Source organism: Squalius cephalus, assembly GCF_949319135.1.
Source record: "Squalius cephalus genome assembly, chromosome: 12".
NCBI lineage: Eukaryota > Metazoa > Chordata > Actinopteri > Cypriniformes > Leuciscidae > Squalius > Squalius cephalus.
The window spans coordinates 11,387,648-11,509,802 of record NC_137133.1 but is presented as its reverse complement, the minus strand read 5'-3'; the positions used below and the strand labels follow the sequence as shown (position 1 = coordinate 11,509,802).

Sequence of the window (122,155 nt, the reverse complement as noted above, 5' to 3'; positions counted from 1 at the left end):
GAAAATTTGTCCTTTCTCTGTCTGCTCCTCTCACCATGTAAGTTCTGTTCCTTCAATAAATCTGCGACCTCCAACAAAGTAAGCAGATTTGTCATCATCTCTCGCTTTTTTGATCAGATGCTGGTCACAACTACTGTCTACAGTCTTTGTCCTCCTTCGTCAGATCCTCCTTAAACTGCATGCCTTGGTTCAAGAGAAACTCACTGATTTTAGCCGCCTTCCATACGGCATCTCTGAATCTTCTGGCAGTGAACCGAATGATTGTTGCACGGGACATCGTCTCATTAGCACTTCTGGTTCCCAGTCATGAGAAATATTATAGAATCTGCTCAATTGCTCAATGTGGTAGGACTTCTTGGCACACAGGATAACCTCCTCTCGGCCGCAGGTTCCAGCGCCTACCGTACCGTTCCAAATCCATCACCCAACTCATGCACACTCTGGTTGTTCGTTCGCCCCTGTCCATCTGTTTCTTGATGTAAAGCATTTTGGTTTTCAGTGCTTTTATTTCTGCACAGGCAGTTTGCACCATCGTTTACAGGGCATCACTTGTATTAATAAGATATTAGCCAGCGTTGTAATGATATCATCGGAATTAGATATATTTCCAGCATGAACTTTGGAAAAGGTTGGCTTTTTTTGTGAGAGTTTTGCAGGGAATAGCGGAAATTCTTCATCTTTTACCAGATGCTCGCCTTCAATCAAGCCGCTTTCGTAGTCATGGCCATTATTAGAAAGCACAAGTGAATCCACTTTTCCAGAGTCACTAGCTTTTTTTGCTGTTGTGCAGATTAAGCCATGTTTCAGGTCAAAGATCTTAGGTTGGTACAAAAATCTTAGATTGGTACATAATACTTTACGATGCGTATATAAATTTGTGCTGAATTCTGACCCCTGCCCGATTATAACCCCCCTTAGTATTGGTGGGTTTAGGATTAGGTGTGAGGGTGGGGTTAGGTTTAGGCAATCAGGTGGATTCAATGAGGGGGATAATTTGGGAGAGTCTCGAAATTCAGCATAACACCGGTCCTGTGTCTCACTTCGAAGGCTGCGTCCTCAAGAGGTCGCATACGTCATAAAGGATGTCTTATTTCAGAACAGTAACTATTATAAAATTGACTGTTATTACTAGTGGGGCATATATTTTTGTAATTTCTTAATGACTTTGGAATGCAATGGTCAGTTTACTGAAATGAAGCAGCCTTCGTGTTCACAGCCAAAGTGTGCCGCACAAGTCCTGAAAAGTGAAGCCAAAATGTTTAGTTTGCCCCAGGTGGTTGGTCCCAGTATAGGTCATAAACCCTGGCCTCTCTATGTAATCTAATGGGATGTGAGACAAACTAAACAATCAAATTACACTTCAAATAACTTTTTTCAAAAGATGATTTTTGTAATTTTAGGTAGTTTTTATCACACGATGTAAGTTCAAGTGTTTGTTTTCAAATAACTTTGGCTTTAGTTAGTTGTTGCATATGCTATAAAAATGGGAGTGTGACGTCATGATGGACAGCTTCTCTGAGCGAAGAAGTCACTGAGGCACCAACAGACTTTTTTTCGGGATCTTCAGGATAAGATTGGAGTTTTAACTTTAATTTTTACATTTCCATAACTGTTTATTTCACAGCGACATAATGAGCTGTTTTGCAAGGTTCTGCAGTAAATTGTGTGGGCGGGGCCTTGATACTGCGGCTCCACTTTCCCACTCACTACTGCGCAGAGATAGCCTAGAAATCTAGACGCACCCTAGCGGCAGCAAAATGTATTTTGCAGCCAGGGTAATCTAGCAACTCTCCGTTGACTTTCGGAGCTGTAAAAACCTAAATTGGGTCAGGCCAATCACATCGTGTATAGAGTAGGCGGGGCGGGCTTAACATAATGACGACAGAGTTGCAACGGTTCCCTGCTACTTGAAAACAAAGAACTGCTGCTGCCGGCGAACAGTCTTTCGAATCGGCTTTGGCCGCGACTCTGGAGGACTTGGAGTTAAGTTTTTCTTTGAGAAAAGAGCAAAGAACGGCACTTAAGTCATTCTTAAAAAAGGAAGATGTGTTCGTAGTTTTGCCGGCCTATCAACTAACGTTAGCTCCGCTGTTGGGAAAACGCTCTGGTTGGTTGAAGCGCTGTCCTATTGCGTGCAGAGGGAATAGGTGGTTTGCAGTCACGTGATTGTGATGACGCGCGAAATTCAAATGGAGGGCAGGAAGTGAAGAGCGGAATGGACGAGATGGAGGATAGTCTGTACTGTACTACTTTAGACGCTATTACAAGAGAAAGATAAAGACAACAAATCTAAACATATGTTGGATGTGATCCTTGCGTTATGAAGAGGAGTGATTTTTCAACTGAATTGAAAGATTTGCCTGTCATCGAGGCTGTCATTCTATTTTGTCCTGTGGATTAATCCGTAACGTTAACCCTAACAACCATTCAACGCTGCGGCGCTTCTCGACGTTACTTTTACGGCTGTTTACTTTGCGTTATTAGGTTAACCACTCTCAAAGGTCCGCCGAAACACCACTAAACCACTGAAGGCTGCACCCTCAAAACACTTTGTAGGTAGCTTTGCTAACGTTACGCGTTTGTCTTCAGTTATAGGGGTAACTTACAAACTCAAAAGAAAAGAAGAAACAATTACTTTGACTTTACAAAGTTCGGAAACTGGTAACTGTGTGTGTGTGTGTGTGTGTGTGTGTGTGTGTGTGTGTGTGTGTGTGTGTGTGTGTGTGTGTGTGTGTGTGTGAGAGAGTTACGTTACACAAACATAGCCACATAAGTTGTATTAACTGACCTTTGATGAAGTGATCACTGCACACATGGGCATTTTCCAATTCCCGACCGCAGACGTAGGTTTGCAAGCCATTTTCTCTGGCGTTTTTCGGTCAATTTCTTGCATTTTTCCCCCTTATGAACAACAACTTTTGGTACACGATAAACACTCCTCATGGTTACTCGGTTTGATCAATTTGAGCAACCATAAACGATGCAAAACATAGGCATTTTGAGTTTGTTATAGTGCTTCCTAAATGTAGCAAATCACTTCCTGCCCTCCATCTGCATTTCGCGCCATGGCAACGCAGTAACGTGACGTCATATGCAAACAACCTATTTGAAAGACAGCCGTTATCCCGCCCCTCGGATTGAGCCGTGTCTATGGCGAGTTGCCGCCAGACCTAACATCTTGATGTAGGTCGGCTTGCCAGGCTAGCGCAGAGATAATCAGAGCAAGATGTCAGCGCCATAAAGTTAAGATTGGAGGCTTCACTTTTCTATAATGGAAGAGAGTTAAGGTGCGTCTTCCACCTTTTTTTTTTATTATTATCTTATATATATATATATATATATATATATATATATATATATATATATACATACACACACAGTCTATGCATGATCTCCGGAGGATGCAGCCTTCGAAATTAGACACAGCTCGGATCTCGCCGTTTTTTCTTGTTCGAGGAGCCGTTTCACTCAGAGACTCTCTCCATTTCATGCAGACTTTAAAATTACAGGCAGGTGTGTCTAGTCAGGGTTTTTGTGAACATGAGCACAAAACACATGCTTTTTCCGAATGTAATTGTATTAAAGGGTTAGTTCACCCAAAAATGAAAATTCTGTCAGTAATTACTCACCCTCATGTTGTTCCAACCATGTAAGTCTTTCGTTCATCTTCGGAACACAAATTAAGATATTTTTGATGAAATCTGACAGAATTCTGACTCTTCCATAGGCTTCCAGAGTGACCGAAACTCGCCGACCCAGAATAGTTATTAAAAACATCGTTAAAATAGTCCAAGTGACTCCAGTGGCTCAATCTTAAGTATATCAAGCGATGAGAATACTTTTTGTGCGCAAAAACAAACAAAAATACCGACTTTATTCCACTATTCAATTCCTTCTCTCTGGGCCTCGTAGTGTTTTTGCGTAGCGCGTCACCACGTAGGCTCACAATTGGCCGAAGCAGGTCATGTGTGTGATGCGTGATGACGTGCAACACAGACGCGCTACGCAAAAACACTACGAGGCCCAGAGAGAAGGAATTGAATAGTGGAATAAAGTCGGTATTTTTGTTTGTTTTTGCGCACAAAAAGTATTCTCGTCGCTTGATATACTTAAGATTGAGCCACTGGAGTCACTTGGACTATTTTAACGATGTTTTTAATAACTATTCTGGGTCGGCGAGTTTCGGTCACTCTGGAAGCCTATGGAAGAGTCAGAATTCTGTCAGATTTCATCAAAAATATCTTAATTTGTGTTCCGAAGATGAACGAAAGACTTACATGGTTGGAACAACATGAGGGTGAGTAATTACTGACAGAATTTTCATTTTTGGGTGAACTAACCCTTTAAGTGTTACAATTTGGTGTATTTTTCATAAGGGGGAGTAGGCTAACTTAAACGTTAACGTTAACTTACTTGCAAAGCTGTGACGGTAGAACTTTCGAGAACGTTTAAAATAGTTTAAAACAATCCCACACCCTGTTCAAGCCTCCTTTTTTAATTTAAATTTTTTTATAAAGTGTATACAAACAGTATTACTTTAATCCATCATGAATAGTCAGTATATCAATACCTTGAAAGCGATAACGATGACTCTCTCTTCTCTCGTCAAGGTAAAAGTTCTTCATAGCTGAAACGGCGCGAGACCAACTAATGTAGCTTGCAGCCCCCTCTGTTGGTGAAAATAATCACTACACGATTGCTTTGGTAACCATATCAAGGTTAACTAATAAAACACCAAATCAGGATTTACATGACATGAATTCCCTGGAGTGGAGCGTGTTTTAAGGTAAGTTGATCGACGCACAAATCCACGGCACATTTGAACCTCTAGTTTAATGCAGCTCGTGGAAGACAGAACACAAAAATATAAAAAAAAATTAAAACTAACAATTAAATCATAATTAATTCACTATATTATTGGTTGTGATAATCTAACCAAATAATTTTGAACATGTCGATCTGGAATCTCATTACATAGCCAGTCATTAGCTTAACTAAAACACAACACAGCACTCATTGCTTAACATTTCAAGTTCTCTATTCAAATGAACCGTTTTCCTTCATCTGTTGGAATGAGCCTCCTGCCACCTACTGGATTAAAATGGCACATTTACACTCTTAAAAGATTTACTTAACACTTTGCCCTTCCTATGTTCTCAGAATTGGTCTACTTAAAATATTTAATTAATATAATGAAAACACTAAGCCTAATGTGTTGATCAGATGCTTTTCAATCTGCAAATATAGAACTTCAAATTCAGAAAGAAAAAAAAAAGAAAAAGAAAACAAGCAAACATTTTATCACAAAAAACAGGTTTATTTAATATCTCTTTCTTTTTTTAAAATAATTAGATTTATTCTATTCATCAAACCCTTTCTTTTGAATTTTTTATACATATCAAATTTGGGCCATCTTAAAACACACAATGAGCTTGGGAGAGTTAAAACGAAAGAGAGAGAGAGAGAGAGAGAGAGAGAGAGAGAGAGAGAGAGAGAGAGAGAGAGAGAGAGAGAGGGAGGGGGGACAGGGAGAAAGAGAGACACGTGATTAAGCCAAAAAAAATATATATAATAAAATACATCCTCCTCACATGTAAAATCCACAACCACGATTGTTGGGACTTCAAATAAAAGAACAGAAGAAAAGGGCCTGAAGTCCCATGAGAACAACTAATGATCTAGCTCGAAGTGCTTTTTAGTTCTAGCCTGGCCTGGCGGCTGGTATTTCAGAAGAGAGATTATGACCTACCGGATCAGCGTTTACCTACATAGGCCCTAAAAAACCCAACATAAGCAGGATTTCATTTCAAACACTCCATGAACAGAAAGAAAAACCTTGTCTCGCTCAGCTCGGTCATGTAGACGACATCCAACCACCCTGAAATCGAAAACTAATAGAGCTGAGCAGTGGAAATCTGGGTGGAACATGAGAAAAATGTCCAGAATATTCTTTACGAAAAATATATATGTCACTTAACGGTTTTAAAAACACTGGATGAGCTCTGAACACTGTGTGCCACCAAAATTCCACAAGTCCGAGAAACTGAGCTTGACATACTCTTGGTAACAACTGAATTTCCACATGGGAATTCCCAAGAGTCTCCACAGCAGACAGCATGATGCTATGACCGGATAATTTCCTGGTTCACAAGTTAAAAAAATAAAGGTCCTCGGAGAGGTTTGTCCTCTTTATTGAGCACAGGTAACCACCGTAGCCGACTGCGGCCCATCTTGGACGTTAAGATTCCTGGTCAGCGAAAAGCACCTGTCCATAATGTACAGTAAAGGACCAGGCTGATCATCCTGTAAAAGAAAAAAATGCACACCACAGAGAGGATGTATAATGTTTTTTTTTCCTCCCCACTTCTGTTTTCCTTATATTCACGTCATGGGTTTATAGTTTGCATCCCCTGAGTCAGGGGAGTCAAATTATGTCTAGATGGAAAAGTCTCTCTTCATAAAAAAAATAATAAATAAAAAATTGTGGTGGCAGCGGGATCCTCATATAAGACATCTTTAATCGCAGGGTGAGCACAGACCCTAAAGTCCCAGGGCACTTCCTTGGAGAACAATATCGACATGGAGACACTGAACAACTTCTGAACTGAAAGGTTTTTTTTTTTTTTTTTTTTAAATATATCCTTTGACCATAGCTGATTATCATTTGACCATATTTTTTTACAACGAGGAGTGCACATTAAGTCTCTTCAAATTTTCTGTTTTTTCTTTTCTTCCTTTCAGTGTAGTAGTATGATACAGGAAAGAGGGAGAGGATTATTTACAGTGCTGTTGAAAGAGAGGAAATGAATGAGGGAGTGTGCGGTAAAGTACGCAGCATGAGAAGCAAAGAGGGGTCCCTGTGGAAGAGTAGAAAGGGATTGGTTGGGGCCAAACAGAAGGTTGGAGACGAGGTCCGTGTTAGGTGGGAATGACACCGTCGCTGTTCTGGATGCCCCGTCTGAGCTCCAGGTCCTCCAGCTTCCTCCATAGATCTTCCCGTTCCTTGTCCTTCTTCCTTTCCCTACAGGAAAGTGAGAAAGAGGTTAACTGAACTGCTTTGTAAAGTGCAGGAGTTTAAAACAATACTTTACACTGTCACTGTTTCTTGCCTTTGCCTGTCTGATTTGTAATTGGCGGCGAGTTCATCGAACAAAGCGCTGTTCATCTCCATGAATGCTTTGAGGACATTGTAGATCAAAGCTGATATTGCCCTGATGGTAGAGAAAAACAGACATGAACATCAAAACACTTTGTCTAAATTATCTACTCTGCTATTATTAATATACACCATTTCAAAGTTTAGGGTCAGTAAGATATATATATTTATAAAAAAAAAATTCAGGAAGCCCACATTAAAGTGATTAAAAGTGACACATTTTTTGTAATAATGGAAAAGTCTTAAAGGGTTAGTTCACCCAAAAATGAAAATTCTGTCAGTAATTACTCACCCTCATGTTGTTCCAACCCCGTAAGACCTTCGTTCATCTTCGGAACATAAATTAAGATATTTTTGATTAAATCTGAGAGCTGGATCACTCCTCCATAGGCTGCTAGGTAACCGAAACTTGCTGGCCCAGAAACGTTATTAAAGAGATCGTTAATATAGTCCAAGTGACTACAGTGGCTCAATCTTAAGTATATCAAGCGACGAGAATACTTTTTGTGCGCAAAAACAAACAAAAATAACGACTTTATTCCACTATTCATTTCCTTCTCTCTGGGCCTCTAGTTGGTTCACGTAGTGTTTTTGCGTAGCGCGTCTGTGTTACACGTCACCACGTAGGCTCACAATTGGTCGAAGCTGGTCATGTGTGTGATGCGTGTTGACGTGCAACACAGACGCGCTGCGCAAAAACACTACGAGGCCCAGAGAGAAGGAAATGAATAGTGGAATAAAGTCGTTATTTTTGTTTGTTTTTGCACACAAAAAGTATTCTCGTCGCTTGATATACTTAAGATTGAGCCACTGTAGTCACTTGGACTATATTAACGATCTCTTTAATAACTTTTCTGGGCCAGCAAGTTTCAGTCACATAGAAGCCTATGGAGAAGTGAGCCAGTTCTCAGATTTAATCAAAAATATCTTAATTTGTGTTCCGAAGATGAACGAAGGTCTTACGCGGTTGGAACAACATGAGGGTGAGTAATTACTGACAGAATTTTCATTTTTGGGTGAACTAACCCTTTAAGTATTTCAAATAAATGCAGGCCAGTCAAGTTCTTCCACACCAAACTCATCCAACCATGTCTTTATGGATCTTGATCTGTGCACTAGGGAAAAGTCATACTAGAATAGAAAAGAGTCTTCCCCAAACTGTTACCACAAATTTGGAAGCAGAGTGTTGTCCAAAATGTCCTGGTATGCTGAAGCAATAAGATTTCTCTTCACTGGAAGTAAGGGGCCAAGCCCAACCTATGAACAACCCCATATCATTATCCCTCCTCTACTAAACTTTACAGTAAGCACAATGCAGTCAGGCAGGTAACATTCTCCTGGTATCCGCCAAACAATGACTTGCCCATCAGACTGCCAAACAGAGAAGCCCAATTTGTCACTTCCCAGAACACATCTCCACTGCTCTAGAGTCAAGTGGCGGCATGCTTTACGCCACTTGCGCATAGCATTGTACTTGGTGATGTGAGGCTTGCATGAAGCTGCTCGGCCATGGGAACCCATTCCATGAAACTCCTGGCGCACAGTTTTTGTGCTGAAATTAATGCCAGTGGAATTTTGGAACTCTTCAGCTATAGAATCAGCAGAGCAAGCTATGTCCCAATACTTTCGTCCATTTAGTGTGTGTGTGTGTGTGTGTGTGTGTGTGTGTGTGTGTGTGTGTGTGTGTGTGTGTGTGTGTGTGAGTGAGTATGTATATATATAACATGAAACTCACGGGTTCCAATGCTCTTTGGAGATCCTGTAGAGACTGGCAAACATGATAGGCAGGATGACGCTAGAGTTCTCCTCAATCAAACTCATGATGTACTCATTGTTCCAATAGTACAAGGCTCGTTCTGCCACCTGAAACGATATACATTTAAAAAAGTTTTAAAAAATATGTATCAGTATTTTTAGATTGCAGACCCTGAAGCATTCACTTGCACTCAAATGTGCCATTTTCATGCCAAACCCCCAAGTTAACGTGGAAGTAGAGTTGATTTTAAAGTAGCAAATGTTCTCTTTTTATTTAATAGATATTTATGCCCAGAATTGTGTGATATTAATGAACAAACATGCTAATTTTACAGTGGACTGGTGACGTGAGCAAATGAATAAGGGTTTCTCTGTGAAATTGCTTTTGAATTAGCCTAGAAATCTAGACGCACCCTAGTGGCAGCAAAATGTATTTTGCAGCCAGGGTAGTCTAGCAACTCTCCATTGACTTTCGAGCTGCAAAAACCTAAATTGGGTCAGGCCAATCACATCGTGTATAGAGTAGGCGGGGCGGGCTTAACATAATGACGGTTGCTGCTACTTGAAAACAAAGAATGGCTGCTGCTGCTGGAGAACAGTCTTTCGAATCGGCTTTGGCCGCGACTCTGGAGGACTTGGAGTTAAGTTTTTCTTTGAAAAAAAAAGCAAAGAACAGCACTTAAGTCATTCTTAAAAAAAGGAAGATGTGTTCGTAGTTTTGCCGGCCAGATATGGCAAAAGTTAAATCTATCAACTAGCTCCGCTGTTGGGAAAACGCTCTGGTTGGTTGAAGCGCTGTCCTATTGCGTGCAGAGGGAATTTGAAAGACAGCCGTTTATCCCGCCCCTCGGATTGAGCCGTGTCTATGGTGAGTTGCCAGACCTAACATCTTGATGTAGGTCTGGCTTTCCAGGCTACTTTTGAATATCTTCATGTTAAAGTTTCTAGCTATTACAAGATATCACAAGGTTTGTGAGGAGGATTTAGCGTGGAGTGTGTTCACCTGAAAATGGGGGCTGGACACACATCTAGCAATCTGTTTGAAAAGAGGCTCCTGGATCTTAACAAACTGAGTGGGCTCGATCACATCTAGAATCTCCTCCAACTCTCCAAGAAACATAACCTACAAAAAAATATGTTATAGAAATGTTTAGGAAAAGCATGTGAAGGATTTCTCTTGAATAATGCAAGAAACCAATAGTGGAAGAAATCATATCTTTACTTTCTATGACTTTTTAAATTATGGTTTGGTAGAAGATTCAACAACTATTTCTTTTTGAGAGCAAGTCACAAAAAATGGACACTGGATTAATGACTTGCAGGTATGATTCCATAAAATGAAGACATTACCTCTTTTTGACTACAGGTTTTTGGCCAAAATTTCAACAAGCCTCTGATCACCTGGAAAAAAAAACACACAAAAAACAGGCAAACTAGTGAAAATCCTTTAAGAACAAGCCCAAACAAGATGGGACTTGATGAAGAATGAGGAAGATAATGGTGACAAGGAACACTTACAGGTTCTGTTAACGTGGGATCTTTCTCTAGGAACTGTACAATACAATAGGCCAGCTACAAAAAAAGGTGACTTTAGATTAATATAAATGCATTTCAAATGTTAAGATTCATAAACTGTTCCATAAACAATCATGACAAGGATTCTGTTTCTTCTGTCCTTGAAATGCATGCAAGCAAGCACAGATGTGTGTAGATAAACAGTTGAGTGTGTACCTGGGCATGGAAGAGAGACAAGCTCCTCACTGTGTGCAGAGGCAGCAGAACTTTCACCAAGAACTGTTTGTGCTCAGCTTTGAGAGGAAGCGCAAAACCATTGATGATGCTGTAAACCAGAGACGTATGAGGCTTCACCGCTGATCTGACATTGATAACCATGACAAAAACTGATAATATGCAGGAGACTGAGACATCTAAATGACACCTAAAGGCCCCGATATACTTCAAAGCGAAATCAAAGAATGAACTGGTGTGACGTCATTTCGAACAAAATCAGGTCAAAATGAAGTTCGAAACAGCTTGCCAAAGCGAACATTGCGGAAAAGTTCGCTCCGTCTGGTAAACACCTTTCGAACTACCATTGGCGATTACGTACTAGGTAGGTGTGTGCTTAGGCTCCGCCTTCTTTGACATGGATCAATTTGAATCTTGAGAATCATGAATCATCTCTGGTTCATTTATCCTGTTCAGTCAGTTGAGACCAGACGTCCACAAGTGAAAACACATTGGAAAGCCACTTTATAGTTGTAATTCTGATGAAATAAGACTAGCACTGGTTTTCATGTTTAAACCTGCAAAGCTGCTTGCTTTTAAGCAATCTATTGTATGAAGTGCTATATAAATAAACCTGCCAGAGCTCGTGCAAACATATCCATGTTGCTATGATCAGATTCTTGTGCTTCATTTAAAAAAAAAATGCTTGCTGTTTTCTCAGTTTGTTGTGTGTTAATTTTGTTATTGAGCTGAAAGCGTACAGCACGTTTACATATTCATCTAAACCCCGGTCAAGGCAGCATGGGAGGTGTCGGGATGTTCACTAACAGTATATCACTGCTCACGTATTTTAAACTCCCCCCCCCCCCCCAGCAAAGAACGAAAAAGAACTTCGCTGTGAGTATATCGGGGCCTTAAGACAGGGTGGAGTAAGATAAAACAGGAATGTGACCTCTGTGGGTCGCACCTTTATGTCTTCCCAAACTTTCAGTTTCTTAGTTTAAATTTCTCCATATATCTTCCAACCAATTAATAGGCTCTAAAATATGACATACCTTCCTAAAATCTCCAGCAGTTCAGCTACACCATTGAAGCGCTCTGTCTCGTATACAAAACTGCCAGAGCAGGACAGGAGGAAAAAGAGCTATGTCAGCATACCATTATATTTCATCTTGAATATACACAACTAAATAGCGTGACAGTTACTTACCAAAGAAAAATGTTGTTGATCTGTTTTCGGATGAAGGCCCTGAGGCCGAGGAACTTGCCATAAATTCTGTGCAGAACGGTCTTCAGGCAGTCCCTCTCCCGTGGATCCTCGCTATCAAACAGCTCCAAGAGCTAGAAATTAGGAAGACTTTTATTGACTACATGATCTTCATCATAAGCAATGTGTATCGCTCTTTGAAAAAAGACTGTCCATGCATTACCTTTATAACTACACTGCTACTAAAACAAACAAAAATGAAACAAAAACCAAACCAAATATGGATCTGAGATTAAATGAATTATGTGAGAAGAGTACTAGTTCTGTAACAGCACTTTGGGGAAGTAGTTATCAGTGACATCAGTAAAATGTACAGTTTAGTGGCAATTATTCTAAACTATTTGACAGCAAATTGCCACAACTGACCTAGGAGAAACTTGAACTATTCCAGAGAGCTATATCAGTGCTGTTTTACTAGCAATAATGGCTTCATTTGATTTATACTAGGATGAGAAGTCATAACCGGCAATCACTCACCTGTAATACAAATTTCTGGTCAATGTATTTTTTGGCAACGCTGGGCTGAAATTCCTGACTTTCCAAGAAGCGAATGAAGAACTCATAAACAAGCTTAAGCAGAAAAGGAAGAGAGAGATCAGAAAACTTGTCCTTGAAAATGAGACCCTACAAATATCTCAAGACCTTTATAACGCCAATGTTGTTCGAAATTTATTTTTTTTTTTACATGTTTGACCGTTGAAATATAAAAAGAAATCCAATGCATGTAGAAACAGACAAAGTGTAAATTAAGTATTTTCTTTTGCATATGATGGCAGCCGGGACTCTGTACCTGTAAGTGTGGCCATGAGGCCTCCAGCGTGGGCTCATCTTCCTCTGGGTCAAACTCGTTACTGTCACTAGGCGGAAGAGTCCGAAATATATTGTAGGACACCTGTGGCAAATAAAAAGGAGGAAACCCTCGAGTTATATCTGAAATATTAGATATTAGATAGGGGGAGGGGGGGGGGGGGGGGGGGGGAGGGGGAGGGGGAGGGGGGGGACTAAAACAAAAACTAAACTAAACAAAATTGCTTTTTTATTTTTTATTAAACTGTTTTTAACAAATGTGTCTCTGTGTTTAAATAAATTAAATTATAATTAATTTTTTCTTAAGGATAACAAAATCTATCTTAGCTAATGCTGTAAACTATATGGGTAGCCCTTACTTACATATTAGCCCTTACTTACACATTACTGTAATATTAAAGGTTAAAATTAACAACAGATCCCAAATTATTAAATTCAGTTGCTATTATCAACACTAAAATAAAATAAAAAACATGTTATTTGCACATAAGGCAGGTTTTGCATTAACTTCTAAATCTAATGATAAAGTTAATTTTCTACTTCAGTTCATTTTTGAATTATAACCATCTACAAAGTGGCTGTCAAAACTTGCTTTCATGACAAATTTATTTAAACATACATTAAATAAATCAAGACATTAAGTACATAATGAACAGGCTAATATAGTGCATATACGAAATGCTCTTCCCTACAGATCATTTCTCTAGCGAACTAACCTGCTGTCGACACTAAATGCATGAGGTAAATGTAATGCTACGTGAGATATTATTCTCAAGCAGTTTTATTGATATCTTTCAGCAGTTGAAACTGGTTGAGAAATGTAAACAGAGCGATGACTCTTCTTCTTCTGCGCTTTTTACTGGTAGAAAACAGCATTGCATTACAGCAAGCGCCCCTTCTGGACTGGAGTGTGGATTGCGCGTAATTGCATGCACCGAACCGTGACGTCCGTACCGCACAGTTCGGGAAGTATACATGTACTGTTACACCACTATGATATAAGCATATAAATTAGACGATAACAGAATATACATTTTCCAATCACACAACATGCTTCTAATCTTTTAATCTCACCATTTTGACAACCTCGGGGTAGGTCTGCTCAGTCAAGTAGCCCCGGCTGAGGGTGACGTAGTCCACCAGCTCATTAAGGGTGGACCGCTTATACTCTTTCATTTTGAGGTCAGAAAGTGTGTCCATGAAGTCAAACAGAGTACAGCACTGCTGCAGCTTCTTGAGGAACAGTTCTGGTTGCTCCTGCGCAGAAACATCTAGACAGAGAGAAAGAGAAATTGAATGCAAAACAGTAGTACTAGAATTCCACAAATGGTTTATATCAACATCCTTGACTTTCCAACTGTAATCTGTCTCGTGTTTCGGGACTGTTGATGGGAGGCCTAAAATACTTCACATATTAGCTTGGAGATCCATCTGGCATTTGACCCCTAAATATTCCAAGTGATAGGGGCTTGAGTTTGAAAAGCCATTCAAGACACAGTAATATATGTGCCACAACCAACCATTACAGTGGCAATGTTCATGTAGGTACATAGGTTTATTGACAGTATTTGAACACTTTATACAAACAGAAAGATAGCGCACACACACTTTAAGCATAAACACTGCACAAAGTAGATTTTTTAGGCTTTAAAATGATAAAACTATAGATATACTGTTCACAAATGAAGTTAATGTATTTGGATATTTTGTGGTTGTCAAGCTTTAGTCTAACATGTTCACGATTAATGTGATGAACTACACTTGGGGAGCAATGAGTTTATACATCCACACCAAATCAACTAGGCAATGAAATATACTAGAGATGCACCCATCTAAACTTGGTTTCAAAAACATTATAAAATATATATATTTTTTTAAAGTCTAACCGACTCCAAATACGGACATTAAATCTGGGGACAACATGACACAGACTTGACAGAACAATCCCATCTTGACAAATAAGACCTTTCTTTCACAAAGTGACAGGTTTGACTGCATTCCGTGTTGCTTTTATTTATTTTTTATTTTAGTACAACCATCTTTATCAGCTCTATCAGAACAATTAAAATAGTTCAAAGCCCTGTGACACCAACTACTATCTTCATATGACCACATTAACAGAACTTACCTTTCAGCAGAGGCAGCTGCACCAGCTCTATGGGCTTGTCCTGAGATCTGAACTGGGACGAGCTCTGTGCTCGCTTCTGCCTGGCTTTTCTGACAGACTTCCTGGAGAAGCCGTCCACCTTGTCCACAGACGGGGCTGTGGTGGCTGCTGAAGACATAACCCTGTAGAGACAAAAAGGAAACAAACAGAGAAAAAGTCAGTTATAATGTGCAGAATGAATGAAAATCTTGAAAAAGAGATTAAGACATTAATGAATAAAAAGACATTAAGACCCATGTTTTAATGCAACCAAGTGAAAAGACTCTACGACCTCAGGTCTTAGTGACAGAAGCCTAACATGCCTGCTATACCGTGAATAATGCCTACACATGCCTATTCAAAATACCGTGAATAATTCCTTATTAAGAAATGCATTTTTAGAATGCATTTTAAGAATACTTTTCCATCAACCGGTTAAAATTTACAACTGCCTGTATGCTGCATCAAAGAGGCATGTATACAACAACGTGCATGAGAAGCATGGCGGATTGCTCTGATGGAACACCAGAAACGTAGCATTTGCCCTGTAACCCCTTAAACAAACCAGGCTGCACTACTTTATGCCTGGCCACGTTCATTCACACAGCAGCAGAATACAGTTGTCCTTAATACAGCATTTGAGTCCTTAATACAGTTCCGTTCACAGACAGTTCAGTTATTTATGGGAGTGACACTGACAACCACATTATATAACCGAACACACACCAGTAAATTTTCACTGAAAAAACTCTGAGGTGTGGTAACCGTAGCATAAGCAGAATAATTGACTCTGGGGTGTGCATCATTTTTCTGATAGTTCAATGGCCCGGCGTCAATTATTCCTTGCTTAATAATAATGTAAACATTTACTAATACATTATTCAAATCAAAGGTTTTATCTGTTAACATTGGACCTGAACCTATACTGAACAGTTGTATTTTTATTAACTAACATTAACAAAGAATAATAACTACTGTAACAAATCTAGATATTGCTTATTGTTAGTTAATGTTAGTTATTGGATTAACTAACATTAACTTATGGGACCTCATTATAAAGTGCTTCCATTTGTTCTCTTTAGTTCTTTTGCACTTTAATCTGTTTGATAATGTGTTTACATAATACATTTTTGTGTATTGTTTTATCGTATTTGAATGTTCTGTTGGAAGGACAACACTTTTTGGTAACTTAATTCAATACTGTGATAATATAATATACCATGATAAAAGCTTCAGCAATTATCATTATATAAAAAATTGTCTAATACCAATAATATTAATCAAACAAAAAATGTGAGAATCATTCACTGCTCTTGAGTGAATAACTTTGTAGCCTTAAGGATCAATATTTAATTCAAACAGAGAAGAATATGCAGCGTTTTATCTGATTTATCCCATTTCTATTGTTTTCCCTAATTTGAATGCAACTCTTAAATAGTCTGTACCTGAAAAAAATAGCTTATTTTATTTATCTTTCTTATACTGTGTTTGTACTACTGTTTGTAATTTGCATCTTTGTTCAAATTTTTATATTATAGAGAAATTAAGTAACAAAAATAACTATCTTGATACATGTTTGTGAAATAAAATTACTCATGAAATATGATTTTGGTGTAATTGTTCAACCCTAAATGACAGAATTGGGTTCGTGATTGATAATATAATTAACCTACATCATGATGATGCTCATGGATTCAATGTCAAACAAGTGTGATTTATTTTGTGACCAGCAAACTTTTTTTTTTTTCATCATTGGAGTTTGATGAGGCAGTTGAGGTCAGTAATAACTTCAATTTAGCCTGATCTGAAATTAATGAAGTAATAAAACAACAAATTTTATGTTCAGTGTTCTATCTTCTATTTTCTAATTACTTTTTCTTGCTTTAGGTTTTTGCTGTAGTATTAGTATAGAGATATTTTAATCAGATAACCGTATTTAAGTCACAACACTAATCTAAGGGACAAATGCAAGTGAGATGCCTACAGAGGTGCATTTTAAGGACGCACTCCAGACGCAAAGTCTGTTCCAAATTAAAATCCTCACTCGGTCATGATCAGGACAGACGTGTACTCGAGCCCTTTACCTGAACCTGTTTCAGCCTTTCAAATTCAAAGTTAGTAAACGGCGGCGAGCCATCACAGGTTAAATTGTACTTAAATTGAATGGAGGGGCTGGTGTCCCTGATGCTTCTCAGCCTTACGTAAAGGCTCAAAACACACCAAAAGGACTGCTGTGCACTGGGATTACCGTGGGCTGGACAGGACAGGAAGTAATCAGGCTTTAGTACTCCTCCCATGGAAAGCAGGAAGTAGAGGAGTGGCAGGGCAGGAGGAGGTGGGGACTTCACACTGTACACGTTTAGCAAACTAGGCCATTATCTTCACTAAAAAAAGGGGAGGAGTGGCGTGTTGGAAAAAATGATGGGTGACAAAACAAAACCCAAAACAAAAATGAAACTGAAGAAAAAAAAGAAAGAAAAAAAAACGACATGACTGAAGATAATGACTTGAAGTTCAATGAATATAGAACCGTTCACACCTCACACCAAGAACGATAACTATAAAAGATAACTATAACAATAATAAGAGACAACTATATTAGCGTCCACACCAACGTTCGACATTGTTCTGTTCATTATCTGCATGAGCAGCACTCGTCCACCCCTTTAAATGCTTGAGCTTTAAAGCAGGCTGATTGGCTGTCAAAGTGTGTATTGTTCATCAGCTGGAATATAGTTTCTCTGTGCTGTTATCATTATAGTTAGGTGTAGTGTGGACTCTGCCATTACATTTAAAACTATTTTTAAAACTTCATCTTTATCGTCCTTGGTGTGAACCAGCCTTAAGTCAAGAACCGTTGAGAAACACTACAATTCAATTCATTCAAACAGATAACTCAAGAATTCAAGTTTATGTTTTAAGTCCTTAAAAAGACCATAATGTAGATGAATGAAAATCATTCATTCAGACTAAGAACCAGTTCTTGGTTCCTAACCCCACCTGTCTTTTCAGCTAAAATGTTAACATCCTGACACGCTGCTATGGTAGGAGCTGGATGAGAATAACAGACAGCTGATTAATTTCACAGCAGGCACAAATACTTTGTTCTCCAGAGAGAATCTACAGGGGGTCTATGGATATGACCTTCTGTTCTGCCCCATGTCCTACATTTGGGTCATGTGAATTTCAGGTCCATCTTATTAAAAAGAAACCTAACTGAAGACCAGAGAAAACAAATTGGCTATTAGTATTAAACACTCATAATTTAACATTCCATACTGACCTGAACCTTCGTGGGTTCAAAGTTAATGGTCTAGGGCCTTTCGCTTTCTTCTGGATTCCTGAATTGGGTGTTGGCTAACAGAGTCCTCACAGTTACGGTTACTGTGCAAATCAAAGTGCTCTCATTATGACAACTCACATCATCAAGAGTCATCCAACAATGATCAACAAACATCTACCAATTAAAAGCATTGTATCTGCTTTCAGACTCATCTGAAAGTCAGAGCAAATAACACATAAGATATTTTTTTAAGTCTACTTTTCTGGTAGGTTGAAAGTTCGCACCACCACAACTGCTCTGCCTTGTCCTGATATATTATCTCCAATGTCTTACCCTACTTGTGTTGAATCTCCATACTTACCTTCCTTGAACTAGTTTCATTATTAGTGAAAATGCCTTTTATTTTGACAACAAAACAAAGGGAAAAGTTTTGATGTTTTGCATAGCCATTTGCTATGATGAGCATAGCTGCTGGGTGTACATCTGATTTTTTTACAGACCCTGTAATAAAGACAAATGCCCTTGGCATTCAAAAAAAAATATGACTAATTGTGTAATCCACAAAGCAAAAGGGAAAAGCCTCCAAAATGAAAAGCAATGACAAATTTAAGCAAGCTCTCATGCTAAATAAATACTCTTTGCTTATAAATTTCACAACTAACAGAGTGTGTAACTGTCAGTTATCACGCTGATAAATGTGAGGCTGTCATAACACTAGTCATAAACTAAAAGGACTTTGGAAGCAAAGCCATTCCATGTAGGGAAGTCATTCTGCCATCCCTGAAGTTGCTTGCATATTGAAAAACAAGAACAAGTCATATAATACAATAAGGACTATCCGAAGGCTGTCACGTAAACATTGTCGGTTATGTCTTACTTGAACTTAATCAGATGAGAAAGAAAATGCATGTGTAACAGTATATTGGATCCGTGCATTCGGTCTTAAAGTGACAGCAGCCTGATATTCCTGCTGCCATCTGTTTTTAATGTTGACATAAAGACAAAAACTTTGAACCACCAGAAAAGAATCCTTAGCATTGAGCCTTATAGACAAGTAAATTAGCCTATGTTTAACAGTTATCCCTACTGTATTAGTAGCATAAAAGGTCACCAATCTAAAATTACAATAAACAATGAAGCCATAACATTTCTGACAAACTCTTCAGCAAGAAGCAACTAAACGCTACACAACCTTATACTGACATGGTTTCAGTGATCTGTTATTCATATGATGAACTGCATGTAGCCCATGGATGCCTTACCAAAACAGAGATGAACTTAAGACCACGAGACCCTTACGTAAAAGTGAAGTTTGGAGAACAGCCGACTGCTTTTCCATTCTGCAGATTTGTTTACATTATGGTGGCTGTAATATGGCCCTAAACGGCCTGCCAGTATGAGCCTGGGATTTAAAGCTGAGAGAAACAAAGCACCGCACATTTAACAACGGTCCAGGATTTATTCCCCATTCACCTAACAGCATTATAAATCAACACTCAAGATACCAAGTTGTTTATTAGATGTTCAAGGTTTCATACACAAGGACTTTGCATATATCGGTAAGAGAACGACTGTGATAACATTTAAGACAATTCATTTAACTTAAAATGTTAGCTCACCTTCTTTAGAGTTCATAAACTGAACTATTGAACTTCTCATGTCATGACGAGTAAGGAAATGCCAACTGGAGAGTCAGGACTTTGACTTGGCTGTTCTAAAGCATAAAATGTCTTCGACTGAAACTGCTTGGTTATACATTTACTTAAGAACGTAGGATCATTGTTGTACAGCATGACCCACATTCGGTTAAGCTTCGGCTCACAAACGGACACCTTGATGCTCTTACAATCTCCTGTAAAACACCCAGGCAAAATACAGAATTTGTTGTTTTGCTGAGACAAGTGTAAAGCTGTCCCACTCCCAAGACAGCAAATCAGCCCCAAAATAATACACTCCCTTGCATCATGAACAGGATGCGGCCAAAGATTTCTGGATGTTCTCCAATTAAAAACAGTGTTTACTATGTGGTTGATTCGCTAAACAAACTGATGGTACTGATAGACATGTAAAAAATAAATAAAAAAAGGATATAGAAAAAAAACAACAGCAACAACTTAGTTTGTTGCATAAGTGTAAATCTCTGAAAAACAACAGACTGAAAGTCAATTCATTTCCACTGTAGAGTAACTTTTGCAGTTAGACCGTTATGTGACCACCAGAACGAATGATATAGCCTAATCTAATCAAAACCATGAGATTAGCGAAGAAAACCAATATTGAGTGAGAATTACCAAAAAACCTAATTTACTGATATTTACTTTATTTGCATCAATTAGCCCTAAAAACCAATTATATTCTGCTTTCAAACGTATAAGTGATAGTCATACATTCATCATTCACTCATTTTACCATGGTGAATACAAGGCTGCTTCATGAGTGATTTGTAGGTTCCATGCAACTGAGGGCAAAATGTGACAATCGTATACAAATGTCAGAAATAGTGGAACGGCTGCCGGTTAGTTCACCCAAAAATGAAATTTCTGTCATTAATTACTTCCCCTTATGTCGTTCCAAACCCATAAGACCTTCTTTCATCTTCGGAACACAAATAAAGATATTTTTGATGAAATCAGAGAGGTTTCATTCTGACCCTCCATAGACTGCAACTTCACTGCAACTTCCAAGGCTCATAAAGGTAGTAAAGACATCAAAAAAATAGTCCATGTGACTCCAATGGCTCAACCTTAATGTTATAAAGCGGCGAGAATACTTTGTGTGCAAAACCCCCCAAAAATAACGACTTTATTCAACAATCTCTTCCACGTCATTCTCCTACATTGTTGACGCATTGTAAATGTGTAATAGAGTAATTAATGACAGAAATTTCATTTATTGGGTGAACTAACTTTAAACTGTGATAATGGTATAGTTCTCATTGGACTGACCAAATTTAGACATGCAAACGCACAATTTTTGCTACAATGTTTGACACTTTTTTTACCTTTAATAATCAAGCAATTCAATTATACAAGACACTATATTGTTTCAAAATCTTAAGAGACATGCCACATCTGACTGTATAGTAACCCTTTCCATCTTTAGTAATAGCTGCAACATTTTGTTTTTTTCCCCCGAAGAAATTCTTTCACTAGTATATTTCAAACTTTAAGACTCAAATTTAGAGCATACTGAGAGACAACAGCTAGAGTCTGTGTTTGTTTTATAAGGAAAGGCCCTGTAACATACAATTGACTCATCTCATTGATTGGAACGCCTGACTCAAATTACAACCATATAGATAGTGTCCCTTTAGATTTAGACACTATTTTTGACAAAGCAAACACTTGACCAATTTTATGAAGTTAAATTTCCTTCTATATGTTTTGGTATTCCAATACTCAACTATCTAAATCAAGAGGCTACAGACAGTTCTGACAAGTCACTCATGTTGCTCAAGTTTTAACTCTTTTTATTCGTATACACAAAGTGCATTTTCTGCATCTCAGCAAAAGTGATGGGTTTGATCTTGCACTGCACTTTCTGATTAAACGCATGCCCTTGAGAGATTAAAAAAAGTGTCCTGTCTCAAAATATAAGCACTATCAGACAGAAAACAAGAAGGTCAGGAGAGTTTGAATCAGTGTGGCTGAAAAGTCTCAATTGTCAGTCCGTGAAACGCATGACCGCAGCTGTGGAACAAAAACAGGTGTGGAATATATTGCATTCCCAAGAGCCTGAAAGACAAGGCCATTAAACAAGACTGTTGACTTGTTAAAGCCAGCAAAAGCACAAGAAAACCTGAAGGAGACAACCCCAACACCAGATATTTGGAATTATGTTAACATAGGCTACACTCTGGACATGTACCATATCAAATGGACACTTATACAAAAAAAGATTCAAAACAAGATTGTGGCAGATTTAGAAAGAGGCGATGTTCTCATCCCACCAAAGGCTGATCAGACTCTCACAAGTGCCTGAGAATATACCTCAACATTTGTGAAGAAAACACAATAATCATCACTGCACAGTGAACAACCGGTGCTCATTTCACAACAGTGACAGTGTCCCATACCAGAATGAAGAAGGCGTTGCTGAATACCTCAAGTGAGCAGATATGTAAAAAAAAACTGAATGACAAGATGATAATCAAAGCACGATCGTGCCTCTAATCTAAAAATCTGAGGTCGTTTCGTGTTTATAGGCAGATACGTTAAACTCGAATCGACCTAGGAGGTTTAGATTTTTTTTAGAGAGCATAGTCCTCAAGTTTAAAAAATATATCTTGTCCACTTCTTTAAATGATCTGACACTTGTTAAATATCACTCTAAAATCACTCTTCATTTAATAATGATGTGTGCAATTGGGCTTCTTACCTCTCTTGATGGTTCTCGGGTCCAGGTGGCTCGTTTTAAGCAGCTAACCTTGTACTTGCAGGCGACCCAGCTAGCCAGCTAACTCAATCGCTTCACTTGCGGACTATTTAAACCGGTCTAAGCTTTCGAATACAATCCGCGTGTGAATGGTGAGGATTTTTCCGACTGAAGACACACCAAAATCCCCGTTTATGAGATAATTATCAAGCCGCCTGAAGGTATGTCAGCATTGCACTGCTAGCAGGAGCTCCCCGCACAGCTAATCCCTGTAGCTGCCGTCCCAGCCTGCACCAAAAGCCACATTCATACACATTCGCTGACCGACTACATACCCAGATGTTGGTCACTAAGGTCAGATTGTCCTTCTCCTTACTGCTAACCTCACTCAAATAGCGACTAATTGTTAACCTGTTATCGTAAGTAAATGTTAGCAGACTGTGCTAGTGCTCTGTGCCAATTTTTTTTTCCTGGCTCAAAACAGACCGCTAAACCTAGCTTGATGGAACGCTGGTTTGTGCTATTTAGCCAATGATTGGCCAGTTTCTGCACAAATAACGTGTGGATTGGTTCCTGGAGTTGTCAATCAAAAACAGTGTTAGCTACGCCTAGAAAGTCAAAAGTCATTGATGTCGAGGAGCTATGGAGGTAGGTTGCGGCGTAAATGTCTGAGATGGAGATTGGATAAAGGCAAGGACCTGAAATGCCCGTATGGCAAGAAATGTCACCCGAGCTGCGGTCCGCTCGGTCTCTACATGCTCAGTTTATCTCAAATTAGGTAAATTACAACAAATTAACTACGCTTATAGAAAGCCGTAACTAGACAAACTATTCCACTAAGGTTTTCTATTCTTAGAAAAGGATTTGAGGGATTGTTTACCCTGTTCCATTACTGAGTCCTCACTTTGAACACGATGTTACATAACACGAATGACACTGACCAGTGATGATGTTTCTCCTCGTTCATTTATTCATCTCCATCTATTCGTTCTCGTTTCTTCTCTCAACTGAGCAAATGTAATGCTTCACAGTTGCCACGTTGTTTTATAGGCTACAGCTTACAATTACTTTTCATTTTCTTTATTTAGTTAAATGTTATCAAGTGAAGAATTATGAAAAAGTTTAAGTCTCTTTAGTTGGCAGGTGATTTTTAATGAAGTATAATACGGCTTAATTTGGTCGTGACTCGTGAATCATTTGAGTGAAAAAATCACTCATAACACAAAAGATTCTCACGAGTCGCTGCCTACTGGTGTCACGAATCAGCAAACGAATCTTTTGGTGAACGAAGATTCCAGTAGGCTATAACCTACTAATTCAAAATCCCACCACTAATTGCCTTTGAATGTCCGTTCTTATGAAGATTAGTTATTAAATTGTTTTAGCGGTTAACTACACCATTACATGATAATTACATTAATATTTATTTTTTTAGAACTGGAGAAAAGTTCAACAAAAGAGCCCAATCCACTGTTCCCCACGATGCACTTTGTACTTACAACCATAGGATGGCGATAAAGTACCTTAACTTTGTGGCTGCCATTCTCTATGAAGGTTCAGTATGATGAACTCAATGAACGCGGTTTGATAAAATATGAAAACTGTTCAAAAATCTTCCCTGGTAGATGACAATTAGTTTACTTTGTCCTATTTTATAAGTATAAATATTCCATGTAGTCTCATTATGAGGTCATCATTTTTTTTTTTTGAATTGGAAAAACGTTATTTAAAATAGTTTTAAAGCAAGCACATCATGTCACACTACTGCTTGAAATTTCATGCCAACTACCTTCCCAATAAATGGGATTTTATTTAATTTTTTATTCTGCAGTGAATGTGTAAAAACAACCTGAGTTAATAGTGAATGAGGAAAAATACAACCCGAGTTAGTACACAGAGCCTAAATATGTGTATTGTAGGAAGACGCTTGACTATAGTGTGGAAATATGTCCTCTATAACTTACACACTGGGTTAAAATGAATACATCATGCAGAAAGTAGACCTTTGTCCAGAGAACTGACAAACTGAGAAACAAACTCAAGCACACACACTTACACTGATAAGGTGAAAACACTGTTGTAAGTGCATTGAGTTGGTCCTAATCAAAAAGCCATTTTTCACAAACACCATGCTGTAATTAATCACACAAAATGTTCAGTTATCACTTTGTAGTGGAATTATTGAATAAAAAAAAATAATTTCAGATGACAAGAACACAAATACAGTGGTAATTTATACTAGTTTCTATTCACTGTCAGTACAGAAAATGGTAAGAGCATTGCAGACGAGGAGCCATAAATTACAGATACAGTACATTTGTGAGTTTAGACGACCATGAACGGGCTCAAAGTTCAGTACAGGTAGAATGTACAAGCTTCATTCATAATGCATATACTCGTTTCATCTAGCCTTCTGTGATACCCACTTCAGCTCAGTGCACTGTATAATGACCGTTTAAAATGGCTGATCATTCAGTTATGGCACTTTTACCATGTAACTGATCACAAATGAATATATGCTCAACTGTTTCCTTTATACTGGTGCACAGGTAAATTGTTTACTAATTTGTCACCATCCAAATACTTTACCAGAAACCTGGTAATAAATTCCACAATGTACATTTAAAAAAAAAAAAAAGTGAAAGGAAAAGCTTTCAATTACATAACCAACAATGTCTTTTTACAAATAAACATTAAGTATGTGTAATGATATTTATGTCATTTGCACCATCAAAACTGTTCACAGAAAGACAGCTGTGGTGTCTTGTGCCTAGTTAGAGGATAAAGTTGCCCTGAAAACAAGGACGCAAGGCACTGGGGTTTCTGAGCAGTGAGCAATGGATGTATATCAGAGATCTGTCCTACATGGCTTTCAACATTTTCTTGTGAAACTAAACACACTAATAAAATAAGTGCAAGTACAGAGTACTAGTTCAATGACAAACAACATATCAACTACCTAGGTTAATACTGACAACTTGGTATCTGAAAATACATGTTACCATGACCGTAATCATATTTAAACGGTTAAAACTGCAGAAGTGAAGAAAGCAGGGAAGTTCAGCCGATCCATTAAACAAAGCCACACAGAGTGAATTTATGGAGAAACAAGGATTTCAAAGTATCTTCTCCAAACTGCTGACAGTATGGAACAAACCGGATGTCTTAAAGCAGTCGAACAGAGAGACATGCAGAACATCTGCTGCACAATCTGACAACACGTGACAGCTCTGAATTTGAATGACTCAATTTAGCCTAACGTTACTAAAAGGGATAATTCAATCAAAAATTATAAATTATATATAATTTTAATGCCATAATGAAAGTGAATTGGGTTCAATTTTTGTTGTCTGTTTGGTTTTTTTCTTGCACATTCTGTTTGTCTTTGTTTTTTGTATTTTTTTGTCCATATAATGACTGTCAATGGTGTCCAAAAACTGGACTATGTTCCACAGAAAACAAAGTTTTACAGGTTTGTGACGATGAATAAATCATTACATGAATTTTCATTTTTGGGTGAACTAATGAAAGAAAACTGAAAAACACCAATGGAAAATGTTACAAAAGTCTACTTACAAGTTGCAATTATTTGTTTAAATTCAAAATTTGCTTGAGTTTTCTGAGCTATTCACTCACTGCATAAATAATATTACTCGCTGTAGTAATACTCGAAAACATATCATATATCGTGTATAAATACTATACTGACAATGACAGAATGTTAAGAGAGATATGTGGCTTTCATATTCAGAGCAGTATTTTCCTAGCTTGGGTTTCAGAGCAACACATCCACAGGAAGTTCATGTATACAGCATTCATACTGACAGGAAGTTCCCTCCCCTCATTCTCTCAATGCATTACCTCGTATTGTGAGGCCTGAGTTCAACCCGCTTTTTAGATAACAGAACTTTCTACACCTCTCAGAATTTTGAGTGTCTTTCCTTAACCGTTGAATGAACCATTGGGGTCACAGCATTGAATGGATCCACAGAAGAAACAAGCCCTGATATAAATGAAAAATTACAAATTGATATGAGAGTGAGCCCTTGAGGGAAAACCATGACAAGGATACAAATGTCTGTCAAGGGTAGTCACTCGGGTTAGTTCGTTTCCAAAAGGATGAAAACAGGACCGCAGACTGAGACAAATTCTGTATATAGTGAGAAACATTCCTGCATATTAGGTTCAGGATGGGTGGGTGTCAGTCTGCTGAGGAGAAACCACTGAAGACAAATGCAGGAAATATTTGAGACCTTTCTGAGAATGGCTTATAAACATCACTGTTAAACACTCAGGAGCTTTGAACAGGTCACATGCACTCACTTTCACGAAAAACTGCGGATTGATCTCCCACAGATGGCAACAAATGTGCCTAAAAACCCTGCTTAAAATGATTAGATTAGTAAAATCTTCAAACAAAACAAGTGAAATAAATTAGCATGGAAATGGAGCAGGTGAAATTATAAACATCATGAACATCATTCGTGTTTGCATCCAAAAGGCTTTTTTTTACAACAGCTGTGGGCCCTGACTAGTCCAGGTCAGGTATAGATTTTAGCTAGGATAAAAAACAGATAATAACAAGGATGACGTGGGGATTTTCTTCAGGATAAGCCAAGGAAGCTAAAGAGAAGTGGGACCAGGAACACGCAGCAGTAGGCCACTGTGCCATAAACAATAAACCGATATGCAAGTTCCACTTGCGCATGTTGTCTAGCCTTCCGCACGTCATCCGAAGGCACGCCGAAGATCTTGCACGCCAATGGGATCGCCACGACCTTCATGGCAGCCCTGACGGCCAGAAGCACCGCCACTCCCACCAGGAGGCGCAAGATTGAGCGGCCCAATAGGGCCCTGTCGATCAGGGGAAGGGTGAGCGGTAGAGCTTCTTCAGGAGGATCTGGCTGCAGACCCAGTTGGTGGTTCAGACGGGACGCCAACGCGGCTCCGACAGCTGTGGCCAACGCCTGGGCCGTGTCGCCACGGGACGTGCTCCACGAGTCCAGCGAGAAGGCCACCAAGCTGAAGCCCACGTGCACTAGCAGGACGACCAGAGGGGCGTAGCTGTGGGACAGGTAGAACGTGTCAATGTCATCCAGTAGGGGGTGAAGGACCGCCAGGATGAGCACACTGTAGAGGAAGCCTGTGATCACCTCCTGTAAAGATGAAGACACAATCTTATTAGACAGAAAAATAATGAATGGTCCTTGGGTTATGATACAAATCAAGTCAAACGTTATTCTGATTTTGTTGACACGGTGCAATTTTTACATAAACTGGCATTTCACATTGTTTATTACTACTGGCCACAGTGGCCAGGCAAACATATGAAGGTCAGTGAAAACAGGAGTGGTATTGCTTGATACAAGTTAACTACATATAAACAGTCATTAAGGGAACAGGAATTGTGAGCAGAATTAACTAAAACATTCATAGCTTACAAGAACATTAATCCCGAAATGAAAAATTGCAGTGAATTCTACAGTAAGCAGACCTGAGAACGAGCTGAAAGAATACAGCATATTGTAGATCTGATTAAGAGGTACCATTTATTTAGGTTTTACACTAACTTCAGCTGCTTTATTTTTGTGGGTTGCACTTTGTGTGAGATTTCACAAGAGAGTAGACATCCAAAGTCTTCCCTTGTGTCTTCCAGCTCAACGTTTCTTACACTGCAGCCTTGTGAAAATTGGGAACTGATATTTATGAAAATTGGCAACTGAATCTTGTAACATTATTCCTTCAGAATTCCTGCTTTTTGACATTTTAAGTCAATTTTGACCTTGTGTTTTCTTTGCAAAGAAAGGACAGTCATTATTTAACATTATTTAATTTAACATGTTTTTATTTATTTGGCCTCGTGATGTTATATATTTACAGCATATATTTTTCTGGTCACTCTTTTCAATATAATAAAAAATGAATGCTGACAATCTTCAAAAGGAAAGGGGAAAAGTATCATAAAAGTGGTCTATACAACTGCTGTGTGAGATTAATTTCTTTTAAAGAAGAAATGAATACTTTCACTCAGCAAGTATGCATGAAATTGATTAAAAGTGACAGTAAAGTAAAATTCTTACCAATCACAAACTTTTGAACAGTAGTACCAGCATCTTTAAAATCAGATCTGTTCAGTGAATCAGTTGTTCCACACTCAATGATCCATTCACAGTATGATGATTTATCATTTTTGCTACACAAAGCATACAGCACTTTTATGATGGAATACTTTTATGATATTTTTTGCCTCGTATTTGCTTGACAGCCCGTTTCATTATAAAGAAATGATAGAGAGTTCTGCACATTTTCTCATCTTCCACAGAAGAAAGTATGTCAAACGGGTTTTGAAAGGCATGAGGTAGTTCAGTAAATGATCTATTTCCCCCAAGTCGCCTGATCTGATGTGGTGCATGTTCAAGGTTAACAGAAGATTAGAGACTAACTTTGGACACTTCGCGATAACACTACGATCTGATCGTCTTTATGTGATACAATCATGCTGATATGTACTTAAAAATGGGTAAAAGGTCAATGCAACCTGCAGAATGAACTCTTCTCTTTAGAGATTGCAGACACTTAAGCTACATTCACACTGTCAGTCCAAATCCAATTTTGTGCATATCCGGCAAAAAATTAAATAAAAATCAGATGAAATCTGTTTTGAGCTCGTTCATAGGTGGTTTGGAAACCTATTCAAATAACATTTCTGGAAATCCGTTTCATTCTGACTGCCTCTGATCGGATTTCGGATGGTTTATGTGACTTTCTCACGCCACGAAAAATTAAAACATCAGACGTTGTTATAGGAAACATGCTGAAAACCGCTGCAGAAACAAGGTTGTGTTGTTGCAAAGTGCAGGATTAGCAGAAAATGACAATATATAACAGAGGCATGTTTTGAAACCAGCGGAGACGACAGCACGGAATAAAGCAGCCCATACGAGCCTCCTACGGTTCTGCCGCTGCCTCAGAAGACGCAGTAGTCCAGCGTGGCGGCTACACATTGTCATGTTGTAAATAAGACAACATCTCTATTGCAAACCCCTCCATGTTGTTTTGGCGTATACCTACCAAAGCAACGCCATTGCCATAGAAACCAATGAAGATATTCCGGAAAACTCAAGAGCGGCATGGACACACAAATCAGATCTGTACAGTTGTTACACACAATGTGGACAGTCACTGTTAGATCAGATTCCAATGGGATACACAAATAATCGGATTTGGACTGACAGTGTGAACACAGCCTTAGATCATCTGACAGACGTGTAGCTTTTTCGACCTGTCCATGTATACATGTATAATGTGCACACATGCTTCTCCATATACTGCAGGCCAAAAGACTCAAATTCTTTCCAGCACAGTCTCTCATTTTGTACTCCTGCTCTAGTCCTTCCCTCTATCGCTCTTTTGAAGTTAGAGGGCTGAATGGGTGCTGGAAAGATCTAAGCTCTCCTTGAGACTTTCTTTCGTAATCCTTTCTACCAAAGCTCTCTGATCACAGGCTTTTCAGTCCTAAGCTGTCAAACAGCCCATCAGGGGCTCAACAATAAGAATTTTTCAATCCTGGCTTGGTTGGCCCGCTAGTTGAGGGCACGCATCGGTTCTCCCGCGTCAAGAAAGTGCATTTGAGCTTCCGCAAGAACCAATGTACAGTTGAGCTTCTGTTTACCATATTTAATGAGCTCTATGTGTGTTGATCAATGTTTTTTGTAAAAGGCTGTTAAATCTGTTTATCATATAAATTGATCAGGTCTCTTCAGAAGACCGCTCGATTCATCCGGGTTGCTTTTACAATGTCTTTATTAACTTTTTAAAATGTCAAAGTTCTGGCATGAACTTTCAGTGAAGGTTTCATTAAAAATGTTTTCATTTGTGTTTTTCGAAGATGAATAAAAGTCTTATAAAAAGCAAGATTCTGAAAAAAGTGAGATATGATGCAGCCAAAGATGTCAATCTGCATGTGTACAACCAACAACAACAAAAAAGTTGATATATGCAACGAATTGCTATTAAATTAATTAAATTAGCGATTAATTAACATACTTTTTCTGAAAACCGTCAAGTGCAAAACATGACTGATTTGTTGATAATATAACTTGTAACTATCGTTTCAAAGTTATTCTCGTCATTTTGAAATATTCTGATTAGATGTTAGTTAGTTAGTTGGACAACTTTTGACTTGGCATACATAAATACAGTACAATTTGCAACAATTTTCAATGTTCACACATCATTAAAAATAAATTGTGTGTGATCAATCGACATAAGATATAGTGGGTTATCGAAAAACACCCTTAATGCTGAGCCCCGGTCTACATACTTAATTGGATTGAACTGTTCACACAATATTCACACAGTACACAATCTAAACTTCCTAAATCATTGAGTGTGCAGATTTCCACAAGATGACTCAGCCACCTTCGTCGTGAGCACGGCATTAAAATAACAAGGTTCCCATCACCTAGGCAACCAGCATCTGCTTTCTAAATCTGTCTCCTCTCACCAACAGCTTTAAACAGATAAAGACGACATCCTTTATTAAAATAACAGGTGTGCGAAGTTGGTCATAATTGTTACTGCATGTGAAACCTGCAGAACTGATGACTAATACACAGTATGTTGATTTTGATGACTAAAGCAAAGCTTGTGTTTTGAGCTGTCTACACATCAAAATGTAAATGGATCCCCACTGGCTCACACAAGCCCAAGGGAAGCAATTATCCGATCAGAGATCTTTTGCAAGAAAAGCATGGAAAACAGATGAGCAATCGAAGATCAGAGGATACGGAGTCAGCCGTGATGACTCACTGATTTGCTTAGTTTCAAGGGCTCTACTGACAGGAGAGGCTTGCAAAGACTGAAGCAGCATTTATTAGGCTGCTTCTTAAACTGTTACCAAAACCTTAGTCACGAAGCTGCTGGAAAGTTCCTCAACCTCAAAAGCTGTGGAGTGCAAATTATACTGCACAGCTGAACGTGCCTGAACTACATAAAACATATTAAGACGCTCTAAAATAACAATCATGCACACTTACTAGTGCAACTATCTAACATGGTCAAAGATTTTAAAGAGATAGTTGATCCAGAAATGAAAACTCTGCCATCATTTACTTGCCCTCATGTTGTTCCAAAACCTATGACTGCCCCTTTTAGGTAGACAGAATGATTAAATGTGATGAAAACATTACTCACCAGGACAGAGTGCATGCCCATATAAATCCTGCTGATGCACACGAGGACACTCCAGAACAGAGCTAAGCTCAATCCAATCATGAACGGGTACTGTTGAACATACAGAGAAGAAAGACTTATGAGGAAACTGCAGTTCAAAAGGCAGTAAGATAATTTCATCACTGTTAAATAACATGATCTAAATTCTTATCAGGGTATAAAAGCTATATTTTAGCAATAAAATACACATATACAAATACAAATGATCCAATATAAATTTCCAACACAGTGCATAATGTACACTACTGTTCAAAAGGTTGGGATCAGTAAGACTTTATAAAAAGGACATTACAGGGAAAAAAAAATGACATTCAAAAGAGAAAGGGTTATTTTAAATTGTTATATTTCACAATTGTACTGTTTTTAAGCAAATAAATGCAGCCCAAGAAATTCTTACTGACCCCTAACTTTCGAACACGTATTCCCCTCCTACTGTCCCACACATGCAATAACATTCTGTATATATGTACACGGCCAGATTTACCTCATGTTGTGACATAGGCAAAAGACATTTTTGACAACAGCTCACTTAATACAATTTTATACTAAAATGTGTTATTTTTCGTGTTAACTCAGGTCTATTTTGACCGAGAACAATGCACTGTGGTTTTAATTCAGTGTGAGCGGCTCAGCAAAAATAGACTCAGTGCTTTAAAAACAACAACTTCTACTTGTTCTAACTCCTGCTAGGTGCTGCCACGCCACCTCGGGGTGCAGTTTGAATGCTCTAATCTGTTTACATGGGTGCCAAAAAAAATATGCTCTGCTTACATGTGCAGTGTGAAACAGGCCTTAGTAAAGGACAAAAAGCTTATAATTTAACAGCACCTATGATGATCAATGATAAATAAAGCAACAGTATCAGGACAGAGTAGGGCAAAGTTCCTCAAGAGTCCATCAAGGATTGAGACTAGGGACAATGTAAATTTAAGATCATATGTTTGATGAATTCCTACTCTAATACTAGAGGAAGACCATGCACAGTTGGAAGAGAAGTGAATTGAAGTAGCTGCTGATCTGCAGAAATGCTGGATTTCTCATTATTCAGACCACAGATCTATTCATTTTTGGCATTAGGCTAAACTTTCTTTCTGAGCTCATGCATTTTTTCGCTCCAGTAGTCTGGGCAATATACCAGTACCTCCCACAAACCCATCAACATTGACTAGCCTGTGCATATGTTAAAAATGTGAACTAACTTGACCTCACTGGCTCTCATTTGCAACTTCCAAAATAAAGTTTAAAGGGGTCCTATTATGGCCTTTTACCCAGTCTGGCCCAAACGTGTTGTTAGTTCCTGTTTTGATTAAGCTCCTCCTTCCAAAATACAAAATGTACTGTGATTGGTTAGCTGGCCCAGTTTGTTGTGATTGCCACAGTGTTTGGAAAATGTCACACCCCTTTCCATAACCGTGAGTTTCATTTGCTCAGGTGTAAATATTAAGGATGGCGTCAATTTCAAACCAATTCAAGCCTGTGATTAAGAATGTTAACAGACAAGAGGATCGTGCAGAACGAATTACATGCATGGACTTTGCAAGCATGGATTTCACAGGACGTTTCAGAATGGTAGTTTTTTTTTTTTTTCTTATACATTGTAGATACAATGTTATACACCATTTAATCATGCACTTGTCAAAAAAAACAGTTAATACAAAGAGTAATCGATCACAAAACCAAGGTTAATTTTCCTATGGGGCGGCAAACAGTCTTACAAAAGTGAGAGCTTACAAAAGCTACAGTAAACACTATATCAACACTAATGTTGGCAAGCAGAGCCAAACAGCTTTGCCCTTTGTTTACATCATAATATAAAACTTATAATTTGAACTGTTAATAGAAAACGCAAATACAACTTTAGGAACAATGTTTAAAATAAATTTTACCCACTAAGTTCAGCAGCCTTAGGAAGGTCAAACAAATGAGTTTTGGAAACGGGGTGGAAAAAAAATAGTCTCTCTTTGACAGTGACAACACTCTCTTCTCTAATGCAGCTCAACCAGGCCTCGCACCTTTTTTTGCATATTCTGTGGGCGGGGATTATTTAAACGAGTAACATTGTGACTTCATAAAGCCCGGAAAAAAAAACGTGTTGTAGTCCAAACGAACCGTTTGTTGTAGTTCTTGAAAAGGGGATTCTGTTAAATAAAATATCTCCCTTTGGAGTGGACTTTGAGCTTTGTATCCTTGCAGATCTTTTTTATGCTCAAACAACAACAATACACACTAATTAAAGTTGAATAAGTAAAAAAAAAAACATAATAGGACCCCTTTAATACAAATCTTCAGTTTCCCTTAAATGGTAAATCTCTTTTACCATTTAAGTACAGTGGTTGTTAAAGCACAAACATGAATACAAAACTGCTAGTTTGGCATTGGCAAAATACTTGAATCAGTCATCTGCAAAAAATCAACAGGCAGGCACAACGGTGAAAGAAGAGGAAACATGTTTGAGGCTATTGTTTCTAGTTTCCTGCTAAATTTAAGAGGATATGAAAGCAAGAAAATCTATAGAGACTGTTCTGTTTTGTGCTCAAAATGATGGTTAAGACTTCAGCCTTCAGTAGGTACAAGGCACATTATCAGTCAGTTTCTGCTAACTTCAGAGGAAGTGCTGGGGAAAAAGGATGATCTGGCATATATAGGCTAATAGATGTATCAAAAGAGTTATCATAAGGGTCAGGGGTGACTATATGCTAATTATTGTTGAATGTAATGATTTATTTGACACCAACAAGCATATGATTCAATCAACCCAGCAGAGAAATCCATATTTATGAATAATAGAGTGCACTGCATTTACTAGTTAAGTAACAAAGCCTGCATATTTAGCAAAAAGATGGAGGATTAATGTCCTGTCTGGAAATGCATTCACTGGGAACCTCAATTTGCCAGATGAGTCAGTTCTACAATAATATGGAAAAGTAAAACTATTTTCCACTGAATGCAATAGACTGACCACTTTTGTGATCTGTGAAAAATAAAATCAATAACGTTTGAATTTTCAAGACACAGACAGCAATCATTCTAGCATGTCATCATTCAACGGCATGAACTTCCCAAAGCATTGGTCAAATGAACTGAATACAGAAAGAAAAAACATAACTTCCCCTTAAGAGAAACAGCTTATTTCAGTGTTTTTGATTCTGCGAGATGTGGCAAGTTTTAAAGAACAAAGCATTAAAAATAAAGGCCCATTCACACCAAGAACGATAAATATAACTGTGTCCACAATAAAGCATGATATCATTCTGTTTATTCCAAAAGCGTGCAGCAGTTTTGTCGTCTGACAATTTAAATGTCACTCTTTAAAGCAGGATGGATTCTGATTGATTGTCATTATTTTTATAGTTCTGCAGCTGGAACAAAATCTTTCTGAAAATTATTCAAGCTATATTGTTTCTCTGTGACGTTATCGTTACATTTGTGGTGTGGACTCTGCTATTCTTTTATATTTAGAACGATTTTTAGAACTATGTTTATCGTTATCATCCTTGGTGTAAACTGGCCTTATGCCTTAAATTCTATGCTTGAATAAATATGACTCATTCAAACTAATGATAACTTAAACATTTTTAATAGCTCATTTAATCTAAGGATGATGAGAGGCTTGGATCAAATGTATATAGAGACTGTAAAACCTTCTAAGGGTTAAGTTTGATTGCGATAAATGAGAATTTTTGCCTCAGGCAAAGTTCTGCTGTTTCAATAAATGGCAATACATATAATGACATATATTTGGGATGAGACCATTACATAACTCTCTTGATGCTACATCAGCAGCTGAGGTATGATGTGAGAAGAACACATCCTTATTATCAGCCTCTTTTACTGAGACACTGACTGCTTGCTAAAGGCAGGTTGTTTTGATAATGAGGACAGATGTTCAGAAAGAATATAGCACACCTAACACAGTACAGCAAGTCTTTTTAACATGTACCCCATAGACCTAGCTTGTATTTGTTTTCATTGACTAGCATATATTTTATTTATCAAATGTGCCATAGGGCCCATGATGAAGGTTTTGTACAGGGCACAATAATTGCTAACTGTGGCTCTCCTAGTAATTTTTCCAATAGTTACAAGTATCTATTTTTGTTGTACTAGTGCTTCAGCTTATTAATTGTACTCATTTGGCAATGGTAGGCTTGACAGACACCACTGCACTAGTATCCAAATCCTATACTAAAAATATTCCTTATGTCAATAAGTACAATTACTTTTAACTTGTCATATGTAATGACAAGTCAGAATGACTACTTCATAGGACTATGCATTTATATAGGGCTATGCATTAGATACGTTAGGTCAGAGGTCACCCTTCTGCAAGGTGAGAACTCTCTCTTAAAGATGCGAACAGCCGTTGCCGGAAGCCAGTGATTATAGCTTAAAAAAAAACATTGCGTCGCTTCAGAAGGCCTTTATTAACCCCCTGGAGTCTTATGGATTACTTTTACGGGAACTATAAGGTTATCCGGACCACACCTATTTGGGTAGGGTTATAGGGTTAGGGTTAGGGTTAGGTTAACCGTACGGTATAGTACATTTACGTGTGGTCACGTGTGGTCCAGATAACCGTATAGTACCCTTTTACGATGAATGGATGCGCTTTCTGGAGCTTCAAAAACGTAGGCACTACTCAATGCCATTACAAAGCTGGGAAGCGCCAAGATATTATCAGATTGTGTCTGGCTGAAAGAATTAAGTAATATAGCCTACAACTAGGATGGCTTGAGGGCGAGTAAATTATGGGATAATTTTCATTTTTAAGAGAACTATTCTTTTTTTACAAACGATAACTAATGGTAGTGATACACAAAATTTGTGATTTGTGGCCAGTGGCAGTAACAATGGAACAGTACTAGTATGTAATGAATGAAGTTGAAAAGATACTAATCACTATAGGAATAAGTGGTAATGCACATTACGTAAAATAAAAATAAATGGTAGTTAGTTTAGGAAAATTGTTCAAACAGATTGCCGTAAACAGAAATAGTCAACTATCTACTTGCTTCAGGTGGGTAAGATTATCGATTGGTTTTGTGTGTGGAAGTATAGGCTTCTGTACCTCCCACCGGCTGCATGTGAGCATGAACAGAGAGAAGGGCAGCGCGGTGCCGGACATGGCATGTGTGGAGGGCATGCTGTACTCCGTGTTGTAGAACACCTCAACTTTGACCACAGGAGGAGACGGAGGACGGGTCCACCGGACCAGATCTTTCGTGGACTGGCCAAAGAACAGCACCCAGGCCCACACCACGATGAGCTGCCGGCTCACATAGGGATCGACGTTCCACATCAAGAAGGGGAAGAACACGATGAAAAACATCTCATTGCCCAGCTCGGTACCAATGGTGAAGAGATAGAAGAGAAACTTGTTCTCGATGATGAACTCCTGGCCAACATCCCCAGTCAAAGAGTTCCTGCGTAAAGGCTTCACCCTGCCTTTGGAGTCCCTCTCTGCCTCTAGCCCTGAGGGTGCGTTGAGAAAAGCAGCGGGACATTCTTCCGGTTCAACATCTCCAGCGGCATTTAAACTTTTTCTCAGCCTTTGGCCCGAGAGTCCGTGTGCTGAATCCCCACTAGCCGCGCGGTCTTCCTGACATTGCCCCACGCAAACACCGTTGACCGCAAGCTTCGCGTCACTCTCGCTAGGCTCGGTTGTTTTTTTAGGAAACGTCCCGCGGACGCCGCAAAACTGCTGGAATCTGGCGACATGGCAGGGATCCTGTAGGTATCGACAAAGGCAAACGAATCTGTTTAGCGCCTCGCTTGCCATGGTGAAACCGAAAGGGCTCTTTTACCCTGAATCAATATCACGCGCGCGCTGCTCGCGAGATGCTGTAAACACAAGCGCGTGCAAAGCTGCGCTAAACAATGGCAGATTATATTGTACGGCGCATAGCTTTACAATCCTCGAGTCTTCAAACCACAAGAGACATAGGTAAAATAGAGTGGCTGTTTGACTGGGGGCTAGGAAGTGCCCGTCCGTTTTTAAGCAGGGAGGGCGACAGATGAGGCATGTAACGTAACGTTACGTAGTTGAAGGCGGGGACGCGCGCTGGTAATGACGCACAGTAGGTCCCGGTTATTTTCACTTACGGTCTGCAGAAAATATTTAATTACTAATAAGTTATAATAACTATCATGAAACAGGAGGATCTGAAAATGGGCGGCGCTCGCCACATAACGTTTGTCAGGAACGATGAGTCCGAATAATAAATCTTCCTCAGTTATTCACTGTGCATATTCAATGGATATTACGTTTTTGGTGTCATTTTCAAATGTAAATTATCGTATCGCTTCTGAAGCAGCTCGTTTAATGGTGTTTTCACGTGGTACCTGTTACTTTTCTCCTCGCTGGTCAGGCTTAACCAATCACACTCGTTTGGAAGAACTAGCCTACTAAATCATTTTGTAGGGATTGCTGGGGATTTCTATTTGTACGAATGGCGGAAAAATACTCATTCGTTTTTTTAGCAGATGTCTCAAAGACAAAAACGTAATTTATAAGATGTAATTGTGGCCTTTGAGTTTTCGGCTAGCGCCCTCCGAAGGAGTAAATATTTTTTTGTAAATATCAATATTGTCAAAAATATAGTTTAAAATTCACAAGTAACTTTTCAAAAAAGCAAGAAACTGATGCATAAACAGAACAGGAATATAGCTTAAAACAAGACAATTATTTCAACCTATAGGTCTAAATGAGTAAAGAGGTTAATTTGGATCATTAATACCTCATAATTAAGTTTTTATTGATCAATTATCTTAAGAATAGAAAAAGGGAAAGGAAAATGTGGACAAAACCGATTACATTACTGTAAGTTACCACTTCCTGCAGAAAGTTTTTAGGTTGATATGCAGAATTAGTCAGACTCCTCATTTAGTAATAAGGTTTCTTGTGTACACATGTCGAGGATATGTGTATTGAGTAGTTTTGCTGACACTGGTACAACTGTATCTCATGGATGGTTTAAATAGACAAAGAGCAGCACTACACAACACTGGATTCAGACCTTTAACACTGCCTTCTCATGCGGATTACAACATATGACTATGTGGAGCATACCGGGCACAGAGGGAGCTTTGTGGTCAGGGTTTCCCCTAAATTAATCGGATTTCATTTACCCTGTGGGACTATCATAGACTTAACGTCTTGTGGCCACTGTAAGAGTGATGTCAAAGATGCTTTAAAAAAAATGAAAAAGAACCTCGGGTACAGTGACGTTTTAAACATTTCTCCACTAGAGGGAGACTTTACACAGCTAGGCTATTGATTTACTGGCAGTGTTGAGATATAGGCTATATATATATAACATTTTAAATGATTTGGCCGAAGTGTGTGACATGAAGAACATCAAGGCCTTCTAAAAATATAAACGCTCACCTGTGCTTTCTCAATATGAACATTGCATCTAAGCAAGAAAGCAGGAGATTTGTAAGCTGAATCATACCAGAAATGCAATAAGAGGATGGTTAGATTTTTATTTTCTTTATTTATGTATACACATATATGTAAATCTATATATAAAAAAACAAAAACAAAAAAACATAAGAAATAATGAAATGCTTTACACTTCAAGTATTCAAATTATAAAATAAAACACTGGATTACATAATGCAATGTTTGACAACTTCTCAATTTAACATAGATGCTAGGATGAAAAATGTGCTGTTTTGTGCAATTTAACTGACACATAATTAATGACTTAGTGCAATATTTCACCACTTGAATCTTCTCCGGTCTTTGCGTCTCACTGGAAGAGGAAAAACAAATACATACACGTATACATCGAGTAATGTAATACACAAGTAATCAAGTAATATATACACAAGTTATATATAATATACACAAGTTAAATGTATCCCAGTAAATTTGACTGTTTATTAAAACTACACTTACATGCATTTTTGTCTTCCTCCATCACACTCAGAAGCCAGTCCTGTGTCTGTTCTGGCTCCCCTATTTCAGACAAAATACATCATATCAGCACCAACTTCTGACCTAAAATTTGTTTGTTTTATATGTCTAAAAGAGGGCCTTAGCCAGTTCTGACCTGGTTTGCCAAAGTTTTGATAGGTTCTGGTCCTGAGGGATGGGGGTCTCCCTTTACGACCAGATAAGGCTCGAGTTCCAGAACCTGATGTTACCATCTCAACCTTTCTGTGGCGCCTAGATTTTGTTCCCTTACCATGTGCCAAAGCCATGTCAAGAGAGAAACAACCCATTTTCTGTCTACAACATGAGTTTCCAAAGAGTTGACTGTACAGCCAAATAATTGAAACAAACAAACATACAAATGATTAATATATATTTGTATTCTAAAAGTGATCTGAAAGGGGCCGTGAAAATGCATTTTCAGATTTTTATATAGTTTCTGGAGGTTAGCGTGTCAAAAAAAAAAAAAAAAAAAAAAAGGCCAAAAACAATATTTTCCCATCCACATTTTCACTCTGTCACACTTAACCTTGACAGCAGTATCGCTCTTGTGATCGATGGACAGACAAGAGTTGTTAAGATGATTGATTTACATAATCATGCTAGGGGCATGTAGAGGAAAATTGTGACATTACAAATGGGGCAGTTTCAATTCCTGGTGTTTCAGAAGCGTGGAAAACAAAAATTCATGACCCCTTTAAACTGAACAATGACCTTAATGATGTCAATGTTTTGTGAGTACTGTCCTCAACTAAAGCAACAAGCAAAACAGTATTTGTAGCAACAAGAAAATCTCAAACCTTTGACACGTGACCATATGATTTGGACTTGATGGCGGCAAGCAGATCAGCTCTACTGGAGGACTGCAGAAACAATGCCACAATGTTTAATTTCCATAAATTCAGACACCTTTTTTGTATCCATATGAAAGGTGTATTTATGTAAAGTTCTAAGCAGGGTTTAACTCACCTCTGATTTCTGAGTGGTTTCCTTTTTAGAGTCTTTATCCTTTGCAGCCTAAGTACAAATGAAATAATACACACTAGTAAGACAGTTAGGCCTATATAAACTGAACTAAAAAAAGCTCTTTTTCAAAAACAATAATAAAAAAAAAAAAAACACTTCAAGGACATTCAGAAATGAAAACTAGTCAATGCATAGTATTACAAGTCCACCAACTCACAGTGGTTTTGTGCTGCCACTGCTGGTACTCAAAAGTACATTTCCGAAGCAAATCTGTCAGGTTAAGCAGTGTCACTCCAGATGATGTGGGCACTGATGATTTCTTCAGTCTCTCATAATGACCGTGCACATTTGCAATTTCCTGCATATCAAAAAAATACTTTTATATGTATTAAATTTCAAATAATCAATTACTAATTATTTCAATCCTCCATTAATTTCAAACTATTTATATGACAAGAGAGATTACACAAGTCAGAACTGTTTTAAATAGAAAATAAATAGTACAATAAAAACATTTCACTATACTAAATACTCACTCCTAGCATTTCAAAGGAAGCAAGTTCAGCCACTCTGTCCTTGCGGGCCCGAAACTCTTCGTTCACATCATGCTGAACACGTTCGCTCGCTTCAAATGTCAGCTGCGAGTCAGTCACATTCAGAGAGTTTTTAGACACTATTGGAAGATACACCCCAAAACACAATAACAGAGGTAGAACATGCTGACCCTCTTGGGCATGGCAGTGAAATAAAAGGCCTTAGCTGACAAAAGCCTTTTTAAGATGTAAACAACATCCAAATGCTGGCAACTTTTTGCCTCAGTGATAAGCTTCTGCACATCGTTCCAGTCCTTCAAAGCAATCCTGATCTGAGTGAAACAGACAATCAACTGTATGTTTCTCATATTCCCAAAAAAAAATTTACAGGTAATGCTGAATCATCAAGCTTGATTAAAAAGAGTGAGAGAATAGAGACATGGATCACCTTTTCCTTTGGCCAAACAAGTTGTGTATTGTAAAGGGCATAGATCATATACAGGCCTCCAACCCGAATTTGAAAGCTGTACGGGGGCAGAATGTATCTGTAGGCTATGGTGAAAGAGAGCCGCGTGAAGGATCTGTTCTCATGGTTGGAATGAGTTCCACTGATGAAAAAAACAAAAAAACAGGAGAGTGACCAAAAAACATTACTTGATTCACGTTTACTTGATTACAGTAAAAACAAAGTCTAATGTATTCACTCTCATGTTTAAAAACTAGCCTATTATATCTCTTTTTCCTTCAAAATTAAAAGATAGTGCAGAATGTCCTGGCTGAATTTTTTTTTTTTTTTTTTTTTTTGCATACAATGAAAGTGAATGGAAATGGACTTCGCAAAAATGGAAAAAGACCCATTCAAATAGTCTGACAATATTCCAGGTTTTCCAATTCTGAAAGGTAATGAACACCCATAAAAAAAAGTGTGCTTGCACACATTAAAATATGGGTCATCAGTTCTCACATCAATTATGATCAGTCATAAGACACAAAAGAACCAATGACAACTGACTTCAAATCGGTACGATTGGCTGAACTTCTTTAATGCTGACAGAATCTGCTTGATCCAGTTTTTTAATTTAGCTGACTTTAAAGGATAGTTCAGTCAAAAATTTTAATTCTGACATTTACTCACCAACCGTTCATTCAAAACCTGCACGACTTTCTTCTGGGGAACATAAAATAAGATTTTTTGAGAAATGCCTCAGTATTTTTCCATTAAAATTAAATCAGTGGTAGGCTAACCACAAATTTGGTTACCAACACTATTCAAAATATCTTCTTTTGTGTTCCACAGAAGAAGAATTAAAGTCATACAGATTTGAAAACGATATTATGGCGTGTAAATATAACAATTTTCATTTTTGGGTGAAGACTGTTCCTCACACACAATCGGGTTCTCTATGAAATGTTAAATTCTCCTTTAGTTTTTTCTTCCAAAGATAGCAAGTAACTTAGTGGTGTTTGGAACAAAATGAGTATGAGTGAATGACAATTTTCATTGTTGGGTAAACCATTTAAGTGTGGCAAACACCTTAAAACATCATAGTGCCTGTACAGGTGACCTTTGGGGATTCAATAGCAGTGAATAAATTAACAACCATACCAATACACGCCTGATTCGAAGATTTTGATAAGCAATAAGTCAATTTAATTATCTTTAAAACCACTTAACAATTAACGTTTAGTACAATAAATGTCGTAGTGCAGCGCTGTAAATGTGTGACTTACAAAAAAACACTAGAGAAGTCCATCTCCCTCCATATGGCAGAAAACTCCTCAAACCGAACCGTCTCGGTCTGCTGGAAGCGGCCCAGAAGCTCCTCGCAGTCGCTTTTGAAAGGAGCCCAGTAGTACTCGCACTGCTTTTCTACTCAACCACACACTCACGTGAGAACCTAGCACTGATTTCAAACAACCATGTATGAAATCATATTTAAAGTAACTTACTCTGCGCCATCACCTCGCGTCCTCGAACTTTCCTGTCCACAGAATGGGGATTATGTGAGTGCACCTGTGCGCGCGGTGATTTAACAACCGAGCAGGTGATATTGTGTGGGTGCGATCTGTTAGGCCTATAGCTTACGAATATGGTTCAAACCTGGAAAATATAATCAAAATATATTCATATGAATACACGTTGCTTGCAACATTATACAATAGCAATATTGTATTATAATGTATCCTATTGTTGCACGTTATAAGATCATGTGACACAGGCACGCTCTAATCAGCCATTTTCTCACTTAAAAACAACGCGTAGAAAAGAGTAGCCTACACTGACAACACGTTCTGCAAGAGAGAGCAGGTTATTTTTCATGTAGAACAAAGTTTAAGCTTTCAAATTCTCTTAATGTTATTACAAAATTCAAACAATATTTTATTACTGAAATTTATGTTTCATGTAATCGCTCAATCGGTGTTTCAACCGCGGAAAGACGTGAATAAATCAGCTGGAGAACAAAATGTCACCTAAAGCCATTCAATGACCAGCATGTTAGTTTGAAACTCTAGAGGAGCCTTTTGCTAAATATATGCACTATATTACATCATATTTATCATATTTTTAATATTACATCATTAAAAAATATTATAAAATTATTATACCTTTCAAAGTGTAAATCTCTTTCCTCCAGGTATAATAATTTTATAATATTTTTTAATGATGTAAGATTGTTGATGAACATCTCACCTTGTGAGAAGACAAATTGGACAGGAACAGGAACATGTCTAGTGAAAACACTGTTGCTGGTTTTGCGTGGTACCTGCCCGTGTCAAAATACTCTGGAGGGCAGTATGCTCTTGTACTCAAATATTGACCGGTTTGGCAATGACACATACGAAAACTATCAATTGATTTCTTGATCAAATCAATTTCATTTCTGATCTTTAAACTATCACTCTAAAATGCCTGGTGTGATGACAAAGAATCATTGACCAAATGGAAAAGAGTCCCTCTAATTGAAGAATCGCCAATCAACACTAGAATAAAGGAATGTGATATTTAAGACCTCAATTAAAAAATGAAAGTGAATACCACCTCTTATTCTCCTCTCTCCCTGCATATCCCTCTTTTCTCCTATCATCTACATTACCAGTCCTAATAGGCATCTCATCAAGTGGATGAGGATGGTTCTGTGTTGTTTTGGTGGTAATTTTGCAACACATACAGTGTATAGGTTAACATGTCGGAAGATGCCCCCCTTTAAGAACAATGTGAATTTACTTTTAAACTGTAACATATTTAGATATAAATTTAGCATGTGAAACATCAGCCAATGTGTTATTATAGGAAATAAATAGAAACATTCACTAATTTAGTTGCTATAAAACAAAATGTAAAGAGGGTTAAGATGAAACCCTCATCTTAAATTAAATTTAAAAATAATAACACAAGTAACAACATGCCACATGGGGCCTTCTGCGCCAAATCTGGGGGGTCATCTTACCCCAAGGGTCTAATTTTATCTTTTTACTTCAAAAATAAAAACTAGGCTATTACTCCACAAATCCAAAAAACATTGATGTGTCCACAAATCCCTCATTAACAAATAGACACAAAAAGCTTTGATATTCAACATAATGCAATGTCATAGATCACTATTTTCCAGACACAAAATTAAATGCATTCATCTCAAAACTGTTTCGGCTGACTAAATCTCACAAATTATTATTATTCAAATTATATTCAGATGAAATTACAAAATTAAAAAATAACGCACATACATTACGTATATATAACACTGTATAATACTATATAACAAGTATATATAACACAATATATAACATAACACTCCAATCTTTGCTCTTCATCTTTCCTTCTATTGTTGGTATCAACATTCAGTGCACCTGTGCACTCTGAGCTGCAACACAGCTTAGCGTTTTGCAACACAAGTGCACCACAGTGCAGAATGTGTTTTAGTGAGTGAGAATGTGTTTAAGAGTTCTGCAAAAAGAATGCATGAGATTGCAAATGGTGTCTAACCGCCTGAACTTGTTTAAGGTTTTGCAGAAAGAGTGATTTATTCGAGTCAGTTTAGGCCTTTGAGAATTTGGTTCAGAGAATGGAGTTTAGTGTTTGTGAAAAACTGTATTATAAAAATGGCCTTGTATGCAATTGTAAAAAAAAAAAATCTTAAGGTTTCCAGTGCTTCTTACAATGGCTTTCAGCATATATTTACAATTATATTATTTAAAAAATACAACTTTTTTTTCTTTTCTTAAACACACACAAAAAAATCATATTGTAAAACAAAGCAGTTTTAACTTTTTAACTTAAAAATATTAATTCAGAAAATGAAAGAATGTTCATCATAGAAGTGTATTCAAGTCACATATGAATTACATTTTAATGTACTTCTGAATAACTTAATAGATCCAGATTTAATATATATATATATTATAAAGTGGTATGTCAATTGAAACATGCACCACAAAATTCTGGTCCACAATTGTCTTTTACTGATTTATGCAAGAAACAATACATTTAGTGTTAAGAGAATAAAGGAGAAGACTGGAGACTGCAGAGATAACTGAACAGAAGATTACAATAACATAAAAAGAAAATGTCTTTCCTATTGAAAAACGAGATAAAAGGTCATAAAATACTTGCAGGACATTGTCAACAGGCTGAATTAATCTGAAAGCATAAATGAAAACAAATATTGTCTTACTTAAAACTAAGCATTTGTGTTCTAATGCCATCATAAATACTTGTAAAACTGGGACAAATGATACATCAGCTTTGCATGATCTAAAACTGCTCATGAAGCAGAAAAATGGTTACAAGCTTCTTGCAAGCATTAAGAATCTACCACATAGGGAACTAAACAGAAATAAAAATGAACACTAAAAATATAAAAATCTATTGCATAATTAAACTATAAATCTGTTTTAACCTCTTCATGAGAAAACCCATCATGAGAACATCATACCATGATTGTAAATTCCCTTTTTTTTTGCACATTCTCCATTACTTTGTCTCTTTTACAATTCATATGTGCTGTTCAAGAGAAAACTCAAAGGTATGCAAGTAAATATCAATGCAATGAAAAGCAACACTCACAAACATACAACAGCGTTTAACCATTGAGCCTATGAGTGCACACACAGAGCTCTTACGTAACCGTTACACAACAAAACAGAGAAAAAATAAATTGTTCAATCTTTCATTAAAAGTACATATTTGTAAAAATGGTTTTGTATATTGCATGGACTGCTGGTATTCTGTCTTAAGAAAATAGATTATTGTGCGACTGTAGCTACAATACACACACTTTGGGGGGGATAAAACACAACGGGAGGTTTTGTTTTAGGTGAAAGTAGGGAATCCAGAGGGAGTGTGTGAGATTGCACGCATCGGTGTCAGGGCAAGTTTTGAATTTCACATTAAGGCTCTTAACTCTTGTGATGCCACTGTAAAGTTACATTACGCTTCTCTGTCTCCAGGCCCTCTACACACTGGGATGGATGGACTCCCTCTGGGCTCCTCTTCGCATCACTGACAGGATCAATATAAGGTGCAGGTCATTCATTACATTTTTAAAACACTGGGGTTTATAGAGAATAAATGGGGTTTGGAATAAAAGGAGACATATGGAGGCAGATTTCAGGGGTCAAGGGGCGAGAGAGGGGTGCAATGTCCAGAATGGCTAAACACAGCAGAGTTCAGTTGACTTGGTCCAAAGCACGCAGGAGCTCCTCTCCCTGGAGCAGATGATGGCGGTCCTGCACAGGAGCGTTGACTTCGCAGTCATAACGTGTTAGCTGAGGCAGCCCGCCGCTGCTCTCCAGAGAACTGCACAACAGACGACTGGCCACATCTACAGTCAGAGGGGAAAGAATACAACAACACGCTAAGATTCAAAGAAAAATTCTCAAGTGTTACCTTCAAATAAAAAGTGCCATACTAAATATACGTCATTTTTTTCAACAGATATCTTGATATTTAAATCATGATCATGAATATGGTTTTCATCATCTTGGTTACACAATAGTGCTTTCGATATATTTTGAAATAAGAAATTATTATTATTATTTTTTTACCTACACGCATGTAAATAATTAAAGTGCATATTAATTAATAACAGCACTATGCTGCCTATATTATGATCTAAATGGTTTTAATCTATAGTGCAGCCTTAGAAAAAGGTCGAATGAGGCGGTTCATGGATTCCCGTCTGTGGAATTCGCCACTTCCAGTATTTTGCTGGTTACTCGACACTGGTAAATTTTAATTGACTATTTTTTTTAATTGACTACTCAAATTTAGTGGAGGAATCGTGACAGCCCTACTTATAACTGTGTATACACGGCAAAATAGTATTGCTTTTATTAGTAGAGCGCATTTAAAGTGTTTATTATAAATAATTTATCCATGCATTATTACTTTTTTTTTTCAAATGTATGTGCACTCGTAATCTATAAATCTCGTGGAGGGCTGGGCTAAATATTCACCACTGACTGCAGACTGGCAACTTCCTACGATCCAATCATTTCCCGAAGGACGAAATCAAGTCTCGCCTTACATTTTTTTTCTCATTCCAGAAGTCATTTTACTCTGATATATGTCACAATAGGGAAGAAAAGACTAATCGCAACTTCCGTTTCATGCCGACTTTAAAATTCCATAAAATAGATGGTACAATGATGATGGTCTCGTCACTCACCAGAGGGCAGTATAAGAATGGTTTTGTCCCCCCCGAGCACACTCGATCCTTTAACTTCTAAAACCTTTGCCCTTTTTCCAGGCTCGATAGCACTGTCCACACTCTGAAGCAAAGCACCCTGCGGGAAATAGTAGAGTGGCCATTAGCATGGCTGTTACATAGAAAACAGATCTCAAAAAGATCACTTATTTGTCAGCCATGTTTCCTTTTAAGTTAAAAATATATGCAAAAAAAAAAAAAACCTAAACCTGGAATATATAGTGCATAAAACAAATGTAATACAATATTAATATTAAAAATAATATTTAAAAAATAAAGTACTTTTATATGCATCTTTACATACAATCTGTGTATAAAATCTAATAACATACTGACCAGTCCAACAGCCTCAGAAAGAGATGTCACTTCCAGTTTTCTCTTACGTTGGACATTCTGGATGGCTAACATCTTTGGAGACAGCTCTCTGAGAAATTGGAGCAACAGACAGAAGATCAGATAATCTACAATTATTGTCATCAAAAAGTAAGTCCAAATCAAAGCTCTTATGCTCATGAAAGAACTGTTTTGGCTCGACTCCAATCTACTTAAAGTTTAATACGGATCAGCTATCTGATCCCTGTGCAAATCGATTGTTAATGATGCCAGCAGGTAGTTGTGCCAACGAGAGCTTTACCTGTTATTGAGCTGATTGCTGCTCTGTGGGGTGGGGGATCGAGCCGGGGAAGCGTCCCGACTGCCGCTGAAGGGCGAGACGGGAGCGCTGCACACCTCCTGCAGCTGATGCAGAGGTGAAGGGGCCCGTGATGATGGCTCCTGCGTCACTGCGCTGCTGGAGGAAGAGGCTGGAGATGCTGGGGAGGGTAAGGGCTGGAACAGGGAGCTCATGGCTGAAACAGAGAGAGAGCTGGAGGGGAGCGGATCCAATGGAGAGGGGGTGCGCAGCTGGAAGTCATCATCCATTGGGATGTATGGAGCCAGCATTTCTAGGTCGAGATCCCCCATGGCCTAGAGGTCACAGAAATGTGTGTTCTGAAGTGTATGCAAATGCATAAATGACCACAGAGAGAGAGATATGGCAGATAAAGGTTTACCTGGGAGTTAAAGGGGGTCTTTGCCTCGGTATCAATAGCAAACAGCTTTTCAACCAGGTCCAGTTTGAATTCAGAACTGATGTCGGACTCCACTTGGAAACAGTAATCCATGGGGCTGTTGGGCTAAGAACAAAAAAAAAGCTAAAGCACATCTTTGAGAGACATAGAATCTCATTAGCCCTTAAAAATAAGCAATCATTTTGAAATGAATGACAAAGTGTTTAATTTGTCTTTACCCCCGAGGAGAGGAGTCCAGATGTGGAGAGTTTGTTTGTGGAGTCTGGAACACAATCAGAGGCAGAGCTGAAAGGGAAGTCCTCTGCTCCGGACTCTAGTTTGGACAGAACTGGGCTGGAGTCACTGGGTGTCAGAGCAGACAGACTGATGGGCAGTTTCTCACTGCTGGAGGGCAGCATAACATCATTGTAGAGGGGCACCTCCTTCCGCAGCTGCATCTCAGAGTCTGGAGGGAATTGAATACTCTTAATTATTATTAGCAGCACACCAAGGAATTGTGTGTATATTTATTATTTAATTTCTTACAACAATAAGATCATGAATCCATATTTCTCAAACAGTCTAAGAGGATTAGTTAATGTCTTTGTACATGTTTCTATCTTTAAAAGATTAAAAAGCTCAAACACACACAATCAAACACATTTGGTTATGTAATGGTACACTACCATTCAAAAGGTTTGGGGTCAGGAAGATATTTTTTTGGAAATAACTTGGACTTTTACACTGTTACAAAAGATTTATATTTCGAATAAACGCTGTTCAATGTTTTTCGAAATTGATAAGAAATGTTTCTTGTGCACCAAACATCAACATATTAGAATGATTTCTGAAGGATCATATGATACTGAAAACTGGAGTAATAGCTGCGGAAAATTCAGCTTTGTCATCACAAGAGTTAATTACATTTTAATTATATATTAAAACAGAAAAGTTATTTTATTTAAATTAAAATAATATGTCATAATATTACTGTTTTATATTTATTTGACACAATATTACTGTCAAATAAATACAGCCTTGAGAATGCATAACTGCATAAGCGACTTCTTTCAAAGACTTCACAAAATAAAATCTTACTGACCTCAAACTTTTGAATGGTTGTATATGTACACATGACAGTGTCAGACACTGCTGGTCACCAACTAGCTGTCGATCGCAAATATGCGTTCTTCAAATTCTGGTTGTCTTACAGTACTTGTGGGCTGCACAAGATAGCATAACTCTAGGTCACAAACCATATATCATTAATGTCATTTTATTTTGAATTACACTTTTTGTAACTCTAAAAACCAACAATATGGAGGGGAAGCGTTCATACAAAATGCATGAATGTCATCTATGGCTAAACGAGATGAGAACAATTAAAATGAATATTAAATATAATAATAAATACTCGCTCTTTGCTCAAGTTGACTTGAACCGCCAGCTCTCAATAAAAGCGAATGACCTCCGATTATTGCAAGTTGCTGTTAAAGTGAGCAAAGCTTAATCTGTTCCATTTAAAAAATGTAACCATCCACCAGAAAGCACCTGAGTTGTTGAAGTCCAAAGAGATGATGACGTCTCCTGCTGCAGGTGCCAACACAGTGAGGGCTTCAGGCTCTGCTTTTAGCTTCTCATAAAGGTCAGAGCTCTCCATGGGGCACTTGAGGCTATCTGTCTTGAAGAGTTTGAGCATGTCCACCTCAGAGGCCTCATCTTTCATTTCCTGGCTCTCTTTCTCTACAGCCTTGGGCTCTGTCATGGTCTGCTGCAGGGACAGGACAACGTCCCCCTCCACAATGCCACTGGACGGGACAGAACAGTTAAGTTAGAGATATGATCACAGACGCACTTTGGTCTCTATAAAAATGCTGATCCACTAAAAATGAAACAAAACTGGATCCGTACCTGAGAACGAAGTTGACGCACACAATGCACTGTGGCTGTGAATTCTTGGGGTTGTAGATAACGGTGGCCTGAGTCTCCACCCAAACAAAACCGCCTTTCTTAGCCATCATGCGGTACTGGCTTGTGGTAGCCTGGCCCTTTGCGAACACTGGAAAAAAATAACATTCTCCAATTAGAATTATTTCACAAGACATCTTTTGTAGCAGTTTTGCATGTTGAAGTAAAACCTCTAACATGATCAGGTAGACATTGTCACCTGTACTAAATTAGTAAACTATGGCCAATAATTATCTAAATCCAGATACTCACGGTTCTGATGAGTCTTGGTGAGGTGATCTGAATCCAGGGCATGATAGTATTCGTACACTGACCTGTTCAGCAGATCATCTGGCTCATATCCCATCAGCTCTGTGATCCTTTGGGAAAGAGCCAGATTGTGTGTGAATTAAGTAGCAACATACTAAAATATTTAATTAAATGGTTAGTTAATAGTTTTAGGTAAGAATAACAACAACACTGCTCAAAACAAAACAGTTCAGCATTTCTAGCTACTCCGAAGCCGAGTCACTTTCACAGCTTCACGGTTAGCAGAGGCTTAAAATAAAACACTGGCTTCTGCCACTAGGTGGCGATAATTACATTCGTAAAAGTACAGAATACAGGCTTTTGTTCTTTGGCATGCTAGACCAGTTCTGCAGCATTGCTTTTATTCAAAGAGATGTAAACAACTCATTGGTATTCACAACATTCATTGCTAGGTATAGATACCATCAAGGTAAACCCAAACCCAAAAAGAAAAGACAAATGTGAAGTGGGGAAGGCAAAACCATTCACACGAAAACAAAATAAAGGGAAGAATGAAAAGATGATGTCTGCCAATCTGTCTATCACCTAATCTGGGGGAAATTTGCTTATAGTTTTGTGCATATAAGAGCATTACATCTCTCTGCTAACCTTTCATCACAGTACGAGAACTTCATGTCCAGAGTGTGACGGCTAAGGAAGGTCTTGCTGTCCAGAGGCACCTCGATGTTTGAGGGATGAGGAATGGGCTCACAGATGAGCACAAGGTAAGTCAGAGGGGGCTCTTTAAAGCCAGAGTCCTCCAAACTCTCGCTGCGCTCCTGCAAACGGACATGACCAGCGCAGTGAAGAACCTGTAGCAGGAGAGAGAAGGGCGAAACTATTGCAGTCCATTTATAGCAAGTCAGACATGCATAAAAATAATTTAAAGGATGCACAGTGCACAATAGGACTCAAGCCAGTTTCCTTTCCTTCTTCCTTGTTACATTTTGTGTATTCTTGTAATGTCACCAAAATTAATGAACCATTTAAAATTAAGTCAGGGAAATACAATCTTATCTTCTAAAACAAATACCTAAAAATCTACCAGGAAAGGGTAAAGCTAAAGGGGAAAACCATATATAAGCTAAGAGATTAGTGTGAAAACTGCATCAATTCCGACATCTCACCTTCCACGTAGCAGACTTGATATTGACAGTACGTCCTCTGCTAGTGAGAGTGCACTTCATACGCAGGAAGAAGCTGCGCTCTGTGTTTTGTTCCTTGGTCTTTTTGGATCCTAAACATCGACAAAAAAATTCAGTTAATGCATTTTTTTTATTAATCGCTGATGCATTTATCTGCAGAGAAAATATTTTTACCATGCGTGACTAACCTGTCCTATGGACCAGCATCTCTCTCAACTCCTCATGGTCACATGGGTGTGAAAATTCAAAGACGCTGTGACCGGTCAGATCAAACTGAGAGAAAAGAGTGCAGAGATAGTTAGCTACACCATAAGCTTTAAATCTAAACAGCACAGACTAAAACGTAAACATCTGGCTACCTGTGTAAGGCCCATGCTCTTGCTGACATTCTCAGAGAGATAAACCATGTCTCCATCCTCAGATAGCACCATGAGGAAACCCTCCAGGGCCTTCAGATAAAAACCATTCAGCTGACTCTCCAGCTCATTTTCTTTCTCCGAGTCATCTGCACAGTCAAACAACAGCAATCTAACCATGTAAAGTCATAGTGGCACATTATGCCTTTACACACTCTCAGAAAATATGGCACATTTACAGTTACAACAGCAGGATGCATATACATAAAATGTACACACCAGTACTGTAATGCACCCTTGAGGGGAAGATAAGGTACATGTTAATACCTAAAGGGGGCACTATAGTACCTAGCATTAATATGTACTCTTGAGAGGTAGATAAGTTACACAGAATCTAAAGGGTGCATACTGGTACTAATAGGCACCCGTACATAAGGGACATAATAGGACAGTTTGTGGGGAAAAAATTGAATTGCATTATTTTGTGATAACTTACAATTTGGCAATTACAATAATTATTATTATTATTATTATTGCAACTAAATAAAAAAATATTAGACAATATCCTAATCATTTGTTAACATGTATTCACTACTTTAATGAGCTCATTGTTTTCTGCCTTTAATGCAATGTTGGCTAACTGTGTGATTTGTATATGTACATTTCTGAAATGCATAATTAGACCCAGTCACCTCTGATAGCAGAACACTCTAAATTGTAATGTAGACATGCATTTTCTATAAAGCTGCTTTGAAACTATGTATTGTGAAAAGTGCTATACAAAAAATGTGAATTGAAAATAAGAAATACTACTATTGTAATATTAATTACAATTAAAATAATTAAGCATTTTAAAAATTACATTAATAAAGTTAATAGTAATAATAATTATAAAAACTTTTTTACAGTACAACTGTAAAATTACAATACTATATATTACGGCTGTCTTAATTTCATTAAAAGCTTACCTAAAACAATAACACTTTACAATAAGGTCTCATTAGTTAACGTTAGTTCATGCATTAACATATTAACAATGAGCAAGAACTACATTTGCTGCAGAAGTTATTATTATTTGTAAAAGAATAATTATTTGTTAAAATACAACTGCTAGTTAATGTTAGCTCAGATCCATTAAATAATAGTTAAAACTTTTGATTTTAAGAGTTTCATAAATGTTGAAATTAAATTAACTAACATCAATAAATGCTCTAGAAGTATTTTTCATTGTCAGTTTATGTTAACTAATGAATTAACTAATGTTAAATAATGGTGCCTTATTGTAAAGTGTGACTGAACAATAAAATAATCAGTTTTATTCAGTCAATATCTAGGGCATGTAGGTTGTAGTCCAGATTAAAATGTCAAAATGTTTAAGTTTGAAAATAAATAACTAAGTATTTGGTGCTGTGATGAACACTACAACACACAATCATTGCAAATACAATGCAACATTTTTGAAAAATTTCAATAGTGTAGTAGCGCAACTGCTTTGTTTACGGGGTAACCACTGCATTTCTGCTGTTCCATCAACGCCTCTGCTGTCAGAGAGTGAATGTGCATTTTCATTCAGCGCATCTCCTTCACTCGTTCCGCCATGTGCTTCTCATTCCGCCATGTGCTTGTTAACATCAGTCTGCGCGTGCCTCTTTGACACAGCATACAGCAGTGTTGTGAATCTTAAACGGTTGATGGGTAAAGTATTCTTAAAATGCACTCAAGAAATCTGAATAATTAGTAATAATGATTCACCATATTTTTAAGTGCCCACGATAACAATATTGTGCATGTTCATTATCGTGATATATCGTATTACCGAATACCGGCACATTATACCTGACCCAAACTCAGAGCAGAAGCGGACGAGCAGCATTTACTGCAAACACAGTCTCTCTGAGACACTGAAAACACCAGATCATGAGCTGCTTGTGTGTAAAAGAACACAGTGCCGCCCTTCACTCTGAAACACGCAACATGTATATTAGGGCTGAACGATTAATCAACATTGCGATTAGCTAATCGCAAAAGGGTGTGATATGAAAAATATGTCGCAGAGCAAAAGCATGACTGTCCTCTTTATTTGTCCTCTCAGTCTTACAAACCAACTGAGTGAGCGTACCTCTGTTCTACCCCAAAGAAGCTAACCATCTACTGGATAGAAAGCAGTGTTAATTTCGTTAACTAAATCTATGACAAAAGATGTTCGTTGACGACCTTTTTTTCCATAACTACGACGAGACAACACCAACGTCATTAAACGATAACCGTGACTAAATAAACATGCATTATCATTGACAAAAAAAGACAAGACTAAATGTAGTTAAAAACTAAATCTTGACCAAAATCACTTGTTTTTGTCAGAAAAAAAAAAAAAAAAAAAGAGACTACAAAAAAAATTACAGAAATTTTTAACAAGCCGCTAAGAGCATTCATGCTTGCGGTTGGCAGATTTCAACAATTTAAATCCCCCAATCAGAGCTTTTCTGTTAAAAGAACATGTTTTCTACCCGGTGTTTTACTAAATCTTTGCAATCTCGCATCCATGCGCACGCACTCTCTCTCTACAATGCTGAAGCAGCGCGGATGATCTGAAAACACAGACAAACAAGTAACCTGCAGTTTAGCAATCTCCATTCTACATTTGAGATTTTCTACTTAAATGAAAGTGTCATTCAGTCGCTCTGTGCTCTGTCATGAGCTGCTCGCGCTGTTTGCAGCGACTAAATCTGTGATTTAACCTTTTCAGTGATGAACTGCAATAAATCCTAACATGGATCTCAACAATTGTGATTGTTGAATAACTGCACTTATGCAGCTCTGTATGACAATAAGTATTTTTTGCTGTTGTTTTAATAGAAAAACAGATAAGTTTCTTGTTTAACTAGTATTTGTATTAAATAGCCTATAATAAATCAGGAAACTAGATGAGGTCAAATAAACCATGTGTATGGGTTGACATTCTCTTGATTTGTGCTTATAGGTTAAAGTGCAATAATTCTGATGAAATACATTTCTCAAATGACAATAATCGTTATGATTATAATTTTGAGCAAAATAATTGGGATAATCAATTTAACCATTATGCAGCAGGACGAAAGAAGTTTTCATTGACGAAAACTAGACTAAACAAATACAGGACATGGTTGACGAAATATGATAAAAAGTACATTTGAGACGGGACTAAGACTAAATAAGAAAAATAGCTGACAAAATGAACAGTACCTTGTAGTCTAGTAGATGCTGTCTACCTTTCTGTTAGTGCAGGGGTCTAAAGTTAAAGGCATATTGTACTCCTTTAATTTAGAGTGTGTGCTGCACACTATTGAGAATATTGAGCTGAAGCTTGACTTGACAAAATTAAATCGCAAATCAAATCGCAATCGAAAAATCTGTCAGAAAAATCGTAATTAGATATTTTCCCCAAATCGCACAGCCCTAGTGTATATTTAATTACATTGCGGTTTATAATCGTGCTTGGCCATAATCATGATTTTGGTTTGATTTAGATTAATCATGCAGATATACATATTATATCTAAAAGGTACAAACTAGTACTAATATGCACCCTCTGAGGACTGCCCCAGTGACTGCAGATTGTACATATTTCCATCCTTGCTTCATGTTTACAGTATCTCTAAGGTTTTGAATCCGTTTTGCATGCGGTGTAAATTTTATGCGCTTCTAGATACAAATATTCATATCAGCGAACTGACCAGAGATGAGCAGCTTCCTCATGCGCAGATAGCTGATGGCCAGCCTCATGATGGAGGCTTTGTCCAGGTGGGAGGTGACATTGTGTGGCAGGGGAAGCTGGTGCGCTAACTCGTAGAACACCTCGGACTCCTTTCCCCTGCGAGATCTCGCTGCATCCCTGGACTTCTCCTTCCTGCGCTCCGAGCTCACCCTGGAAAAATAAGGGAGGAGATTGCGGCATTAGTTTGGCTCTGTGTTTGTGAAAAGAGAGACATCCTGCGCTAATGCTTGAGGACAGCAACAAGGTCTACTTTTTAAAAAAAATCTCATTTGCATGGCGTCAAAACTTGCAGCGTCAAAGGACAGACAGATAGTCTCAATGTGACTGGCTGGTGAAAGGGTGTGAACAGTGTGAAAGACACAGTTACAGCCCTTGGAGGTCAGCCAACGGTGGTAAATGTTGTTGTGTCCGACAGTTTACAGATTTCCCAGCATAAACTTTTCGGTGCACTACAAAGAACAAATTTTAGCATACAAACAAGCAACATCTGGTGTTACAAACAAGCAAGTTCAGGATTTGGACAATAAACAGTTAATGGTGAGAAAATAAACCCTTTCCTAACAAATAGGTCACCATGAAAAAGTTTCCTGCTAAAATTAGTGTCTATCTCATCATGATTTCTAAAGAAGCATATCTATTACCTTTGGGACCTACAAGACAGACTCCCACGTATTTAATACGTGTTTCAGTTAAACGCAAGAATGGAGGGCTCTAAAAAAAACAAGCCAAACTATGGGCAACAAAGAGCAACTAGGCTATGTAATGCACACCCTTTAACAAAAGTTCCCTTACAGACTAATACCCTCAGGTGTTCATTCATGATTTACTGTAATAGAAAGTTGTTCACTGTTAACAAAAGCTGCCATGACGCAAAGGAAAATTGACTAAATTGGTGCAGGGATGATGTCACTTTGTATGCCAACCGGCAGTTAACATCACACTGGTTCCCTCGACAAAAACACAATAGGATTTTTTTGGATTATCGCAAAAACGAAAAAGTTCTGTGATCAACAAAAGTTTAGGCTATGATACTTGCACATTTTTTGTCCATCAAGATCATTTTCACATATTAACCCAACTTTCTAATTTTGAAGCCTAAATGCAGTCGCAAGAAGTAAAAAGCTAAAGGTAAGCTATAAACGAACTACACCACGGTCGCTCTACTTCAATAGAGACAGAGCGCAACGCATCATAATCTGAAGACCACGCCCACCGGGGGGGAAAACAATCCAACGGTCTCCATTGACTTTGCATTGCGAGAGGCTGCCTCCTTGTCATTTATGACTTAGCCTATAACAAAAGACAGAAAAATGCCTAAAAGCTGCTGTGTGACAAGGTGTACAGCAAACAAGCTAAAAAAACAGAAATAAATTTTTATAAGCTTCCGAACCGTAAAAGCCAGCCTTTAAGGAGACAAAAGTGGATACAGGCAATAAGACGTGAAGCATCAGCAGGAAGAATGGGTAAACATTTTGTCACTGGTAAGTCAAATATCCAAATGTCAGTTGTAATAAGCTAAGCTGTAGCATTTTTTTACAATATCATGTCACGTTCCAGTGGGCGTAGTTCTCAGAGTAGTTCGAGAACTAGTTGCGCTCTGTCTCAATTGATCCACTTTTATGTCCTGAAACAACCGTTTTTTGAGGTCGAGCTTATACAAATTTATTTCTGGGTTATTTAGCTTGTTTGCTGTACACCTTGTCACATAGCAGCTTTTAGACATTGTTTTGTTTTTTGTTATAAGTCATAAATGACAAGGAGGCAGCCTCTCGCAATGCAAAGTCAATTGAGTCGGTTGGATTGTTTTCCCCCCCGGTGTGGGCGTGGCCTAAATACGCTCTGTCTCTATGTCATCACCAAACTTCCGAAAAAAATTCCCAGAAAGTTTGAGTTAGAATAGTTCATATGAGCAAAAATATAAGCATAACGAGGCTGTAAAAGTGGACTGAGTTTACCTGTGTGATGACGTTTAATCTCCTCTACGGTTTCTGTAGTCCCATTTAGCTACTTGTTAGCAACCGCCTTTTTCAAGACACGTAACATCTTAAAAAAAAGTCACGAGTGGGTAATGCTGATGTATTTTATGTCAAAGAATAAAATGTGAAAGTGTCTTAAACTTGTGTTAACTGCAGACCTTATTTTAGCCATTTAACCAAAAACCCATTGACTTCGGGATGATGGAACCAGAAGTGCAAAAATGCTAACTTGTTTGCGTGTTATGGCCTGCAAAGTTATGTCATACCTGCACCACTATTTTTATCACTATATTAAGCATCAAACGAGCTTCAGATTAGATATGGAAACATTATTAAAGGTATGGTTCGGAATAATTTCAACCTAGGGTTCTTTGCACCATGACCTCGAGCCAACCACCCCCCACCCCCCCCAGAAGCTTTTTTCCCTTGGTCGAACATTATTAAAGTTAGAGCTTATTTAGAGATATCAGCCGAATGGCTCAGTGCAGGCACTAATGGATCCTGGTTTGTATCTCGTAAATTACCCCACTAATAATGCCCGGTATGGTACCAAACTTCTACAGTAGTACAAATAGGTTCTGTACTCATAAAACGAGGCATTGGAAAGTTTGTAAGTACATCAGGAGTTTATATAAATAACACTTGCCTGATGGCTTATGCTATAGCAAACCCGGACGTCGAGGTCACTTCCGTGATTTGGGAAAATCCCGTAAAAGTCCTGGCAGAAAGCGATGCATAAGGATGTAGTGTAACGACACCCAGTTCCAGGAATGCACTAATATTTTGTTGGTAACAACTTAGTGTTAATTAGGCTAATAGTTGTTGCAAACTGGTATTACCAACAAAATATTAGAGCATTCCTGGAACAGGGCGTCGTTACAGCGAACGTTTTCAATTAATTCCCATGGAAGTTGATCTAATAATAGTCTAAATTACATTAGGGGAAGCTCTTAAATACGTCTAAAAGTATTTTTAAAAGTATTGAATAAAAAAAGAATTGTTCTGAATTTGCAAAAATGGCTTCTGACTCTTACTGAAGACAAGCAAATAGTGAATTGACCAATGAGGTCTCTGTGCAACTGCCAACAAATCTACATAGGCCTATTCCCCATAAGAGCTCAAGGTCAAAGCAGCAATGAGAAACAATGAGCAGGCCTTGTGTCAAACTGTCAAAGCCATGCAAGACAAAGGAAGGAAAACGGTTAAGACAGCCTAGTGACCTGACAGGAAAAAAACTATTTTGAGACAGAAGGCTCCCATCCTCCCTATCAAAGCGCTCTCTGAAGTAAAGCGGAAATCATTTGGCCAGAAACAGAGGAAAACCCTTGTGCACAGGGGTTGTTCATATGCGCATTTCATTGCAGTTTTCAGCCTGTTTGTGTCTGTGCGCAGTACATCTTGTAAGTTCCATATATGGACTTCTTAATAATATGTCTACATTTCTGACAGTTTTCAGAGTAACTGGAAGACCCCTTTGGCAAAGGAAAGCTTTTTAACCTGTAAATGCATAAGTATGAGGTTGCATTGTATGGTTTTAAAACGCAATAAGAAGAGAACAATACAAGCGTTTCCTTTGAAACGGGTGTTTCACATCATGATGACAAGATGGCAAATAAAGCAAACTGATAATAACCTTACGTCATGTTCTGAAACCGCATTTGTTGTTGATGCAAATTTAATTGGTTGTATTCTCTCTGTCTATTTGCAAAAGCAATCACCAGCTTCTCATGTTTATAATGACTGGTAAAACTTGATTGCCCGTTTGATTTCTTTTTTAATTATCTAAGTTTATGTTGTAATAAACCCAGTACACACACAGTACAAAGTACCTTACCCATGTGAATCGCAAGCCAAGTATCAATCCTCTACAATGCGAGTAAATTGTAGAGGATTGTCACTTGCATATGCAGCTAAATTTTCATGCTATCATCATTAGCCATTGGCTAATAAAATGTTAGATTTCACCAGCCAGTGTTTGAGTTAGAGGCTAAGTGTAAGTTTAACACAGTTATATTTTCACTCGCTGAACACTCTGACTGAGCACTTGAGTTTTGTACTATTCCAATTCATCTCGATGGATGCGCAGCATATTTGATGCAACGTTAAACTCTAGTGTGAATTTACGCGCTACATGTAAATTATACTCTTTGTTGTATTTTCCTGTTAAAATAACTGAGTTCAGCCTTTAAAAGCAAGCAAAAGCCACTGCCAATTTCTTCGGTAGTGTGCGAACTAACGCACAAATGGAAATCTCATTGGCTAGCACTCACCTATTACTGTCCCTGTTTTAATTTCAGCAAATCACTTTGAGCGAACGCAGACAACGTGAGTGATTAATATTCATTAGCCCATCAGCTCATCAGACCGTAGCACAGTTTATATTGTTATTAGTAATAGAATTAGTAGTAGTATTTTTTTTTTACAGAAACGCCACCGTCAGTCCTGTTAAAATTATAAAAAATAAATGTTAAATCTGCTTCTGTTGCATAGAACTGAATAAAGAATAATACATTGTTATTTAATATTATTTTAATTTGTGCTGTCAAAATTAACACGTTAACGCATGAGATTAATTTTTTTCGGTTTAACACGTTAAAAATATTTGACGCAATTAACGCAGCATCCATATTTTTCTCCATCATCCTTTGGCTAGCGCGTCAATATATGATCACGCTCTTATGCAAATGCTTTTGAACCATTCAAGCGCGATAAGACACAAGAGAGAATGCAGTGCAGTACTGGCGCGCATCTGTGAATCTCCTGTCGGTATGACACACACACTGCTTGTGCGCATAGAAAGCATGTGGCATAACTCAAATGAGTTAAATGAAGTCTTAAATGAAAGTAAAGAGTTGATCAAATGTGTGTCAGATGTGTGTGTGTAAATCTTGACTGACAAAACGATTGTGGAAGATTGGGTTTCAAACTAGCGAAATGTAAAAGTGCCTATTTAAGCGAGTTTGTCATTGTACTGTTTTGTTGTTGTGTTTTTCATTAAAATGAATAATGAACAAGCAATTGCCGCTAATAAAATCCGCACGGGAGTTCATTATGGTGCGTGTCCACTGGTGCGAAGTGAGCAGAGCAAGCGTTTTCAGTTCATTCCTTTGGAAGTTCCAGAGGAATTAGCGTAATTGAAAACGCTCGCTTGCTCTGCGCCAGTGGACACGAACCGTACAGTAAAAGCGAGGAGGAAAAAGAGGGGAAAACTCCTCACCATCACATCTCTAACTGGGATCAAGAAAGGACCCCGAGCTGGGACTCGAACTCAGGTTCCCTGAAGCACTGCCTACAAGACTATCAGCTCTGACAGTCAGAACATAGCCTATTTAGGCTAAATGTTACAATCTAGAAAAAAAAAAAAAAAGAGTCAGAATTGCGAGATATAAACTGGCATTTCTGAGAAAAAGGTCAGAATTGTGAGATATAAATAGCCAATTCTGAGGAAAAAATTTTTAATAATGCAAATTACTGACTAGTTTGTATGGAAGATACAGTTTTGCACACCCTAACTGCTCAGCATACTGTAGGCCTGTGGCGTGTAACGTATATATGGCCTAATCCTACCATATAAGAACAGGGCTTCTGAGCTCCTAAAAATACCTTGTTGACCACTGATCAGTAAACCAAAATTGATGCCAGTCTAAAAGTTGGCATGATTCCCAGTCTAATTGGATTCATATAGATCACATACAAGACCTTGAGACACAATGACTGAATCGATAGACATCCCCTTGAACCGAGGATTTTAAAAACATGCAAAAAAAGGGCTGGGCGATATGGCCAAAGAAATTATTGTAATTAAACATTATTTCTAACATTTATCGAACTCATGTTATCGTTTTATCGAGGAAAATTACATCACGATAATAATTATCGTTTTAATGCCCAGTCCTTCTCCAAAACAAGAAAATATGATAAGAGGGACCCATTTTAACATTCAAACTGATAGAGGACTTGCAGCTGTCTTGCCACAAGACTGGGCAGGAAGTTGCATTGACGTCAATGCTGGGAGTGATTAAGATTTGAGAGAAGAGCATGTAGTTGCTTGAACTTGGATGCCAACCAAATTCATGACAGGAAAATATTGCCACTGAAAACAGGGTAGCCTATTATTCACTTTATATGGGGCCTATCACACTGTATTGTTTTAACTAAAAATAAAAAATGAGATTATGTTCAAAATCTGGGTAAGATCAAATTGACACTTATAGGATTGAATACAATTCACCAAAAATCACATTATGACAAAAAAAAACAGCAAACCTTTAAAATTAATATTCCTTCACACATTACAAAAAAATAACTACTGTAACTACTTTTGAACTAAAAAAAAAACACTAAAAAAACAGTTTAACATTTTAAACAGAAGTATGTAAAAGCAGTTCTGTGTGCTTTCCTGAAGCTCAAACAATAGAGCAAGATGGAAGCAATACCAAGATCATGAGAAGTCCAACGAACTGAATGATTCTGTATGAGCTGATAAAAATGTACGCCTTCAATGCAATGCAGTGTAAGTTTCATTGGATTAAAGCATCTTCCAAATGAATAAAATATAAAGAGGGTAGATATGAAAGACTAAAAAACAAAATATATCCCCAAAAAAAGTTTATTATGGGTCAGTACGGTTGGATCTAATGATGAGATATCAAAAATCTAAATAGAAATGTTGTACACCCATTCCACAACACATCAAAGTGTTGACACCTTGCTAATGAACCTAAATGGGGAAAAGTAACAATATATCTATATAAATTATACGTTTATCAACCAGTACTTCTAAAAAATCAAAAAGGGTCAAATTGACACCATAACATAAAATAAATGTTGGCACACTGTGACTGTATCTTAGCTTAACTACAGTGCCAGTCTAATTCGTCCTGTGAATTCATTAAGCTAGTACAGAAAAACCAAGCAACTATTTCCAGACTTAGCAATGACATGAGAACACTTCTTTCCATCTCATCTAAACTTTGAGCCCACACTGATGACAGTCCTGACAAATAATAAGACACTGTGTCAGCAGAATCCAAGGATGAATTCCAGCTTCCAGTCTTATATCAACAAATATGCCAGACGAGCTGGCTGAACGAGGGCAACGAGTTGGTGTGACCCGTGGGGTCAAGTGGTTTGAGGGGTGAAGAAGGGATCAGTCACATTACTAGCACATGGCTCTTTTATCTCACAAATAAACGACATAAAAACATTCAGAGCTTAAGTACACAATACCAGAATGTCAAGTACAAACCACTGAACTAAGAACAAAGATTATACCATTTAACTCCACTAGTATAATAGACGTAGCCTAACAGTTACAGCTGTCTGATCATTTCACTATGGAAAAAGAAGCGGAGTAGCCTATGTATTTTGTGCTTATTGCAAGCATTCATTTGACATATAATCAGTTTGTTTATGCACTCCCAATGAAACTGAAGTATGTCTATACTACTATAAACTGTTTATAGCGGTTTAAGCCATAAATCAGTGGAAATTTAAGTTAGCATACCGCTAGTTTCATAGCCTATTTCCACAGACACTCTGTTACCTCAAATAAAGCCAAATATTGCGTTACAAAGCAAAAAATATCACTCTTTTTATTGTTTGTAAAAATATCGAATAGGCTTTTAAACACAAATAGCCGGTATGAGTGCTTTAAACTTGCTCGTAAATGTTTGGTTTGCCATCCAACACAAAATGGCGACACATTCGGTGTGACGGGGGATGAGGATCTTTCTGTCTGTTTACTACATAGACATAACAAAATCCGCTCAGCAACCACTTTCTATAAAACAGAAACGGGAATCCCTACCTTTTCTTTTCAGTGACAACTCCAGTATCCATTCCTGGGTAAAACCACTCAGTATGTGTTAGGTTTTTCCAAACCGCGAGGCCAGAAAATCAAGGACGTGGCCACCTCTTGCTAACAAATAAAAATGTTTCTAAAAGAAACCGAGCAAACGCGATAAAATTATCCGATTCAAGTCCGGTGTGGTGTGTTGAAAGTGTCAGAACGGTAGAGATCAACCCTCCGGTTCGCTGAAGGTCAAATCATTTGTCTGGCACCCAATCGGTGCAGCTTCTGGTCGGTACAAAGAGTTAGCCGTGCCTCCTACTACTCTCTATGTGGCCCGCGCGTTCACGCTGACGGGAGCGCGCACAGACGTCGGTGTCGCGTCAAAAACTCTTTCACACCGATGGGGCATCAATCCAACTAGCAGTGCAGTCGACCCCCACGGTGTGATGTAATCACCACTATTGATTTGACCACAGATCGAGTAAATTTAAATTATTTGCTTATCCTACAAGTTTTTTTTTTCCTTGTCCAGTTAATGATGTGTTGTTTAGTATAAAACGTCTAATATTTTATTATTATTTTTTGAGATTATAATAATTATCAGGTAACTGAAGACAATTGTTTTCCAAAATAATTACATCAGTAACCAGCAAGAAGACCTTAACATTGCCTGCAACCACACAGAACACATTAGAAGCAAGCAGCCAGAACACTCAGTTAAAATAACCTAACGACCAGCCATCTAATAACCCTAGCATCTGTTTAACAACACTCACTGTAAAATATATATATATATGATCAATAAGATGACAACGTTGTTACATTGGTTGAACTCATCAAAATAAAAAATAGCCACTAATTTTTAAGTCAGTTTAATATAATTTAAGTTGAAGTGACTTAAACATCCAAGTTGATTGCACTTAAAAATTGAAGGCAGATTTTTTACAGTGAACATACTGGTAACCAACCACACCACTCTTGCAACACCCTGGTAATCTATGACTGTACAGCACTGTAAAAAGTATTTTAAATGGTCAGCTAAGACTTGTCAAGCCAACAAAAACTTTCTTGACAAACCTTACTTTTCTATAGTATCTTTATTTAAAAATGCACACAGTTATAAGCCAGGTTATTCCTTCACTCATTAAAATACAATTTAAATAAATCCTATGAACACTGACAAAAATCACTTTCAGAATGATTTTATTTTTCATCTGATGAATGATAAAAACATTGACAGATAATCAGAATTCACCCAAGAATTTAAAGAGGTATAGACTACATGACATAAACAGAAAACTGGTGTGCGTTGTTGTGGACAATATTGCCAACTAACTGTTATAGTTACCTTTAGTTGGTGCGAGATTTCTGCTCGTATAGGGAAGTACTGATGTTGATGGTGAAATGTTTTGCAGAAATTTGAGCAGTTTCCTCAATTGTGTTAGTGTTAGCCTATTTCTTTCTGCTGGTAAGACCTCATTTTGCACCAATCACCAATCTAAATGATAGGCCTACATTCAGGTCCAGTAACACTTTATTTTAATTTGACATAGTTAAATGTAACTACATGTACTCACTATAGTAATAAAAGTAAATTATCCATAATTACAAGTATCTAACCCTAAACCAAACCCTTACCCTAACCGTAACCCAATAGTAAGTACATTAAAGGGATGGTTCGGAGTAATTTCAACCTAGGGTCCTTTGCACCATGAAATTACTATCACCATGATAGGCCTATATTCAGGTCATGTAACACATTTTAAGTTGACATAGTTAAATGTATTTTTTTATTATTTTTTATTATTATTTTTTATATTAGTGCATATTAGTGGCGGCGGGTGTTTGGCTCGAGGTCATGGTGCAAACGACCCTAGGTTGAAATGACTCTGAACCATCCCTTTAATTAACTTGAATAAGTAAAATATACGTCACCTTAAAATAAAGTGTAACCTCAGGTCCTTTTAATGATTAAGTGGTAGTTTAGATTCATATGTAAATGCACATATTTAAGCTCACAATTCTGTCAAATTCACTTAAAGATCAAATTGTTCCAGTATTCCATGAAAATAGTTGTTAACTGCTGTTTATAAACCGTGTCAGTGGATACAGCATCATAGGAGTTAAGTGTCAGATCCAGCCAAGGCCATATGGAAGGTTTCTGATGTGGAGGCAGTGACTGTTATTGACTCATGATCACTGAGAGACATAACCAGATGGACAACATGACTGAAAAACCAATGAAACTGAAATGATCTTATGGTTTGTGCATGACCAAACATATATGATAAGATCACCTGACTGTATAAAGAGTGATACATGTTTTTAATATGGATATATGAAAGAAAAGATTGGAGCTTGTGTGTCAATTTGCTGTTTTAACCAAGTTTCAGTCTACCAGCACCTGACAGCTTTGATCAAACCTTTAAGCAAAGAAGTTGCTTTAGCAGGTGTTAAACTCTTTCACCTGTCAAAGTGGGTTGTGAAGGGCTTTAAGGCTCTAAAAATAAGCAGTTGCTTTCTCTCAGCAATTCAGGAAAGATTAGAGGAATTATCATGTTGCTGTTGGGAAATGTTTCATCAAAAGCAATCAGCGTATCCTTTACTGCAAAATAACACTGTAAACACTGTTATAAATCATTTATTTCCCTGTAACGTCATCTTTTGTAACATGTGCAAGTGACTGTAACTGACCAAGATGTTTGTTTTTAATAGTTAAGCATTTGAAATGAAGGTGGAAAAGTGAACAACCAAACTCTACTGAAGACCGCAGAAAACATTCAAGCTCCTGAATTAGCTGAGAAATATTTCAATTCCAGTAAGAGCTTAGCCTGCTTGCCAAAACCATTACTTTTGAATTTGAATGTAATACAATTGGCGCATGTCTTACTAGAGGAACCCAGTGAACTTCTCAGCAATGCTGACTCAATGAATGGTTTGAGTCATGAAGCCTCCATCCAGCCAGACATGGCTGGTTTTTGGCAGTTTAACACCATACGCCTAACTGGGAAAATCACCAGAGCACCTGACTGCAAGTCAAAACATTTCACACACCATCACTGAAGATTCAGATTTCATCATATGGCCTGCAGGAAAATGGTTTTGGAAACAATATCAACACTGGTTACAGTGAAACATAATGGAAGTGAATGGAGCCAATCCGTAAATGTTAAAATACTCATTGTTTCAATAGTAGAGCCACAAAAAGTAAATGATGTACATGTTTGCATGACTTTAGTGCTAATAAATTTATAATATCTAATCTATTCTGTGTAAAGTTATATCCAATTTTACAACATTATTGCCATGACAAGGAAATCATAAAATTGACGAGAACTTTACAGCTCAAATAATACACAAATTTGAAAATAAGTAATGTGCTTTTATAAAATTATGAGCTTTACATGTTTTCTTATAAATCCTCAAAAAAAAAAATGCCCCCCCCCCCCCCCCCCATTCACTTTCATTGTAAGTGCCTCATCGTAGCCTTGTTTTTGTTGTTTATTTTACAGAAAATTAGTAAAAAATATTTTCTCTGGCAATTTGCCACAAATGCTGTTGACTGATGATCTTAACCTGTACTGAACCCGCAATATTCCTTGAATCTGGCATATATATATATAACTAGTATCAAAAATAAAGTGCTGGACAATAAACAAGCAGACCAATACATTTTCTTCACTATCTCAGAAGAGAAGATGTCTGTCTATCTCAAACATGTTTGTCACTATAACTCACTATCACTTATATTGTCTGCCAGAACATGATGCCAAAGAAAATGTGTCAGAGGCAGAGCCACAGAGTTTCCAGTTAAACTGGTTTAGGGCAAGTGTGTAAAACCCCATATTGGGTAATTCACCAAGTCACTTTTAACAATAGAATGCTTGAATAGCAAAAAACAAAAACAATCCCTTCAACCAAATTTTCACACATGAAATTTAAGCATAAACAATCAAAAGGAAAAAAGCATATGAATGGGGCCATTATTCCAGTTGTATAAGCTGGTCACTGAATGAAACTGAAATGAGTTGGCAGTGTCGAATCGACCTGACTCTAAATATGGATAATGTTCATAATAGCATCTTAATCTCATTAATCCCATCAAAGTGAGCAGCACTATTGTGCATTATGAGTGCATTAACGCTGCTTCAAATACAGGGTGAGCTCGTGAGAACAACAAATAAATCGAGGGTAATAAATAATTCATGGAGGATTTGCAGGCCTACAGATAAATGTGACATGACCGCAGCTCTGTTTGTCTTTGAGGTGTAAAGGATATATTTTTTTGTTTTTCTCATGAAAATTTAATGTTTCTATCTCAAGCCACAGATCCCCTGATTCATTATTCAATACTGGACAGGTGATATGTGTCACATGTGGTTTAGGTAAACCAAAATTGTTCTTTACAATCTGTTACAAAAGGAATTTTCAAGTTTATTACTCAGACTTTAGTTAGCAATACTTTACAATACATAAATTAACTCATTGCAATGACTCAATAACAACAACAATAGCACTGGATGGTGCTGTGGAGTATATTGCATTGCCTTCTTCTAAATTTTGAATCGTGTCCATATTTTTGTCGTAGCAACAAGTCTGTCAGCGGAGTATATTACAACAAGTTCGCTAGAGAGAGTTGATAAGGGAAAGTAACATAATCTAAATAAGCCTTGGCTAATGTTAGTTCCATCGCAGCTCTGGAGCTGTGTAAGTGAAGTCTTTAAAATTATCCTGGTGGAAAGGGAAAAGGCTGTCCTCGATTGGTGTAAGACAGGGTTCCTCTTGGGTGAAGTCAGGGTCAAAATTTGCCACATCCTCAATAGATTCCTACAAACCAAAACCAAACATTATTTTTGACCAATATTAACACTTTTCAAATGAATCGGATATTGGTTATTTAATGAAAAATAGCATAATTTGGTGCATCTATGAAGAATAGCACTCAACAACAGTATTTCACTGGTAAAGTAACTAAAGTAATTTTACTTAAATTACTTAAACGTTTACTTTAAGTATGTATATATATATAGTTAAATATATTAATATAAGTATTGTAAAATGTCTTCAATTCTATCAAACAATTTTGTAATTATAATGGAATAAATAATAATAATAATAATAATAATAATAATCAAGGCTATTTGTTACAGTCTGGAGGTGGATCCAAATTAGCGATCAAAGACTTCAGATTTGACATTGGTTAACATGAACTAACTATAATCAATATATTTTTACAGCATTTATTAACCTGTGTTAATGTTAGTAAATAAAATGTACATGTTCATGTTATTTTACAATACATTAACTGATGTTAACAAATAAAACTTTTGATCTTAAAAATGTATTAGTAAATGTTGAGATTAACATGACACAAGATCAATAAATGCTGTGGACATATTGTTCATTGTAGCTCATGGTAAATAATGTTGTTAACTAATGTCAGCAAATGAACCCTTATTAATGTGTTACCAGTGTTTTATTAAATAAATTTAAATAAATCAGTAATAAAAATTGGTTCTGATTATTCAATATAAAAAAAAGTCCATAACTGAATCAATATTGGTCAATGTCTACATACAACACACAGAAGAGAATTAAACAGTAGAAGTGCAGAGGTAGGCTTACTATTCGAGGTGTGAACGGTGGTGTGATCTCTCGTTTGTTCAGCTTCTCCCAGTCCAGTCCTGTGAAAAACGGATGTGCAGTAATGGCCTCTTCCCCTCCATCTCTTTCCATGCAGCCTAACCGACACGCTGGGTCTCTGGTGAGTAACTGGGTAGATAGCAAACACAAATCTTCATTATTAAGCTTTTGAACACAGTGCTTGAAGAGTGTACTTGCTCAATCTTTGCAAATGTAGGCATTTATTTGAAATGCAAAAGAAAAGAAAAAAAAAGTGGTAACAAATGTTACCTTAAAGTGAGACTTATACCTGATTTCACAGAAAATGTTTTTTTTGCTATAAATTAATGTACTGTATATAAGTTGGTTCAGTTATGTTAAATAGCATTGTAGACTTGAATAAAACCAATTAATTTAGATGTTACCATTTTTAGATTACCACTTTTTCATTGCACTTGGTTGCCAAAATGGTCTCTGTCATACTGGTCTGCAAAGTTTACTGTCCACAATACTGTATAGATCAGATCACTGACTTAAGCCCTTGGAAAGGAGATTTTGGGATATTACTCCACTTATACGAGAAGACCTCTACTTAGTCACATGATGTTAATCCTTCTACCATGACACAGCTCTTTAACCCTTCATGGAGCACAATGTAAGGAGGCACAAAGGGCAGGGATAGCCTGTGATAGTGACATCTTGGGTCAAACAGCAGCAATGGGGTCTGCTCACAGGCTGTGCTCTCTGCTCCTTATTAGCCTCATCAAGTTTTACTGGTGCTTACATACAACTGGCCAAGACCCTCAGAACTGCCAAGAAACATGTTCACTCTGAGCTCTTTAAATGAAGCAAGATTTGAGGTTATTCTGCTGAGAAGAAGAATCAGAGCTTGTTGAAGAATAGAACAGAATCAGGTTTCAGTATGAAGACCTCGAGTAGATTTTTTCTGAAATGTTTGCACAATGGAAGAGGAAGAGAGTGGTTTAATCATAAGACGTCACTGCCAGGAAAGTCACAGATTTCCCAACATAGCTGCCTGAGATGCAAGTCCAGACTCTGGGTTGTGTCCTTAGAGTAAAAGTAAAGAGACTGGTGTAGTAAAAGTCAGATAAATGTACTTGTAGTACAAAACAATGGATTCGATTCAAGTGGGGTCTTTGAGTACGCTTACATTAAAGCTTTAATTGAGACAGGCCTTTCTTTGTGTGATTGAGCTACAGTCTAGATAATCAAATATTTGCATGCATCTCACCTCTGTTTGGAGCATGTGCTTAGGCCAATTGTATTCCAATTAACGTGTAAACATACTGGACGAAATACCCGATTTACATGCAAATCAATAACCCGCCAATGCACGTAACCCCGTTTACAAGACTGTATAAAAAAAACAGGTTGTTGCCTGCCTGGTGGTGACGTCAAAACGTAAGCATCCATGTATTACACTCTGTTCATTATGTGAGTTGTGCTGTTAAATAAAGCATAAAAAACCCCAGTATTTGAGAGTATTTCAAAATGTCAGCAGGAAAGACTCTCCTCTAGTATTTGAGGTTTCTACAACTGTACCACTTGTCCTTTGGCTGCATGAGAAGAGAACACATTTTCTATACTTCTTGGGTCAAGAAAAAGTCAGAGTTTACTCGCCTACCGTGAAACACTCGCTGTGGCTGGATGCGCTTAATCTGCCATATAAGGACGTATTTCTCTCACATGTCACACATGCACACTTCAATAAGCTGACAGAACGCAGATTAAGGAGTTTACATGCTGGGAGAAAAAGTGGAAATGGGCAAAAATCTAGCTGTGTCGATCAGTTTATTCTTAAGCTGTTTATGACCTTACGGTGTTAAAGAAAAAAGGTTTAACACGTTTACATGACCACACACGTTGTCGGCTTATTAAGCGGTATCGGGTTAAGAGCGTGCATGTAAACGTGCAGTGTTTACGAAGAGACATTTTATAAAGACAAATTGTTTTGGTCTGACTTATTTTAAGTCACCATGTGTAATCAATCTGATTTTTTGACTGCAGATCTGGACTCACTCCTCTAAGGATGTCCTCTGCCTCGTTGCTGAGCCAGGATGAATAAATGATCTCTTCTTTGAGGATGCACTCAAACAGCTCGTCCTCAGTCTCCGCTTCAAATGGAGCATGTCCCGACAGCATCTCATAAAGCAGCACGCCCAGAGCCCACCAGTCCACTGATACGCCATACAGCTCCTCCAGGATGATCTGAGAGAGACACACAGCATTAAACATCTACATGTGAAGAGAACACGCACACACACACACACACACACGCGCGCGCACACACACATTAACTATCATCTTATATATCCTCTTATAGTAATGTTCACCTCAGGTGCAATATAATCTGGAGTCCCACAGAAGGTGCTAGTAAGTTTTCCATTAAAGATTTCCTCTTTGCACATGCCAAAATCTGCCAGTTTGCAGTGGCCATGTCTGTCCAGGAGAATATTGTCCAGTTTCAGGTCCCTTTAAAACACAAAACAGAATGACAAAACTCAAATTATTAATAAACAGTAAAATAGTACTGGGTGTAACCATCAAGTAAGTGACAAAAAGGTAAAAGTTATTGTTATTAAATATCAATAATTAATAATTTACTTTTTTTTTTTTTTACTTTGGTTAATTACAGATGTTTTCTGCACTTTCTTCACTTATTTTGAGACAAAATGTGTGCAACTCTGCTGAAAGGATTTAAACATTAAAATGCATCAAATGAAGCAAAAAGTAATACACTCTTATCGGAAGCTAAAAGCATTATTGAATGCTTTACATAGCCAACATATTTTATTAAACAGCTGTCGATTTTGTATAATTTTTTGATTGAAAGAAATTACAACTGTAATTCATGTGTGCCTACACATAAGTCATAAGTAACAAGCTGAAAGACAGCCTGCGGTAGCACGAACAATGTAAACTAAATATCGCAAAACATACAATAGTGAATAACAAATGAGGTTCACATGGCATTGACGCACAATGACAAATGAGCGTGTACTGCAATGCTTGCATGCGACACAAGTGTGTAGAGTAATCAGCAAGAGGAGTATCATTCAGTCTCCTGTCATCAGAGAAGGAAAGGCCATATTGATCCAGTGGAAAAGAGAATGACGGAATGTATATTGGATTAACAGCTTCTTGTGGCCAAAGGTTTCCAAGGAAATGTGGTCTAATTTCATTAGAAAACAATTAACAGAGAACACATTGAGAGGTGACCTCTTTACTGTGTTGTTAAAAGTGCATGACTGTGCTGCATTACTCAGTAAACAACAAAGAATAGAGTGTTTTACAACAACACTATACACACGTGTTGGTTCATCTCCCATTACTTCGTTCAGTCAGGGTAACACTGGAGCCTCAACACTGGACAAAATATCCCCACAAAGACGTCAATATCCGAAATCCTTGTATTTATAAATCATATTAAGATATATAGATATACTAAGATATACTGTATATTTATTTGAAAATGAAACATTAAAACACAATGTTTGTGTGTGTGTGTGTGTGTGTGTGTGTGTGTGTGTGTGTGTGTGTGTGTGTGTGTGTGTGTGTGTGTGTGTGTGTGTGTGTGTGTGTGTGTGTGTTTCTGGAAACTTGTTTCTTCTCAAATAATTTATACAAATGTTATTCTCAAGTGTTATGAATCAGGTAATTTACACAAATGGAAAAGAGAAAGAAAGACAGAGACTACTACAAAATCAAAAAGATATCTTAACTTCCTTTACTTTATGCCTAGTGAACAAGCACTGAGACATGCAGAGACTCACGCTCACAGTTTCTCACAGGGCTGGCGCTGGCAAAAATAACAGCATGGCAAACTCACCAGACTGGCCATCAACCACAGCCCGAATCTGCAGCTGGAGAACTGGCAGAACTATTGCAGAGCTCGCAAAATGGGCAAATCTCTCTTCTGCTTAACCATCATTGACGTAACCGAATGCTTTCCTCTCTACGTAAAACAACCCAAGACTCTTGCAATGTTGCAACAAAAGTCTTCAAACACCAAGTATTCTGATTTTAAAAAAGGGTTTATCATTTAATTAAAAAAAGAATAAAACAACAAAGGAGAGTTTGTCATTTCTGATGCCCTTTTGGAAACCAGATATAATTTAGCAACAGTGGAACAATTTGAGAGGTCAATAAACACTCTGCATTTGCACATTATCCAAGCCTCCGGGTATAACAGGCTTACTATTCAGTGAAACTAAAACACTAAAGTCATTAATGAACTCTTCATTTCCTTCATGCACTGTCCATTCTTTTTGAATAAATCCAGTATAGTCTAGTCCTCGGATTAGAGCAGAGCCAGATTACACAGCATTACAGCATCTAATATAAGATCAGGGTTAAGTAAGGTGAAGTGGAGAGGAGCAGCTTGATGACACAGAGGTCAACGAATCGTTGTATTGCTGGTTTTATAAAAGGTGTGTTACAGGTTTCCCTTCAAAATCAATGCTGAAATATTGTGATGGGATTTTTAATATTTATTCAGAATAATATGTTGTGCTATATTGCACTTTGTAACAGAAAAAGAGTCATGTGATAAAACCAGAGCAGTCCACAGGCCGCTCTCTCACTCTCCCTCCCTTGCTCTCTCTGTCTTTCTGAGTAAACAGCTTATGTAATAATAACTCCATTGCATGCTGGGCAGGCCTGTGACGTCAGCTCAAGTCCACACTCAAAATGTCCCCATAGTCCTCTTACAATACAACACTGCCATCTTTCCCGGGACTCTGCTCTTCTCCCCATAAGCTTCACTTCACAGAAGCGTTATAATTACCCTAAAATAATTTGCTTTAAAGCCCAATAAAATCGAAAGGAAAGGTGAGAGTGGCCATAAAGAGGCCCATATGATTGTAAAGACGACAGAGGGTCAGCAAAGTTCACTGGAATTCCAGAAAAGACCCCACAGGGAAGCTTGTAAATGCTGCGAGCCTCATTTGAATGGCAAAGCAGTTTGCCAGATCTGTTTATATTTGGGCTTGGCTTGGCTCTATTACAAGGGTGATCGGAAAGCTTATTCAGGTAGACAAAGGTCATGTGATTACTGCCAGGAAGAGCTCAATGTTCCGACAAGGAATAAGAAGACTAAGTCTAGGGCGGAGACTGTCTGTAAAATCTGACGAAATGTGTCAGGACATGCGTAGACTGAACACATGCGCATGTCAAAGCAAACAACTGAAGGGCAGTTGCACTAGGGTGTGAAAATCTACAGTAATTTCAGATGAACATAATGAATTTCAAATATTCTTTCCTTCTGACAAAGGAATCACATGTTTTGTACATTAAAACAGTCTGGAAAGATAAGCTAACTTGGACAGCTAGCTCCAAAATAATGTAGCAAAATTTAAACCAGAGAGAAAAGATAAAATAATGAGATGATATGTGTGGCATTAACATGATCCACAGTATTCCTCACCTGTAAATTATTCCTTTGGAGTGAAGGAACTTCAGGGCCGAAATGATCTCCGCGGCATAAAACTGTGCTCGTGGCTCATCAAAACGCCTGCACTTCTGGATGTGGAACATGAGGTCACCACCATTCACAAACTCCATGACAAAGAATAACCGATCCTGGGAAATGAAGAGCACAGGTTAGCAAATACAGAGAAAAATAATGTGGAAAAACATGTTATAAAGTATAAAAGAGTCAAATACAAAGGAATATATTCAATATATTCATTCTATTACTTCTTCCAGCATTAATAAACATGTAAACCTGTAATATGTACGGTATTTGAACTTGTGTTCTATAACACATTGATGCTATTAATGTAAAAATGACTGTAAACAACGATTTATATATTATATTTTACACAAACATCTATTACAATTATAAAACATTTATTTAATATACACAACTGTTCAAAATTTTATAAATGTCTTTACTGTCACTTTTTATCAATTTATCAATAGTATGATCAAATGTAAGTCAACCAAAAACTTGCATCACTTCCTGTTAACGTTTTCGGTATGGAAAGCAGGAAGTGAATACCATTACTAACCAAGACGCTCCATCTACTGTTTACATTGGGTATTGCAACTGAGATCACTAATTTAGATTATTTCTAAAGTTTGTCTTTTGGGTGGCTTTTATTTTAAATGATGCTCTCAGAAAGAGCAGTAATCTTATGTACTGTATATCAAGTATCAGTAGCATTTGATAGCATTAAATGGACCAATTATTCAGCTGTCAGATTTTTAACCCCAGGAAATATTCGCATTAAGTTTCAGGAGACTGAAGTATGTTTCAGGAGATTGAAGATAAAACAAAAGTATTTCAGGAATGTAAACAATTTTTTTGACATGATGTCAAGGGGTTTTGCCAAAAAGCATTGTGTTTCCTGGTTGAGTGAGGGAAATGGAGTGTCTACATTCAACAACACTTGTCAATGTGGGAACCGTGATGACATAAGTTAACCTCTACTGCAAAGTCTAGCGTGATTTCTTCTAGGCTCACGTTACAGATTAGCTACCCGATAACATGTCAACAAATCATACACCGAACAGAATTCACCCCTGACCGGATGACGGCATTTACTCTGGTTTCCCGAAAGCTGTTTGAGAAGGATTTCTAGATTCTTCTATTGTCCTATGAATGAATTTTTATAACAATGAATCAAACTTTCCTTTATCAGAGTTCAGTCAATGTACACTGTAATGATACTGGTCATTTTCTGTGAGGACATTATCTGTTAAGTTTACAGACATTTCCTTTTCCCTAAAACATGACGCAGCGTAATGCGTAATTCAGGGTAATTCAAGGGTAAGCCTTATGTATGGAATATGGGATTTATCAAATCTTTTACAATATATTGTCATTATTTTACCTCTATTCATCATATGACATGCTATTAGCACCTTAAATCCGTTTGAGGATTCTTACCACATTCTGAAAGCAGTAGTAGAGCTGTGTGAGAAATGGATGTTGGTGGGCCAGAGTCAGCACTCTCTTCTCAATCATGGTTGCCTCGACATCATCGTCTTGCAGTATGACATCCTTCTTCAGCATTTTCACAGCAAAGACCCTGTGGTCACTTTTTAGACGAGCCAACATCACCTACAGATGCACACATATACACATCTGTGTTTAAAAGTGCCAGGACATATTGAGAATTTATAATCATCAAATGCAAGGGAATGTAATCTTGGTAATGAGGCATAGTTGCATGTGCAATACCTTGCCAAAGCTGCCTTTTCCCAGCACTTGTAAGAAACTAAAGTCTTCCAGACCAACTTTAACAGTCTCGTCTTCTTGCTCCTCAAATGCTGGTGGTATGCTTTTAATGGAGTTCTGAGCCTTTGAGCCTGTCATGTGCAGAGAACTCTATGGAGAAAACATACGGAGAAATGTACTCAATGTACACAAATTTGGAGAAATATCTCACAAAGTGCATATAACCAAAGCAAATATTATTGATATTCGAGATGGCTTTTATGAAGATACCTGAGACTTTCGTTTGGAGAGTGTGTTGAGCAATCCAATCTCTGACAATTTGCTGGCCAGTTCCGTACTGTTCACACCGCAGTTGGGTGCAACATTTTGTTCACAGCGTTTGTGGATGTTCATCTTGCAACCTGAACAAATCCACACCACACAGATGACAACAACAATCTTTGACTACAAAGCAGCCGTGTTCAAACGTATTCCAATAAGTCGAGTAAATATGTGCTTACTCTTGCAATGGAGACCCTGTTTCATCAGGCCGTACAGGAGAGATCCGCAGTGGTTACAGTATGTGGGAACTTTGTAGTTGTGTTCTCTAAACTGGTGGGGTAAGTTGACGCTGAAGCCCTGCCTTTGGCCCTGTACACAGAATAAAATGCATGTCAAATGGATCCACAAGACATAATTTTGTCATCACACATGCATTTACACACACTCACTCACTCTCTTACCTCATTTAAATCTTTCTTCATACGTGGACACTCACTTACAATCAAGTTATGACACCTCTTATGGACCACACACGCGCACACTAGAATAGTAAGGCAAAAAGTGAATGTTGCTATTCCTTGTATATGCATATGGGAAAATGATGATTCCACTAATATTAGTAACCATACACACCTTGACATTGATAACCTTGCTTTCCAATAACACCCCTGGGAAAAGATTATATTTTTATAACCACATGGCATCCCATACTTTAATTGAGGCTATGTGCATGACGATGTGTTTTCTATGTAAGTCTCACCAAATGAAGTTTTTGCAATGGCAGCAAAAAGTAGGCTGAGGAAGGAAGGTTGCCATAAACTTATGACCGTAGACTTGGTGGACCTTTCTTCTCTTTAAAGCTTTTTGCCCCTCTCTTGTAAGTTTTTTATGGGGTCTCGATCCATTCACAGCTTCATCTGTAATTGATGGCAACACTCAGTCAGCACAATCAAAATGCCAACAAAATTAATTAAAACTAAATGTTGTGGATAAGTACACATGAAAGTGGGACATTTACAAAGAATTATGAAAAGCTGGTTATGATGCTGACATTCTTTTTTTTTTTTTTTTGAATAAAACTTAAAAAAGAGATTGAATACTGTTTAAAGAAAAAAATATAACAACATCTTTATTAAAAGACATAAAATGGTGAAAAATATTTTTTTTTCATCACACCAGGTTCTATTTATAGCTTAACTGTCTACTGTAAATGTTCATGGCAGATTTGTCACAGATATATACACACATAAACAAACACTTTATATTATAATTACACATCGATAATTTATTTTTGGCAAAAGTTGTAGTTAATAGTTAGTTAAGTGAGAATTGGACCCTAATCTAAAGTGTGACCAAGATTTATATTTAAAACATTAAACATATTTATAGTTAATGAAAACAGCTAACCATCTGTAAAGGAGCCGGTGAGAGAGATGGATACATACACACTTCCCTCTGGTTCCAGATTCACCTGGAAGAGGAGATAACTGGTGAGAAACAATATAATATACTTTAAAAGCACACTAAAAACTATGTAAGTTCTGACACTATGATAAAATATCACTTTTATATCAAATATAATATCCTGTAGAGCTTCATAACATTTGTGTTTAATATTTAGCAGTTGCAAAAACAAAAAAAAACTAAAAATCTTAAACATTTTAAAATATTTTTTAGTTCACATTGATTATATAAACTGTAAAAATAGCATGATAGTCTGCACACAAACTGAAAATATTTAAATAATTTTTTTTTTAAAGCACCAGACTTTCCACTAAGCTGATAACACTGATGTTAAAGGTGATACATTTAGCTAAATGGACATGTTTTTTTTTTAGAACGAAGGATGTGGCTATACTGTTTGATGGTTATGACCATGACAGGTCACAAAATGCTGTGAGCTTTTATTACTCTTCAATGTCTGTATGTCTTATGAGTTAAGGTTGTCTGATTAACTTATATTTCACTGCAGCATATTAACAGTCGTCTCTCTCCCTCCCTCCCTCCCTCTCTCTCTCTCTCTCTCTCTCTCTCTCCCTCCCTCTCTCTCTCTCTCTCTTCTATCACAATCTGTCATTCAATCTTGCCATCTAAGTCATTTTCTCACTTCCTATCATTTAGCTTGCCCTGTGAAGTGGGAGGAATTCCTGTAATGCGAGGCGAGACAAAGAAAGCAGGACTAGCTGGTTCAGGGAGTTAAATCCATAGCACGCACCATGAAGCACAACAAGTGTTTAGGGATAGGAAGGTTTAAACATTGACCCACGACACTTGAAAAGTATTTAAAAAGTAGAAAATGTAAAGAGACAAACTCAGCAATGCATAAGGCACATCGTTTTCAATATTACATACACATTATCTAGGTTGCCAGGAAACTGCATAACAGATGCAAAGATTAACAAACTCTCAGCTGTGAAGCCAAAGCAGAGGTTTAACCTACCACCAACTCAGTTATATTTGGCAGCTGGCTTTAAAATGACACCAAACCACTCAGCCGAATAGAAATCAAATCATTACAAAATGTAAACTTGAGTGCTGGTGAATGCTATTGCAAGTTGTACACATGGAAAGCTTAAGATTTACAACATATGGGAGGTTTATATGGGTCAAAGAGAGGAATCTGGCTAGTTTGGTTGAGCAGCATGTTTGCACTGGTGGTACAAGTTTGCAAGCGCGTCCCCTGCAAACACTGAGTGATAAAACCACACTTGCAAAATAATCAGCACATTTTCTGCAACCTAAACTCTTCAAAATAAAAGTTCCAAAAGTCCCCCCCCCCCCACACACACACAAAGAACCTTTATTTTTAAGACTTTATACTGTCATAATGGTAATTTTAAAATGATCAGTAAAAGTTAGGACATGAAGCTGATTTTAGGTTACAATTTTTTTGATGGTCCACTTTAGACATTATATGCAACTTTGCAACTAGATTTAAATGAATTAACATTACAGTATTAGCAGACTGTTATATTAAAGTTAGGTTTTACGGTTCAGTAAAGTAGAATAAGTTGACATGTAGTTGCAGAGTTACTTATAGTCAGTAGAATGTCTGCTGGGGAGTAACAGTATAAAGTGTTAGCAGATATTAAGCAGACAGTCTACTAATACACTAATGACTGCTAGTTGACATGTAGTTGCAAAGTTACTTATATTTAGTGTAATGTCTAAAGTGGACCATCAAAATAAAGTGTTACCATATTTTAAAACTCTTATACTGTCCAAATGAAGTCTAAAGCAAATACTGTACATACTAAAAAATAATGATTTCATGTTCTATGCAAAATTTGTAACCTTGAAAAAATGTATATTTCATAAGTTTTAGTATGAAACATAACCTTAAACACCCACAAAAAAAACATCACGATCAGATTTCAAAACATAACGAGAAAAACAACTGCTTGCAAGGGCTCATTTGACCACATTTTATCACTTGGACTAAAGGGAAAGCAGACAAGAGTATGTCAAACCACACATCACCGTTTACCCGATAGATGTAAGAAAAGGTGATGCTCTGAGAGTTTCCGTGATGCATGGTGGGGTGCAACATGTGGTTCTGTGCACGACCTAGTTATTGCACAGTTGAAAGCGACAGGACCCTCTGACAAGAACACTGAAAGGCCTGCAGTCAGGAAAGACTCAAACTACAAAGAAAAGGGAGCGATGGGTTCCACATCTCTCTTACTTTGCATTCCATTGCATTTTGTATGCAAATTATATCAAAGTATTAATATCAAAAGTAAAAAAAAAACAATGTTCAGGGAATGACTCTGAATATTCCTTTCATCATTTACTCACCCTCAAGTTTTTCCAAACCTGTATGAATTATGAATTAAGATATTATGAAGAATGACGTTAACCAAACTGTGCCCCATTGACTTACATAGTATTTTTTGACAACTATGGAAGTCAGTGGGGCCCATCAACTGTTTGGTTACAAACATTCGACAAAATATCTTCTTTTGTGTTAAGCAGAAGAAAGAAATTCATACAGATTTGGAACAACTTGAGGGTGAGTTAATGATGACAGGATTTTCCTTTTTAGGTGAACTCCCTTTTACGATAGACAACAGACAAACGATAGACAAAATCGCATGCTGGAGGAGGTAACCATAGCAACAGCTGCTCGATCGATGTTTCATAATTTACATCGCTAAAACAAATAATTTTTCATGTTACAATTGTATACATCAATCAATATGTCTATAATTTATCAAACAGTCAAACAGTAAATTATGGTGATGATCATGTCAACATGTCTGCCCTAAATAACTATTGTAAAACTTCTCTTGTTCCTCTCTCTTGTATGTTTTATTTTTATTTTTTATAGTTACCACACCTCTATTTGTAGTTATATAGCCTATAGTTAAGGAACAATTATGTTATTCACAGTGAAAACTCACCCATCCTTCAAAAGTTTGTCTTGTGTTTGATGGCACTATCAGTTCGTCAAGCTGGATTCTGTAATTTGCGACAAAATCGTCGTATCCTATAGGTGTGTTATTGAAAACAGCCAGTTCCAGCTCTTTGCCATTCGAGATGTATGGGCAGAATTCATCATCGAAGGTCGGCTTGTTGGTCTTCGATTTTGTGGCGGTTTGTCCAACTTTCAGATTATCTACTTTAACAACGATGTAAGGATCCAGGTGGGTTTTCTTATGAAAGGTGTGGCGAGTTGAAAAAGTTGTTGGTTTTAAATCCACTGCCTCCCCGATACGCAGCCTCAGATATCCGTTGAATTTCATAGTCGTAGCTCCAATAGGCTATTTAATATTCGATGCAATAAACCGAATAGGCAATAAATCGAAAGATTTCACCTTTCAATTAACACGAAATCATAATAGGCTAAACTACAAAATAATACGTTCTGAAGAAACATAGAACTGACATAGTCACAGTCAAAAACCTGAAACAGCGAAACCACAGAGTGCTGAGCTTTCGTCCTTCATAAAATTGTCAAGAGTAAACCTCCCTCTCTCTGCGTGTGTTTGTGTGTGTGTGTGTGTGTGTGTGTAGTTTGAGCTATGCGAAGCGTCACGAATAGATACATGAAATGGGTAGCCTACATTCCGTGTTTGTTCCGTCATCTAGTATAACTATGCCGACAATGCGAGCATAACAAAGACAAAGTCGATGATTTGACACACCTGACTCTGTGCTTCTCCTACCAACAGACGACATAGAAATCCATTTAGAATGAATCACAATTAGGGCTAGACTCCAGTAGTTTTTTTGTTTGTTTGTTTTTTCAGTGCACAACTATTTTAATGATGTCTATAAGTAAATATGAAGCTTCAAAACATTAAATTTCTCTCGGTATGTAACAGGAGCATTAACTGCACTGTGTAACAGGCCAACATCTTTTCCAAAGAAAACAGAGCAGAACAACTTTTAATAAGATGTCAGCACTAGAGGAAAGTGAAAGTGAAAGAGAGAGAGATTTATCATTTGAGACACAAAAATGTTAAAATGTGAATGCCAGCAACATCTAATATCTGAAGTCTAATACAACAGGGTCAATATACTGTATATGTGTGCATACACGCACAGTTTATAGAATAAAACAAAATTGGTCATTATATATATATATATATATATATATATATATATATATATATATATATATATATATATATATTCACTGTAGGCCTATATATATGCCATTTTTTTAGACCTTGAATAATGCAAAGAAAACAGGTTTATAGACATTTTTAAGCACAATACTAATGTTTTAACTTCAGAAGTGTTAAGAATTCAATATTTGGTGGAATAACACTGATTTCCAATCACAGCTTCCATGCGTCAGCCTTTCATTTTGCTGTTGGGTGACTTTGCCACTCCTGGCACAAAAATTCAAGCTTCTATCTTCCACTTGATCACATTCCAGAGGTTTTCAGTGGTGTTCAGGTCTGGAGATTGGGCTGGCCATGACAGGGTCTTGATCTGGTGGCCCATCCACTTTCATTGGCCTGGCTGTGTGGCATGGAGCATTGTCCTGCGGGAAAACCAATCCTTCGAGTTGGGGAACATTGTCAGACCAAAAAGAAGTAATTTCTCTTCCAGGATAGGCTTGAGTCACACGCCCTTCTCATAGACGTCACCAATTGTCCACCAAATTTCATAGTGGGTGCATGTGCAAGACACTGTGGGTTGTAGGCCTCTCCAGGTGTTGGGCAAAGCTGAAAACTGGACTCATCAGATAAAATCAGAATCAGCCAGATCCGATATTTATATTTCATATCATCTTTATTTCAATTAACAAAAATTTTAAATTGTTTTAGTTAACAATAACAACACTGGACCTCTTTGATGTAGCCTACAGCAGGCACATATTTTATGTAAGTTCGAGACACATGAATCATGCTTCTCGAACTTACATAGAATATTTGCCTTCTATAATGCTATGCTCAGTTGTCCAGAAGAGGGCAGTGTTGCATAACGCTGCATTGTGGCATCAAACGTCACCTTTACCAATTTAGGTTTCTAATTTCAAAAATGCTCTTCCAGACAGTAGCGGTTCTGGCTTATTTGGTGCCCTAGGCGAAATAAGACATGTCGTCCCTCCAACACCCCCCACCTCCCCAACAGTAGGCTACGTTAATGCACATTATAGTCTATGTATATATATGATATTTCATCAGTCAATCGTGGAAGTCTGGTGGTTGATAGCTTCTGGCAACATTAAATCCAGGAGAGAAGAGACAATCTGGACAGTCTGGACAATCAGGAGTTTGGCCCAGCCTGGCAAACACCTTCATACCTCTTCCCCTAACAATCTGGCCCACACTGAAAGTCGAATGGCCTACCTTTTGAATTTGCACAAAGTTACACAATGGAGATTCATAAAATTCATTACACAAGTCCTGAATTATAGAGTAGTGTAAAAAAGAAGAATATTAAAATGGATAAGAGTCAAAAATTTGCAGTACTATTTTCACTCAAATTGCTGGTAAATTTTACAAATAGTTACAAAACGATTCTGCAAGTAACACTGAATTTTTGTAATCCCTAAAATTGTAATCCCTAATTTTAGATTCAATGCATTCAATATAATGCATTACTTTTAAAAGTAAATTTCCCCAACACTGTTAATGTGACATTAAACAAACAAACAAACAACAACAAAAAAAAAACTGAAAACACAACACCTGCTTTGCCATCACAGCCCTGCAATGTGAATGTCAGCAAGTGGGCTACTGAGTTTCTATATTGGCAGCCGAACGAGTCAGGCCTCAAACTGTGAATAGCACCTCATTCATCATACTCCATAAAGAACCCCAGGGAACACGTGCACCATAACCACATGCATAAAAATAGACACTGCAGATTTACAAAGCCTCTCTCAAACACCTTCGAATGTCCGGGCATATTGATTTGAGGAATCGACTATATGTTTCTTAAGTGGCATGAGAGCTCAGATTGCTCATGCATGTTCTTTAGTCTTAATTGTGCCATATGGTGTTTGAAACCAAACCCGAGCTTTTGCTGGTACTTATATACTAGAGGAACAATATCCACCTGCAAGCTGCTACCCATTTGCCACTACACTGTAAAAAGTTGTAACCTGCAATTGTTACCTTAAAGAACTAATTCTTACCTGATTTGTGTTGATAAAAATGTACGTGTATAGATTGATTAAGTCATGTTAAATAATATTTTTTTGTATAAAACCCTCTGGTGCTCTTTTGTCATTTTTTACTGAAAATGTTTTGGTTTTTAGAATTTTTTACTTCACTGGAATGGTACGAAACTTGGTAAAGGTTTCGGCACTTGCTATGTGAACACATAAAAAAATCATGGGCATAATTTGAAAAGGTCCTGAAAAAAAGAAAGAGTCACTTAAGACACTTGTACTTAAATGGCTGCATTGGAAATGAATGGGAAACTGATTAAATCTAGTGGAAACGTTTGGTACTGCGCCCAAACAAAATCTTTTAACACAATTTTTTATCAACCTCAGATTTGAAACACAACTTGTTTATATTTATAAAAAATATATATATTTCATATAAAAACATTTAAATAGAATTTCTGTGCATTTTCCCATAACAAAAATTTTTAACTTCTATAACTTAATATAATAATCTTCTTTAAAAAGAGACCAAACTTGAGTCTGTGCTCCAAAACATTCAAGATATATGACAGTTTAAGTTGGAAATTTAATTTTCAGGTCCATGCTCAAAAAGGGAATAAATGGAATATAACCACTGCATAAATATACTTTAGTTCCTTAAAATCCCCTAAAAACACAAAAACATAGTACATTCATTTCATTGAAATAAAAAATGATACTGATGATGCTCCTTCTCTCCAACACAATGACATCATATTACAAATATACGTATGTAACACAATTGACTTTAGATAGTTGTGTCTATGGCTGGAATAACTCATGCTGCATGTAAAAACTTGTAGCATTGTTAATTCTCTGTCTATTGTGTTGCAACAGGCCTGTAATTAACCTTGCATGTCATTCTTATGTGGACAATGATGTTTACTCTCACCACCTTCTATTTGTTTAAGGAACATGACAGTAATTTCTGTCACACTCGACCTTTAAGCAATGATTCACAGCAGATCACATTAATAGGAAGCTTCTGATACAAAGTGGTCCCATTTAAAAGTTATCGACCTCATCTATAAGCTCTCCACCAGATCACCACAATTTACCTTTGAAGGAAGAAAAACAGCATGTTAAGGATCCGATTTAGGAAATAATGCGGACACATGTAACCCTAGCTCCCCGCTGCTCTTTCAGATGATTGAGAGTGCCCAATAAAAGCTTTGTCTATTTTCTTCAGTTATTCCTTCAAGGGCAAATAAGATTGTGTGTGTACTATTGCTTATGTGTGTGAGAGAGAGAGGCAGAAAGAGAAAGGTATGATTAAATTAGAAATTATTATGAGAGTTTGTGCTCAATCTATATACAAATTGTGCAGACGCCAAGAAAGAGGTTTATGTCTCATGGACTTCTGCTTTTAGCACTCACACGTAGACCCACACACAACCACATACAAACACAGGCACATACAGTATAAGCATGAAATGGAAACCTGTATACTTTAGTAGTGAATTCTGTATCACTATCCATCTTAGTTTTTTTTTCAACTTCTAAAGCGAGCGCTTAACTCTGTACTAATATGACTTTAAAGCCTATGTTTTAGTACCAAACAGCCCAGACAATGTAAAACTGTAGCTGAAACCCAAAACCTCTGTACACTGTAAAAAATAAAAAGTTGAGAAAACTTAAAAGTTTAAGGCAACCAGCTGCAGGACATTTTTGAGTTTTCTCAACTTACGTGTTTGAGTTATCTCAACTTTTTTCATGTTAAATAGTTGAATAAACTTTAAAAACTCAGTTTGTCATATACAAAACGTAAGTTGGATTTTTTACAGTGTAGGATTTAACTGAAGTGGAGACTCCAGAGCTGGAATGTAAAGATGTGGATACACTCTCAGAAAAAAAGGTACAAAAGCTGTCACTGGGACAGTACCCTTCAAAAAGGTTCTAAAATATACCATTTAGGTACTAATATGTACACTTTTGGAACTAATATGTACACTTTTGGTACCAATATGTACCTTTGAGGGACTAATATGCACTCTTTAGGTACAAAAGTGTACCTTTTGAAAAGGTACCGCCACAGTGACAGCTTTTGTACCTTTTTTCTGAGAGTGTATGCAAGGTCATATTTTTAAAGCCAAAGCTGCGTTTCTTTACTGTTAGCTACAATTTCCACGCTTGTGAGATGAAGCCCTACGCCTGTGACTGTGGAACACGTGGAAAACATTTGACCACTAAAGTATAATTCAGCCCAGCTGTATGGACACGCCACTCTGAGGATGAGGCTTCAACCACTCACTGCATGAACTGATTCTCACCAGAGGGGAGAAACTGAGAGTGAAACATAATTTTCTCAACCTGGATATCAATAAGCCTTTCCCCATCCCACAAGGTGTGCTAAAATCCTGGTCTGGCCTTGATATGGTGTTTGGTTTAGTGCTCTTCCTTGGTTTGCTGTTGATCAAACTGTTGTTCACTGCAGTACTGTTCGTCACTCATTGGGGTCCCCTGGAAACATTTCCGTTGTGGTCTGTGCTATTTGCAGCGCGTTTCTGTATTTGGTTGTGTTGTGAACTTTTGCAGCGCGTTTCTGTACTTGCTTGTGTTTTGAGTATTTGGAGCACACATGTGTTGTGAAACTGAAACTGTTTTCTTAATTTGCGGGTGTTTTTCTATTTGCATGTGTTTTCTTCAGTTGCAGCGCGTTGAGCTCTCTCGGCCACCGTAGAAATGGCTTCTTGAATAAGAAAAAATTGGTTTTGGTATTGTTTGCTATTAAAACGGTTCAATAAACAAGAAGTCAATATTGAGTATCTTACATTTTAAACACAATACTGACTGTTACTTTGACTGTTTTTGTTCCTCCAATGAAAATTGTTCCAATCGAAGTCGCTGCAGAACGGTTATGTGCCTTGTCCAAGCAAGAAGCAACACAGTAGTGGCATTCCTAAATCCTGAAGGAATCACAAATCGATTGAAAAAATGATTAAAATGACTCGCTCAGGCGCCACCTACTGGCATAACAGTGTAACCTGCAGAAAGATTCACAGCAAAATCCCCACCACTAATCCACAGACTGACAGTGTCTGGAACAAACATTACCAGAAAAAGAGCAGAAATAATTTGTAATACTTAATTTTATTAAATAATTTTTGTATACTGAATCTTTTGTGATTTTGTACACCACGCACCAACCAGCCTTGAACCTGAGCCGCTCAGCTTTGATTAGACCCTTGCAAAATCAAATTCTGTGCGAAAACAAATACATCCATCACAGTCACACTGCATAGCAAACTTTAACCACAATTTACTCAAGCCCTATCAACTTCACAAAGCAGCTCACTATGAACTCCATGGAAAGGCATTCCAGTGACAAATTCTTCACCGCCAAGGCAGGTAAGCAAGTTGCCTGTGGATTTGTCCGAGAGGGCAAGCCTGAGGGTGAATGGCTATTTCTAGGAAGACTGAGCACTGCAGATAAGGGACATGTCTAAAATAATTGACATGCTTGCTCCAAAACAAATAGGCTACTCTTCTGAGACCTAATGAGAACACATCATCTGAAAAAATTCAAAATAGAAAATCTGAATTTGAGCCAAGACTCATTTTCCACGTCTTATTCACAGAGTGGGCCAGTACATTCAGGAAATCTCTCGGAAAGCCTAGAGTATTAGTATCCAGGCCTCAACCGGATGCCTCAAAGCTCAGGGTTCACGCTTCTTCCTTTTCTTCTCTCCTTGAGTTAAGGGAAAGGGAAAGAAAGAAAAAAATGATGAGAGACAGAGCAAGTTAAAATAAAACATAAATCTCCCAGCATTTCTTTTGCATTGTTGCAGATTTATTAATTCACTTTGTTTGCTGTTACTGAGACTGTACACATATTTCCATAATTAAATGGAAGTTCTCGCTCTATCCCCATGCTACACGTCATCCATGAGCCTTAAGCTTTCACAACACAGCACTGCATCCCTCAGGGATGTTTTACTCCAGGTCTCGGCAAAGGTAATCCCCGGCCTTAGACAACAAGTAGTCCTCTTACACTGTCCCATTCAGAAACAGCCCTCCCGCCCTGGCCTCTCCCTTTTTCCCCACCATCAGCAGGCCAGCTGTCACTGTAAACTGAGCCGGGCGGACCCTCGCGAACAGCTCAGCCTCTGCCCAGCTGCCGCCCCGGGATCTTATCAGCCACGAGACCATGCAGCACAGACAATCTGGACCTGGTTTGTGTTTCAAGGCCATTGCAGAATGACCTAAATGACATCAATAACACAATGGTGGAAACAAGTAAAAAAAAAAAGAAAAAAACTTGTGTGTTGAAAATGTAAAATGCAAGAGTGAGAGACTAAAGGTACAAAATTTGGTAACACTTTATTCAATAGTACTTTATACATTTTACGGTTACGCTTTATTTCAAAATAGTCCACTTTAGACAATTTACGGTTACACTTTATTTTAAGGTGTCTTGTTACAGTGTAATTATATATTTAAGAACTGAGTAATATTAATTAACAACATGTATAGGGTTAAGAAAGGATTAGGGTTTGGATGAGGGTTAGTTGCTTGTAATTATGCATAATTTACTGTAATTACTATGGTAAGTACATGTAACATACGTATATAACAAGGACACTGTAAAATAAAGTGTTACTCACTTTACTAATACTTTGCAAGTACATGTCAACTAACTCTTACTAATTTCTTTGCAACATGTCAACTAATTCTCATTAGAGTAATAGTACACTGTTAGGTCAGGGTTAGGTGTTATGGTTCGGGTAAGTAGAATAAGTTGACATGTAGTTCCAAAGTTACTCCTATTTAGTAGAATGTCTAAAGTGGACTATTGAAAAGTGTAAATGAAACTTCATAATGCATTTTGGATTTTATTTAACTTAAAAATCCAGATATGCATTACATTAGCACAAACATCCAGCAACAACATAAACACAAACCACTGATGGCAACTTTTGGGCAAAATGGCAAAATTTCAATCCTTTCAATTTAAATTCAACATGAAAATAAAATCTTTTTCATTTAGAAATCATCTAATTGCACATGTTAAATGGGTTGCCATGGCAGTGCCCATTGACAATAACACAACAAAATGAGGTACAAATGTTTCAGCTTTTAGAACGTCTTCACGGCTGAAGTTGATTTAACAGTGAACTAATTTAAATGAAATCTGTTTTGAAATCTGGTGAAGTATTAGCACTCAACTGGATACTGGAATGTTCTTCATTGATGATAAGCAAGAAAGTAAAAATTATGCACCTCCTGGAGAAAATGGATGGAGAACGTTTTCTCTATTGTGTTTAGAGGGCAAAAAGTGTATTTTAAAAAGAAAAAAAGTTGTTTTTTTTTTAAATAAATAAATAAATAAATTATATATATATATATATATATATATATATATATATATATATATATATATATATATATATATATATATATATATATATATATATATATATATGTATATATTTATCCCATGTTTAACTTTCCAGCCCAGACTCATTATAAAAACGTACCTGTGGCAACATTTTTGCAAAACACTTTGCGTCGTGCACGTTTATGGAATTCAAAATATCTTCTTTAATTTTTTTGTTTTGTTTTTTACATCGATTAACATGAGGGTGATGATAGAATTTTCTGATCTGATTATTAAAGCTTAAGAACAATAAGTGCACAAAGCATGTAATGTAGAAACAAATGTGTTTCAGTGTTTGGCACAGACGTCTCAGCTGTTTCTGATTCCGCTGTAGATGACTGCAACGTCCTGATATGATATCAAATGAATAAAACAATAGCTTTCAGAGTGCTGTACGGGTCCTCATCCCAGCAGTGGAATTTATGACACACCAGCACCTCAAACAGCAGCCTCTTAATTAGAACAAATGCCTTCCCTCCAGGCTGTCTTGCCATAACAGTGGGACTGTAATTAAACTCAATTAGCTCATCAGCTTTAAACTGGGTTAAGTGATGTTTACTCAACATGGGCTAATTGTATGGCATATGGTAAGCTTGGTAGATGGAAGTGCAGAGGTGGGTTTGTTGTTGGATAGTTTGGGATAGGTCTGCAGTAAAGCTATTAGGGATTACCCAGGCTGATGGTGGTGGGTCGGCCCTGAGGGGACGTGAGGTTTGAGAATTCTGAATCCACCCTATATAATCAGCAGGGGGCTTCAAGCTCTCTTATAAGAACTCACTACAAATGTCTCAACATGTGTGTGTGTGTAACACACAGCAACATTCTTGCCTGAAAAAAAAAATATACACACATTAAAATTGCACATCTCTCTCTCTCTCTCTCTCTCTCTCTCTCTCTCTCTCTATATATATATATATATAAATATATAAACAATAATTTCCGCTATTACAAATTGCTATAAAAATGCAATGAAAATGAAGCTTTCTAATGGCATCAATAGTAAACAGACTGATGTTAAACAATGTATTTCAGTCTCACCGTGGTTGGTTGGCAGGGTTGCTCTTTTCTCTTTTCCATCCACCCAGGGAACAGTGACAGCTGTGGGGCCAACAGTGGGCCCGAGCTCCCCTGCAGCTGTCTTGTGTGCCTGGGGTGGAATGACTTAGTGATCCTCCTCTAACTGGACAGATCCGGACCAGCACAACACCTGCTCTTTCTGGCAAAGCACACGCAGGGCAACCTTGGTATGGGGTTATTGTGCAATAATTCCACAGGATAGGCTGCTTGTGGTGTCTTGTTGATCACATGACGTTATATCTGATTACCTTTATCTGTGTGTCATTTTTGCATTGTTCAAATAGAAAGCATAGATGAGGGATTCTTCAGGCAGAGCTTATAAGGAGCAGAGAAGAAGAAGGAGAACAAGGGGATTCTGGGAGCAGAGAGAACAATGGGCTGAATGCCCTCTGTGCTCCTGGTTTTGCAACGTTCAGTATTTTCAGTTTCTGTAAGTCAGCAAATGAATCATATTATAAATTCTGATGACTGCAGAATAACTAACCAGTGTCTTTTTTCCTTCCATTTTTTTCAGAGGCCCAAAGGAATTGACTTAGAAGAAAAGATTTCTTTTCCATCTTTTTCCTTGACATACTGTAACTGAGCTTGATTCAGCTCCACATCTCATTAAGAAGGGATAGCTTTCTGAGTTGTTGTTTTTTTAGGTAGGTGACCTCTTAAAGGGGTGGTTGATTATGATTTCACTTTTTTAACTTTAGTTAGTGTGTAATGTTGCTGTCTGAGCATAAACAACATCTGCAAAGTTATGAAGCTCAAGGTTCAAAGCAAATCGTTTTTTAAGGACTACAACAAACGGCTAGGGACTACACGACATTCCTCCCGGGTTAGTGACATCACTAACCCTAAAATTTACATACAAATTATGTAAAATTTACATAAACCCCAGGAACGCGATTTATAGATTATCATGACAGAATATGCTAATCAATGACTAGAAGATAACTACACATAAGCTACATAAATTCACCAACTAACCATTCAGAAATGTCCTGTTGCATTCTACATGTTGTCACTTCTTCTTGAATCTCTCCATCATTGTCTGACTCCGGTTTGAACATAAACATTGACATTTCCAGTGCATGTCTGTGTGAGGTAAAAGGACAAAAGCTTTTGTAGCTCCGCCCTCTGTGCCGGGAGAAGCAGCTCATTTGCATTTAAAGGAACAGACACAAAAACTGTGTGTTTTTGCTCACCCTCAAAAAGTGACAATTTTAACATGCTATATAAAAATATCTGTGGGGTATTTTGAGCTAAAACTTCACATACACACACTGGGGACATCAAAGACTTATTTTACATCTTGTGAAAAGGGCATTATACCACCCCTTTAATGTAGAGTCAGCAGAATAAACTGTAATGCATGTGACCTTTATAAGGCTTCTGTTGGGGTCGACAAAGTATAATCAATAAGGACAATTTTCCCTCATTGACCTTCTCAATTTTCTTGTGCAGCGAACTTATTTCTTGCAATGAAAAGTTGTGAAAATGATAGGAAAGACTTTGAGTTTTAATCGCATCTGAAGTGCGTAGCAACTACCCGTCATTGGCAATTGGGTATGCAGTTGTACAATAAAAGAACCTCTATCACAACCTCTCCTTGGAGGATGTGTGTTATTAGTCTCGTTGACAGACAAATATTCTGTATGGCTACCATCCGCAAGGGAGTAAGAGGCTTAGCAATGGCTTTTTTGGGACTCTACCCTTGCCAAGTTTGAGGAAGTGTGTGTTTAGAGTATTCACAAGGATTGCCCTCTGAAGCTTACAATTATTGACATGTGGGGATAGAGGGGTTACTACTGCTGCCCTTCCGAAGGACAACTGGAAGAGTTTGGAGAGAGAGAGAGAGAGAGAGAGAGAGAGAGAGAGAGAGAGAGAGAGAGAGAGAGAGAGAGAGAGAGAGAGAGAGAGAGAGAGAGAGAGAGAAGAGTATTGGGGAGAAGAAAATGCTGACAGGGTGATGCAGTAAGACGAGAACAGCATGGTACAGTGTAAATGGAGTTGGCACCGTACAGAGAGAGCAAAGAGATTCACAGTATATGACCAACTAGCTGGCACTTTTTGCCCATGCAGCTTTGCAGCAGAAGACATCTTAAATGCATGTTCAAAATCTCAAATAAACATCCTAACTTCTCTTATGAGTTGATCATTTATAGTTCCTTTATCAAAATAGAATAAATATTATCAATTTGATAAAATTTTAAAATTACATTCAGAATTGCCTCACTTGAGAGATGTCTAAATGTGTTTTAGTGACCAAATCTGAATAAATAAATAAATTGCGAGTGCATAAAAAGAAAATAGACAACGGATAAGCAAAGTAGGACAATGTCCCTTGGGAAATAATCATCGTTCAGTTATTCCCTAGACTCAACAAGCAAACAAAGTACAGAAGAAATAGCTACAGAAACAGGATATGAAATCTGGGTTTAATTGTTTAAATAAATCGAATAAGCATTTTCTTGGAAATGGGGTCTTTGAACATTTGAGCTTCACCAGATAAAGAGTTCCCAGACATGAACTATAAAAACATGGCAACATTTTACAATATAGTTCAATTCATTATTTAAATCATTAATACATTTATTGTTAATTTAACAATAAGATACATATATCTTATATTACAATAAAATATAAAAAATAAAAGAATAAATTATAAATAATAAAATAATAAATAAAATAATATTTTATTTTAATATGAATTAAAATATTAAAATAACCAAGATTAATAAATTCTGTAAAAGTATTGTTTATTATTGTTATCATGATACCTAATACACTAACTAATGTTACCATTTATAACATATAACAACAAGTGGTACCAAATTCATATAAACTTAAATGTGAGTGTATATAAAAATTAACATTACTAGTGCAAATAAGAATAATGCTCAAATGCTGCTAAGGGACCCCACATGCTTCACATCAAACCGAGGGTTCACCTCAAACCAGACAACAGCTGACCTTTGACCTCAAATTACACTAATACTTCCTGTGTTCCTTACTGCACATCTCCTAGTGCAAATAGACGTGAGGCAATTCCAAAACACATACTGACACATACGGATGAATATACCAGGCGATGATTGAACATGTGGAGATGCTGCCATGAAGGTAAGCAAAACTTAAAAGGAGATTATCTCGGAGAGGCCATCAGCGTATTGATTTGCCTAGAAGTTTCTTTTTTCCTCTGTCAGAGCTTCAAGGCTATTTCCAGCTCAACACCGGCGGCTGTCCTTCCTGGTCTGATCCCCTAGGCAACCGATGTGGTCATTCCTTCCAGAAAATGGAGAGCTATGTGTAACCAAATACTAACAGGGGCCCCTGAAAAACCAGTACGTGTGTGTGTGTGTGTGTGTGTGTGTGTGTGTGTGGTGTACATTATGGAAATATTTTACATTTATATATAATAACATTAATATATCATTTAAAAAATATTTTAGATACAGTATTTTTGTCAAATTCCTCAAAACTATGCTAATTTAATTCTGTGCATCATAATACCAGCTCAACCACATTTACACCCACATTTGTGCACCCATAAATTTTAGCCATTGTCCTGTTTTTCCTTGTTTCCACTTATATTCTTCACATTTAATTCTTCTTCCCACTGTTCAGTTTTACAGACTATTTCATGCACAATCATTTCGCCTCCCTATATCTTTCCCTCCATCTCGAGTGTCTTTCATATTCTTTCCCCCCTCCCTACGTTTGCCCTCCCTTTTTATTTCCCAACTCTCCCATATAATTTCCTTTCCACAGGCTTTGTTAGGCACCTTGAAACCTTAGCCGTTTCAAATAGCAATGTCTCTCAGCAGCAGGTCCTTGCTATAGCATTAGATGCAACTTGATCTGGGCCCTCAAGCAGAGCCTTGTTATTGGATAAATACAGGGCCTCCTGCCATGACCAGTCTGTTCTACAGGGGGCACTAGAGGAGAGAAGATTCGAGGAGACCGAAAAGTGAAAAGTGTTTTTTATAGCTTCTTAGGATCTTTTAGCAGCAAGACATTTTGGTAGTTATTGATATACTTTATCGAAAGTGTAATTTAAAGTGTATTACATTGCCTTTCAGTCTAAACTGTAAAAGGGAGAATGAGCAACTCTATAGGAAGCCGTCTAACTCAAACAAAGAGAGTACGTAGGCTGGCCCCACATTAGCAGACACACTCTCAAGCTCCATTAGGGACATAATGAAGATACAAATCAATCTAATCCTATTGTGAAGACATTCCCTCCCACTCATCCACATAATCCCACTGCAGTGAGGCTGAGTCCTGCTGGAATGCCATGCTGAGGGAATACAGATCTCTCGCTGAGATAATTAGCATTTCACAGCTCTGAGTACCACTTGCGTTGCCAATATGATCCACAAATGATCATTTTCTAAATTATTTCACAAAATGCTTTTAAAAAAAATCCTTATGGACTTATAACAGAGGGATTTAGGTTGTGATTGAATGGAAAGTGTTGAGAATAAAGAAAGGAGCCTGTGAGTGACTGATGGCAAATGATGAACACGAGAGTGACTTTTGTGGGCCAGGTCTTCTCAGCAGGGCTGCTTCAGGTTCTGTCCCACATGTGTTCCGCATAAAGACTATCAAAGGCTGAGTTCCCCCCTGCGGCACAAGCCCGCCCTGCTGTAAAGAGCCATCAAACGAAAGTGTGACAGACTGAAGGGGCTGTAATGGGTATATGAGGGGCTGGAGAGAGTCCAGACACACAAACACAAATGCAGGTCTGCATGAAGACATAAACTTGAGTTTTCCCTCTATTGTACTTGTGTCTCAAGCAGAACCACAACCACAATCATTAAATGTGCTTGACTGATATGAAAATATCAGGACATTCTTTGCTGTGTATTTTAGCTGATTTAACTATATCTTCATGGTTAAGATATAGTATATATAATAGATATATAAATAAAACCTTGCTGCTGCAAATATGATAAAGCTTTCATACAACAGTTCAGTAAACAAGAAGTTAATATTGGATGTGATAATATTGGACATCACAGTGTTGCCAGTTACTTTGTCTATTTTTGTTGCACAATCAAAAATTGTTTTAAACGATGCAACAAAAGAAAAAAACTGTGAATCCTGAATGAAAAAATGTAATAAGTGAATGATTCAATGACACACTTTTTAACACAGAGGCCCTGTCCAAAATGACACAGATTATATGCACTCATGGGGCCCTATCATACACCCGCACCAAATGCGACGCAAGTGTTTTTTGCTAGTTTCAGCCCGACGCAGTTATCATTTTCACGTCCTACACCAAGTTATTTAAATAGCAAATGCATTTGCGTCCATCTGTGCGCCCATCTGTGCGCCCATGAGTGTGCTGGTCTGAAAACGAGGTGTGTTCAGGCGCATTTTTGGCGCGTTGCTATTTTGAGGCAACTGAAATAGACTGCGCCATTAACCAACAAAAACTTGGTCTAAATTCAATGGTGCAGTATTTTTTTATTTATTTAAAGGGTGCATTAGTAATATGCGCCTATAGGCGGGTCCTCTGCTTATTACACACACAGGGACCAGCAGCACACAAACTAGCCAAATATTAAAATATTACAATGTAAAAGATTAATTGTGTGTACATAAAGATATGGTGGAATCCGGCTTGTCCAGTAGATGGTGTGCTTGCGTGCTTTAACCTCGCGCACGAGCAGATCCATTTACTCTCTGGAGAAGCATTCAGTCTTTCCGCTTGCAAATTCCGCCATGTAAATAATAAAGGGAATGGGAGATGAGACTCTAATTGGTTTATTGCACGTTACGCCCAAAACACACCCATTACTCATTAAGAATAGGGACAACCCTTTTAGACCATGCGCCGGGAGCGCCGACCATTTTTCCTGTCATTAAACTAGCAAAAGTGGATTTGGACACGCTCTAAGTGCGCTTGCACCGTGCGCTTTAGACCATGCGCTTAGATTGGTAAAATAGGGCCCATGGTCTTGCCAGACTGGGTATTCCATTTGACATTTTAAGTTTCAGAAGGGTGCTCACGACTGGCCTTTGTGCGGCCGCTATGCGCCCTTGATGCATACTTCTGCAGAGCCCACACTGAGGTGAACTCTTCTACCCAACTGTTAAAGTGGCATTACGTCACAAAATTCACAAGATTTTGACCGAATCGGTTAAGTGAATGATTCAGTGACTCACTCATAAAGACAGTTATGCGTTGCTACATACTGGTGTAACAACGTAACCTGCAGAAGGGGTCTGAAATCTGAAGTATATATATTATAAAAATATATATTAAATATATATTACATACATTCTCCAAACAGCCTTATCCTATACAACGTTGTCGTGATCCTGGAGTCTATCCCAGCATCTCGTCCCACAGACAGTACATTACAGGGCTCTCACACACACACTCACACATGCATGCACACGCACACACACACACACACACACACACACACACACACACACACACACACACACACACACACACACACACACACACACACACACACACACATATGCAGGCATGCATGCATGCAATATGTTTTTGTACAGTACCAGTCAAAAGTTTGGAAACACTACTATTTTTAATGCTTTTGAAAGAAGTCTCTTATGCTCATCAAGCCTGCAGTTAAAAAGAATGATTTCTGAAGGATCATAAGACACCAAAGACTGGAGTACTTGCTGATGAAAATTCAGCTTTGCATCACAAAAATAAATTACATTTTAAAGTATATTAAAAAAGAGAACCATTATTTTAAATTGTAATAATATTTCATAATATTAGTGTGTTTTTTTTTTTTTTTTTTTTTTTTTTTTTTAACTGCAGGCTTGATGAGCATAAGAGACTTATTTCAAAAGCATTAAAAATAGTAGTGTTTCCAAACTTTTGACTGGTACTGTACATATATTGCATGCAGAACCAGAAAAGTGTCTGAGAGCTAAGTTGTGCAGTCCAGCACTTGTATTAGCTCTACTGTGAGGGATGAGTGGCACACCTGCTGAGTAATCTGTCATTACAGCTGGGGGACAAATCTCAGCTGCCCACACCAATCAAACTCTCCTCTGCCCACCCCTGAACACCCCCAACATTCCTCACACAGCTCTGTTTTCAGGCCTCTCTGTGTACGTGTGTGTCACAACACAGAGTGTCCTGTCCTGTTGTTTGTGTGGCTGTTTAATTTAGATTGGGTACTTATGTGAGAGCTGACATTACATAAAAACAATGCATACATGGGAATATAAACCAAGACAAACACAATATTTCATAAAGTTTTTGAAAGAAGTATCTTATGCTAAGCAAGGCTGCTTGATCAAAAACACAGTAAAAACAGTAATATTATGAAATATTACTAGAATTTAAAAGAACTATTTTCTATTTTAATATATTATAAAATGTAATTTATTAATTATTAATTAAAATGAATTATTTAATTAATTAAAAGTAATTAGTTCCCTCAGTTGTGGCTGTATTGAATTCACTGTTTGATGTGACATGTTTGACAGAGACATATGAGGTGAATGAAACCATTATCTGACTGGACTGCATGCCTGTTCAAGTTTGATGTGCCTGAAGGCAATGACTTGACAACTGACAGATGGAAATAATAATAGTCTTTACATCAAGACATAGACAAAACTATCCTAGAGCAACCTTGAAATTTGTAACTTTTAAATGATGATACAAATTAAATAATTTTCTTTGCCTTTTGAGACACAAAAATGTTGCTCAAGAAAGGGAGTCAAGTGTCTAATGTGTGAATAACCTTTAGGCATAAAAGGGATAGTTCACCCAAAAATGAAAATTCTGTTATTACTCAAACTAACTGAAAATATATTTTGAAGAATGTTGGTAACCAAACAGTTTCCACTTCCATTGATTTCCATTGTATTTTTTGTCTATATGGATTTTCTGACAGGGTTTTCTATTGACTTTTATTTATTTATTTATTATATCACTGAATGTGATATACAGTATTCATACAAATAGAGCAGGTAATGACTGAAAGGAGATCACGTGATCACCATTGACTTCACTCCCATTGGTAGCCTCTGCATCAAGTTTCTGCTCATTTAAATGAAGGTAAACTTCTCTTAACTTTGTGCATCACTGGACAAACCCACATCATGCCACCAGAAATCACCGGATCTCATCGGTTGCTTTGTCAATGCAAATTGCTGTCAGTGCAAAGACCTCACTTTTAAGAATAAGTAGTGTTGGGATCATGATGCTTTGGTGTGAAACTTGATCTAGGAGTTCCCAGCTGTTTTGAGTGCAATATACTGGGAGGCAAAACACTGAAAGGGACTTTATTCTAGAGAGAAAAATTATGAAAGTATTCAGGATATCTGGTTGAACGGTTGAAAAAAGAAGAAAATCAGATTCAGATCACGCAAAAATTTCAAATGAAGTTGTATGATTTCTGTTACAACACTTACCAGCTAACAAAAATATGTTCTAAGAATGTTCCCATTAAGTTATAAAAACATAATTTCTGAATGTTCTCTGAACCTTGGTTCTCTGAACCAAAACACATGTTTTCTTGGTTATGCAATAAAGGTGCATTCCATTTTATCATTCTTCAAACATTATGGAAATGTTAGATTTGAATGTTCTCTGAACGTTCTGAAACACCTCGGTTACGACTGTAACCTCGGTTCCCTGAAGAGGGAGCGAGACACTGCGTCGATTGACGCTACGGGAATGCTTCGCATGATGACGTCTTGAAGCACATATAAAATCAGTCCAATGGTGTGACGGAACATCAGCGGCGGGTGACGTCATGAACCAGGAATCTATAAAGCCTGCCCAAAACAGAGCCACGCTAGCTTCGTAAAAGTCTGAAGTAGTCGCTGACAGGCACGTAGGAGATATGGCAAGGTGACGCAGCGTCTCGTTCCCTCTTCAGGGAACCGAGGTTACAGTCGTAACCGAGGCGTTCCCTTTTAAGGGAACTCCCGGTGCGTCGATTGATGCTAAGGGAATGTCTATACCAACGCCACCATAGCGACAAGTGTCTGTCCAGTGTGAAATCGCAGAGGAGCAGCACTAGGACAAGAGCACCTGGGACTCTGGTGTAGAGACAGATCCCATGTCGGAACCCTGGTACAAGCTGCAGGCCTCAGCCTCAGAGTACCATGGAGGAAACGAGATACCAACGGATCTTTACTCAAAGACAGTCCACCCAAAGGAAGGTGGTAAGCACCTATGGCCACCACATAAACCTTCAAAGTGGATGGGGATAGACATGCAGTGAACCGCTCCTGCAGAAACTCCAGCACTGTACCAACAGGGCAGTTAACTGGGCCAAACTGACGGTCACTACACCATGAAGTGAAAACTCTCCACTTCAAGGCATAAGGTTTCCTCGTGGAGGGAGCTCTGGAATGTAGAATGGTCTCAACAACCTCAGTTGAGAGACCTGTCCCTATGAGCTGGGCCCCTTCAGAGGCCAAGCCCACAGGTTCCACAGTTCTGGACGGGGGTGAACCATCGAGCCCCCTGCTTGGGACAGAAGGTCCCTCCTGACGGGTAACTCTAGTGGAGGAGAGATACTAGATCGGGGAACCATATTTGGCCCGGCCACTGCGGGGCTATAAGAAGTAGGTGAACCTGGTCCCTGCGAACTCTTTACAGAACTCCCGGGAGCAGAGCGATCGGGGGAAATGCATACACCTCAGCCACGTTTGCACCATAACATCCAGTCCCAGAGGAGCTGGATGTGTGAGGGAGAACCAAAGTGGACAGTGAGACGTCTCTCGAGATGCAAACAGATCCACTTGTGAAGAGCTGGCTTTTGAAGTTTGACATGAGAGCGACGGGGGAGGAGCTTCTGGAAAGCGGCAACCTGCTTGGCTGCCTCCTGGAACCTCTCGATGACTGAATTTACAGCGTCGCCAAAGAGGCCGAAAGGTGACAGGGGCGCATCCATAAGAAAATTCTTGTCCTTTTCTTTTCTATTACTCAGATTGAGCCACAGATGCCTCTCAGTGGCCACCAGGGCTGCCATAGAGTGGCCTATGGATTTAGCCGTCTACTTGGTGGCCCTGAGAGATAAATCTGTGGCTCGACGTAGTTCGCAAAAACATGGTCTAACCACATGCCTTGTATATCATATGGGTCCTAAACAGAGAGTTTAGCAACTTGAGACTCCCCCTGTTAGTGAAGCAAGGGCGTTAGCTAAACCAATAAACATTAAATTATTAATCATGACCTTTTCCAACCACTCAGATTCCCAAAGGTCCATAAGGAGGGTGTACAGAGGCTGAACTTCCTGCTTTGTCGTCATGTTGCTGTTGCTTGGAGAGAGGGCGGGAGCGCACTAAACACTCATCGCTCATGTCCTTCTCTTCTTCCTCTGATGATGAGAGATGATTTCCCGACAACTGCTCCTTGGTAAAACAAATGAACAGAAAATCTTCTGGGTATTCCACCAATTAACCCGAAAAGGGGAAAATGTCTTTGGAATCTTTTCCTGATTGCCAGTTAGTGCTGAGAAATCTGCGTCTCTCTGAGATGAAGTCATTTTCTTACGCTGTGCCAACAGCAACAAGAGCAAGATTGCTCTCTGTTTTTTTCTTTCTCTCTTGCTGTCAGCATTTGAGGTTTAATTCAGGTTTGAGGAACTGCACTGCAAACTCTCACAATCCTCATGAGTTTTTTGTTTCTCCGTTAATACACCACATGGTGCCTACTGCCAAGGTATGCGTAAGGAAAACATTCACTCACACAGCGAAAATCTGATCTCAGCAAATCAGAATATATGAGTCAGGGCACTCAAATACATTTTGCACCACTTATTGATGTAAGTAAATTGCATATGACTATATACACATAATGTCTTTCCACTTTAATAATATAGGCTTAAAACTAATAGCACTGATTTGATTGACATGATTGACATTTACACACACACACGCACACACACACACACACACACACACACACACACACACACACACACACACACACACACACACACATCTGTTCATAACATCTGTGCAAAAAAACTTTTCTTTTCGATTCTTATCGAAGGACAAGTGTTGTCCCTGTATAATAAACATAGAGGCGAGTAATGACAGTTGCCTTGGCCACATCTACGGTTCAAGTTCCATATTCACACTGTAATACGCTGGGTGATTTATGATGAGCCGATGTCGGTCCCCTGCAGCTGGATTATAAAAACCTGACAGAAAAAACATGCCTAAGTAAAGAAAAGAGTGAGTGAGTGTGTGTGTGTGTGTGTGTGTGTGTGTGTGTGTGTGTGTGTGTGTGTGTGTGTGTGTGTGTGTGTGTGTGTGTGTGTGAAAGAGAGAGAGGCTAAAGTACTGGAGGCAGAGATAATGGCCAATAGTAATGGCAAGAGAGCACTCACTCTCCAGCTCTCTAATGACCATTTCTCATCCTTCTGGAGAATAATATTGATCACAAACAAATGAGCAGGCCAGATTAAGGTTGGCATGAGGACATAACATGGCCTTTAAAACAGGAATTCTGTGAGGTTATTAACAGCGTTGTTGTGTAAGTCTGTTCATGCGTGTGTTATCCGTTAAATGCTGCAGCTATTTTTACAAAAACAATGCCACGCACCCTTTCTAGAGTCACAAGCAAAGCTTAAAGGTGCAGTGCCTAATTTCCACATCATTACACAAACAACACCAAACAGCATCTTCTGAAGAAAATGCAAGTGGTGCATGCGGGTGCAAAAGTCTCTCTACCACAATGTTAGGGAGTGTTGTGGGCAGTGTTGGGGAAAGTTACTTTTAAAAGTAATGCATTACAATATTGCGTTACTCCCTAAAAAAGTAACTAATTGCATTACAGTTACTTTTATGGAAAGTAATGCTTTTATGTTACTCTTCCTTGTCTAAGCTGGGCTTGCTTAGATGTTAGATTGTTTATTAATAACAAAAAAATGTCTTTTTTTGGCAAATGTAAAAGCAATTTTACCAAAAGTGAAATGAAGAAGCCTCAGGCTGAAGGAAAACCAAATTCACGACTGTACAGTAGAGGGTGCAGCTCAAACAAACCATTCAGCTGTGCTGCTGAAGAAAGTTAAATGCTCTTACTTAACCAATAAAAAATAAATAAAACTGTGATGTTTGTCTAAAATCATTTTTGCTTATTGGTATGGTTGAATTGGATCACTGAAGGTCAGCAGCAAAGACATTGGTAAATATAGTTAGACTATAAAGTATATTTGTGTAATTGAACATATTTAATTATTGCAGGTTTGCTATATGGTCGCTAAGGTTTTCTCTGATTGGTTATTAGGGTGTTGCTAGGGTGTGCTATGTGGTTTTTAAATGCTTATAATCAGGCACAATTTTTACATCTAACTACTTAAAAAAGTAATAGCAGTAAAGTAATCTAAAAGTAATTAGAGTTTATTTCAATACCTAACCCTAAGTATAATAATTATAAACACCATTCAAAACATGGGGTCAGCAAGATTTTTTTTATTATTTAGCTAAGATAAATTGAATTTATAATGTTACAAATTTCAAATAAGTGCTATTCTTTTGAACTGTCTATTAATCAATGCATCCTGAAAAAGAGATGATGTTCCCACAAAAATATTAAGCACAACTGTTTTTAACATTGACAATAATAAGAAATGTTTCTTGAGCACCAAATCAGCAAATTCAACTGATTTATAGAATGAATAAATAGCATGTTTTAAATTCTAATATTTCTCAATATTAATGTTTTTACTGTTTTGTTTAAATAAATCCAACCATGGTAAGCATAAGAGAGTTCTTTCCAAAATCTGAAAGTATCTTACCAATCCCAAACATTTGAACACAAGCTTCCTAAATCAATCAGCTGCTGATTTGCTGTTAACAATGAGTTCACAGTCAATGAGTTAACAATGAGTAGCCCAATTCGGCGGGAAAGACACGCACTTGGCAACACTAGTACCAAACCAAAGGTGCTCTGAGGAAAAAATTAAGTAGAACTCCCCTTTAGTCAATATTATCCCCATAGGAAGCTCTGTCAAACAGCGGGCCTGCTTTGCTTATGTAAACATGTAACATACTGGTGAAGAATCATCCTCATGGGGAGCATGCAGGCACTCATCCATAATTCCTTTTAATGTGGGTTTGATCACTACGTGACAGACTGGAGTCAAGGCAGATGTGTTTGTCATCCCTTCAAAGAACAACCTGAAATACAAGTCTGATATTATGTTATTTAAAGCTATTTGGACTGATGTGCCTGTTTAATTAGATTAAAACCTTCTTATACATCATGAAAACAGAAGACCTAATTTGCCTTTCATTAGTTCTTTTCAGTGTCAAAATGTTGCAAAATGAGAGGTATGGATTATTCTTTATTTGAGTTCCTCTCCTCAGGGGAGAAGACAGAGGCCAAGAAAAACACATTTTCTCAAGCATTTCTTTAGCAATAATGCCTGACAATGGCGTTTGATGGAGAGAAATACCTGTGAAATGTGGATAAATGCCAGAGGGTGGGACACATAAACAATACAGCGAAAGGAGCCAACTATGCCAGGAGCTAAAGCCCTGACGGAGCAGACTTCACACCTGCAAGCTCTCCACAGCAGCCCCTATGCAAACACTGCAAACTCAGGGAGAAAGAGATAGTCAACTGCTGATAAGATAAGACAAGACATTTCCCACATTGATGGGGCTAGAAGGAAAACTACTGTCTGAGCTGATGCTTTAATGCATTTTCAGAGGTCTTTCCTGATCAATATATTGAAGGTGAATGTGCACTTTTATCTTGATAATTCACTTTTTTTTTGGTTCTTCTCACCCCATTCCCTTCATCTTTAATATTCTGTCTTTTAAAGCCTGTATGTCAGCAAAGCATTATATTCTCAGACCCAGAGGTCCACTCCACATGCTTAAGCTCCTTCACTGAGCAACACTGTTTAGAAGTAATTACAAAAAAACAACAAAACCTCAGATTAGCTGTTATCCATTGTGAAGGTGTGAAGGTGTATGTACACAGACTGTGTGTGCATGTGAGTGACAGGAGCAGTTTTTAATGTAGATTTGACACATATCCAATAATAATCACAAAACTAAGGGCCTAATAAATATTTTATTTTATTAATTTATATTATTATTATTATTGACCAATTAATGTAGGATATTCATTTTTATGCACAAATTTATTTAACATTTATTTAATTACTATTAATAATAAAATAATATTTATTAGTATTATAATACAACATTAATTAATATCATTAATATTAAAAAACAAGCAATGTAGAGGAAAAATAGGATTCATCGTCTGAAAGAGTTTTTTTTCCACTAGATATTTATTTATTCATCATAAAATGTGTGTGTGTGTGTGTGTGTGTGTGTGTGTGTGTGTGTGTGTGTGTGTGTGTGTGTGTGTGTGTGTGTGTGTGTGTGTGTGTGTGTGTGACCCTCCTCCGTTGTTGACAGTACACAAGGTTAAAACACACCCTGGTCAGAGAAGCCTGGGAATGGAAGATTTGTTGGCAATACAAAATACTGCACAGTCATCACAGATGACAAAGTCACTACAATACAAGTGTCATATTTGTCATTTTAATATTTTAGCTTTGTTTGTTGCCATAAGTAACAAGGGGGGGAAAATCACTGAATTTGACAATGAATGTATGTCAGTGTATGTCATTACAGTGTCCAATGGCATAATCTTAACAACTGCAACGTGATCTCATGAGAATACGTGTATTTTTACGTAAAGTGTAGTTCTACCATACGTACATTTATTTACGTTTTATACACACAGAAACGTATAATACTGACGTATTTACAGCACTAAAACGTATAATATTTACGTATTGACAGCAAAAAAACTTAATTTATTTACGTATAAACAACTTTACCGACGTACAAATTTGTACGTAGCCTATTCCTATTTAACTTATGCATATTACAATCGTGGCATTAATGTTTTGACTCTGTTGCATTCAATTGTCTTATAAATTAAATTTTCAGTCGCATTTATTAATACAGTTTAACGTTACTCATATAATAACGTTACTCATAAATAATAACATTTCGCTCTGTTCGTGCCTTCTGCTGCAAACTCGTTTCGGAGGATTAGCCTACATGCTGTTAAACAACAATACACTTAAAACCCTTAAAATACCTTCTTTAATCGTTTAACCATTTTGTAATATTTGGTTTATCTACCGTGAGACACAAAAGGCGTTTTCTCCTATAGACCCATAATACACTAAAACACAACATAAATTCACAAAAGACATCAATTTTATTAGCTTGATGTAATCCAAACCTTTAGAATCCATACGTTTGCAAGAAACAGATCCAAATTCAGCCCTTTATCCAGTGATCTTCATCTCCATTTCTCAGCAGAGACAGTAAACGTCAAACGGCTCGTGGTGAATTCAAATCATAGACTGTAAGATTCAAATTCAAAAATTGCGCCCGAAGCGATATCAGTGATATCAAACGCTCATTGGCTCTCGCATGCTTCGCGATGCTTCATCGCAGATTGCGAAATGCCGTGTTTAAGTTGGTGTAGCCTACTACATTTGAAATGGAGAAGCGCGCGCGCCTTCACAGAGCGAACAGCGAACCGAAAACGGATTAACATTTTCATGGATTAATAACTTAAATTCTGCTCTGTAACGTTACCTCATACAAAACTATACTGCCAGAGAGGACTGCGACACATCGTCATGTGAACGACTTTTGGTACCGGTTTTGACATTTTCTCAATAAATACATTATTGTGATTATACGTGTCTGTCTGTTGTTTTTCTTTATAACTTAATTGTAGCCTAACGTTACGTAGTTTTAAGAAATTGTTAGGTTTAGGGGTAGGGTAGGATTAGTGGCTCAAACTATCTTTTAATGCTATATTGTTAATAAAACTGCCATTTCCCTACACATATCTGTCAATTAACAGTTACGTTTTATCCTTTTAATATTGTCTATAAAATGGGTATGTTTAGGTGTGGGAGTAACGTTAGGGTTAAGGGATCTTACATTTATAATCTATAAAATGGTAAAAGGGAAATTATACAGATATCTTTATGATATGAAATATTCGTAAATAGTTTACGTTTTTTAGCTGAAAAAACGTAATGTTACGTTTAAACGTTGCAGATACGTCCATATTATACGTTTCAGCATATATCCAAACGTACAAAAAAGTACGTTTTCTATCTTTGAAAATTACGTATTAATGCCTACGTATTAACAATGAGACCAGGCTGACAACTCATATGCGGCTGTTCATATTCATTGGTGGAATCCGATATGGCTGAACAATAGGACTGATTAGAGTGATTTTCCCTTTCCACTAACTCACAACAATGGTTTTTGTTTGACCTCTAACTTCACACCTTTCTATCCGCAGATAAGACAGTTGAAAATGCATTTAATTATATTTATTAAGGGTCAATTAGGGATGTCAGAAAGCAGGACTCTTGCCAAAAAGTAGCAAGACTCTTAACTTGATAATATAGTGCAAGATAGCTGTTGATGATAAACTGCAACAACCTAAAAGGTAATATGACTGAAACAAAAAGCACATTCTTCAAGGCAATGGTTTGTCCCACTGTCAATCATTCTTAGAAGGTTAAGATCATTTCTTCCCCCTCCAGAGTGACAACTAAATTAAACACATGTATGTCTGCCACACAGGCCCAGAGATCAGAGCATTAAGATGACAGTTTGCCTGCAGCGTTCAGCAAGACAATTTTTTTCTTTAGAACTCAATTAAAGGGGTGGGAAATGTAACACATTAACCGCCTACACAATATATTTGATACAGCAACCAGTCTTCAAGAATAGTTGGCATCATTACCTTGACAACAAGACAAAGGTGAAAAAATTGTTTGTAGTGGGGTGTCTCATCTTAAACGAGTGTGTTTACCCTTGTGGTTTTCTGAGTTTCTGCTTATTTCCCTGTCTGTCAGAATTACCTATTGAACAAGTCCTAAGCATATAGGCACACACTAATGCAAACATCCTGCATACCATGCACACTCTTAAAGGGATAGTTCACCCAAAAAATTAAATCCTGTCATCATTTACTCACCCTCAAGTTGTCCCAAACCTGTATGAATTTCTTTCCTCTGCTGAACACAAAAGAAGATATTTTTTTTAAAAGTCGTTGGGCCCATTGACTTCCATAGTATTTTTTTTTTCCCATGCTATGGAAGTCAGTGGGGTCCATCAACTGTTTGGTTAGCCTACCCATATTCTTCAAAATATATTTTGCTGTTGTTGTTCAGCTGAAGAAAGAAATTCATACAGGTTTGGGACAACTTGAGGGTGAGTAAATTATTACAGGATTTTAATTTTTGGTTAAACTATCCCTTTAAGGCCCGTTCACATAAGGAAGGTAATGCCGCGTTCCAGGCAACCTGTAACCCGTGTTTTTCCAACCTTATACCCGTGAAAGTGCACTGGAACGGCAGTCAATCCCGTGACTTCCCACCCGTGAACTCGTAGGCTACTAGATCGATGTACTCCCAGTTACGAATTGGAAAAACACGGGTTACAGGTTGCCTAGCGTTACTGTAAAGAAAACTATAACGATAACTATAGGCTATTAGCCAATGCAAAATAACACTCTATTAGCGCGCTGCAGTTATGTCATCTGTCTCTTTAAAATTGTTTGGATTCTGATTGGCTGTCAATGTTTTTATCGTTCATCAGCAAAAAAAAAAAAAAAAAAAAAAATCATTCTTAAAGTGATTCCAGCTGTGATGTGGACATTCATATTTTCATAGAATTAGAACGATTATTAATTTTAATGAACGCAAAACATAACAGCAACCAACGTATCTGTTCAACCTGGCATTTTCATTATAACCATCGGAACGCTCAACCGTAAACTTACAGCCATGATGATGTCATTTCTGGTGAAGTGAGGAAGCTGAACTCTGTTCAAACTGTGAAGCAAGTTAAATTGATCATTTTTTAAGACAAGCATGTCCAAAGAGTATGTGCCAAACCTCTGTCAGAAGAAATAAAAGAATGCTTGCGCTGACTCGTTTTGCTTACATTCCATCCGAAACTCAGCATTACAGTCAAATCAAGGGCATTTTATCCTACATTTAGCATGCGCTGATCTCACAGATAACAGCTCAGTGCGCGGTGCGAACAAACTGAAAAAAATCCCCTTTGCAAGACTGGTAAAACCAGACATGGGGGAAACCAAAGAAAGACATGCACAAACAGATGCACAAAGCACATAGACAAACACACGCTCAAGCACACATCACACTCTCGCAGACCATCACCTTCAGAAACATTATGAAAGTAGACATAATATCCCACTCCCTCCTATCTCGCTGATGTTCCTAAGTCTTCATAAATTTTAGCTTGTCAATTCATCATGAAGAATAGCCCCCTTTGTAGCCCAGGCTGGGGCAGGTGCTTAGTGGTAGCCCCCAGGCCACAGGTTTAGATGTATTGGGAACATATGGAGGGAAGGATGGAGGTTGCAAAAGGGTTGGGGTGGGTTGCTTCTGTGCAGTTGCAGTGCGACAAAGGATTCATTCATGGCCATAGTGTCGGACATGTGGAGATGCCACAAGCAATGAAACAGACAGCGGGTGGTGAACATATTTTAGTGGAATAGGGACTCACTCTCTATACCTTGATATCAAGACATAAAATGTCAATGAATGATGAATGAGGAGCATACCTTTTAAAAAGCTTTGACGTTTTGATCAATCTGGTATAAAAAATATATAGCCTAAATAAAATGAAAAAAGCAATAATAAATAAATAAAATGACAAAGAAAAACTAACTGACTACTTTAATAAATCTAAATAAAAATATAGCTGCAAGCAGCCATTACCGGGGCCAAGCAGAATAAGACGACAAGACAGGCCGACATGTCTGAAAGTGTCAGACCAACTGCAACAATGAGCAATTAAAGACATTTAAAGAGGATTTTAGGCAAAATGCCTGAAAAATCATAGAAACAATAATTAAAAATATGATTTAATGGATTATCACTTTCGACCAATAGGTGGCGCAGTTACAAAACTCATGTGATGTGGTCAGAGTGAAGTTACAATGACACATACAATGTTTGGTGTCAATATGTCAAGGCATTGCAGAGATAAAGCCTGATTAGTGCTATTAGCATCATGCCTCAACTTTGCTGCTGCGCTATACAAAAACGGTTTCGTCTGTCGACACGAAATCCATAACTTTTAGTCGGCACGGTCTGGAGATGATACGATTCGATTTTGGTGAAAATCGGACAAACGGTCTAGGAGGAGTTCGAAAAAGTAGGTTTTGAATGAAAATCAAGATGGCGGACAGGAAGTTAGGCCAAATAAGGTAAACTTGGTATCTATGTTCTCAGCTTGACCCAAGGAATCTACTAAGATGAGTTGCATTACAATAGGCCAATTTATTCAAAAGTTATTAGCAATTTTGGAAATTTTGTTATAACTTTTGACCACTAGGTGGCGCTGTTTCTAAATATGTTGGGTACCTTCAGGGGATGGTGCAGATGGCACATTCTGAGTTTTGTAATATTACACCAATGCATTTGTTTAGTATAGCATTTTATTTCACAAAACTGTATTGAAGTCAATGGGAATTTCATGTTTTGTTCTATTATAGCGCCACCAAGAGGCTCAGTCCAACCATTTTTTTTATGTGTCCTCAGAGTGAGCCCATACATATGTGTGTCGATTTTGGTGAAAATATCTCAATTATCTTCGGAGTTATAGACATTTATATGAAAAAACACGTAAAAAATGACTGACACATGACTTTAATTGGAATTTACTACCTCTAGACATCCATATTTTCGCATTTGGGCTTTGACGTTTAGTTAACAAGCTATGATTCCAAACTTCTGACGGTGGTTTCGTCTCGATCGGACAAACGGTTTCGAAGATATCGCCTAATGTTTTTTAAGTGCTAAATCACAACGCTACACAAACCGTAAGGCGAAACCTAGCATGTTTGGTATTGTTGGACTCGGCAAGGATTCAGGAGTCTAAAGAGATGAGTCTCCTGAAAATAAGTCAACCACACCCAAAGTTATAAGCATTTGAAAAAAAAAATTCACCACTAGGTGGCGCTGTTTCGAAACTTCTCAGGCTCCTTCAGGGCATCGTGCTGATGACCCACACCAAGTTTCGTAACAATTCGTTAATGCGTTCATAAAATACAGCATTTTAGCACATAATTCAAAATGGCCGACAGTCAAAATAGCCGATATGGTAAAATTGGATATCAGTCGACTCGGCATGTCGCCCTGAATCTAACGAGACCAATTTTATGATTTTTGGACAAACTGTTCAGAAGTTATAAGCAAAAATAGCCATTTTTCATATCTCCGGACCAGTAGGTGGCGCTGCGCCGAAACGCAGCATGTAGCCTCAGGTCATGCTTGTGAGTACATGTACCAAGTTTGGTCTGAATACGATAAACCGTTGCGGAGATACAGCCTTACGACTGTTTTTGCTAGCGCTACGTAAAATGTATTCATGCGTTTATCGAAAACGGTTTGACGAATCAACAAGATTTTAATAACTTTTTGTCACCACTGCCTGAAGATGATCCGATTCAATTTTCGTGCAAATCGGACAAACCGTCTAGGACGAGTTCGAAAAAGTACCTTTTTAGGAAAATTCAAAATGGCGGCCATGTTTTTATGACGGAAAATGACGATATAGGGTGCAATCGAATCGGCATGAGCTCAGGAATCAGAGGAAAAAAGGATTTCGCTGATTGGCCTTACGGTTCAAAAGTTATTAGCAAAGTAAAAGTGAAACTTTGGACAGGTGGTGGCGCTAGAGGGAATGACTTAGACACACCAAAATTGGTGTACTTAATGTTGGGACTGTCCTCTATCAGAATGTCAAACCAAAACAACTTTCCCGCAATCGGTTCTATGGGCTGCCATAGACTCCAAGAGCGGAAGAAGAAGAAGAATAATAATAATAAGAACGCGAACGGATACAATAGGTGCCTCCGCACCTTCGGTGCTTGGCCCCTAATAAATAAAAACAGTTATTCAGTGAATAATGAACTTGTCTAAACCACCTCAGGGAGCTTTGAAAGTTGATCAATCTGGGATCAACAACAAACAAAAAAGAATGAATGAACGAACATTTCAGAGAAAAGATATTGGGTCTCCTTCATTCTTTCTCTCTCTCTCTCTCTCTCTCTCTCTCTCTCTCTCTCTCTCTCTCTCTCTCTCTCTCTCTCTCTCTCTCTCTCTGTTTGGTCTCTTTTGGCCCTTCAACTGAAGCATTGTGATGGATTTGGTTGCATGTGTTTTGGATCATCTGCTGAAGCTCCAGGTATACTGAGGATTTAAACTGGCAGGAAATTCTCTGGTGAATTCCAACACCCAGCCCCCTTTGACAAACTTATCATCCCACTCTTACACATTGATTCAACCAGGGAAATCTTCACAAGCCACCCAAGCAGCTAGTGAACAGAAACTAACAACGAGAATGGACTATTTTAAATTGTAAAGAAAAAAAAAAAGAAGAAAAAAAAAAAAGCATGCAAGACATAAATCACATAAAACTTAGCAGTGTGCACATATGGATGTGCATGAGCGCAAGCCAATATGCTCCATTTACAATGATGGATTGTAAAGAAACACATCATCACAACATTTCATCATACACTGATTAGAGATAACATCCTTGTAAAGAGTTGATATTTCTATCAACAAGCCTTGTAGAGATTGACAAAGTGCTTATAACAATGATTTAAAATATTCAGCAACAACAACAACAAAAAACCTATACATCATCCTCCATTGTCTCTAATTGTTTCTAACAGACAATTTAAACCAATTATCAGCTAACAAAAGCCATGCCCACAACAACAGGCAACACTTCACCTAATCTAAACTGGAAATCTAAGGGATAAAGGTAGCACTGTGGCCATTATACAGCTGCATGCTCCCAAGGTTATACAGAGGTCTTATCCTGATGTTTGTAATTCACCATAACACAACTTCATGACAGCTCACTTCATTACATAGTCCATTCCTGATGGCTGAACATCCCAGACATAGTTTACTGCCTTTCCCCTGCATGGGCTTCTATAAGCACTGGACAGTATAAAGTCTGGTACCTACGTACCTTCATTCCATCTTCATACCAAGAGCATGTGAATGCAGGGTTGTGCACAGAGCTGCTGCCAGGCATTCTGTTTGTGCTGGGTTTAATTTTAGGGATGCAATCACATCAAACTTCCCTTTGCTTTTGTGGGAGGCTTCTGGGGCCTCCTGTCAGCTGTTGCGGTTGTTGGCTCCCATACAGACCTTCAGTTTCCAGTAAACAGCATGACAAACTGAAAAAAAGTGCAATCAAGAGGCAGATTGTCAGTGCCTGTCTGACAAATGGACAGACATAAACAGATGGAAGTTGCAGTGCAATATTTGAGACTCAGAAAATGCTTGTTTCTAACACAACCTAAATAAATAAATAGCATTGCATAATTTAGTTATTTTTCATATTTCTTTAATTTAATGTCTTTAAGTTAAAGGTGAAGCTTTCTAGACAATACACTATATCTCCAAAATAAACGTAAACATATACTCAAAATGACAGTATGACATTAAGCAAAACATTGGCTCTTAGATTTAATTGTCTAAAAGTCAAATAGAGGAGTGTTGTAGCATAATTTGCTTCAATTTCTGCAACTTAGATTTATTTATTTATTTATTTATTTTGCTTTCTGTGTCTCACACTTATATATTCCCATATTTATCTGCAATAAATTAAAGAAGTTTGTAAATATATTTGAACTCAAAACTGTGAAAAATTATTGTCAAGTACAAAGAGTCCTGTTGTTATAACCAATGGGGTTTTAAAGTTTGTGTATGAATAATTTATTGTGGTAATCCAAAATTTCACCATCAGTTCACTTTAAACATTTGAATAAAAATAGTAAATATTTTAGTTTAAAAGCAAATCAAATTTATAAACACATAAAGCAGGCTAACAACTTTAAAAACACTGTGTGTGTGTGCTTAAATACAAGTCATTGGAAAACATATGTATACAAAAACGTATACAGAAAATGTGTGTGTGTGTGTGTGTGTGTGTGTGTGTGTGTGTGTGTGTGTGTGTGTGTGTGTGTGTGTATATATATATATATACACACTTCACCTAATCTAAACTGGAAATTTAGATTTTTGTTTCAACTTAAAAATGTAAGTGTTTCACTGTGCTGCCTTAAATTTGTAAGTTTAGTGAAGTTGAAATGTTATAGATAAAAAAAAGAATATAGAGTTATATAGAATAAAGTTGACTAGACTCTATTAAACAACTGAAATTTATCATTTCAGTTCAGTCAACTTGAAATGTAAAGTTGTCCCAACTCAAATTATATTTTCATTTTACTTGTTTTATAGTCCAGTCTACTTTATTTTAAGTTTACTCAACTTAAAATGTGAAGATATCTTAATTGAGCATACAGATATGCTCATTCAGATGATAGTCTTTAAATATTCATTAACAGATCATGACATAAAATCGTATCACCTCTGGAGTGTAGTGATATCGCCTATTAAGCTCATTTGTTTTTACTACTCATTCTTCAAGAAAAGGCATGTTTTGGCCTCATAGCAGTCAGTGATGACACAATCTGAACAGGAAGCAACTACTTTGTACATGTGAAAATGTGAAAACTCGTTCTTAGTATTGTGTGAGGACGAAGTGCAGCCTGCATTACCTTGCGCAGGTACCCGCGTTATAAATGGCACCCTTGATGGACGTTCCCAGCGCAAACATTTGTCTTCACATCCCAGTCGCTCCACCCCGCAGGGCCAGAGCGGCGAATCAAAATGCGCTCAGGACTTGGACTCCTTTCCAACGTGGGCTGTGGAGTTAAACTTGTAGTGGAACGGGGGACGCCAGATCTTATCCACACCACACAGTGGCCAGATACCTGATCGTGCTTGGATGGAGGGGCGAAACCCGATCGCCTGATGTGCTGCCTGAAACCCAGAGGAGTGACTTATCAGGACGCGTTCAAAATGTCTTCTTCCTCAAGCGAGGTCATTAGTGCCGATGAGATCAAGAGGGAGAATCGTGGGAGTGTCAAGCTGTCAGTGCTGGACCCCGCGGAGTTGCAGATGGAGAATGCCGAACTTTTGGACTGCTCGCCGGCCTCCCTGGCCTTTTCCCCAGAGCAGGTCGCGTGCGTCTGCGAAGCGCTGCTGCAGGGTGGGAACGTGGAGCGCCTGGCCAGGTTCCTCTGGTCACTTCCGCAGAGTGACCTGCTGCAGGGGAACGAGAGCATCTTGAAAGCTCAAGCGATAGTCGCGTTCCACCAGGCCCGCTACCAAGAGCTCTACTGCATTTTGGAGAACCACAGTTTCAGTCCGTCAAACCATTCGTCCCTGCAGGATATGTGGTACAAGGCGCGCTACACCGAGGCGGAGAAGGCGCGGGGCAGACCGCTGGGTGCCGTGGACAAGTATCGCTTACGCAGGAAATATCCGCTGCCTCGGACAATCTGGGACGGAGAGGAGACAGTGTATTGTTTCAAAGAGAGGTCTAGGAACGCGCTGAAGGAAATGTACAAGCGGAACCGGTACCCATCTCCAGCCGAGAAACGAAATCTGGCTAAAATGACAGGACTTTCTCTGACGCAGGTCAGCAACTGGTTCAAAAACAGGAGGCAGAGAGACAGAAATCCATCCGAGGCGCAGTCAAAAAGGTAGGACGCAGTTATAGTTGTATCTAAATCGTTGACTGAGAGGGGGGCACGGATGATGGAATGCGCGAGACCGAATGGAGGACACGTTTCATCAATGTTTTGAAATACGAAGCTTTGAGCGCTTCTAGGTGTAGTTTTAAAGAACGTGGAGACCGTGACGCGTTCACTCTTAAAAAATTAAGGTTCTTCAGTGGTTCTTTGAAGTCACATAGTGTTATCAACGAATCATTTTCTTATTTAAAGCCATTTTGGCTGTAGGCTATATAGGGTTCTTGAGTTGGCTTTCACAAAAAGTTGTTTATGTTGCTCTGAAACCTTTGAAATCAATTTTAAAGTACATTTTTGAAGTAGGCCTACATATGATTTCCAAAAGAATTGGAGAATAAAACGTTCTTTGAAGAATTGTTTAAAAGTTCTTCTTTGACATGCAAAAACAAGATTTGGAGTAGAGTCTGTTCAGCTAATCAATAAGCCTCTTTTAACGATGTAGACATTTTATAAATTGTGAGATTTAATTAAAAGGGTCACATTAATTGGATAAGCAAAACAAAGAGCTGACAAACAATTTAACAGACGTGTGTATTTGCTTTCAAACACTACCAAAACAGACCATCGGCTTACTTTAGATATGATCAGCCATTGCATTACCATAGCCATTGTCTATGTTTGTTTCTGGATTTTAAAGCCATTGTCCCACCCTGATAATCACTCAGGGGGATCTGCACTCAATCTCCTGACGTGGCCAAAATCCTCTTCACAGCTTGAGGCAACTGAGGCAGATAAGAAGCAGCTCTGTATTTGTAAACTTTTGCTTGCATCTTGATTGTATGACACAGAGTTTCAAGCTGCGGTGGAAATAACTCTTAACCATACCGCCCGCAAAATGTTGCTTTTATCATAAATAATAAATCTTAAGTCTCGTAAATAAGGGATGTCAGTTTTTTCCGTATGAGTCTGCAGTGAGCATTAGCTTTGATGTTGCACTGTCACCCTGACAAAGATAATTATTCATTGTTCGAACGAAGATGCCCATGAACTCCTTATGCGAGCCTTTTGAATCAGAAAAGATCAACGGTTTGTCGTGTCAATAAGATCTTTGTATATCTATGCGACTTGCTCGAGTCTCTCTGAACGATCTACCCGCAGCTGTCATAGTCTGTAAAGAGACCCTCCAAATGCCTCCAAGAGCTCAGATCCTTTTATCTGATTTTTGACCCGCGGGGGCAAGAAGTCAACTTTAGAAATGATGGCTGAGATATTTACAGAAAATGATTTTATTATAGCGGTCTGTTTTTAGAAGCGCACAAGAGGTTGACTTTTACAGTAGCCTATTTGTGATTTCAATGTGCTTACAAGTTAATCAATTGGTTTATAAAGTCTATTTCCTAAAGTGTATCTACACAAGTGCATATAGGCTACTGATAAAGCAGCTAGTGCTTATACGTTTTTAATTTTCAGTTTATTTTTTTTAATTTGCTGATTAACAGAGAAACAAAGAAACTAAGAGATCTATTAGAAATGTTACACACAGAACACATAAGGCATTATAAAATGACTATGGACATTTTTTCTGGAAAATATGAAGTAAACTACAACAATTCAAAATGAAAAGAGTAAATTCCCAAGAGTGCAAATGGTGGATGACTATGTAGGGAAAAAAGCAATTTCTCATGCAAAACACATTTTCAGCACCGTTTTTTCAGCACTCACATGCACACAAACCAAAGGGTCTATTTCTTAAACAATGATTTTTTTTTCTTTTTCTTTTTTCAGCGAGTCAGATAATCACAGCACAGAAGATGAGTCCAGTAAAGGCCAGGAGGACTTGTCACCACGTCCCCTCTCCAGCGGCTCTTCTAGCTCAGTCGCACATGGAACAGCCCCCCCTACAGTTTACTTGGATGGAGGAACAACCACCGTCATCCAACAAATTGGAGATGTAAAAATGCCCTCACACGCAGCTGGAGGAATGAGTTTTAACGGTGACCTAGCGAGCGTGAATGCTCACTACATCAACGGTGGAGGCTACGTTCAATCACACAGTAGCAATGCTCTCCTGAATGGACTTGGCACCACAAGTGGCCATTTCTTGACCTTTGATCCCCAGAGGGTCTCCCATCACAGTCAGGAGAGGCTGTTAGGTGGGTCTTCTGTGTCTTATGCTCCATTCCCAATGGGGGTTTCTGAACCTGCCCCTGGAAAGCTAGACGCCATGCAGACTCTAGTTTCCAATGCTGAAGATGGAGTTATTTCTTCAGTGGTCTCCTTTGCTTCGGCCCCCTCCACGCCATCTACTACCTCAGGAGCCCTTCATCTCAGCAGTTACAGTGTGGTCAATCTCCAAGGAAATGAAACCACCATGGGTCTTCCTCCTCTAATGCTGCCACCATCCTCAACATCATCCACTCACGGTAGGAGGACCTTATTCAATTAGATGGGATGTTCACCCAAAAATACAATGACTGTATGACTGACTTTCTGCAGAACACTTAAGGAACATATTTTGTTCTGTCTCAGTGTCTTTTTGTGCATTCAATGAATGTCAACAACGTTGTTGTCTGCCACTTCCAGTTTAAAACGTCTGATTTGCGCCTCTGTGTCTCATGCATATGTCTTTGAAGATACAATAACAACAATACCTAAAGTAGTCGGAGCACTTCTAGTGAGCTCATAAGAGCCAGAGTAATTACATCATCGCTTTGGAGAATAAGACTGAACATTTATGCGGTTAAGCTTGCCAAAAGTGACCGCAGAGCTAGATGCAAAAGAGCAGAGGTTTTGCAAGAGAGCCTTGTTGGTCGCGGGCAGTTGGAGAGTATTGTGGGTAAAACTGTGAGAGGCATGTGAGGGTCCAGGTCAACTGGCTAGAGGATCATACCAAACGCAGGCCTCTCAACACGGTCCCCACCTCCCCTTCATGGCCCTAACCACTCACTAATGGTTCTTTCCATGAATATTTTATGGCCACATCAATAACAGCAAGGCTAGCTGCGTTCTGCTCCTCTCTCGCTCGTCTGTTTTATCCTTTAATATGCAGTTTACGAGCCACATAAAAACAAACCCACCCCTGGCTGAACTTTTGATTTAGAAGGAAAACAGTTGGGCCCAAACGATCCAGCAAGAAAAAGACGATATTAAAATTGTTTAGCCGAAACCCTGTTTCCTTGTGCCCATAATTTTCAAGGCAATTCAATAAAATATGTCTTCATAAAAGCACAAAGTTTGATTTCCAGTGCCTCACAAATACAAAGAAACATTAGCAATTTCCTTGCAATGCCATTCTTGTCTATGGAGCCAAAACTAGTGAGATGTAATTTCAGATTTTGTTCAAAATGTACAAGTCAGATGGAAGGAAAATATGTTCCTGACCACCTTTACACAACAGCCCTCACAAGCAATGACTGCGGGAAGCTACAGAAAACTTGTAGAAAACGTTGGTTCTAGTTTCAGAAAGTGAGCTAGTAAAGCGAGGGGAGGAGGAGTTCGGGCTCTGTGATTATTTATCAGACATTTGTGCAAGCCTAATGGAAGAAAAGTGTCTGGCCAAAAGCCAGAGGCTGTCACTGCAAGAGACATGTGCCAAGAACCACATTCTAGAGTTACAAGGAAATCATAGCGAGTCTAACCGCAAACAGAAAATGAAAAAGGTGTTTCATTTTACAGTTCACTTGAAAAGTTCTGAAGAAAAGAAGGAAAAGAAGTACAAAAAGATAGACTGAAAGAATGAAAGAGAGAGAAAAAGATGCGAGCTTCTTGAGATAGCAACAAAGGAGTCCCATCTGGATAAACAGATCACACCTTCACGCTCTGTCCTTTCTCTCTCATCCATTCTCAAATGAGTTGTATTAAACTGGGAGGGTTGATGTCCAGGCCATTCTGCAGAGGCGTTTGGGTTTACCTTGAAGTCACAGCACAATATGTGAACTATGTTATTTTGAATAGTTTTGACCAATGGTTTTGTGCACTGAATGAAAAGGGAAAGTCTGTTTTCTCTAATGATATAAATATTATGGTTCTACATAATACAAAATAATAATTAAAATCTTAACTGTTCACTTAAAAAAAAAAAAAAACTGCCATTTTTGACAGCATTAGGAAATTTATGTAAACATAGGCCTACATAAAATAATTAAGTAATCAGAGAAAATGTAAAACATATTAATTTATAATATAGCCTACTTCATACATTTAACAATATATTTATGAATTGTGCAATAAGCTCTTCTTTAAAATTCAGTTTTCTTGCTAACTAACGCGGCTAATGATATGATGCGGCTAACTAATGATGCCGCTACAGCGATCTGCCCACGATACATTAAACGGTTTAAAAACGGTACAAAACGGTATTTAAATTTAGAATTTCAAACAATTTAAGACACACCAAAAACAATATACATATATATATATATTTTTAATAATCCTGTTTTAAACAACTGCAACTTCCGGCGCGTCACATATAGCCTATTCAATAGTTTATGAGGCTTACTAGAGATGGAGAACTACATTTACTAAACTGGATTTCATTTTCTCTTTTATCCTCTATACAGGCTCTGCTCCTTTGGGCAATGTGGTCAGTGACTCTCCCCAGCACTCGAGCCAAACTCTGCTCTACACCCAGACTGTGAAGCAGGAGCCTTTGGATGTGTCTGGAAACTACACTTATCATTCTGAAATGCCCCTGGACCAAGGAGGCAACCTGGGCTACACAGCCTCCCTTTTCCTTTCGTCTTCCTCCTCTAGTGGTTCTCTTCAACCTACCGTAACAGCCACAGTCACCTCTGCCCTCTCCAGCACCGAGGTACATCACGCTCTGAGTCAAGCTGGACGTGGTCTCCAAGAGAACAGTGTAGCCCTGTCTTCAGACTACAGGTCTCAAGATGTCCAGCTGCCCAACAGCCTGCATGTTGCTTCTAGGGCAGGAGAAGGCCCAGTCAGGGTTGTTTGTGGGGATCTGGACATGGAAGGGAAAGAGCTGGCCAAGCTGCAGACTGTACAGATGGACGATGATGGAAGCGACCTCTGATGATGTCATTAAAAATTAAGAGCAGCATTTCGACAGGTTTCGTCTCACCACACTGTGCTCTTACGGACTCTGTAAGCACAAATCATTCTCAAATGAACCCTACCGATGGATATAAAATATGAACAGTGCCTTCCTGTCCTCAGATATCCCAACTTGCACTAAGAGGGCTGCAGAATGTACCAGGCAATGCACTGACCTTTTGAAGATTATTTGGCTGCAGTGTCTTTACTCGCACCTCAAAACATGTACGAAAAGACCCATTAAAAAGCACAAAACAAATGTGCTCTGAATCAAAAAAAAAAAAAAAAAAATGCAGCTTTTTTCATTTTACAAGATTTTACTGAAGCACAGATTTTTGTTGTTGTTGTTTATGGTCTTTTGTATTTAAATTCTTTGAGTGTGACGATGCAAATGTGATAAAGCTTATTTTGTTATGTTTGACTTGAGGAATTTTATGTTACAGAATTATTGATTCAAACATACAACTCTATGCATCCCAGTGTGGACTTTGTTTTTTTTTGTTTTTTTGTAAAGTAGCCTATATAATCTTGACCATTAACTGGTCACATGTGCCTTCCTCATAAGCTGTCAATATATTAGGAAGCTAGGCTAGACAACGAGACATTTGTTTTTTAGAATTTATGAGAAATAACTGAAGTATGAGTGTTTGTTTTTCTTGATTTGTGTGCAGACTGTTTTAAAATGATTTGGGCATATGCTGTCATTTACTTTATCTTTAGAAAATGCCCGGCACTAAGTTCTTTGATCCTTGCAGGACAAGAAGAATATTCTTAAGGTGTGGTCACATTTATTGTAGTTCAGCAAATTTCATTGGCGGAATGCAGTCATTTCAATAGGAATCCACAATTGGGATATTTTGCATTAGGGTGAAAGGTTTCCCCTCACAGATTTCACAACAGGTTCAAATTAGTCTCGCAAATTCACTGCATTGACCTACAGAAAGCTGCTTTGCTTGAAAGTGACTTCAGTTCATCAAATATCGCTACAATATTGAAAATAGACAAATGACATTTTCTGTCTCCAAATTTTGCTAAGATTTCACTAATGTGACCGCACCTTTACACCAAAAGCGAGCTCTGTACATATACTT

The 122,155-nt window shown here is 37.9% G+C and overlaps 6 protein-coding genes across 8 annotated transcripts; 1 reads left to right on the top strand and 5 right to left on the bottom strand.

Annotated features, from left to right (window-relative positions):
- Positions 1–4,575: 4,575 nt before the first annotated feature.
- ppp2r5ea (protein phosphatase 2, regulatory subunit B', epsilon isoform a) lies at positions 4,576–27,066 on the bottom strand. Of its 2 annotated transcripts, XM_079888388.1 has the most exons (15): positions 26,644–27,066; positions 22,520–26,561; positions 14,842–15,002; positions 13,788–13,984; positions 12,697–12,798; positions 12,384–12,476; positions 11,850–11,980; positions 11,695–11,754; positions 10,643–10,751; positions 10,430–10,483; positions 10,262–10,312; positions 9,915–10,034; positions 8,892–9,019; positions 7,110–7,211; positions 4,576–7,021 (listed from the first exon to the last, which is right to left on the bottom strand). In XM_079888388.1, exons 3-15 carry the CDS (start codon positions 14,996–14,998, stop codon positions 6,919–6,921), a joined length of 1,407 nt encoding a protein of 468 aa, XP_079744514.1. In that variant the 5' UTR covers positions 14,999–15,002; positions 22,520–26,561; positions 26,644–27,066; the 3' UTR covers positions 4,576–6,918. The 2 variants fall into 2 exon arrangements, with proteins under 2 accessions (XP_079744514.1, XP_079744513.1); XM_079888387.1 differs by having other exon boundaries at positions 22,520–26,937.
- sgpp1a (sphingosine-1-phosphate phosphatase 1a) lies at positions 24,318–37,903 on the bottom strand. The gene is made up of 3 exons (XM_079888389.1): positions 36,819–37,903; positions 31,712–31,801; positions 24,318–27,672 (listed from the first exon to the last, which is right to left on the bottom strand). The coding sequence occupies exons 1-3, from the start codon at positions 37,527–37,529 to the stop codon at positions 27,121–27,123; spliced, it is 1,353 nt and encodes a 450-aa protein (XP_079744515.1). The 5' UTR covers positions 37,530–37,903; the 3' UTR covers positions 24,318–27,120.
- A 1,313-nt stretch (positions 37,904–39,216) lies between these two features.
- On the bottom strand, positions 39,217–43,266 carry snapc1a (small nuclear RNA activating complex, polypeptide 1a). The gene is made up of 11 exons (XM_079889193.1): positions 43,139–43,266; positions 42,920–43,058; positions 41,637–41,796; positions 41,380–41,520; positions 41,192–41,293; positions 40,873–41,013; positions 40,659–40,706; positions 40,490–40,552; positions 39,808–39,937; positions 39,654–39,713; positions 39,217–39,507 (listed from the first exon to the last, which is right to left on the bottom strand). Exons 1-11 carry the CDS (start codon positions 43,146–43,148, stop codon positions 39,473–39,475), a joined length of 1,029 nt encoding a protein of 342 aa, XP_079745319.1. The 5' UTR covers positions 43,149–43,266; the 3' UTR covers positions 39,217–39,472.
- Positions 43,267–46,554: 3,288 nt separating this feature from the next.
- Positions 46,555–64,589, bottom strand: hif1ab (hypoxia inducible factor 1 subunit alpha b). Its single transcript, XM_079887847.1, has 15 exons — positions 64,241–64,589; positions 56,415–56,605; positions 52,705–52,850; positions 52,534–52,618; positions 52,328–52,437; positions 51,810–52,012; positions 51,165–51,271; positions 50,856–51,003; positions 50,496–50,752; positions 49,184–49,410; positions 48,948–49,070; positions 48,530–48,861; positions 48,232–48,319; positions 47,857–47,974; positions 46,555–47,010 (listed from the first exon to the last, which is right to left on the bottom strand). The coding sequence occupies exons 1-15, from the start codon at positions 64,270–64,272 to the stop codon at positions 46,856–46,858; spliced, it is 2,322 nt and encodes a 773-aa protein (XP_079743973.1). The 5' UTR covers positions 64,273–64,589; the 3' UTR covers positions 46,555–46,855.
- Positions 64,590–66,851: 2,262 nt separating this feature from the next.
- On the bottom strand, positions 66,852–115,102 carry prkchb (protein kinase C, eta, b). 2 transcript variants are annotated; one of them, XM_079887342.1, is made up of 15 exons: positions 115,032–115,102; positions 113,435–113,645; positions 78,720–78,783; positions 78,073–78,229; positions 77,946–77,980; positions 77,774–77,853; positions 77,552–77,681; positions 77,322–77,452; positions 77,055–77,201; positions 76,761–76,934; positions 75,294–75,448; positions 72,202–72,340; positions 71,888–72,076; positions 69,851–69,997; positions 66,852–69,052 (listed from the first exon to the last, which is right to left on the bottom strand). In XM_079887342.1, the coding sequence occupies exons 2-15, from the start codon at positions 113,498–113,500 to the stop codon at positions 68,906–68,908; spliced, it is 1,761 nt and encodes a 586-aa protein (XP_079743468.1). In that variant the 5' UTR covers positions 113,501–113,645; positions 115,032–115,102; the 3' UTR covers positions 66,852–68,905. The 2 variants fall into 2 exon arrangements, with proteins under 2 accessions (XP_079743468.1, XP_079743467.1); XM_079887341.1 differs by lacking the exons at positions 113,435–113,645; positions 115,032–115,102 and adding an exon at positions 81,716–82,338.
- Positions 115,103–115,287: 185 nt separating this feature from the next.
- six4b (SIX homeobox 4b) lies at positions 115,288–121,543 on the top strand (the record flags this gene model as incomplete). The annotated part of the gene is made up of 3 exons (XM_079887343.1): positions 115,288–116,021; positions 117,795–118,432; positions 120,569–121,543. 3 exons carry the CDS (start codon positions 115,288–115,290, stop codon positions 121,042–121,044), a joined length of 1,848 nt encoding a protein of 615 aa, XP_079743469.1. The 3' UTR covers positions 121,045–121,543.
- Positions 121,544–122,155: the final 612 nt, after the last annotated feature.

Bases quoted from the DNA above. Each gene is read 5' to 3' on its own strand.
- prkchb (XM_079887341.1), bottom strand. From the start codon at position 82,057: ATGAAATTCAACGGATATCTGAGGCTGCGTATCGGGGAGGCAGTGGAT. The intron at 77,202-77,321 runs GTATCTTCATAA...TTTTCTCCATAG, and splicing joins TCTCCAAACGAAAGTCTCAG to AGTTCTCTGCACATGACAGG. The intron at 69,998-71,887 runs GTGAGTCCAGAT...CTATCTACCCAG, and splicing joins CAGAGGACATCCTTAGAGGA to TTACTCACCAGAGACCCAGC.
- snapc1a (XM_079889193.1), bottom strand. The intron at 41,521-41,636 runs GTGATCCATGTC...TGTTTCACTCAG, and splicing joins TTGTTTGGCCAAAGGAAAAG to ATCAGGATTGCTTTGAAGGA. The intron at 40,707-40,872 runs GTGAGTTGGTGG...ATTTGTACTTAG, and splicing joins AGTGGCAGCACAAAACCACT to GCTGCAAAGGATAAAGACTC.
- hif1ab (XM_079887847.1), bottom strand. From the start codon at position 64,272: ATGGATACTGGAGTTGTCACTGAAAAGAAAAG. The intron at 49,411-50,495 runs GTGCTTTCTGGT...AATTCCCTCCAG, and splicing joins TTTGGACTTCAACAACTCAG to ACTCTGAGATGCAGCTGCGG. The intron at 49,071-49,183 runs GTAAAGACAAAT...TTTTGTTCTTAG, and splicing joins CTGGACTCCTCTCCTCGGGG to CCCAACAGCCCCATGGATTA.
- sgpp1a (XM_079888389.1), bottom strand. From the start codon at position 37,529: ATGGCAAGCGAGGCGCTAAACAGATTCGTTTGCCTTTGTCGATACCTA. The intron at 31,802-36,818 runs GTACAGAAGCCT...TATGTTCAACAG, and splicing joins TCACATGCAGCCGGTGGGAG to TACCCGTTCATGATTGGATT. The intron at 27,673-31,711 runs GTGAGTAATGTT...TCATCTTTACAG, and splicing joins TGGGCATGCACTCTGTCCTG to GAGGTGATCACAGGCTTCCT.
- ppp2r5ea (XM_079888388.1), bottom strand. From the start codon at position 14,998: ATGTCTTCAGCAGCCACCACAGCCCCGTCTGTGGACAAGGTGGACGGC. The intron at 13,985-14,841 runs GTAAGTTCTGTT...CTCTCTGTCTAG, and splicing joins GCAGCTGCCTCTGCTGAAAG to ATGTTTCTGCGCAGGAGCAA. The intron at 7,022-7,109 runs GCAAGAAACAGT...ACTTTCCTGTAG, and splicing joins TACAAATCAGACAGGCAAAG to GGAAAGGAAGAAGGACAAGG.